This window comes from Triticum urartu, chromosome 2, assembly GCF_003073215.2.
Source record: "Triticum urartu cultivar G1812 chromosome 2, Tu2.1, whole genome shotgun sequence".
In the NCBI taxonomy this organism is placed as follows: Eukaryota; Viridiplantae; Streptophyta; class Magnoliopsida; order Poales; family Poaceae; genus Triticum; species Triticum urartu.
The window spans coordinates 56815082-56952742 of record NC_053023.1 but is presented as its reverse complement, the minus strand read 5'-3'; the positions used below and the strand labels follow the sequence as shown (position 1 = coordinate 56952742).

General features: G+C 43.9%; 6 protein-coding genes across 20 annotated transcripts; 2 read left to right on the top strand and 4 right to left on the bottom strand.

The window, feature by feature from the left end:
* The first annotated feature begins 37073 nt into the window (after positions 1-37073).
* On the top strand, positions 37074-39748 carry LOC125535710. The gene is made up of 7 exons (XM_048698774.1): positions 37074-37593; positions 38079-38156; positions 38238-38380; positions 38663-38733; positions 38826-38921; positions 39056-39148; positions 39224-39748. Exons 1-7 carry the CDS (start codon positions 37150-37152, stop codon positions 39304-39306), a joined length of 1008 nt encoding a protein of 335 aa, XP_048554731.1. The 5' UTR covers positions 37074-37149; the 3' UTR covers positions 39307-39748.
* A 347-nt stretch (positions 39749-40095) lies between these two features.
* Positions 40096-42463, bottom strand: LOC125535712 (ribosome biogenesis protein NSA2 homolog). Its single transcript, XM_048698777.1, has 9 exons — positions 42343-42463; positions 42052-42171; positions 41891-41958; positions 41510-41618; positions 41358-41426; positions 41208-41265; positions 40681-40916; positions 40485-40536; positions 40096-40395 (listed from the first exon to the last, which is right to left on the bottom strand). Exons 1-9 carry the CDS (start codon positions 42343-42345, stop codon positions 40328-40330), a joined length of 783 nt encoding a protein of 260 aa, XP_048554734.1. The 5' UTR covers positions 42346-42463; the 3' UTR covers positions 40096-40327.
* An 812-nt stretch (positions 42464-43275) lies between these two features.
* LOC125535711 (F-actin-capping protein subunit alpha) lies at positions 43276-48024 on the bottom strand. Its single transcript, XM_048698775.1, has 10 exons — positions 47801-48024; positions 47558-47673; positions 47070-47159; positions 46252-46316; positions 46014-46175; positions 45474-45552; positions 45292-45369; positions 43816-43890; positions 43699-43734; positions 43276-43582 (listed from the first exon to the last, which is right to left on the bottom strand). Exons 1-10 carry the CDS (start codon positions 47910-47912, stop codon positions 43457-43459), a joined length of 939 nt encoding a protein of 312 aa, XP_048554732.1. The 5' UTR covers positions 47913-48024; the 3' UTR covers positions 43276-43456.
* A 4122-nt stretch (positions 48025-52146) lies between these two features.
* Positions 52147-60354, bottom strand: LOC125535708 (translation initiation factor IF-2-like). Of its 15 annotated transcripts, none has more exons than XR_007294785.1 (10): positions 59906-60351; positions 59517-59819; positions 59143-59345; positions 58961-59003; positions 58454-58568; positions 58191-58378; positions 53796-54039; positions 53558-53669; positions 53271-53380; positions 52304-52470 (listed from the first exon to the last, which is right to left on the bottom strand). XR_007294785.1 is itself a non-coding variant. In XM_048698773.1 (5 exons), exons 1-5 carry the CDS (start codon positions 60063-60065, stop codon positions 54003-54005), a joined length of 618 nt encoding a protein of 205 aa, XP_048554730.1. In that variant the 5' UTR covers positions 60066-60353; the 3' UTR covers positions 53795-54002. The 15 variants fall into 15 exon arrangements, 1 of the variants encoding a protein (XP_048554730.1); XR_007294786.1 differs by having other exon boundaries at positions 59271-59345; XR_007294783.1 differs by having other exon boundaries at positions 58147-58378; positions 58961-59345; positions 59906-60352.
* Positions 60355-68853: 8499 nt separating this feature from the next.
* LOC125535706 (ubiquitin-like-specific protease 1A) lies at positions 68854-73833 on the top strand. The gene is made up of 9 exons (XM_048698771.1): positions 68854-69564; positions 70007-70086; positions 70182-70275; positions 70409-70507; positions 71360-71452; positions 71547-71666; positions 72222-72322; positions 72935-73007; positions 73252-73833. Exons 1-9 carry the CDS (start codon positions 69022-69024, stop codon positions 73312-73314), a joined length of 1266 nt encoding a protein of 421 aa, XP_048554728.1. The 5' UTR covers positions 68854-69021; the 3' UTR covers positions 73315-73833.
* Positions 73834-73967: 134 nt separating this feature from the next.
* Positions 73968-77813, bottom strand: LOC125535707 (probable E3 ubiquitin-protein ligase BAH1-like 1). Its single transcript, XM_048698772.1, has 6 exons — positions 77103-77813; positions 75450-75694; positions 74912-75163; positions 74608-74745; positions 74477-74535; positions 73968-74372 (listed from the first exon to the last, which is right to left on the bottom strand). Exons 1-6 carry the CDS (start codon positions 77305-77307, stop codon positions 74267-74269), a joined length of 1005 nt encoding a protein of 334 aa, XP_048554729.1. The 5' UTR covers positions 77308-77813; the 3' UTR covers positions 73968-74266.
* Between the last annotated feature and the right edge of the window lie 59848 nt (positions 77814-137661).

Here is a 137661-nt window from a genome sequence, read left to right as displayed (position 1 = left end):
GGGGGGGGGGGGGGGGGGGGGGGGGGGGGTCCAGTGCATTCACCTCTAGGGGTGTATGTGACATATGCCATGTTTACTGTTTTTACTTCGGGAGGAAACTGCTTCTGTCCCCCAATGTTTGGTTGATGTGTCTCTTCGCTGTTGCTATCGCCAGGCGGCTTCTTCCCCTTGTGTTCGGCATTTAACTTGCCGGCCTGTTTGAGAACCCAACAACTTCTGTTGGTATGATTAGCTGGTTTGTTGGGGTGGCCATGAATCTGGCATGGCCTATCCAATATTTTGTCTAAATTGGATGGTCTGTCCCTATTTGCCGTGAAAGGCTTTTTTCGTTGGCCGGGTCTGGGGCCGCTGAATCCAGCGTTGACCGCTGTGTCATCTGTTTCCTCATTGTTATTGCGGTGCTTGCATTTATTGCGTCGTGGCTTCCCATTGCCATCCTGGACTCCGGAAGTGCCCGGGTCACTGGCGCTATTGCTTCTACGAGCGAGCTAGCTGTCTTCTCCTGTGCAAAAGCGGGTCATCAGAGCCGTAAGTGCTGGCATGGATTTTGGTTTTTCCTAACCGAGGTGGCGGGCAAGCCACTCATCTCGGACGCTATGCTTGAAGGCCTCTAGGGCTTCTGCATCCGGACAGTCTACAATTTGCTTCTTTTTAACTAAGAACCTAGTCCAGAGCTTCCTGGCGGACTCCCCGGGCTGCTGGACAATGTGACTTAAATCATCGGCATCTGGTGGCCGGATATATGTACCTTGAAAGTTGTCGCGGAAGGCGTCTTCCAGATCGTCTCCACGAGCCATATGGATGTCGAGGACAAACCTCCTGGTCCTTTGAGTTTTAATGGGAGGTATTTGATGGCGTGGAGATCGTCTCCACGAGCCATATGGATGTCGAGAAGGAAAACTTTGATCCACACCGTAGGATCTGTTGTTCCATCGTATGATTCGATATTTACAGGTTTAAACCCTTCTGGGAATTCATGATCCATTACTTCATCAGTGAAGCAAAGGGGGTGTGCGGCACCTCTATACCGGGCCACGATGCGACGTGTCTCTGATGGGGTTCGTCTGCGATTTTCGGCCCGGGCGTGACTGGGTTCGGCACGTCCGAATAGATAGCCGTCGTCATGTGTTGAGGTGCGTCCTTGCGATCTGTAGATCGATCTGGTATGACCTGCTTTGTTGTTCAGGTCCTGCCGGAGGTCATATGTGTGACCATGAGTTGTTTCATCTCTGCCTTTATAATGAGGCGGGGCGGGCTGGTGTTCGTCTTGAGTTGCCGTTTTATCTCGACCACGTGGTGGTCGGTCAACCCCGTTGCGTGATGATGGTATGGGCTCCAGCACCTCATCATTGAACTGAGGCAGCAATTTGCGCTTCGGGTAACTTTTAGCTGGGCGCTTAAGGTCGTATTCTTCGGCTGCCAGGATATCAGTCCATCTATCGTTCAGCAGATCTTGATCACCTTGAAGCTGCTGGTGCTTCTTTTTCAGGCTTCTTGCAGTGGCTATTAGCTGGTGCTTGAAGCGCTCCTGCTCAAGAGGTTCCTCAGGCACGATGAACTCCTCATTGCCGAGGATCACCTCATCCTCGGAGAGTGGAAGATAATTATTGTCCACTGAGTCTTCATTTACGGCCTGTTCGTCGGGGCTAACTTGCCCATCTTCCTGTTCTTCTTGTTTGGAAGTTTCTTCAATGGGGTCTTCATTATCGTCGGCACCGTCCGGAGTATTATCTTCTCCTGTGCCGGTGTTGTTGTCTTTGCTGCGGCATGATTTAGAGCGGCGCTGCTGACGTTGGTGCTTAGGCTGTGTCCCAGGAGGTTTGTCCTCGACTGGGTTTTCTTTGTCATCGTCGTTCGCTACTTTGGGTGTATCCACCATGTACACATCGTACGAAGAAGTGGCCGTCCATTGTCCAGTGAATAGAGGGTTTTGGCTCTGCTCCTCGTCAGCATCGTCGTCCATACCGTCGATGTCTTCGGAGCCGTAATCAAGAATGTCGGTTAAGTCCTCGACTGTGGCTATGAAGTGGGTGGCGGGTGGGAAGCAAGATTCTCCATCATCAGCCCCTAGTTCGAAACGAACATAGTTCGGCTTTGAGTCCCCCGCCAAGGATAGGTTCTTTAATGAGTTTAGCACATCTCCCAAAGGTGAGTGCTGGAAGATGTCTATGGCGCTGAATTCGAAGATCGATAAATGATCAAGTTCAACGTCCGCGGGCTCACATGGTTCGGAACTTATGGCCGAAGACGAGTCCGGAGTTCCGGTGGCACAGTTATGAATCTGTGGCCTCCGTGGCGGGGTTGAGCTTCCCGCCCTTGGATAGCGTAGTCTGCTCCAGATCTAAGGCCAGAGCAGTTACAGGAGCTGTCTCCTGGATGCGGTCCGATGACAGATTTAGGTCATGTCCATCGGGGTGACCAGAAGTGGTTGCCGCGGTCTCGAATCCAGCGAAGGTCAAATCTCCACGGATGTCCGCAACATAGTTCAAGCTCCCAAATCTGACCTGGTGGCCAGGGGCGTAGCTATCGATCTACTCCAGATGGCCAAGCGAGTTGGCCCGCAGTGCGAAGCCGCCGAACACGAAGATCTGTCCAGGGAGGAAGGTCTTGCCTTGGACAGCATCGTCGCTGATGATTGAAGGGGCCATCAAACCTTTAAGGGATGGCATAGTGGAACTCTCAATGAAAGCACCAATGTCGGTGTCAAGATTTCGGGTAGGGGGTCCCGAACTGTGCGTCTAAGGTTTATGGTAACAGGAGACAGGGGACACGATGTTTACCCAGGTCCGGGCCCTCTCTATGGAGGTAATACCCTACTTCCTGCTTGATTGATCTTGATGAATATGAGTATTACAAGAGTTGATCTACCACGAGATCGTAATGGCTAAACAAGGAGGATCTAGGGTTACACAAGGTCGGTTACAAAGAAAGGAATCTACATATTTGGTCGCCAAGGAGAGTCCCATCCGGACACGGGTGCAGTCTTCGGTCTTCGTATCTTCACAACCCATATGTTCGTCCCATGGCTAACAGGCCGGACGCCCGAGGACCCCTTAGTCCAGGACTCCCTCAGTGTACAGCAAGGATGATTGTGGTAAACTAAAAAACAAAGACTCAAATCATACAAGACTCTCCAAGCAAAACACATATCAAGCTTAGGCTTTTGGTTGTCCTTGAATTTTACCTTGGGGTGCCATGGGCATCCCCAAGCTTAGGCTCTTGCCACTCCTTATTCCAAAATCCATCAAATCTTTACCCAAAACTTGAAAACTTCACAATACAAAACTCAAACAGAAAATCTCATGAGCTCCGTTAGTATAAAAAATAAATCACCACTTTAAGGTACTATAATGAACTCATTCTTTATTTATATAGTGTTAAACCTACTGTATTCCAACTTCTCTATGGTTCATACCCCCTCGAAACTAGCCATAGATTCATCAAAATAAGCAAACAACACACGACAAACAGAATCTGTCAAAAACAAAACAGTCTGTAGCAATCTGGAGGTTTCGAATACTTCTGTAACTCCACAAATTCTGAAAAATTAGGACGACCTAAATGATTTGTATATTGATCTACTGCAGTCGGAATTGGTATTTTATCGCTCTCTGGTAAAAAATGAAAATTATTCTCGTGAGCGCACACTTTCTGTTTTTTCAGCAAGATCAAACAACAATCACCCAAGAAGATCCTAAAGGCTTTACTTGGCACAAACACTAATTAAAACATAAAAAACACAATCATAACAGAATATATATGAATTATTGATTACTAAACAGGAACAAAAAACAAGGAACAAAAATAAAATTGAGTTGCCCCCCAACAAGCGCTATCGTTTAACGCCCCTAGCAAGGCATAAAAGCAAGAATAGATCTAAGTATTGTCATCTTTGGTATGAAATCCATAAGTGGCTCTCATAATAGACTCATAATGTAATTTAATTTTATTTCTAGGAAAGTGTTCCATGCCTTTCCTTAACAGAATTTGAATCTAATATTTCCTTCTTTCATGTCAATAATTGCACCAATCGTTCTAAGGAAAGGTCTACCAAGAATAATAGGACATGTAGGATTGCAATCTATGTCAAGAACAATGAAATCTACGGGCACATAATTCCTATTTGCAACAATAAGAACATCATTAATTCTTCCCATAGGTTTCTTAATGGTGGAATCCACAAGGTGCAAATTTAAAGAACAATCATCAAATCCACAAAAACCTAACACATCACACAAAGTTTTTGGAATCATGGAAACACTAGCACCCAAATCACATAAAGCATAGCATTCATGATCTTTGATCTTAATTTTAATGGTAGGTTCCCACTCATCATAAAGTTTTCTAGGGATAGAAACTTCTAGTTCAAGCTTTTCTTCATAAGATTGCATTAAAGCATCAACGATATGTTTAGTAAAAGCCTTATTTTGATCATAAGCATGAGGAGAATTTAACACGTATTATAACAAGGAAATGCAATCTATCAAAGAGAAATTATCATAATTAAATTCCTTGAAATCCAAAATAGTGGGTTCATTGCTATGTAAAGTTTTGACCTCTTCAATCCCACTTTTATTAATTTTAGCATCAAGATCTAAAAACTCCGAATCATTGGGACGCTTTTTAACTAAAGTTGACTCATCTCCAGTCCCATCTTTATCAAGATTCATAATGGAAAACAAGGATTAATAGGAGACACATCAATCACTTTTAGATCTTCATCATTATTATCATGAAAACTAGAGGAACACGCTTTCACAAAGCAATCTTTTTAGCATGCATCCTAGCGGGTTCTTTCTTTGCACTCATCAATGGAAATTCTCATGGCCTTGAGAGACTCATTGATATCATGCTTAGGTGGAATAGATCTAAGTTTCAAAGAATCAACATCAAGAGAAATTATATCCACGTTCCTAGCCAACTCATCAATCTTAGGCAATTTTTCTTCAAGCAAAGCATTGAAATTCTTTTGCGAATTCATAAATTCTTTAACACTAGTCTCAAAATCAGAGGGCATCTTATTAAAATTTCCATAAGAGTTGTTGTATGAATTACCATAATTATTAGAGGAATCACTAGGAAACGGGCTAGAATTAAAATTTCCTCTATATGCGTTGTTACCAAAATTGTTCCTACCAACAAGATTCACATCCATAGATTCATTATTATTCTCAATCAAAGTGGACAAAGGCATATCATTAGGATCAGAAGAAACACTCTTATTAGCAAACAATTTCATAAGTTCATCCATCTTTCCACTCAAAACATTAATCTCTTCAATAGCATGAACTTTTTACTAGTGGATCTTTCGGTGTGCCATTGAAAATAATTAACCATAATATTGTCTAGGACTTTAGTAGCTTCTCCTAAAGTGATTTCCATAAAAGTGCCTCCTGCGGCCGAATCTAAAAGATTTCTAGAAGCAAAATTCAATCCAGCATAAAGATTCTATATAATCATCCATAAATTCAAACCATGTGTAGGGCAATTACGTATCATTAATTTCATCCTCTCCCAAGCTTGTGCAACATGCTCATGATCAAGTTGCTTAAAATTCATAATATCGTTTCTAAGAGAGATTATCTTAGCGGGAGGAAAATACTTAGAGATAAAAGCAGCACTTATTCCATGAATCAATACTATTTTTAGGCAAAGAAGAAAACCAAGTTTTAGCACGATCTCTAAGTGAAAACGGAAATAGCTTCAATTTAACAATATCATTATCCACATCTTTGTTCTTTTTCAAATCGCACAAATCAACAAAGTTGTTTAGATGGTTAGTGGCATCTTCACTAGGAAGGCCAGAAAATTGATCTTTCATGACAAGATTCAACAAAGCAGCATTAATTTCACAAGATTCAGCATCGGTAATAGGACCAATTGGAGTGCTAATAAAATCATTGTTGTTGGTACTGGAAAAGTCACATAATTTAGTATTATCTTGAGCCATCGTGACAAACAATCAATCCAACACACAAGCAAACAAGAAGCAAGCAAAAAGAGGTGAACGAAAGAGGGCAAATAAAACGGCAATGGTGAAGTGGGGGAGAGGAAAACGAGAGGCGAATGGAAAATAATGTAATGCGAGGGAGAAGAGTTTGTGATGGGTACTTGGTATGTCTTGACTTGAGCGTAGATCTCCCTGGCAACAGTGCCAAAAATCCTTCTTTCTACCTCTTGAGCATGCGTTGGTTTTCCCTTGAAGAGGAAAGGGTGATACAGCAAAGTAGCGTAAGTATTTCCCTCAGTTTTTGAGAACCAAGGTATCAATCCAGTAGGAGACTAGGCAAAGTCGCCTAGTACCTGCACAAACAATCAAGAACCTTACAACCAACGCGATAAAGGGGTTGTCAATCCCTTCACGGCCACTTGCAAAAGTGAGATCTAATAAAGATAATAAGATAAATATTTTTGGTATTTTTGTTATATAGATTGTAAAATAAAGATTGCAAAATAAATAGTAAACTAGAATTATAGACCGGAAACTTATATGATGTAAAGTATACCCGGGGGCCATAGGTTTCACTAGTGGCTTGTCTCATGATAGCATATATTACGGTGGGTGAAAAAATTACTGCCGGGCAATTGATAGAAAAGCGCATAGTTATGACGATATCTAAGGCAATGATCATGAATATAGGCATCACGTCTGTGTCAAGTAGACCGAAACGATTCTGCATCTACTACTATTACTCCACACATCGACCGCTATCCAGCATGCATCTAGAGTATTACAGTATTAAGTTCATAAGAACGGAGTAACGCATTAGGCAAGATGACATGATGTAGAGGGATAAACTCAAGAAATATGATATAAACCCCATCTTTTTATCCTCGATGGAAACAATACAATACGTGCCTTGCTGCCCCTGCTGTCACTGGGAAAGGACACCACAAAATTGAACCCAGAGCTAAGCACTTCTCCCATTGCAAGAAAGATCAATCTAGTAGGCCAAACTAAATCGATAATTCGAAGAGACTTGCAAAGATATCAAATCATGCATATAAGAATTCAGAGAAGAACCAAATAATATTCGTAGATAATCAAATTCATAAACTCACAATTCATCGGATCTCGGCAAACACACCGCAAAAGAGTATTAAATCGAATAGATCTCCAAGAACATCGAGGAGAACTTTGTGTTGAGAACCAAAGAGAGAGAAGAAGCCATCTAGATAATAACCATGGACCCGAAGGTCTGTGGTAAACTACTCACACATCATCGGAGAGGCTATGGTGTTGATGTAGAACCCTCCGTGATCGAATCCCCCTCCGGCAGATCACCGAAAAAGGCCCCAGATGGGATCTCATGGGTACAGAAGGTTGCGGCGGTGGAAAAGTGGTTTCGTGGCTCTCCTGGATGTTTTTAGGGTACATGGGTATATAGGCGAAAGAAGTACGTCGATGGCGCTCCGTGGGGCCCATGAGGGTGGGGACGCGCCTACCCCCTTGGGCACGCCCCCCTACCTCGTGGAAGCTTCACGGACTTCCAGACTTGTACTCCAAGTCTCCTGGGTTGTGTTTGTTCCAAGAAAGATCCTCACGAAGGTTTCGTTCCGTTTGGATTCCGTTTGATATTCCTTTTCTGTGAAACACTGAAATAGGCAAAAAACAACAATTTGCACTGGGCCTTTGGTTAATAGGTTAGTCCCAAAAATAATTAAAAGTGCATATTAAAGCCCATTAAACATCCAAAACAGATAATATAATAGCATGGAACAATAAAAAATTATAGATATGTTGGAGACGTATCAACAAGTAACAATAGTAGCAAAGGTGCAGCAAGGTGGCTCAATCCTTTTTATAGCAAAGGGCAAGCCTAAAAGTTCTCTTATACTACATAAAGCAAAGTGGTCTCGAGTACACATGGAAATTGTCGTCTAGTCACGTTCATCATATTTAGTTGATTCACGTTCGCTGCTTTTAAAATTTAATATGTGGGTGGACTGATGCGTGGGTGTTGTTCTTACTTGAACAAGCAACCCACTTATGATTACCCCCTCTCGCAACCATCCACAACTAAGAAAGAAGAATTAAGATAAATCTAATCATAGCATGAAAATATATGTTGGGGAACGTAGTAATTTCAAAAAAATTCCTACGCACACGCAAGATCATGGTGATGCATAGCAATGAGAGGGGAGAGTGTGATCTACGTACCCTTGTAGACCGACAGCGGAAGCGTTAGCACAACGCGGTTGATGTAGTCGTACGTCTTCACGGCCCGACCGATCAAGCACCGAAACTATGGCACCTCCGAGTTCTAGCACACGTTCAGCTCGATGACGATCTGCGAACTCCGATCCAGCAAAGTGTCGGGGAAGAGTTCCGTCAGCACGACGGTGTGGTGACGATCTTGATGTACTACCGTCGCAGGGCTTCACCTAAGCACCGCTACAATATTATCGAGGATTATAGTGGAAGGGGGCACCGCACACGGCTAAGAATATGATCACGTGGATCAACTTGTGTGTCTATGGGGTGCCCCCTGCCCCTGTATATAAAGGATCAAGGGGAGGAGGCCGGCCGGCCCCTATGGCGCGCCAAGGAGGAGAACTCCTCGTAGTAGGAGTAGGACTCCTACTAGGAGGGGGAAAGAAGTGGGGAGGGAGAAGGAAAGGGGGGCGCCGCCCCCCCCCCCCCTCTCCTAGTCCAATTCGGACCAGGGGGGAGGAGGCACGCGGCCCACCTTTGGCTGCCCCTCTCTCTCTCCACTAAGGCCCATATGGCCCATTGCTTCTCCCGGGGGGGTTCCGGTAGCCCTCCGGCTCTCTGGTTTTCTCCGAAATCACCCGGAACACTTCCGGTGTCCGAATATAGCCGTCCAATATATCAATCTTTATGTCTCGACCATTTCGAGACTCCTCGTCATGTCCGTGATCACATCCGAGACTCCGAACTAACTTCGGTACATCAAAACTCATAAACTCATAATATAACTGTCATCGAAACCTTAAGTGTGCGGACCCTACGGGTTCGAGAACAATGTAGACATCACCGAGACACGTCTCCGGTCAATAACCAATAGCGGAACCTGGATGCTCATATTGGCTCCTACATATTCTACGAAGATCTTTATCGGTCAGACCGCATAACAACATACGTTGTTCCCTTTGTCATCGGTATGTTACTTGCCCGAGATTCGATCGTCGGTATCTCAATACCTAGTTCAATCTCGTTACCGGCAACTCTCTTTACTCGTTTCATAATACATCATCTCGCAACTAACTCATTAGTTGTAATGCTTGGAAGGCTTATGTGATGTGCATTACCGAGAGGGCCCAGAGATACCTCTCCGACAATCGGAGTGACAAATCCTAATCTCGAAATACGCCAACCCAACATGTACCTTTGGAGACACCTGTAGAGCTCCTTTATAATCACCCAGTTACGTTGTGACGTTTGGTAGCACACAAAGTGTTCCTCCGGCAAATGGGAGTTGCATAATCTCATAGTCATAGGAACATGTATAAGTCATGAAGAAAGCAATAGCAACATACTAAACGATCGGGTGCTAAGTTAATGGAATGGGTCATGTCAATCACATCATTCTCCTAATGATGTGATCCCGTTAATCAAATAACAACTCTTTGTCTATGGTTAGGAAACATAACCATCTTTGATTAACAAGCTAGTCAAGTAGAGGCATACTAGTGACACTCTGTTTGTCTATGTATTCACACCTGTATTATGTTTCCGGTTAATGAAATTCTAGCATGAATAATAAACATTTATCATGATATAAGGAAATATAAATAACAACTTTATTATTGCCTCTAGGGCATATTTCCTTCAAAGGCCTATCAGGGGCGCCACAAGCTCGGGGGGCGCCCAGGGGGTAGGGCGCATCCTGTTGTTTCCTTCGCCAATATTTTATATATATATTCCAAAATAGTTCTCCGTAAATTTTCATGTCATTTTATATATTGGCTCCCACATATTCTACGAAGGTCTTTATCGGTCAGACCGTATAACAACATACGTTGTTCCCTTTGTCATCGGTATGTTACTTGCCCGAGATTCGATCGTCGGTATCTCAATACCTAGTTCAATATCGTTACCGGCAAGTCTCTTTACTCGTTCCGTAATACATCATTCCGCAACTAACTCATTTAGTTGCAATGCTTGCAAGGCTTAAGTGATGTGCATTACCGAGAGGGCCCAGAGATACCTCTCCGACAATCGGAGTGACAAATCCTAATCTCGAAATACGCCAACCCAACAAGTACCTTTAGAGACACCTGTAGAGCACCTTTATAATCACCCAGTTATGTTGTGACGTTTGGTAGCACACAAAGTGTTCCTCCGGTAAACGGGAGTTGCATAATCTCATAGTCGTAGGAACATGCATAAGTTATGAAGAAAGCAATATCAACAAACTAAACGATCAAGTGCTAAGCTAATGGAATGGGTCAAGTCAATCACATCATTCTCCTAATGATGTGATCCTGTTAATCAAATGACAACTCATGTCTATGGTTAGGAAACATAACCATCTTCGATCAACGAGCTAGTCAGGTAGAGGCATACTAGTGACACTCTGTTTGTCTATGTATTCACACATGTATTATGTTTCCGGTTAATACAATTCTAGCATGAATAATAAACATTTATCATGAAATAAGGAAATAAAAAATAACTTTATTATTGCCTCTAGGGCATATTTCCTTCAGTCTCCCACTTGCACTAGAGTCAATATTCTAGTTCACATTGCCATGTGATTTAACACCAATAGTTCACATCATTATGTGACCAACACTCAAAGGGTTTACTAGAGTCAATAATCTAGTTCACATCGCTATGTGATTAACACCGAAAGAGTACTAAGGTGTGATCATGTTTTGCCTATGAGAGAAGTTTAGTCAACGGGTCTGCCATATTCAGATCCGTATGTATTTTGCAAATTTCTATGTCAACAATGCTCTGCACGGAGCTACTCTAGATAATTGCTCCCACTTTCAATATGCATCCAGATTGAGACTAAGAGTCATCCGGATCAGTGCCAAAACTTGTATTGACGTAACCCTTTTACGACGAACCTTTTGTCACCTCCATAATCGAGAAACATATCCTTATTCCACTAAGGATAATTTTGACCGCTGTCCAGTGATCTACTCCTAGATCACTATTGTACTCCCTTGCTTAACACAGTGTAGGGTATACAATAGATCTGGTACACAGCATGGCATACTTTATAGAACCTATGGTTGAGGCATAGGGAATAACTTTCATTCTCTTTCTATCTTCTGCCGTGGTCGGGCTTTGAGTCTTACTCAAATTTCACACCTTGTAACACAGCCAAGAACTCTTTTCTTTGACTGTTCCATTTTGAACTACTTCAAAATATTGTCAAGGTATGTACTCATTGAAAAAACTTATCAAGTGTCTTGATCTATCTCTATAAATCTTGATGCTTAATATGTAAGCAGCTTCGCCGAGGTCTTTCTTTGAAAAACTTCTTTCAAACACTCCTTTATGCTTTGCAGAATAATTCTACATTATTTCCGATCAATAATATGTCATTCACATATACTTGTCAAAAATGCTGTAGTGCTCCCACTCACTTTCTTGTAAATACAGGCTTCACCGCAAGTCTATATAAAACTATATGCTTTGATCAACTCATCAAAGTGTATATTCCAACTCCGAGATGCTTGTACTAGTCCATAGATGGATCGTTGGAGCTTGCACATTTTTGTTAACACCTTTAGGATTGACAAAACCTTCTGGTTGCATCATATACAACTCTTCTTTAAGAAATCCATTAAGGATTGCAGTTTTGTTATCCATTTGCCAGATTTCATAAAATGCGGCAATTGCTAACATGATTCGGACAGACTTTAAGCATCGATACGAGTGAGAAAATCTCATCGTAGTCAACACCTTGAACTTTGTCAAAACCTTTTTCGATAAGTCTAGCTTTGTAGATAGTAACACTACTATCAGCATCCGTCTTCGTCTTGAAGATCCATTTAATCTCAATGGCTTGCTGATCATCGGGCAAGTCAACCAAAGTCCATACTTCATTCTCATACATGGATCCCATCTCAGATTTCATGGCCTCAAGCCATTTTGCGGAATCTGGGCTCATCATCGCTTCCTCATAGCTCGTAGGTTCGTCATGGTCAAGTAACATGACCTCCAGAACAGGATTACCGTACCACTCTGGTGCAGATCTCACTCTAGTTCACCTACGAGGTTCGGTAGTAACTTGATCTGAAGTTACATGATCATTATCATTAGCTTCCTCACTAATTGGTGTAGTAGTCACAGGAACAGATTTCTGTGATGAACTACTTTTCAATAAGGGAGCAGGTACAATTACCTTATCAAGTTATACTTTCCTCCCACTCACTTCTTTCGAGAGAAACTCCTTCTCTAGAAAGTTTCTGAATTTAGCAACAAAAGTCTTGCCTTCGGATCTGTGATAGAAGGTGTATCCAATAGTTTCCTTTGGATATCCTATGAATACGCACTTCTCCGATTTAGGTTTGAGCTTATCAAGTTGAAACTTTTTCACATAAGCATTGCAACCTCAAACTTTAAGAAACGACAGCTTAGGTTTCTTGCTAAACCATAGTTCATACGGTGTCATTTCAACGGATTTAGATGGTGCCCTATTTAACGTGAATGCAGTTGTCTCTAATGCATAACCCCAAAATGATAGTGGTAGATCAGTAAGAGACATCATAGATCGCACCATATCTAATAAAGTACGGTTATGACGTTCGGACACACCATTACATTGTGGTGTTCCAGGTGGCGTGAGTAGTGAAACTATTTCACATTGTTTTTAACTGAAGACCAAACTCGTAACTCAAATATTCTACTTCTGCGATCATATCGTAGAAACTTTTATTTTTGTTACGATGATTCTCCACTTCACTCTGAAATTATTTGAACTTTTCAAATGTTTCAGACTTGTGTTTCATCAAGTAGATATACTCATATCTGCTCAAATCATCTGTGAAGACCAGAAAATAATGATACCTGCCACGAGTCTCAATATTCATCGGACCACATACATCAATATGTATGATTTCCAACAAATCTGTTGCTCGCTCTATTGTTCTGGAGAATGGAGTCTTAGTCATCTTGCCCATGAGGCATGGTTCGCAAGCATCAACTGATTCATAATCAAGTGATTCCAAAAGCCCATCAGCATGGATTTTCTTCATGTGCTTTACACCAATATGACCTAAACGGCAGTGCCACAAATAAGTTGCACTATCATTATGAACTTTGCATCTTTTGGTTTCAATATTATGAATATGTGTATCACTACGATCGAGATCCAACAAACTATTTTCATTGGGTGTATGACCATCGAAGGTTTTATTCAGAACAACAATTATTCCCTGATTTTAATGAATAACTGTATTGCAATAAACATGATCAAATCATATTCATGCTCAACGCAAACACCAAATAACACTTATTTAGTTTCAACACTAATCCCGAAAGTATAGGGAGTGTGCGATGATGATCATATCAATCTTGGAACTACTTCCAACACACATCGTCACCTCACCCTTTACTAGTTTCTGTTTATTCTGTAACTCCCGTTTTGAGTTACTACTCTTAGCAACTGAACCAGTATCAAATGCCGAGGGGTTGCTATAAACACTAGTAAAGTACACATCAATAACACGTATATCCAATATACCTTTGTTTACCTTGCCATCCTTCTTATCCGCCAAATACTTGGGGCAGTTCCACTTCCAATGACCAGTCCCTTTGCAGTAGAAGCACTTAGTCTCAGGCTTAGGATCAGACTTGGGCTTCTTTACTTGAGCAGCAACTTGCTTGTCATTCTTCTTGAAGTTCCCCTTCTTCCCTTTACCCTTTTTCTTGAAACTAGTGGTCTTGTTGACCATCAACACTTGATGCTCCTTCTTGATTTCTACCTCCACAGCTTTCAGCATTGCGAAGAGCTCGGGAATAGTCTTATTCATCCCTTGCATATTATAGTTCATCACAAAGTTCTACTAACTTGGTGATGGTGACTAGAGAATTCTATCAATCACTATCTTATCTGGAAGATTAACTCCCACTTGATTCAAGCGATTGTAGTACCCAGACAATCTGAGCACATGCTCACTAGTTGAGCGATTCTCCTCCATCTTTTAGCTATAGAACTTGTTGGATACTTCATATCTCTCAACTCGGGTATTTGCTTGAAATATTAACTTCAACTCCTGGAACATCTCATATGGTCCATGACGTTCAAAACGTCTTTGAAGTCCCGATTCTAAGCCATTAAGCATGCTGCACTAAACTATCAAGTAGCCATCATATTCAACTAGCCAAACGTTCATAACGTCTGCATCTGCTCCTGCAATAGGTCTGTCACCTAGCGGTGCATCAAGGACATAATTCTTCTGTGCAGCAATGAGGATAAACCTCAGATAACAGATCCAATCCGCATCATTGCTACTAATATCTTTCAAGACAATTTTCTCTAGGAACATATCAAAATAAACATTTGAAAGCAACAACGCGAGCTATTGATCTATAACATAATTTGCAAAATACTACCAGGACTAAGTTCATAATAAATTTAAGTTCAATTAATCATATTACTAAAGAACTCCCACTTAGATAGACATCCCTCTAATCCTCTAAGTGATTACGTGATCCAAATCAACTAAACCATGTCCGATCATCACGTGAGATGGAGTAGTTTCATTGGTGAACATCGCTATGTTGATCATATCTACTATATGATTCATGCTCGACCTTTCGGTCTCTGTGTTCCGAGGCCATATCTGTATATGCTTGGCTCGTCAAGTATAACCTGAGTATTCTGCGTGTGCAACTGTTTTGCACCCATTGTATTTGAACGTAGAGCCTATCACACCTGATCATCATGTGGTGTCTCAGCACGAAGAACTTTCGCAACGGTGCATACTCAGGGAGAACACTTCTTGATAATTAGTGAGAGATCATCTTAAAATGCTACCTTCAATCAAAGCAAGATAACATGCATAAAAGATAAACATCACATGCAATCAATATAAGTGATATGATATGGCCATCATCATCTTGTGCTTGTGATCTCCATCTTCAAAACACCGTCGTGATCACCATCATCACCGGCGCGACACCTTGATCACCATCGTAGCATCGTTGTCTTCTCGCCAATCTTATGCTTCCACGACTATCGCTACTGCTTAGTGATAAAGTAAAGCATTATAGCGCAATTGCATTGCATACAATAAAGCGACAACCATATGGCTCCTGCCAGTTGCCAATAACTTGGTTACAAAACATGATCATCTCATACAATAAAATTTAGCATCATGTCTTGACCATATCACATCTCAACATGCCCTGCAAAAACAAGTTAGACGTCCTCTACTTTGTTGTTGCAAGTTTTACGTGGTTGCTATGGGCTTAAGCAAGAACCAATCTTACCTACGCATCAAAACCACAACGATAGTTTGTCAAGTTGGTGCTGTTTTAACCTTCGCAAGGACCGGGCGTAGCCACACTCGGTTCAACTAAAGTTGGAGAAACTGTCACCCGCTAGCCACCTTTGTGCAAAGCACGTCGGGAGAACCGGTCTCGCGTAAGCGTACGTGTAATGTCGGTCCGGGCCGCTTCGTCCAACAATACCGTCGAACCAAAGTATGACATGCTGGTAAGCAGTATAACTTATATCGCCCACAACTCACTTGTGTTCTACTCGTGCATATAACATCAACACATAAAACCTAGCTCTGATACCACTGTTGGGGAACGTAGTAATTTCAAAAAAATTCCTACGCACATGCAAGATCATGGTGATGCATAGCAACGAGAGGGGAGAGTGTGATCTACGTACCCTTGTAGACCGACAGCGAAAGCATTAGCATAACGCGGTTGATGTAGTCGTACGTCTTCACGGCCCGACCGATCAAGAACCGAAACTACGGCACCTCCGAGTTCTAGCACACGTTTAGCTCGATGACGATCTCCAAACTCAGATCCAGCAAAGTGTCGGGGAAGAGTTCCGTCAGCACGACGGCGTGGTGACGATCTTGATGTACTACCGTCGCAGGGCTTCACCTAAGCACCGCTACAATATTATCGAGGATTATAGTGGAAGGGGGCACCGCACACGGCTAAGAATATGATCACGTGGATCAACTTGTGTGTCTATGGGGTGCCCCCTGCCCCTGTATATAAAGGATCAAGGGGAGGAGGCCGGCCGGCCCCTATGGCGCGCCAAGGAGGAGTCCTCCTCCTACTAGGAGGAGGACTCCTACTAGGAGGGGGAAAGAAGTGGGGAGGGAGAAGGAAAGGGGGGCGCCCCCCCCCCTCTCCTAGTCCAATTCGGACCAGGGGGCGGAGGCGCACAGCCCACCTTTGGCTGCCCCTCTCTCTCTACACTAAGGCCCATATGGCCCATTGCTTCTCCCGGGGGGGTTCCGGTAACCCTCCGGCTCTCCGGTTTTCTCCGAAATCACCCGGAACACTTCCGGTGTCCGAATATAGCTGTCCAATATATCAATCTTTATGTCTCGACCATTTCGAGACTCCTCGTCATGTCCGTGATCACATCCGGGACTCCGAACTAACTTCGGTACATCAAAACTCATAAACTCATAATATAACTGTCATCGAAACCTTAAGCGTGCGGACCCTATGGGTTCGAGAACAATGTAGACATGACCGAGACACGTCTCCGGTCAATAACCAATAGCGGAACCTGGATGCTCATATTGGCTCCTACATATTCTACGAAGATCTTTATCGGTCAGACCGCATAACAACATACGTTGTTCCCTTTGTCATCGGTATGTTACTTGCCCGAGATTCGATCGTCGGTATCTCAATACCTAGTTCAATCTCGTTACCGGCAACTCTCTTTACTCGTTTCGTAATACATCATCTCGCAACTAACTCATTAGTTGTAATGCTTGCAAGGCTTATGTGATGTGCATTACCGAGAGGGCCCAGAGATACCTCTCCGACAATCGGAGTGACAAATCCTAATCTCGAAATACGCCAACCCAACATGTACCTTTGGAGACACCTGTAGAGCTCCTTTATAATCACCCACTTACGTTGTGACGTTTGGTAGCACACAAAGTGTTCCTCCGGCAAACGGGAGTTGCATAATCTCATAGTCATAGGAACATGTATAAGTCATGAAGAAAGCAATAGCAACATACTAAACGATCGGGTGCTAAGCTAATGGAATGGGTCATGTCAATCACATCATTCTCCTAATGATGTGATCCCGTTAATCAAATAACAACTCTTTGTCTATGGTTAGGAAACATAACCATCTTTGATTAACGAGCTAGTCAAGTAGAGGCATACTAGTGACACTCTGTTTGTCTATGTATTCACACATGTATTATGTTTCCGGTTAATACAATTCTAGCATGAATAATAAACATTTATCATGAAATAAGGAAATAAATAATAACTTTATTATTGCCTCTAGGTCATGTTTCCTTCAATATATGGATACAAATTAGCCCCATATAGAATAACACATAAACTAGGGTTTAAGCTTCTGTCACTCTTGCTACCCATCATCTACTTATTACTGCACAATGACTTCCCTTAGGCCCAAGTATGGTGAAGTTTCATGTATTCGACATTCACATGACACCACTAAAGGAAGAAACAACATACATATCATCAAAATATCAAACGAATACCAACTTCACATGATTACTTATAATAAGACTTCTCGCATGTCCTCAAGAACAATAGTACTACTCACAAATCATATTCATGTTCAAGATTGAAGGGTTATTGAATATCATTAAGAATCTGAACACATAATCTTCCACCAAATAAACCAACTAGCATCAACTACAAGATGTAATCAACAACACTAGCAACCCACAGGAACCAAATTGAGGTTTTGGAAAGGTTGAATACAACAAATGAACTAGAGTTTGAGATGAGATGATGCTAGTGAAGATGTTGATGAAGATTGCTCCTCCCACGATGAGAGGATCGTTGGTGATGCCGATAGCTTCAATTTACCCCTCCAAGAGGGAGGTTTCCCCAGCGCAATCGCTTCACCGAAGAGCAAAAGTGCTCCTGCCAGGTTCCACTTCCAGACGGCGGCGATTTGTCCCGAAAGCCTTCTTCTGTTTTTTCTAAGGCAAATGGCATCATATAGGAGAAGATGGACCCCGGAGGCTGTTGGGGAACGCAGTAATTTAAAAAAAATCCTACGCACATGCAAGATCCATCTAGGTGATGCATAGCAACGAGAGGGGAAGAGTGTTGTCTACGTACCCTCGTAGACCGTAAGCGGAAGCGTTATGACAACGCGGTTGATGTAGTCATACGTCTTCATGATCCGGACGATCCTAGCACCAAAGGTACGGCACCTCCGTGATCTGCACACGTTTAGCTCGGTGACATCCCGCGAACTCTAGATCCAGCTGAGTGTCAAGGGAGAGTTTCGTCAGCACAACGGCGTGATGATGGTGATGATGAAGCTACCGTCGCAGGGCTCCTCCTAAGCACTGCAACGATATGACCGAGGTGGATTATGGTGGAGGGGGACACCACACACGGCTAAACAATGTCAACTTGTGTGTCTATGGGGTGCCCCCCTCCCCCGTATATAAAGGAGTGGAGGAGGGGGAGGGCTGGCCCTCTATGGCGCGCCCTGGAGGAGTCCTACTCCCATCGGGAGTAGGATTCCCCCCCCTTCCCTAGTTGGACTAGGAGAGAAGGAAGGGGGAGAGGGAGGAAGGAAAGGGGGGCCGCCCCCCCCCCTTCCTAGTCCAATTCGGACCAGAGGGGGAGGGGCGTGTGGCCTGCCCTGGCTGCCTCTCTCTCTCTCTCCACTAAAGCCCATTAGGGTCCATATACTCCCCGGGGGGTTCCAGAAACCCCTCGGTACTCTGGTATATGCCCGAACTCACTCGGAACCATTCCGATGTCCAAACATAGGCTTCCAGTATATTGATCTTTATGTCTCGGCCATTTCGAGACTCCTCATCATGCCCATGATCACATTCGGGTCTCTGAACAACCTTCGGTTCATCAAAACACATAAACTCATAATACCGATCGTCACCGAACATTAAGCGTGCGGACCCTACGGGTTCGAGAACTATGTAGACATGACCGAGACTCATCTCCGGTCAATAACCAATAGCGGAACCTGGATGCTCATATTGGTTCCTACATATTCTACGAAGATCTTCGTCGATCAAAGCGCACAACAACATATGGTGTTCCCTTTGTCATCGGTATGTTACTTGCCCGAGATTCGATCGTCGGTATCGTCATACCTAGTTCAATCTCGTTACCGTCAAGTCTCTTTACTCGTTTCGTAATGCATCATCCCGCAAATAACTCATTAGTCACATTGCTTCCAACGCTTATAGTGATGAGCATTACAGAGAGGGCCCAGAGATACCTCTCCGATACTCGGAGTGACAAATCCTAATCTCAATCTATGCCAACTCAACAAACACCATCGGAGACACCTGTAGAGCATTTTTATAATCACCCAGTTATGTTGTGACGTTTGATAGCACACTAAGTGTTCCTTCGGTATTCGGGTGTTGCATGATCTCATAGTCATAGGAACATGTATAAGTTATGGAGAAAGAAACAGCAACAAACTAAACGATCATCGTGCTAAGCTAACAGATGGGTCAAGTCAATCACATCATTCTCTAATGATGTGATCCCGTTAATCAAATGACAACTCATGTCTATGGTCAGGAAACATAACCATCATTGATTCAATGAGCTAGTCAAGTAGAGGCGTACTAGTGACACTCTGTTTGTCTATGTATTCACACATGTACTAAGCTTCTGGTTAATACACTTCTAGTATGAATAATAAACATTTATCATGATATAAGGAAATATAAATAACAACTTTATTATTGCCTCTAGGGCATATTTCCTTCAGCCTCCCACTTGCACTAGAGTCAATAATCTGGTTCACATTGTCATGTGATTTAACACCAATAGTTCACATCTTTATGTGATTAGTTCACTTCTCCATGTGACTAATACACAAAGGGTTTAATCTAGTTCACATTGCTATGTGATTAACACCCAAAGAGTGATCATGTTTTGCTTGTGAGAGAAGTTTAGTCTATGGGTCTGTAACATTCAGATTCATATGTATTTTGCAAATTGTATGTCTACAATACTCTGCACGGGGCTACTCTAGCTAATTGCTCCCACTTTCAATATGTATCTAGATCGAGACTTAGAGTCATTTAGATCGGTGTCAAAAGCTTGCATCGATGTAACTCTTTACGACGAACTCTTTTGTCACCTCCATAACCCAGAAATATTTCCTTAGTCCTCTAAGGATAATTTTGACCGCTGTCCAGTGATCTACTCCTAGATCACTATTGTACTCCCTTTCCAAAATCATGCTAAGGTATACAATAGGTCTGGTACACAGCATAGTGATACGTCTCCAACGTATCTATAATTTTTTATTGTTTCATGCTATTGTATTATCTGTTTTGGATGTTAATGGGCTTATTTATACACTTTTATATTATTTTTGGGACTAACCTACTAACCCAAGGCCCAGTGCAAATTGTTTTTTTTGCCTATTTCGGTGTTTCGCAAAAAAGGAATATCAAACGGAATCCAAACGGAATGAAACCTTCAGGAGAGTTATTTTTTGAACAAACGTGATCCAGGGGACTTGGAGTAGACGTCAAGAAATCAACGAGGAGGCCACGAGGCAGGGAGGCGCGCCTGCCCCCCTGGGCGCGCCCCCCACCCTCGTGGGCCCCTTGTAGCTCCACCGATGTACTTCTTCCTCCTATATATATCCATATACCCCGAAGACATCCAGGAGCACCACGAAATCCTATTCCAACCGCCGCAACCTTCTGTACCCATGAGATCCCATCTGGAGACCTTTTTCGGAGCTTCGCCGGAGGGGGAATCGATCACGGAGGGCCTCTACATCAACTCCATGGCCTCTCCGATGATGTGTGAGTAGTTTACCGCAGACCTTCGGGTCCATAGTTATTAGCTAGATGGCTTCTTCTCTCTCTTTGAATCTCAATACAAAGTTCTACTCGATCTTCTTGGAGATCTATTCGATGTAACTCTTTTTGTGGTGTGTTTGTCGAGATTCGATGAATTGTGAGTTTATGATCAAGTCTATATATGAACAATATTTTATTCTCCTCTGAATTCTTTTATGTATGATTGGTTATCTTTGCAAGTCTCTTCGAATTATCAGTTTGGTTTGGCCTACTAGATTGATCTTTCTTGCAATGGGAGAAGTGCTTAGCTTTGGGTTCAATCCTGTGGTGTCCTTTTCCAGTGACAGCAGGGGCAGCAAGGCACGTATTGTATTGTTTCCATTGAGGATAAAAAGATGGGGTTTATATCATAATGCTTGAGTTTATCCCTCTACATCATGTCATCTTGCCTAATGCGTTACTCTGTTCTTATGAACTTAATACTCTAGATGCATGCTGGATAGCGGTCGATATGTGGAGTAATAGTAGTAGATGCAGAATCATTTCGGTCTACTTGTCGCGGACGTGATGCCTATATACATGACCATGCCTAGATATTATCATAATTATTCGCTTTTCAATCAATTGCTCGACAGTAATTTGTTCACCCACCGTAGAATATGCTATCTTGAGAGAAGCCTCTAGTGAAACATATGGCCCCTGGGTCTATCTTTCATCATACAAGTTTCCAATCTATTTTACTTTGCAATCTTTACTTTCAATCTATATCATAAAAATACCAAAAATATTTATCTTATTATCTCTATCAGATCTCACTTTTGCAAGTGGCCGTGAAGGGATTGACAACCCCTTTATCGTGTTGGTTGCGAAGTTCTTGTTTGTTTGTGCAGGTACTAGGTGACTTGCGTGTACCTCCTACTGAATTGATACCTTGGTTCTCAAAACTGAGGGAAATACTTACGCTACTTTGCTGCATCACCCTTTCCTCTTCAAGGGAAAACTAACACATGCTCAAGAGGTAGCAAGAAGGATTTCTGGCACCGTTGTCGGGGAGGTTTACGCACAAGTCAAGACATACCAAGTACCCATCACAAACTCTTATCCTTTGCATTACATTATTTGCCATTTGCCTCTCGTTTTCCTCCCCCCCACTTCACCCTTGCCTTTTTATTCACCCTTCTTTTGTTCGTCTTTTCGTTTGTTTTGATGTCTTACTTGGCTCGTTTGCTCGTTTGGTTGGAATAGTTGTTTATTTATTGCTAAACAGCGAACCTAAGATCTATGGATCCTCATCCGCTTCCTAATATTTTTTAAAAATCCAATTATGATGAACCAATTGCTAGTGAGTTTTGGGCACTAGATTATCTTTATGAGGTTTTGCTTGAAATTTGTGAATCTGGAAATTGTGATGAAGTGTTGAAAGAAGAAACTTATGAAGTGATTCACGATAGCCCCTTGAATAGAAAGCATGATCGCAATGATGATAGTATAAATTCTATTAATGTCAATTGTGCTTATAATATGCAAAGCCCTAAGCTTGGGGATGCTAGTTTTGCTATGTCTACTACTTGTTGCAATGATCATGATTGGGGTGATTCTTCTTATGATCTTGAAAATTTATTTAAGCCACATGATGAATATGAGATTGATTATAATGTTTGCAATAATATTGAAAGTGGGTTTGTAAGAGTGTCAACTTTAGATCCCACATATTTGGAGAATGTTCAATCTTATGAAGTTTTTAATAAAAGTGGGTTTGGAGAGGTCATGACTTTAGTTAATGTTAATCTCACTATTTTGGAAGAGTGTCAACTTTGTATACATGTGGATTGTGTTAAGAATATGTTTTGTGATAGCTATATTGTTGAATTTGCTTATGATCCTGTATGTAATTATTATGAGAGAGGGAAATATGGTTGTAGAAATTTTCATGTTACTAAATTACCTCTCGTTATGTTGATATTGCTAATGTTTCTTTCCGCTTCCTTGCATATGCTAGTTTTTTGCTTGCCTTGATAATTTGTTTGACTATAAGATGCCTCTGCATAGGAAGTATGTTAGACTTAAGTGTGTTTGTCACATGTTTCATGATGCTCTCTTTGTGCTTCAATTCTTGTCTTTCATGTGAGCATCATTAAAATTAGCAATGCCTAGCTAAAAGGCTTTAAAGAAAAGCGCTTGTTGGGAGATAACCCAATATTTTTACTTGCTATTATTTAATAAATAATCTATCTAGCCTATGTTATGGTTGTGTTTTTTATGTTAAATTAGTGTTTGTGCCAAGTAGAACCTTTGGGGAGACTTGGGGAAAGTCTTTGCGATCTTGCTGTAAAAAATCGAAACTTTAGCGCTCACGAGATTAGCTGCCATTTTTTACTGGAGAGTGCTATTTAGTTGATTATTTTTGAAGATGATTAACAGATAAATTCCTCACGTCCAGCAATTTATTTCAGAATTTTTGGGGTTCCCGAAGTATACGTTTTATACAGATTACTACAGACTGTTCTGTTTTTGACAGATTCTGTTTTTCGTGTGTTGTTTGCTTATTTTGATGAATCTATGGCTAGTATCGGAGTGTATGAACCATAGAGAAGTTGGAATACATTAGGTTTAACACCAATATAAATATATAATGAGTTCATTACAGTACCTTGAAGTGGTGGTTTGTTTTCTTATACTGACGGAGCTCATGAGATTTTCTGTTTGAGTTTTGTGTTGTGAAGTTTTCAAGTTTTGGGTAAAGATTTGATGGATTATGGAATAAGTAGTGGCAAGAGCCTAATCTTGGGTATTCCCAAGGCACCCCAAGGTAAAATTCAAGGACAACCAAAAGCCTAAGCTAGGGGATGCCTCGGAAGGCATCCCCTCTTTCGTCTTCTTCTATCGGTAACTTTACTTGAGGCTATATTTTTATTCACCACATGATATGTGTTTTGCTTGGAGCGTCTTGTATGATTTGAGTCTTTGCTCTTTAGTTTACCACAATCATCCTTGCTGTACACACCTTTTGGGAGAGACACACATGATTCGGAATTTATTAGAATACTCTATGTGCTTCACTTATATCTTTTGAGCTAGATAATTTTGCTCAAGTGCTTCACTTATATCTTTTAGAGCACGGTGGTGGTTTTATTTTATAGAAATTATTGATCTCTCATGCTTCACTTATATTATTTTGAGAGTCCTTTAGAACATAATGGTAATTTTCTTTGGTTATAAAATTGGTCCTAATATGATAGGCATCCAAGATGGGTATAATAAAAACTATTATAAAAAGTGCATTGAATACTATGAGAAGTTTGATACTTGATGATTGTTTTGAGATATGAAGATGGTGATATTAGAGTCATGCTAGTTGAGTAGTTGTGAATTTGAGAAATACTTGTTCTAAAGTTTGTGATTCCCGTAGCATGCACGTATGGTGAACCGTTATGTGATGAAGTCGGAGCATGATTTATTTATTGATTGTCTTCCTTATGAGTGGCGGTCGGGGATGAGCGATGGTCTTTTCCTACCAATCTATCCCCCTAGGAGCATGTGTGTAGTAATTTGTTTCGATAACTAATAGATTTTTCAATAAGTATGTGAGTTCTTTATGACTAATGTTGAGTCCATGGATTATACGCACTCTCACCCTTCCACCATTGCTAGCCTCTCTAGTACCGCACAACTTTCGCCGGTATCATAAACCCACCATATACCTTCCTCAAAACAGCCACCATACCTACCTATTATGGCATTTCCATAGCCATTCCGAGATATATTGCCATGCAACTTTCCACCGTTCCGTTTGTTATGACATGCTTCATCATTGTCATATTGCTTTGCATGATCATGTAGTTGACATCGTATTTGTGGCAAAACCACCGTTCATAATTCTTTCATACATGTCACTCATGAGTCATTGCACATCCCGGTACACCGCCGGAGGCATTCACATAGAGTCATATTTTGTTCTAAGAATCAAGTTGTAGGTAAATAAAGTGTGATGATCATCATTATTAGAGCATTGTCCCATGTGAGGAAAGGATGATGGAGACTATGATTCCCCCACAAGTCGGGATGAGACTCCGGACGAAAAAAAGGCCATAAAAAGAGAAAAGGCCCAAATAAAAAAATGAGAGAAAAAGAGAGAAGGGACAATGTTACTATCCTTTTACCACACTTGTGCTTCAAAGTAGCACCATGATCTTTATGGTAGAGAGTCTCCTATGTTGTCACTTTCATATACTAGTGGGAATTTAACATTATAGAACTTGGCTTGTATATTTCAATGATGGGCTTCTCCAAAATGCCCTAGGTCTTCGTGAGTGTCGGTGTCAAAACCGGCGGATCTTGGGTAGGGGGTCCCGAACTGTGCGTCTAAGGTTGATGGTAACAGGAGACAGGGGACACGATGTTTACCAAGGTTCGGGCCCTCTCTATGGAGGTAATACCCTACTTCCTGCTTGATTGATCTTGATGAATATGAGTATTACAAGAGTTGATCTACCACGAGATCGTAATGGCTAAACCCTAGAAGTCTAGCCTATATGACTAAGGTATTGAGTATATCCTTTCCGGACTACACCCTCCGGTTTATATAGACACCGGGGGGATCTAGGGTTACATAGAGTCGGTTACATAAGACGGAATCTTCATAGTTGTTTGCCAAGCTTGCCTTCCATGCCAAGGAGAGTCTTATCCGGACACGGGTACAGTCTTCGGTCTTCATATCTTCACAGCCCATCAGTCCGGCCCATAGATAACAGGCTGGATGCCCGAGGACCCCTTAGTCCAGGACTCCCATAGTGAGCAAGCAAGTTGGATGCACACCCACTTAGTTTCTTTTGTTGAGCTTTTATACACTTATAGCTTTAGTGCATCCGTTGCATGGCAATCCCTACTCACTCACATTGATATCTATTGATGGCCATCTCCATAGCCCGTTAATACGCCTAGTTGATGTGAGACTATGTTCTCCTTTATTGTCTTCTCCACAACCACCATTCTATTCCACCTATAGTGTTATGTCCATGGCTCACGCTCATGTATTGTGTGAAGATTGAAAAAGTTTGAGGACATCAAAAGTATGAAACAATTGATTGGCTATCATCGGGGTTGTGCATGATTTAAATATTTTGTGTGATGAAGATAGAGCATAGCCAGACTATATGATTTTGTAGGGATAGCTTTCTTTAGCCATGTTATTTTGAGAAGACATAATTGCTTTGTTAGTATGCTTGAAGTATTATTATTTTTATGTCAATATTAAACTTTTTTCTTGAATCTTTCGGATCTGAACATTCATGCCACAATAAAGAAAATTACATTAAGAATTATGCTAGGTAGCATTCCACATCAAAAAATCTGTTTTTATCATTTACCTACTCGAGGACGAGTAGGAATTAAGCTTGGGGATGTTTGATACGTCTCCAACGTATCTATAACTTTTTATTGTTCCATGCTATTATATTATCTATTTTGGATGTTAATGGGCTTATTTATACACTTTTATATTATTTTTGGGACTAACCTACTAACCCAAGGCCCAGTGCAAATTGCTGTTTTTTTGCCTATTTTAGTGTTTCGCAGAAAATGAATATCAAACGGAATCCAAACGGAATGAAACCTTCGGGAGAGTTATTTTTGGAACAAACGTGATCCAGGGGACTTGGAGTAGACGTCAAGAAATCAATGAGGAGGCCACGAGGCAGGGAGGCGCACCAGCCCCCTGGGCACGCCCCCACCCTCGTGGGCCCCTCGTAGCTCCACCAGCGTACTTCTTCCTCCTATATATATATCCATATACTCCCAAAACATGCAGGAGCATCACGAAATCCTATTTCCACCGCCGCAACCTTCTGTACCCGTGAGATCCCATCTGGGGACCTTTTCCGGAGCTCCGCCGGAGGGGGAATCAATCATGGAGGGCCTCTACATCAATTCCATGGCCTCTCCGATGATGTGTGAGTAGTTTACCGCAGACCTTCGGGTCCATAGTTATTAGCTAGATGGCTTCTTCTCTCTCTTTGAATCTCAATACAAAGCTCTCCTCGATCTTCTTGGAGATCTTTCGATGTAACTATTTTTGCGGTGTGTTTGTCGAGATCCGATGAATTGTGAGTTTATGATCAAGTCTATCTATGAACAATATTTGATTCTCCTTTGAATTCTTTTATGTATGATTGATTATCTTTGCAAGTCTCTTCGGATTATCAATTTGGTTTGGCCTACTAGATTGATCTTTCTTGCAACGGGAGAAGTGCTTAGCTTTGGGTTCAATCTTGCGGTGTCCTTTCCCAGTGACAGCAGGGGCAGCAAGGCACGTATTGTATTGTTGCCATCGAGGATAAAAAGATGGGGTTTATATCATATTGCTTGAGTTTATCCCTCTACATCATGTCATCTTGCCTAATGCGTAACTCTGTTCTTATGAACTTAATACTCTAGATGCATGCTGGATAGAGGTCGATGTGTGGAGTAATAGTAGTAGATGCAGAATCATTTTGGTCTACTTGTCACGGACGTGATTCCTATATACATGATCATGCCTAGATATTCTCATAATTATTCGCTTTTCTATCAATTGCTCGACAGTAATTTGTTCACCCACCGTAGAATATGCTATCTTGAGAGAAGCCTCTAGTGAAACCTATGGCCTCCGGGTCTATCTTTCATCATACAAGTTTCCAATCTATTTTACTTTGCAATCTTTACTTTCAATCTATATCATAAAAATACCAAAAATACTTATCTTATTATCTCTATCAGATCTCACTTTTGCAAGTGGTCGTGAAGGGATTGACAACCCCTTTATCGTGTTGGTTGCAAAGTTCTTGTTTGTTTGTGCAGGTACTAGGTGACTTGTGTGTACCTCCTACTGGATTGATACCTTGGTTCTCAAAACTGAGGGAAATACTTACACTACTTTGCTGCATCACCCTTTCCTCTTCAAGGTAAAACCAACGCATGCTCAAGAGGTAGCACATAGCATACTTTATAGAACCTATGACTGAGGCATAGGGAATGACCTTTTCATTCTCTTTCTATTTGTCTGCCGTGGTCGGGGTTTGAGTCTTTACTCAACTTCACACCTTGCAACACAGTCAAGAACTCCTTCTTTGACTGTTCCATTTTGAACTACTTCAAAAACTTGTCAAGGTATGTACTCATTGAAAAATTTGTCAAGTGTCTTGATCTATCTCTATAGATCTTGATGCCCAATATGTAAGCAGCTTTACCGAGGTCTTTCTTTGAAAAATTCTTATTCAAGTATCCTTTTATGATTTCTAGAAATTCAGTATCATTTCCGATCAACAATATGTCATCCACATATAATATCAGAAATGCTATAGAGCTCCCACTCTCTTTCTTGTATACAGGCTTCTCCAAAAGTCTGTATAAAACTATAAGCTTTGATCAACTCATCAAAGCGTATATTCCAACTCCGAGATGCTTGCACCAGTCCATAGATGGATCACTAGAGTTTGCGCACTTTGCTAGCACCATTAGGATTGACAAAACCTTCTGGTTGCATCATATAAACTCTTCTTTAATAAATCCATTAAGGAATGTAGTTTTGATATCCATTTGCCAGATTTCATAAAATGCAGCAACTGCTAACATGATTCGGACAGACTTTTAAGCATCGATATGAGTGAGAAAATCTCATTGTAGTCAACACCTTGAACTTGTCGAAAACCTTTTGTGACAATTCGAGCTTTGTATATAGTAATACTACTATCAGCGTCCATCTTCCTCTTGAAGATCCATTTATTCTGAATGGCTCACCGATCATCGGGCAAGTCAACCATAGTCCACACTTTGTTCTCATATATGGATCCCATCTTAGATTTCATGGCCTCAAGCCATTTTGCGGAATCTGGGCTCATCATCGCTTCCTCATAGTTCGTAGGTTCGTCATGGTCAAGTAACATGACTTCCAGAACAGGATTACCGTACCACTCTGGTGCGGATCTTACTCTGGTTGACCTACGAGGTTCGGTAGTAACTTGATCAGAAGTTTCATGATCATCATCATTAGCTTCCTCACTTACTAGTGTAGGAATCACTGGAACTGATTTCAGTGATGAACTACTTTCCAATAAGGGAGAAGGTACAATTACCTCGTCAAGTTCTACTTTCCTCCCACTCACTTATTTCAAGAGAAACTCCTTCTCTAGAAAGGATCCATTCTTAGCAATGAATATCTTGCCTCCGGATCTGTGATAGAAGGTGTACCCAACAGTCTCCTTTGGGTATCCTATGAAGACACATTTCTCCGATTTGGGTTTGAGCTTATCAGGTTGAAGCTTTTTCACATAAACATCGCAGCCCCAAACTTTAAGAAACGACAACTTGGGTTTCTTGCCAAACCATAGTTCATAAGGTGTCATCTCAACGGATTTCCATGGTGCCCTATTTAATGTGAATGCAGTTGTCTCTAATGCATAACCCCAAAACGATAGTGATAAATCGGTAAGAGACATCATAGATCGCACCATATCTAATAAAGTATGGTTATGACGTTCGGACACACCATTACGCTGTGGTGTTCCAGGTGTCATAAGTTGCGAAACTATTCCGCATTATTTCAAATGAAGACCAAACTCGTAACTCAAATATTCTCCTCCACGATCAGATCGCAGAAACTTTATTTTCTTGTTACGATGATTTTCCACTTCACTCTGAAATTCTTTGAACTTTTCAAATGTTTCAGACTTATGTTTCATCAAGTAGATATATCCATATCTGCTCAAATCATCTGTGAAGGTCAGAAAAATAACAATACCCGCCGCAAGTCTCAACACTCATCGGACCACATACATTTGTATGTATTATTTCCAACAAGTCTGTTGCTCGCTCCATTGTTCCGGAGAACGGAGTTTTATTCATCTTTGCCCATGAGGCATGGTTCGCAAGCATCAAGTGATTCATAATCAAGTGATTCCAAAAGCCCATCAGCATGGAGTTTCTTCATGCGCTTTACACCAATATGACCTAACGGCAGTGCCAGAAAAAATGTTGCACTATCATTATCAACTTTGCATCTTTTGGCATCAATATTATGAATATGTGTATCATTATGATCGAGATTCAATAAACCATTTATATTGAGTGTATGACCATAGAAGGTTTTATTCATGTAAATAGAACAACAATTATTCTTTGACTTAAATGAATAACTGTATTGCAATAAACATGATCCAATCATATTTATGCTCAACGCAAACACCAAATAACATTTATTTTAGGTTCAACACTAATCCCGAAGGTAAAGGGAGTGTGCGATGGTGATCTTATCAACCTTGGAATCACTTCCAACTCACATCATCACCTCGCCCTTAACTAGTCTCTGTTTATTTTGCAACTCTCGTTTCGAGTTACTACTCTTAGCAACTGAACCAGTATCAAATACTGAGGGATTTCTATAAACACTAGTAAAGTACACATCAATAACATGTATATCAAATATACTTTTGTTCACTTTGCCATCCTTCTTATCCGCCAAGTATCTAGGGCAGTTCCACTTCCAGTGACCATTTCCTTTGCAATAGAACCACTCAGTTCCAAGATTGGGTCCAGCTTTGGGCTTCTTCATGGGAGTAGCAACTTGCTTGCCATTCTTCTTGAAGTTCCCTTTATTTCCCTTGCCCTTTTACTTGAAACTAGTGTCTTGTCAACCATCAACATTTGATGCTTTTCTTGATTTCTACCTTCGTCGATTTCAGCATCACGAAGAGCTCGGGAATCGTTTTCGTCATCCCTTGCATATTATAGTTCATCATGAAGTTCCAGTAACTTAGTGATAATGACTAGAGAACTCTATCAATCACTATTTTATCTGGAAGATTAACTCCCAATTGATTCAAGTGATTGTAGTACTCAGACAATCCGAGTACATGCTCACTGGTTGAGCTATTCTCCTCCATCTTGTAGGCAAAGTACTTGTCAGAGGTCTCATACCTCTCGACTCGGGCATGAGTCTGAAATACTAATTTCAGCTCTTAGAACATCTTATATGCTCTGTGGCGTTCAAAACGTTTTTGAAGTCCCGGTTCTAAGCCGTAAAGCACGGCACATTAAAATATCAAGTAGTTATTATACCGAACTTGCCAAATGTTCATGACGTCTGCATCTGCTCCTGCAATAGGTCCGTCACCTAGCGGTGCATCAAGGACATAATTCTTCTGTGCAGCAATGAGGATAATCCTCAGATCACGGACCCAGTTGGCATCATTTCTACTATCATCTTTCAACATAGTTTTTCTCTAGGAACATATCAAAAATAAACGGGGAGCTACATCGCGAGCTATTGATCTACAACATAGTTATGCAAATACTACCAGGACTAAGTTCATGATAAATTAAAGTTCAATTAATCATATTACTTAAGAACTCCCACTTAGATAGACATCCCTTTAATCATCTAAGTGATCACGTGATCCATATCAACTAAACCATGTCCGATCATCACGTGAGATGGAGTAGTTTTCAATGGTGAACATCACTATGTTGATCATATCTACTATATGATTCATGCTTGACCTTTCGGTCTTAGTGTTCCGAGGCCATATCTGCATATGCTAGGCTCGTCAAGTTTAACCCGAGTATTCTGCGTGTGCAAAACTGGCTTGCACCCGTTGTATGTGAACGTAGAGCTTATCACACCCGGTCATCACGTGGTGTCTCAGCACGACGAACTGTAGCAACGGTGCATACTCAGGGAGAACACTTGTACCTTGAAATTTAGTGAGGGTTCATCTTATAATGCTACCGTCGTACTAAGCAAAATAGGATGCATAAAAGATAAACATCACATGCAATCAAAATATGTGCCATGAGATGGCCATCGTCATCTTGTGCCTTTCATCTCCATATCCAAAGTACCGTCATGATCTCCATCGTCACCGGCATGACACCATGATCTCCATCATATTGATCTCTATCAATGTGTCGTCACATGGTCGGCTCGCCAACTATTGCTTTTGCAACTATTGCTATCGCATAGCGATAAAGTAAAGCAATTATATGGCGCTTGCATCTTATGCAATAAAGAGACAACCATAAGGCTTCTGCCAGTTGCCGATAACTTCAACAAAACATGATCATCTCATACAACAATTTATATCTCATCACGTCTTGACCATGTCACATCACAATATGCCCTGCAAAAACAAGTTAGACGTCCTCTACTTTGTTGTTGCAAGTTTTACATGGCTGCTACGGGCTGAGCAAGAACCGTTATTACCTACGCATCAAAAACCACAACGCGGTATAGTGATTGATTTTTGATCTTCAGAAAGAACCCTATTCATTGAATCCGATTCAACAAAAGTTGGAGAAACGGATACCCACCAGCCACCTGTGTGCGAGGCACGTCGGTAGAACCAGTCTCGCGTAAGCGTACGCGTAATGTCGGTCTGAGCCACTTCATCGAACAATACCGCTGAACCAAGAATCAACTAGTGACGGCAAGCAATATGTATATACCCACGCCCACAACTCATTTGTGTTCTACTCGTGCATATAACATCTATGCATAAACCTGGCTCGGATGCCACTGTTGGGAAACGCAGTAATTTCAAAAAAAATCCTACGCACACGCAAGATCCATCTAGGTGATGCATAGAAACGAGAGGGGAAGAGTGTTGTCTACGTACCCTCGTAGACCGTAAGCGGAAGCGTTATGACAACGCGGTTGATGTAGTCGTACGTCTTCACGATCCGACCGATCCTAGCACCAAAGGTACGGCACCTCCGCGATCTGCACACGTTCAGCTCAGTGACGTCCCGCGAACTCTAGATCCAGCTGAGTGACGAGGGAGATTTTCATTAGCACGACGGCGTGATGACGGTGATGATGAAGCTACCGGCGCAGGGCTTCGCCTAAGCACTGCAACGATATGATCGAGGTGGATTATGGTGGAGGGGGGCACCGCACACGGCTAAACAATGTCAACTTGTGTGTCTATGAGGTGCCCCCCTCCCCCGTATATAAAGGAGTGGAAGAGGAGGGAGGGACGGCCCTCTATGGCGCGCCCTGGAGGAGTCCTACTCCCACCGGGAGTAGGATTCCCCCCCCCCCTTCCCTAGTTGGACTAGGAGAGAAGGAAGGGGGAGAGAGGGAGGAAGGAAAGGGGGCGCCCCCTCCCCCTCCTAGTCCAATTCGGACCAGAGGGGAGGGAGCGCGCGGCCTTCCCTGGCTGCCTCTCTCTCTCTCTCTCTCTTCACTAAAGCCCATTAGGGCCCATATACTCCCCGGGGGGTTTCAGTAACCCCCCGGTATTCCGGTATATGCCCGAACTCACTCGGAACCATTCTGATGTCCAAACATAGGCTTCCAATATATCGATCTTTATGTCTCGACCATTTCGAGACTCCTCGTCATGCCCGTGATCACATCCAGGACTCCGAACAACCTTCGGTTCATCAAAACACATAAACTCATAATACCGATCGTCACCGAACGTTAAGCGTGCGGACCCTACGGGTTTGAGAACTATGTAGACATGACCGAGACTCATCTCCGGTCAATAACCAATAGCGGAACCTGGATGCTCATATTGGTTCCTACATATTCTACGAAGATCTTCATCGGTCAAACCGCACAACAACATACGTTGTTCCCTTTGTCATCGGTATGTTACTTGCCCGAGATTCGATCATCGGTATCGTCATACCTAGTTCAATCTCGTTACCGGCAAGTCTCTTTACTCGTTCCATAATGCATCATCCCGCAACTAACTCATTAGTCACATTGCTTGCAAAGCTTATAGTGATGAGCGTTACCGAGAGGGCCCAGAGATACCTCTCCGATACTCGGAGTGATAAATCCTAAGCTCGATCTATGCCAACTCAACAAACACCATCGGAGACACCTGTAGAGCATCTTTATAATCACCCAGTTACGTTGTGACGTTTGATAGAACACTAAGTGTTCCTCCGGTATTCGGAAGTTGCATGATCTCATAGTCATAGGAACATGTATAAGTTATGGAGAAAGCAATAGTAACAAACTAAACGATCATCGTGCTAAGCTAACGGATGGGTCAAGTCAATCACATCATTCTCTAATGATGTGATCCCGTTAATCAAATGACAACTCATGTCTATGGTCAGGAAACATAACCATCATTGATTCAACGAGCTAGTCAAGTAGAGGCGTACTAGTGACACTCTGTTTGTCTATGTATTCACACATGTACTAAGTTTCCGGTTAATGAAATTCTAGCATGAATAATAAACATTTATCATGATATAAGGAAATATAAATAACAACTTTATTATTGCCTCTAGGGCATATTTCCTTCAAAGGCCTGTCAGGGGCGCCACAAGCTCGGGGGGCGCCCAGGGGGGTAGGGCGCATCCTGTTGTTTCCTCCGCCAATATTTTATATATATATTCCAAAATAGTTCTCCGTAAATTTTCATGTCATTTGGAGTTGTGCAGAATAGCTATCTCTGATGTAGCCCTTTCTAGTCCAAAATACCAGCTGCCGACAATCTCCCTCTTCAGGTGAAACTTGCAAAAAAAAAGAGAAAAGGCATAATAATTGCATCACGAGGTGAAATAAAAATTCCAAAACATAATGAATAACAGTAGGAAAACATGATGCAAAATGGACGTATCAGCCGTCATCCAACGCTAGCCGCATACATTTCAAACTCTTTTCCAATAAACCGGATGAAATTCATGCAAACTCGGTTGGATTTCATATAAACAAGACGGATTTCATACAAACCAGATGAAAACGGTTACATTTTGGATCTATATTCAACTAAAAAGGTAAAATTATGTGCACGTACAGTCGCGCGGAGCTCCACTCCCATGACAAGGATACACTACACTAGTCTCGGCGGGCCACGACAGATCGCTATGTCTTCTCTATGTCCGGCAGCCCGCTAACCGGACTGCCATGAGTCCTAGAGGCATATTCTTTTTCTGTATCTTCCCTATGTCCGGCTACACCGCTCATCGGAGAGGTAAAGAGGGTGCTTCAGTGGAGCCCAAACGGGTGTGCCCAGGATGGTCTGAGATAAAGACCGGACAGATCGTCGGCTGTACAAGCCGGGGACGCGCCGACGTCGGCCTCCATGGGATACAAGTAGCGGCGGCCTATCATGGGATACGAAAAAAGTAAATACTCCCAAGTTGCGACAAGTGGCGTGGATACAGCGCGTCACTTGTCGCAACCTGAGAGGTGGAAGGGGTACCTCTCAATTAGTGATTACATACTATGACTCCATTGGACTAAGTTCCGGGCCGCTGATTTGTTATCCATCCCATGATCCGCCGACCTCTTCTTTTTATTTTGTGAAATCACTACATATACTAAGCTTCCAGGAAATGAGAGTAAGTGGTGCATCGTAAGGTTGGATGTTTGTTGTGAGCCCGGTTGTGATATTGTGCCTCGTTTTTTAACATAGTATAATCAAAGTCGCTCACATAAACGAGCATACACTCATTCTTGTGAGCACTCACCCTATCCCTATGAACACATTTGAGAGATTGAACCAGCATAACATTTTTAAATTTTACGAAGTTACCACAGGCGCCTTGCAATCGATGGGAACGTCTCCTCCCACTGAACAGACATCGATAGAAGTCTGAAATAAATTCAGGAATAATGCGAACATCAATGTCAAGCCTAGGACTTGAACCCTGGTAGGCTGGGGGTATCACCGTCCTCCTAACCATTCAACGACATGTTGGTTCGTGATGTTGTGCCTTGTTGGTCAAACATATATCTATCTGCTCACATGAGTCATGGCGGGCATGAGGCCCGGGGTTCCTCCAGATGAGTCCCACCATAATTTCACGCCATCCCTCGAAATATGTGCTAAAACAAATAGGCCGCTATCCTTTGATGGGGAGTCCAGTGATCAGTGGAACATCCTGCAAAGTAATCGTCATCTCTCCAGCAAATAAGTGGATAGTATGTGTCTCGGGCCGTTATCGATCAATGAGTGTCGTGATTGCACAAGGGTTCATCTTCGACATCGAATGAGACACGAGTGAGATAAATGGGAGAAGCCCCGTCTTTCAGATATACTTCGTGTATCGCTTGTCATATTGCATCTTGTCATGAACCGCATCGGACCTGAGGTGAAGCTGATCAAAACCATTCTTTCATCTGCCATGTACCGTCCACGATGCAATAGATCGCACGATGGATGGATAAGAGAAACCATCCTAGAAAATTACAATGTATGTCGTAGGCCTCCTTGTCATTTGTAAACATCCAGAGTAGTGCAAATACAAACATAATACATGTGCAAATATCCATATCCACACAACAAATGGATACATACAAGTGCAAATAAGTACCTAGGCCAACTCATCCATACAAGTGAACATGCATATACACATTTACAAACAACCCTAGTATTCTCATGTTCAAAATTGCTACAAATAATAGCTCATACATAATAGTAAAAAATCCAACTATAAGTACCAAATCCTAATCACACCATACAAATCCCTACTCATACATTTCTAAGACAGGCGCAAATATCAACAAATTTTGAAAAAAAAAGGGATGAACTAGGGTTTCTACACATGGGCTCAATGCAAAAAAAACAATAAAAAGAGAGGAAAGTTGGGGGAATACCTTAAGGATTGGGAGGGAAGAAGATCCACCAGTTTTCCCCTCGATTCATACTTCTTCACCATGAATTTGGAGGGAGGAGAAGGGCAACGAGTAGGGTGAGAAAAGACATGAATAAAGAATGAGCCCTCTGGCTCGGGTATGCAGCAAATCACGCTGGCTCTGTTTTTTTTTTGTGAAGGGACATGGCTCCCCGGCCTAGGGTGTCATGTCTATCGGCATAGGCGCATAGCGCCCCTGCCTAGGGCATCATGCGCCAACATATGGGCCCAACAATCGTCGATGTCGGCATGGTAGATCAGCACCTTGAATGGCGCACTTGTCCAGGGTGTTATGATGACTAGCATGACACCCCGGGCTCGAGCGGCGTGTAGAAAGGATCATTTTGTGAAATATTTTTAAAATGAGTTCATTTTATGCTGAACTTTGAGGGTCGTCGTTTTTCACGATCGCGCCTTCTGAAGTTCTGATGCACGGCAACAGCACTGCTCCACCGTTTGATTTAAGTGTTGGCTGCATGTCCTGTGCGTACTGTGGTCTGCGGGGTGGATTTTCTCAAGAAGCAAAAGCAGTTGGAGTAGTCCACACTACAGCTCAACCCGTTGGAGTAGGGGATGGAACGCTTCCGGTTCAGGGCACCTCCCCTCTCGCTCAAGCTAGCCTTCGCCGCCGTCTCCCTCGGCGTCTCCTTCGCCGCCGTCTCCTCCTCCCCCTCTCCCCTCCCTTCCTCGGCCGCCTCCTCCTCTCCGCGGACCGTAGCCGCCGACCTCCTCGCCGTCCTCGCCGGCCCGCGCGCCGCGGCGCGGGTGCCGGCCCGGGAGGCCTCGCGCCTGAGCTCCTGCCTCCGGTTCCTCTCCCCGGCCAACCCCGCCGCCGTGTCTAGCGCGTATCCCCGGAGGGGCTCCCGGAAGGTTCTCCTGGAAGGCTGCGATGCGGCCGAGGCGGACGCGATGGTGATGTGGCCGCCGGCGCCGGTCTTGGAGCTGGCGCTCCTCGCCGTCGACTCCGGAGGCGACCCTGGGGCCATCCACCGCTTGCTCGACCCCACCATGCTGCCGGTGAGTGCTCATTTTCCTCAATTGCTCCCCAGAGCCGTGGAATTTTGCACCGTTTAGGGTCTCGGAAGGTTTGGGGGCGATGGAATTTGAGATCCTGAGGGGCACGAGAGCAGGCATTGGTTAGAAGGGAAATGGTTCATTCGTCTGGTGATAATTCATTTTGATTTTGCATGATCATTGATCAAAATGTGGGATACTGTTATGAAGTGAGTTTCTAGTGGAGAATTCAGTTTGGTTTAGATGATCTGGATAAGGATGTTGTTTTATGTCATGTACATACTTCGGATAGGCACTACATATTGCATATTGGATTTCGAGATGTGTTTTTGTTTTACTTTATAAGGTTTGTGAGTGATTGATTGTGGGAAAAAACTAGCTTGTGTGGAGTAAACTGGTACACTAATGGAGAGTCACAAGTTTATCTACCAATGCCCGCAGTATGTTCTTTCTTTTCCTAACAAAATCTACCACGGTATCCTCGTTAGGTGCCTGATATTGAGGGAACGAAGAAGAGCAAATGCCACCTCACAAGAACACCGTATGGAAGACGCTTTGCTGATGAGGTCCGTGTTTGGCTCAACTTTTAGCCGGCGTTCCTTTTACTTGTATGTCCGGCATTGTTTACATGTTTGTGTTATGATCAGGACATCAATTCATACTTTGCATTTCTGTTTGAATTGATTGCTGCGCGAGGACCATCGGTTGGATTAAATGTTTCACTGACTCGTTATGATTTATTCCACGGGCATCTTTTCCTGGCATCTGGTACAGGAAGGCTTGGGATTCTGTAAGTTCTACCCAAATTTCTTATGGTTAAGATTATAGGATTGTGAAAAGAATATTTCTGTTAACGGATGGTCTTTAAAATACCACTAGAAACATTATGTATATATGAATGTTGCATTTACACCTTTAGATTGGTACGTATAAGTAAGAGCGTGTTTTCTTTCTGTTAACAGATGGTCTTTAAAATACCACTAGAAATATCATGTACTCCTTTAGATTGGTAAGTATAAGTAACAGTTTGTTAATTGCTAGGTATTGTCATGTTGATTATTTTCTGAAACAGGTTCCACGCCAAAGAATATCCAGCATTCGACAAGAAATTGTTCCCTTACAATTTGGGATATTGCCAGGCTGGTATGATTTAGTCAGATGCATATGAACTCTAAATCAAAAATTTCCTTGCACTGTGTGTTTGCATTTGATTAAAAAATTCACTATCTTGACAGAATCTGATGTACCCTATGATGATTCCATGAATTTACGTAATATCCTTTGGTTAGCTCCATTGCCATCCAGTGATAATAAAGCTTGGTTAGCACCAGGTATGCTGATACAGGCTACTGAGTACTCGAAGTTGTCCATGTTTCCGCCTTGTTCCTGTTTAAGAGATCGCAGAACTTCTTCCTGTTTTGCATATACGAACTGACATTTCGTGGACAATTTTGCAATCATACAGGGGTGCTAGTCGTCTTGGATGCACATCCAGATGGAATTATTTATCAAGATATGATACGTGACTATGTTCAGATCGTACGAACAATATACGAAGGTATGCTTTGTCAATGTACCTGCTGCTGTGACATGGTCAAAAACCTAACTGTTAGTTCTCTGAATGGTCCTGCAGATGATTTCGGAGAGCTTGCGGTCGATGTCAACTATCTGAATGTAGCCAACACAGCTCCAGCGGATAGAATTTTCATTTGCTGACGTCCATCCATAGGATCATTGCCTTCACCGTGTGATTTCATCTCTGGGAAGGGAACACCAAATGTACCATTTTTTACAAGATGCACTCACTCGAGATCCAGGAAAGCATCAGTGATTTGGTGGCAAGTATCCTGTATAGTTCAGGTGTTCATCTCCAAGACGGCTTCAGATGCTTATTTGATTGAATGTACAGATGTAGCACTCGAGGAAGCAGTTAATCTATCGCACGCATGACATGTTTGTTTGATGGAGTTCATCAGAAATTCATTTGGTTGTGGCATTCGGGGGAACCAGTGTTTATATATTGTGAAAAGAATCAAGGTTGTACCTAGTTGTGCCTGTATCAACAAGTAACGTAGGTTGTATCTCGAGTGAACAAGGCACTTGAATTGCGTTCGTACTCGTTTCAGAACAACAAAAGCTATGGGTCCTCTTACGACTATGCTGCTGCATCACCAATTTGCAGTGATAAATTATTAGTAGCATGTTGCATTATTCAAGTATAGTCAGAAACAAGATGATCCAAAAGATATGCGGAGGATCTTTTATTCAAGGATTTGATTGTTTTTATAGTTGAAATTGTAAAGCAGGTTACGTCAAGGATTTGATTGTTTTTATAGTTCAAATTGTAAAGCAGGTTACGTCAAGGGGGAAGCACTGTCACCCCCTGGTACTACATTGTAGAGTGGGTGATCCCAAGATGAGAATCGCAACACACTCGGCTGCAGCATGATATTTTTGCATTACTGGAGGATGAATCGTAGAAATAAGCCAACCCACAACGTAATATGAGCAAGGAAAACAGAGACAGGTGGGACTTCCATTCAAGTATTTGCCGGATCTATAGCTCAAATTTTACAGCAGGTTACAGTAAGGGAAGAAGACTATTCCACCTTGACATTAAACTAGAAAGTGGGTCTATTCCAAAGACAAGCACGAACTGCAACGCCGACAAAATTGCCCTCGTTAGACCGGATACAAACAGCAGACTCGCCGTCTTGACCAGAATTGTATCAGAGCTTCACACGAGCAAGACAGCATTGATACATCCATCGTTCTCCGGGTTATTCGTAACCTGTGCGTATTTGCCTGCACAGACAAGAAACATTGGTTTATGGAACATGGCTTAAGGCGCAGGGAAGGGCAAAAGGAGCTGAGCTTTTCCACGGATGACTTACCCCAAACAACTTTTCCAGCAGGGGTTACGAGACCAAGTTCACTTACATTCACCTGAGTGAAGATTTATTATTGTAAGTACCAACAGGAAAATAAATCAAAGAACAATGACAAGCATCATTACTGTAGGCATTGATAGGGGGGAAAGTATATTAGCTACAATACTATTGCAGTGGAGATAAGGTTTGCTTTGCATACCTCAATAATTGTTCCCCTCGTCATAACACCAAGAGAAGTGTACATTGGACCATTTGGGTTTTTCTTCACCGAAATTATGTCGAGGTTGAACGTACATTTCAGTTCAGGGTGAGTCACATGAGCCTTGGTGAAACGCAGACCAGTAGGCCGGATGAACCTCTCGTACTTTGGTGGCTTCCTTGTAAATCCAGGGCCAACAAAGGTGGCTTTAGTTACCATTCTCTTCCACTGCTTGGCTGCACAAGGAAAATTTACCAGCTAAATTATTCAGTTCAGTGGAGAAGAAATAGTTATATGTAGTCAGTGCATTGTTCACCGAATGTTAAAAGCAACTTCAGACCAAAAACAGAAGTGAGCAGAATTCAGTTGCAGCACATTCACTTTTAGGAAAGCATTCCGAAGCAAAAAAATGGGCTAGCAACCGCCAAGGAATTACAAACTTATGCAATTCCTGTATATGAAATGCACGACATATGCAGATTACAAACTGTAATCTAGGTTGCCTAATAGATCTCATCATGACTTACTTTTCCGCTTGCCAGTGCGTAGAACTTTGAACATCTCTTCTTCAGCAACAGGTCTGACCTGCAAGAAGATGAAGCGTGGCAATATTTAGCCAAGTGGGAACCCACTGATTTTGAAGCAGGCAAACAACAGCAGTTTGAACTGAGAAATACCTTTGGCAAAGGAACATCCCATTTGCCAGCCTTTTCCTTCCTCTTTTGCTTAATTGTGTTGCTGAGAACCTACAATTGACGATAAATCAGCAACTGGTGCGATAAGAAAGGTCTGTATCACGGCAGGCGGTAGGAACAGGGTATGTATGCACCTTGGCGCGCTGTGTCGGATCACGATCCAGCAGATACGAAGGAATGGCGCCCTCCTCAACATCATCATCAACCTTCTGCCGGGAAGAAGACTCGTCATGCATTTTCAGGCTGCATGAACAACAATTGTGAGTAAGGCCCACACAATCGCAATCACATACGCTGATTCTACATCACGAGGAAAACATCCTTGATGCTGGAGTGTCTCCTATTCGTGTCACTGATCTTCTACCTAAATGGGACGGCGGTTGTTGCCCCCTTCGTCTCTAAAAAAATCTACTACGACTGCGACAGCGAACAATCATCATATCTCCTAGTTCTAGGCAAGTACCAACTGGAGCAGCAGCAAGCAGTCATTCAGAAACATTACACAGAGCACTTACGTCTTCTTCATCTGCGCCTTCTCGGCATACCGCTTCTTGGCGAACCTCTTGCCCTTGGCACCGAGCAACTGCGACAGACAAAACCACACACGCATCAGCAACAGAAACGCGCAGAAACATACTACATGGGATACGAAAGAGGGGTCGCATCGGGCAAGCACCTTGCGGGCATCCTTGGAGTTCTTCTTGACCGCGCGCGCCTCCTTCTTGCGCTTGCGCTCCTCGTAGTCCATGCGCCGGCCATGGCGCTTCTGGTGAAGCTCTATGTAATCTCCCTGAGGCTGCAGGGAAATCGAGCGCGGAGAAAATCAGCGCAAAATTCGAGGGGAGAACATCGTAGAGCAGTCAGAAAGCAAGCGGAGCAGGGGGGGCGAGCTCGGGACGGGACGAATCGGCAGCGGGGCGGACGGCGGAGGGAGGACGGCGGTGGGAGGAAGACGGAGGGGACTTACCATGGCGGCGAACCCTAGGGCTGGTCGGGGTTTGCGGTGGGGAGGCGGCGGAAAGGACGGAGAAGAGGCGTCGTTTTGGGGGTTTATAGGTATTTATGGGCCTTGGGCTGCACGATCTGTGCCTGGGCAATTTTGACCGTTAGGAGGCTCGCGCATAATATGGGCCAAAAAGGCCTGCTCTGGAAATTAAATATTTTTTGACACTTGCTCATGTAATTATTAACTGATTACCTCTCAACAAAAAATTGATTGATCGCGTTTGCCTACGCTCTTCGCTTGAGTTGAAAAGTTGAGACCGTTGACTAAAATGTAATTTAACATGGGCAGTTAACAGGGTTTCCTCAAAAAAGGTAATGATAGTTAGCAGGGTTGTTGTATCCCTAGCCCCGTCAGGGATCAAATACTAGGTATGTTTCCGTTGACAACAAGGTGTGTTTGTGGTTACTTGATCAATCTTCTTCGTAATCCAACCTTCGGTAGATGATGTATGAGTACATTCATGTGGTTCGCATGTCTATGTTGTATACTTAGTATTTCTATAAGAGAATATGGTATGTCTTTGGACATGTTAATGTAAGAGTGTTCACTCCAGTTTTTTCTCTCTTATTTTTTGCAAAAAAAAATATTGGACAACTCATAGGCAAATAAAATCTTGACTGAAATTTAGGCTAGACAGATTTTTGGTAGGGCAAACTTGGGCACTAGTACCAAACATACCATGAGGGTATACATGATAACCTTCGTCCTAGAGACGATTGTAAGAATTTCAAAGAATGTTTCAAGAGTTCTGCACCATCTCTTGTCAGTTGTACATTATGTACATAGCAGATGATAAAATCTGTTTCGGGTCATCTCAAAAGGCACAAGGGACACATGTGTTTGATTTGGAGGCCAAATACAAACATCTCACATCAAATGAGGCAAGTCAGAATCTGAATGAACGAACATATATTCTGGCGATGCGATTTCTCCACAAAAGAAAGGTCAAGCTCTTGATTTACACCGCTATGTGAAACCACAGTAACCGAAAGAAGAAAACTGCTGATTATACAGGATAAGAATTGTACAGCCTACAGAACAGCAAATTGCATGGAGATAAAAATTCCACACGAAGCTACCTAGTGACATGGCTTCCTTTCCCTATCCCTAGCTCTTTGGCGAGGTCCCGCGTGAGGGTGATGGCATGCGTGTTATGCCATGGGAAAAGGGTGCGGGTAACCGGAAGTTTCCTCCGAAGATCCTGTGCACGAGACAAAACATGGAGTGAAACAGGGGACATGAAAAGATAAGTGCAGTAATCCGAGCGTTGCGACTATCCTGTTTAATGCCAGATTGTTTACTGATGCCTCGGCGTACCTTAAACGTTGCGTCGGAGAGATTCAAGTATGATTCCTGTGTGCAGAAATGTGTAAATAGCATTATTCACTGTGTTAGTATCTTGGGAGATTAAGTAGAGAACAGAAAGGTTCCAACCTCGAGAGATGAAAAATACTCGGACTCGTGATGCCGAATGATGTTAGCAACTGTGTGTGCAGTGTCTTCAGGTGACTGAAACATAAGTAATATAACATCAGAGGCATGTTTAAAATTTTAAACCTGGCGTTGATATAATAAAATGGACAAAGAAAGCAAATAGGGATATTGAAGGTGGCACCATGACTAAATATCCAAAAAGCATACTCAAGGCAGCACAACAAATTTAGATCGGATGGCACATCAATGGGTGAATGACACAAAGATACTACTACCTCCGTTCCAAAATAATTGAAGTTCTGGATTTGCCCAAAGTCAAAATTGTTTAATTTTTTGACCCAGTCTATACAAAAATATATTAACACTTAGAACACCAAATTAGTCTCTTAAGATTCTTTAAGACATATATTTTCGTATTATGTGTATTTGCTGTTGTAGATCTCTGCACATTTTTCAATAGAGGTAGTCAAACTTAAGCAAGTTTGACTTAGGAAAAAACTAGAACTTCAATTATTTTGGGACAGAGGGAGTACACATAAAGAAAAGGACAGACCCAGTGCATAGAAGCTCCCACACAAGGCGGGGTCTGGGGAGGGATAATTGGAACCTAGTCTTACCCCTGCAAAGTGCAATGCAGAGAGGCTGGTTCGAACCCAGGACCTCTTGGCACAAGAGGGAGGACTTCACAGCCAGGCCTGCCCTCTTGAAATGTGAATAGTGCAGCACACAAACTCCACAGCCAGATACAAAAGAAAATAACTAGGAAGGAAAAGAGTAACTATGCCCCACCCACGCTTTCTCTCTTACATGCTAGTCATGAGGTGAACTTGCAACTGTCATTTCTATCTACACAATCCAGCAAAGTAAAATCTGGGAGAGGAAATATGCCATAGGTTCATCATTTCCCAGAAAAAAGTTTGCATAAAGCTTAGGTTTGTGTTGGAGCAGTTTGCACCAATATAGTGACTTGGTAAAGTGAAGATAATATTTCTAAGTTTCTTGGATACAAATAAATGAACACATACCGACTTGCATGTGCAGGAGTTTTCGAGAAAACAATATTATCGAAGAATGGAATAAAGTTTACCTAAAATTTATAATGGCTGCACTGTGGGTCCAACTATACAAGCAAAAAATACTAAAGCAGTGATACAACAACCAAAATAGAGCTTCAGAGCCTGAGAAGAGACTTAATGGTAGGCCATGTTTAAGGTGATAAAACACCAAGTTCTGCAAAACAAATCCAAAATTCGAACATTGAGGGTGCCTGGAGGGCCAAGGTCGTAGTTTCGAGCCAAAATATGCTGCAGAGCTTTAGGCCTCTTCTTATGCATCAGAGGTTTTTAAAACGAAAGGGGAGGTCAAGGACCATGTTAGTCTTACAGATTTCCTCCCACACAAGCAACATATGTCCACTATGAGGTCAAAAAAAAATCACTACAATATGTAGGGCTCAAAATTATTCCATTCACTAACCTGCATTATTGTGGAGTCCTTGCGATCAACATCAGTATCCAGCTGCACATTTCCCTCTTCAAAATAATGAGCATCTACCTGGTGACCATACAAGTAATCTTTAAAATACAGAAGTTACTAATTTTACTTGCAGTGACATTATTTAACCATGATTTTAGCTTCAGCTAAGTAAAACAGCTAACCTGTATCTTTCCTTTAATTTCTACAAGTTGAAACGCATAACTGAATTCCAAAGTCCAAATGGAACGCCAGCTGCCATTGCTGGATGACACAATATTAAGTTGCCTCCATCAGACAGACACTAAATGATACGAAGATCAAACCTATAAGGAACATACTTCAAGTGTTCTAGCAACGTATTCTGTGAAACAAATGTTCAGATATAGCACAAGCACTAAATCTTTAAGTAAGAAAGTACAATTAAACATATAATAATGTATTATAAGCAGGTGATAAACAGCATAGCCACACACCAAATGATTAGTTACTAGTGGGAGGCAAGAAACAATAGAGTGGTAAATATACAATCAAAAGTTGCATACTGAAAGAGAAATATAAGGATACAAAGATAAAAACTAAAGCCTCTAGAGACACTATAAAGAGGAGGAACTGAAAACAGGCATTATAATCCAAACTAAAGTCACTGATCTATAGGTGCATAAACAAGGTAATTTCCTTATAATAACAGCAAGGTAACAAAAAAGTCAGAAAAGAGAACATACCAAAAGTTCCGTGGGCTTCGTCTAGCAGCAGAAATAACTACTGCCAAACCAAAATCAGCTCCTGGTTCCTCTAGATCCTTTCCATTGGTACAATAAACGGCAGAAACACCTTTTGGATAAGCTTCACCAACATATTTGGACACTTCATAATCTATAGCACTCCTGTCTCAAGTAAATAAGTATGGATTATTCACTGACTATGTAATATGGGCAATGAAAAGTAGCAGAGATAACATACCTAAATTCTTCAATATATCCTGACGGAAGCTCCTCATCTGTAGCAGGCCTCAATTTTGTACAAGTCTAAACATAAACACGAAACAAAATGAATTAACTTAAGGTAAGAATTCTCATATTTAATGACAATAAGAAAGGAGAATGAAATCCCATATCCAAATTTGTGGAGGCGGGTAATGTTAGCCTGCAAAGCATAGTTCTGCTGGTAGTGGTGTTTGATGTAAGGGTTAATAGATAAAGGCCACTGCAATTTTGAAATATATTGGAGAAGTCATTTTTCATGTTTCTGCTTTTTTGAGCTATTTCAAGTATCATAAGAAACCCATTCAATTCAAGTCCAGCAAATCCATTTGGTTTGAAACATATGATTATTTCAGTATCATTGCCCAGATCAATTCCTCAGTAAAAATATAAACCAGCAACAGAGAGAGTGGATTATTTACATGCAGAGCTTGGCTCAGAGCTAAAGTATGTTGAGTTATACACTATATTACATCCATGTGACATGTTCAACATGAAATAAGTGGTTTCGCAACAGCGTAAATTGCAAACTGAGTGAACACTGCTAAACCATAAATGAACCTGGGCCATTCGTCAAAACTCAAAAGTATAAGAATGGTAAGACCATTAAGGTCAAGATGCAAGCCATGCTTACTGCAGATACGCAATTGCTAAATACACTACTCTCTAAGATGAGTGATTATTTGTACAGTGGTTTGCTGTACATTTTCTGGCGTGTTAAAATATTGTAAGAATAGGCATAATAAAGCTAAATTGTCGTGACTCGTGAGCGGTATCAAGCACATTATTCAATGATACCTGCTTAACATGGTCCACAGTAGCAATTTGTGCGGTCCTAGGGTCCAGATAGTTGTTCCTGTCAATCTCCCCATAAGTTGTGATGATTATCTGCAGGTATGTATCACACAATTAAAATTGAACATTCGGCTGACAGGGACACTTCAAGCATTATACTCCCTTCATGGAAGGGAAATTGACACAAAAAGAACAGTGGCCCATCCAGCGGAAATGCTCCTACTATAATTATCATGTGGTCAGAGAGAGAAACTACCCCAAATGTTCCTATCCTCAACTCGGCCTACAGTACAGTACAGTTGTTCAGTTCCACAAGCCTAGCAAATTAAAAATAAATCCGAAAGATAGCCTAAGAGCCAGATTCGTGGAGTCTTAACCGCTGGTTTAAGAACTATGGCACACACAAGTTATCACTTCCAAAGTAATTCGGCACTGTACGACAGCTCTGAAGGGAGAGAGAGAGAGAGAGAGAGAGAGAGAGAGATGCTCACATCGCCGCTGCGGTCTGGGAGCTCGAGGGAAACGAGGTGCGTCTTGTTGTACTCCGGGTAGGCCTCGGCGGCCGCGGCCTCGTACGCGGCGTCGTCCCCGAGCAGCGCCCGCACATCTGCGCGCATTCGAACAAGCGAGGAGTCAAACAAAAGGCACGGGCGAGACATACGGCCCGCCGGAATTACGGGCGCGTGACTGGGGATCGAATGGAGGTAGGCGGAGGGGGGCGGGCGGGGGGTTACCCTTGGCGACGTAGTGGATCTCGCCGGTGGGGGCGTTGGCGAGGAACCAGACGGCGATCTCCCGCTTCTGGTCGCCGCTGAGCGGCTCGCCGGCGCCGCCGTCGTCCGACATTTGGCGGGCGCGGGCGGGGAGCAGCGGTGGGTGGGGGACGGGAGGCGATGTGGAGTGGGCGGAGCGGGAGGCGTGGGGGGGAGGGGGAGAGGGATTGATGGGTGGCCGCACGGGCGGCACGTGGGGGGCAGGCGAGGCGAGCGGCGGGTGGCGCCTGCCGGGCCGTGACGGTTGACGATGGTCGCGGTACTGTACCCGATCGGACGGACGGGGCCGGTGGGTTTTCCGTGTGGAGTAGATGGCCGCTGGAGGGTTTTTTTTCTAGGGCAAAGGAAGAAATTAATTTGTGAAGTACTAGTACAGAGGAGTGAACAAAACAGCAAAGTTACAAAAAAATGGAAATTATGGAGCTTTTGTAGATTATTTTTTTTAGCATCAGTACAGACATAAGCGTTCATATACACGCGCATACACTCACCCCTATGAACGCACACACGCACACCCTACCCTTATGAGCACCTCCGAAAGACTGAGCCGGCATATCATCTTAAGATTTTACGAAGTCAGCGTAGGCGCCTCGTAGTCGACGGGAACGTCTCCTCCCACTGAAAACGTATCGCCGGAATTCCTGAAATAAATCCAGGATAAATGCGAGCATCAGGATTTGAACCCTGATGAGTTGGGGATACTACTGTCCACCTAGTATCATGTACTTTTTTCTCTACGTTCATGAGACTGGATCTGTGTTTGACAAATGAGTAGCAAAGGAGTTATGAAATTGTAGGTTGTTGACGTATCAATATTTTCAATTACTCCGGTACTCAATCAAGCTTACTAAAGGGATGCTTGTACTACTGAACCGAAGAAGAGAACTCATGAGGATCGCGTGAAGATGATTGTTCAATAGAACTTATATCTGAGGGCCCATTTTTCAACCGATGTTGATGATTCTGTAATAGATAGCTCCTCTTGCTAAATTTCCTTTTGCTATTTTTTTTATCTTGGCTACTTTGGTTTAGTCTGAGCCGTGTGAACAGTCATCATGTGTTTCCTTTGCCTCTCTCTTTTACTCCCTCCATTTTTAAATATTTATCTTTCTATAGATTTCAACAAGTGACTACGTACGGAGCAAAATGAGTGAATCTACACTTTAAAATATGTCTATATACATTTGTATGTGGTAGTCCATTTGAAATCCTAAAAAGACAAATATTTAGGAACGGAGTGAGTATAAAATAGGACAGAGAAACCCCTTTAATCAAATATAATAATTTATTCCCCAATGCTTTTTTTCACATAACAAGAGAATAATTCTCCTTTGATTTTCACAAAAAAAAACATACCGCTAGCTACTAGACAGTATCGAGGATGAATTGTGAAATTACATATCTAGCCTCTATCCTAGCTCCTTTTACTTGGAATTGTATTCACTCGCTCCTATTAGGACCAGACAAGTTGCCACATGCATGATATTCATTTCCGTTGTGTGATGGTGGTCCAAATTTGATCTTAAGGATCATCACAACCTTCGCATCATCGCCGACCACTATGTGCGCTAAAACATCAGCACTTTTCTACCTTTATAGTTATTTTAAAAAATGTACAGGTGATGAGTAAAGAAAGAAGATGAAGAAGATGAGGTAGGTGCCCGAGATGACGAGAATATCCCCTCATTTCATAAATAGAAAATGAGACAGTTTTTAAATGGAAATTATGGAGCTTATGTAGATCTTGTGCAGTGTCTTTTTTCTGTACGGTCATGAGATTGGCTATGTGTTTGACAAATGAGAAGTAGTGAGAAGCTCTTCCGGGTGGAGTGGTAGACGACACAAAGGTTGCTGCCGCCGGCCCGGGTTCGAGTCTTCTCATCTCCTATGAGAATAAGACAGGGGGAGTCTCCCCCCTCTGTTCTGATTCTATTTTTACAAACGAGAAGTAGAGGAGTTATGAAATTGAAGGTTGTTGACATATCAATATTTTTAATTACAACTTATGTTAACATATCTAGTTTATTCTCCATTACTCAATCAAGCTTACCAAAAGGGTGCTTGTACTACTGGATCGAAGAAGAGGAGAACTTATAAAGACTAGTAGAACGCCCATGCGTTGCAACGGGCTGTCTTAACGACTTATTTTTTTACTACTGGATCGAAGAAGAGGAGAATTTATAAAGACTAATAGAACGCCCATGCGTTGCAACGGGCTGTCTTAACGACTTATTTTTTTACCAGCACTCTCCTTTTCTTCCCTTCATTCTCCCCCAAATAAAAATCTTTCTTGGAATGATACGTGAATGGAAAAATTTACAATCATACTAAAATATCAAGAGATAAAAACATGTTTATCAAAGAATATTTCTGCAACATATTCGACATGAAAGTTATGGTGTCTGACAAATTGGAAACAAACTTATGGTGACTTACCACCAAATCTCATTGATATTTTAGAACATAGTTATCCTATCAAAAGTGACTTACTGATTCTGAAATTCAGAGTTGCCCCTGAGATGGGCACCTTCATCGACAATTTTGTAACAAACCTACCCTTGTAATTTCTATTTTCACCCTTTAGCCACAATGGCTATGTAATCCCACTCATCTGTAAATATCCGCCAATTTTGGGTTTAATATATAAACAGTACGGGCCTCTCCCGCTGTTCCCATTGCTAAAAAAATAGTTATCCTATCGACGTGTACATGCAAGATCTCTCTCCCCCTTCCTCTCTACCTCGATCTCTCTCTCTCTCCCCCCTCCCTCTCTCTCCCTCTCTCTCTCTCCCTCCCTCTCTCTCTCCCTCCCTCCCTCACTCTTTCTCAACCTTTATAGTAAGCACCTCCGCCTTATAACCAAGGGCGATGTGCCTGTCACCATCCCATTGCTCCTTTCACTTCTTCCTCATCACGCATCACATAGTCCTCACGAGACAACAACGAAGCATTCACTCGTCAAGCCAATATGGAGTGCATTATCAAGCGTAGATTTCCTATTGATAGAAATAAGAGGAAGATGGTACACATGCCATTTATAGGATCCAAATGATACAATAATTATCATAAGTTAGTTGTTTCCGTTAATATTCTTTCATGAAACATACTCTCTCCATCCGTAATTATTGTAGGAGAAATGCATGTATCTAGACATATTTTAGTTCTAGATACATCCATTTTTGTCCATTTCTGTGACAAGTATTTCCAGATGAAAGGTACAAAATACTATGCATCTTTGGAACTCAACAGCTAATTAGCCAACGACACCTATGGATCTCAGGCTTGATTCATCTGAAGACTGCATCCAAACTCACATTCTTGTTAAAAAAATAGAATTGAGCTCCCATAGATTAGAAGTGGCTCTAGATGTTTGGATCACCATTGAGTTTTTCTTTCTATGTCGGCTGGAAAGGGCGACAGCCATATGAGATTGAAGAGTTCTTGAGATCAATAAGCTGCCTGATTAAATCCACCTTAGCAGCTAACAGACGCACCCAAGAAACTTGAAATATTTTTTTTTGCCACAAGGCAAGATAATGGACCCATGAAAAGATGGCATGTGTGCTAATTTCAGAGCCTCTGCACTGCAATTAGATATATGCATCATCTAACAAAAAGATAAGAAATCATTGTCCTATCAAGCAATGTCAAAATTAATTCTAAAATAAATATAACTAAGGAAGGGATAAAATAAACATGGAATTTTCTAATTATACCGCATTGTGTATGACAATGCGAAATAAGCTATTTGATCTATCACTGATTGATCGGATCAAAAGTGCCTCTCTCACTACCATATCAAATATTCCTTCCATCCCGAATTACTTGTCGCAGAAATGGACAAGAATGGATGTATATGAAACTCAAAATACATTTAGATACATCCATTTATTCAACACGTCATTTGGGACGGAGGGATTGCGAACCAGCTTACTAAGACATCTGATCCATAACTGATTGATTGCCATGATTCAAAACTGTAAATACTGGACACAATATTTCATCACAAAAACAAAGGAAGTCATAGCTCCTACATCAGAATGTGCACTACACGCCTACAAAAAAAATCCATCCTAGGCTCTAAGACTTTTTCACTGAACCTATTGCTCCCATATCCTACGGAACTCCAAGGCCTAAAGGGACTATAATACTCGGTACTAAGTACAAACCAAATGGTAGCAGGAAAATCTACAGAATTGTAACCAGCTGATTCGTTACGCACGTCCGATATAAATGAAAGTGATGTACTGTGACCTTTTCTATGGATACTTTAACATAAAGGGGGAAAATGCAAGTTCATAGATATATATCACGTCATGATCAATTTTATTTGGAAGGAAGAATTATTGTTTAAATATCTGAAGTTAATCAGATAAAAAACAAACATTTATCTCCTCGGCAGCATGGCAAAGGAAGTCAACATCTCCCTTTGTCACAAATGTAAAAAATATATATCAAATCCGGTGGAGGGGCAAGGGAAGGACTGAAATAAAAATTAGTATTTACTTGGTAATACATGTTTGGAAACAAATGCTGGTAACAATCTCTTGGACACACAGGAAAAAGGGAAGACTAAAGTAAAAGAGTATTGAAGTGTGCCTTTGGTTGCATCATCTCTTATCCACTCTGAGCTGCATAATTATGAAGTTGAAAGTGAGATGAACAATTGTGGAACCTTGGTGAGCAATTTGTAGAAAATTTCAAGTGATAATGGCGACAGTTGCAAGTATCACACTGCAGCTTGTACAACACCAAAACACAGATGCAAGCTATTCGGAATGAAATCGGGGAAAACAGAAAAAGATCATGACATCTTGTAACCTGAAGTAAATTCATCTCCCTAGTAAAAGATACTAATAACTTTCAAATTTAAAATCAATTCTCACGTGCAACTATAGTTGGTTGAGTATATCTCATCAAGATAGCACGCGAGGCACACACAGCCTTGGCCTCGACGTCGATCACACGGTGCCTCATGGCCATGCGGCATAGGCAGAGAAAGCAGTTGTGTCGGTCAGCATTGGGGGGCATGGCAGAATCAAATGACCAGTGACTATCTGAAGTGAAAATACAGTCTTCTCTCATAGACTGACTACATGGAAGGCATGGAAATCTACTCATCGTAAACAGTCACAAATAACTTGAAAAATGTAATTCTAAATAGTCTAATAAAATCAGACGGACAACAACGTTTCCTACCCTATGATTGATGCTGTTTACTGGACACAAAACAAAAGCGAAAGTGGAAAAAATATATGGATGCAAGCAATAATCAAATGTATAGTAAAATTATTATTTTGGCAGTATAATGTTGCATGCTTATGGTTCCAAAAAATGTAATGACAGATTATATTTACAAGCCTTTGAGAACAAGCCTCTAGATTATTTTTACATGAAAATATAGTGTGTGCACAATAAAAGACCAAATTACCTGTAGTAGATGAAACAGATCGTGCCAGATATTGTCTTCTTTCTCCAGGCAGAGTGGTTTCGGGGGGCTGGTTTTAAGCTTTCCAATACTCCTTTTATCTCCTCTTTGTCCTATACACACATGAATCAAGAAATGAAAATCAATTGAAATTGGAGGAAGCAATGATATTGGTATGTTAAATAACGACAGTAAAGTTTCACGTGCCTTAGATTGAAAAACAACATAAAGCCTTGAATAGCCCATACGTTCGCATATTGTGAAAAGAGGCACCCTCATGCTTGCATTACCTCATAGCATTGTTTTTATACTCATTCAAACAGATGGTTGCAATAACCGGCCAATAAGATCCAAATTTTTCCTGAAACATAATAGAAACACTGTCGGCTTTCTGATCTTTACCTGGAAAACAAATCTGAAATGTCATTTTAAGTAGGGTCACCTACATCATTTTTTCTAATGAATATATGGGCGGCTCGTCTGCTTAAAATGTATAGAAATTCTAGAGAAAAAACCAAGCATCTGTACCTGAAGGTGTGTACGAATCTTAGAAAGCTTTCAAGTTTGTGTACTTGGAGATGGTCGTTGGTATGGTAGACTGCCAGGCCATCCAAGTTCATCAGCTTCAGAACCCCCTTTTGTGTCACATCTGCAAGTGTTGGATGCCATGATAAAAGCAATGACATTCTGGTCGTTGGTCGCCCACTGAATGCTTTCACTGTAGCAATGCATCCTTTAATCTTCCGCACGCTGGCTGCTTCCATATTTGGAGCTGGTAAAATGATTAAAAAGGGACTGTTATTCGCAATAGAAGTAAGTCCATATAAATAACTAAAGAATAGAGTACTATTTCTTTTATTTAAGATATATAATGTCAAGGTTGTTAGTACTCCCTCCGTTCACTTTTGTAAGTCGTTTCAGACAACTCAAAATAGGCTGTTTTGCACATTGTCTAAAATGTCTTCAAGGTCTTATAAAAGTGAACAGAGGGAGTAGTTGAAATCATGCATTGCACAAGATACCTGTTCAAGTATTAGTTCGAATCGACAATTAAGCAGGTCTGAAGACAAGTTTACCTCTCACATCTACCAACATAGGCTGCCAAACAAGGAACCAACAGTGGCGAATCTACAGGGCAGGCTTTAGCAGGCTCGAGCCTGCCCTCCAGCGCTGCCAATTCTTTTTTTTCTACTACACTTAAGGCCCAGCCCAGCCAAACGCCCCCACACCACTTGTTCGCTGGCTCGCTCGCACGAGGCCGTTGCTGCTTTCCATCGTCCCAGAGAGCACGCACGAGGCTGCTACCATTTAGAGACATTACAACCGAGCACTCTTCCAGCCCTCTAAGACCATCAGTGTTTTTGGTCGTCGGATCTACAGTCGTATCAGTTTTTGGCTGTTGGATCAACCTATGAGCGCAATAGTTTCCGCGAATGGGAATGGGCCGCCGCTCCCATAACAAAATTGGCGTTCTCTGTTTAAGTGGGCCAACCTCGGCCTTTTAGAGAAGGCGAAGCAGGCGACGCTGCACGATTCCTCCTTCTCTCGTGACTCGTGAGTACCTCTCGACGGCGTCTACCCTAGATCCGGTCGCCGCCGCGATGAGTACCCGAGTCGTCACGACATCTCCGTTCCTCTGCTTTCTCTTCAACTGGCACCTTGTACCAGGCAAGCCCTATCTACCCGAGATTGTCCTTCGCCTCATGCCCTTCCCTTCCTTGTTGCCTCCAGAACCTAGCGATGCTGGCGGCGACATACCTGGGGCTCTGCCACGACGTCAAAGGCGATTGGAACGTTGACAACGACGGAGGAACCTGGCACCACGCCCTCCTCATCTATCAGACTGGCATTCCTCCTTTGCAGTGACGCGGATGGGCGTTGTGGCCGAGTTCCTCCATCCCTATTGTGGCCGGCACTCCCCCATTCACCTTTAGTGTTGTACGTGTAAGTGATGGTGCTACCATGGAGTGGGGGTCCCTAGGAAGCAGCGACGTAGTGCAACACCTCTGCCGCCTGCACCTTCACCTTGGCCCGATTCGCTACTGTACCCTATCCCTGTGTGTTAAAAAAACCGCAAGTTCAGGTAACTTTCTCTCAACGATCTTGGCCTCCCTCTCCCATGCTCTCTTCTCTCACTTGTTTTGCAATCACTGATGTTACTGTTGATTTTTTGCGTATCGTTTATTTACTTGTGCCAATGGATATTACAGTAAGCAGGGAGAGGGCATCTAGGAAGAATCAATTGAAAAGAAACGACGCACAACAATTATAGTCAGTAGAATGGCAGCACCAAATTTCTACTGAAATAAAGTGAAAATGAATGATCGATGTACTATACAAGTAATATTCAGGGAAGTGTCTCAAAACAGTATAGTTCAATCTGAAACTGTATATTTGATGGGCCATTCAAATTTGGACTTGGTATTACAAGTGCATAACTCGCTTTTCATCTGCTTATTCAAATTTACCAAATTTAAAATTCCATATGAATTCTAAACTGCATATACTGTACAATGTTGTTCAAGAATGGATGCTTTACATCTGACAAGATCCTTTCATGCGAGATAGGTGGTAAAGTACTAAATAGCATGGTGTTTCTTTTTTTACATCTGAGATCTGATGCTAGACGACATTTTTTTTGGGTCCAATAATTTTTAATGTGCACCAACTGATGTTATATCTTATGCCCCTTCATATATGCATGTATCCTTAATGTTGATTCTTTTTCCTTGAGATGACACTGCAAATTTTTTGTGGCCACTACAATGATGTATTTTTCTGATCCTATTTACAGGCAATGCAACAAAAACAGGGATCAAGAACTGCATATTGTTATGCTAATAGCCTAACACACTCCTTGATGGTTATGCTTAATTTTATCAGATAAAATGCATGCTTTGCAAATTTATATCATTATTTATTGTAATTCTGCTACCCCTCTTATATCATTATTTATTGTAATCGTGTAAATTTCCATATATACTTTGTTCTTGTTGTGGTAAAACTTTCTCTGTGTGCCAATAAGATTTTCTTTTCATGTTCCATCTTTGCAATTTTATCTGTTCATTTTTTTGCTGCTGAAATACCAATGAGATGCTGAGAAAAAGGCTCAACTTTCATGAAATATGCCTTGACAAGGTACATGCTTAGTTTTGAAAGCAAATAAAATTTGAATGTTTGGTCTGATATTCTCAAACACATGCGTTGGTTTCATCATTACCACTTGGAGACAAATTTTACTTGTCCCAGTTAAAGCTATCTAGCCTTCCATTAGTGAACATTCTAGAATTTGCCTTATATGATAGAAATTTTCAGTGCTCCAGTGTCTCAGCAGGTTGTAGCACACTGATTGTTGCGTTCAGCTATATAAGATACATATATACCAGCTTTAGGAACTCCCTCTTAGTATTGTTGTGTATATTTTTATCGTTCAATTGGACAATCAAAATTACTGTTTTGTTCGGCTTTTGAAGAAGTTTTAGCATATTGTCTCCTCGAAAATAGCTAAAAATATCGATTCTATTTATCGGTTCAAAACAAAAGTGTTATGTATTCAGTTGTGCCATTCTTGGATAGTATATTAGTTTTAGGGAAATCTAAGTATGAAACTCCGTACTTGTCAAATATTATTTATTATTGGATAATGCAAGTTCCTTTCAAAGACCATCCATCCATTTAGGCATCTTATCCAAGCTGATCTATATGTTCATATACTTCATGCGTTTGTCCGCCAAAATAACTGTCTGATTATGCATTTATCAGATTCACCTGTGAACACTCATGAGGCACAGGTTTCGCCAGTATGTATATTCTATTTGATAAAATTGTTTCACCTGATGTATGTTTAAGTAATGAGTCATCCTACATCCTTGAAGAGATTATACTTCTTTTAATCATGGCGTACATTGGTTGTTGCTCTTATATAGCACGTAGATTTTAGATCAAACTTCTAAGAGATGTAGTTGTCTTCTTTCTTAAAATTGAGACATCAATATATTTAGAAACTTCTGCCCACTTGGTAATTTGAAGTGCTCCGTGAAGTTGAGAACATCTTAGTGTCAAGTTTTTCCAATATTATTGCTTCAGAATTATTCACAATACTGCTTATGTTCCACTCATTATTTTATTGTCAAAATAGATGTGTGTGGCAACCTGCGGCATCATGATATACTGCACCGATGTTGTATTTACCCATAAAGTATTTTAGTTTCCATATATTATGCCTTATCTCTCGCTTTCTGTCCCTCCCATGGTTTAGAAACTTCTTATAAAAAAGATCAAAACCTACCAACCGTCTTACTATCTAACATATTTGTACAGAAAATATTAATCAACATATTTTTTTTCATCACTAGCAAACATGCTCGCGAAAAAAATAAATAGACACAAAAGTACAAAACAATCGGATGAATATGAGGTGCTAAAACACAGGACAAAAGACATGATTCATGGGTATGATAATTATATCACATGATTGAAATACTACCATTGAATTTAATGTGATATGTATATCGCATGATCAAAAAATTATTGTTGTATATGAATTCATCATCACTAATATTATACTGCCAAAATGGACGGGCGCGGCAACGCGTGCCTACGATGATCTAGTTACTATATTATTATAGTTCGAACCATGGCAATTTTGCTAAAGTCTAACATTTGATAAGTTTCAAATAATTCCAAAAAATTACAGTAAATACTATGTGTGCCCAGTAGTATCTGGGAAATTCTGAGGTAATTTGGGTTGCAAGATTTTGAGATATTGGCTATTTTGCTAAACATAACCAATTTTCGGTTCAAAATTTTATATTTTGAAAAAAATCTGAAACAATTCTAGTGCATAGTACATGTTTTCAGTAGTATTGCAAATTTTGACCTTCTTTGAAAAAAAGAATTGAGAGTCAGTGTTTTTTTTCACACCGTTACTTTGAGCCCGCCCTCAATTTTCTTCCAAGATTCGCCACTGGAACCAATAGATATGAAACATCAAGATGCCGGATTTATTCATCTCCAGACTGATTTTTTCTAGCTCATGTGCTGCTTCTTTATTGTACCAGATCAGTTGTTGATTAGATAATATAATCTTCATCAGCCTTCTTTTGTAACACCTAGAAACAACATGCATGTCTGGATGAATGTCCTAAAACGAAAACAAATGCTCCAAGCAAGTATTGGGTGCAGACCTGATTTTATATGTATATATACGAAACAACGGCAAGCGGATGAATATTGCAAGAAAGCTCAGAATTCATTTATGTTATTTTCTTTCACTGGTTGGACATATATTAGTCTACCAATCTGCAGGAGAAAACACACATGAGTATATATACTAACAATGTATATCAAGCTCAAGGGAGGAAACCAAATATTAGACGCTGTCATTGCTCCCTTTTCAACTGTTTACAAGCTGAGGTCATATTTGGTAAATATATATTCCTACTTGTGTGTAACATCCAGGTCCATTTTTGACCAATTATTGCAACATAAACATTATTGAGTACACAAAGGGCCCTCTGACTACTTGAAACTACACAAGGGAGCCTAGTGACTATTTCAGTTGACAACCAATGACAGATCCAAATCATTGCTACGGATGTGCCTCATGCTCATGCCAACAAATTTGACTGACAGAACATTATTTTCAAACCTGCCCATTGTTGAAAACCGAGAGAGAAAGATAAAACACGTACCTCGTATCATCTACAATGAAGGTGCAACTCAAAAAGGAACAATCTGTAGGCATGCAAAATGTCAGTCAACTGATAATTAATCCAAATCATGCAACAATTAGTATTGCGATTTTGTTAAATATGGTTGGCTGATTTTGTTAAACAGGAAAAATGAAGTGATTATCAGATATCCATCCTCTCACATATCAGTGCACAATACCATCACCCATGGTCCCCTTTCTCCCTGTGCTTCTCCCTCCTCATGCACGATATGGAGAACAAACACCGCATCAATCTCGGGAAAAAAAGACGGTGTAAATGGGTAACTAACACGGCACATCACAGAGCATGACGGAGGAGAATCCCTCAAAATCTCCCACATCCCCCAGCAAGATAAGCTTCAAACCTGTAAAATAAATTTGTCCTCTATTGATAAGAAGCCATTGCATGACAGAGATATGGTGTGAAACAAATCCCTTGACTCTGAAACACAGATAAAGAGACTGCTATTCCCCACGTGGCAGACGGAGGAGCATGATATGGTGCCATAATTAAGAGCGGGGCAGTGAGCACAGACCTGGACGGAGACGCTCTTCTCGCCGTAGACGGACTACCCGGCGACCATGTTCTTGGTGCAGAGCGGGTCCTCCTTGGCCTTGGTGATGAAGACGCCGTCGTGCTTGTGCGGCACCACGATCACCTTGCTCCCGCCCTTCATGCCGGGCCCTCCCTTCCCCCGCCGCCACGACCACGGCCCCTGGGCGTCCTGCCTCCCCGGCCACCCCTGCCGTTGCGGCCACCGCCATCGCTTCTCCCGCCGAAGCCCCTGCCCCGCGGTCGCCGCCGTCGCTCCTGCCGCCGAAACCCCTCCCGCCGCATCCTGCGTGAAGCGTAACAGCGCCCGCGGGTGAGATCGGGGATGTGAGGAAGAAGAATAAGGCAGCGCGTAAGGAGACGGGTGATTACCTCCTCGTGCCGGTGGCCTCATGGTGTCGGAATTTGTCGCTGTCGCCGCCGGAGATGTGAGGAAGGAGGCGGGGATCCGGGAGGCCTTGGTTGCCGCCACCTCGAAGCGACGCTTCCTTGACGAGGACACGGCTGTCAGCCGTGACGTACGGTGCTGCATCACCGATCTGGGAACGCCGCCGTCGTGGGCTTCGATTTGGAAGCGCAAGCGCCGAGGCGGAGAGGCGATCCCGGCGCGTCGCCGATCTGGTGGCGCGTCGCGCTGTTGGTCGACTCCGGCGGAGATCGGGAGCCCTCTCTTTCACGGCGGAGAGGCGGCGGCTGAGGCAAGATCCGGCACGTTGCGGCAGCGAAGGGATGGAGCGGCGGCGGCGAAGGGATGGAGGGCGGCCGCGAACGAGGGCAGTGAGTCGGGCGTAGTAGGGCATGCGGTCGAGGGCATGTGACGTCGCTCGTACGTGCGGGTTTTTTTTCGCTGGTTATTTTTCATAGGTTTTTCATAGATTAGAGATTAGAGATAGAGATTAGAGATTATTTATTTTCTGAAAATCTATTATTTGTTTCCTAAAGCAAATTGCATTAATGAGAGATCTATTGATTTGGTTAAGGTAGGAAAGAATCTATTATTTGTTTGCTAAAGTAAATTGCATTAATGGGAGAGATTCGTTGATTTGGCTAAGGTAGGAAAGAATTTATTATTTGTTTCCTAAAGAAAATTGCATTAATGAGAGAGATTTGTTGATTTGGCTAAGGTAGGCGGTTTTTGCGGTTCGTGGCGGCTTAGTGTGAGGTGGGACGAGGTACAAAAAAACCATAGAAGGTGGGACGAAAAAAAAACCTGGAAGGTGGGAGTTGTCCCTGGTTAACCTACGAAATTTCGTAGATTTTTTTAGGACGAAAAAAATCAGCGGAGGTGGGACGAAAATTGACCGGCGGAGACTACCAACTGCTCCATTAGAAGTAGAGATTGTGTGAAGATGAAGAATAAGGTAGGCCTAAGAATTGTTCAATAGAGCTTCTATCTGAGAGGTCGTTCCAATTGATGCTAGTGATTTTGTAATAGATAGCTCCCGATTGATGAACTTCCTTTTGCTAGTGTTGTTGGTTGTCCTTCTAAAACTTTTTTTGGCTTGGCTACTTTGTTTTAGCCTCAACCCCGTGAATGGTCATCCTATATTTGGTTTGTCTCTCTTTTCTATAAAATACTAGAACGGAAAAACCCCTTTTCATTAAATATAATACAGTTTTGTTAAAGCACATGTATTCTCCAATATTTTTTCACATAACAAGAGAAATACTCCTTTGATTTTTCACAAAAGCATACCGCTGGCTACTAGGCAATATTGATGGTGAATTGTGAAATCACATATTTAGTCTCTTCTCCGGCTTTTTTTACTTGAAAATGTATTCAATTGCTTCTATTAACACCAGACAAGTTGCCACATGCATGATATCCATTTCCTTTGTGTGAAGGTGGTCCAAACTTGTTCTTAAGGATTATCATAGAGGTAATATCACTAGCAGTCATAAAACTTGCGTCGGATGTGCATTTTAGTGCTAGAACTTGCAAAATACATCGTTGTGGTCGCATAACTTGCGTTTACGTACACATACAGTCACAAATCCCGTCTGCCTTCATACGACGTGCTGGCGTGGCATACCTAGCTGGCTGGCAGCCTCTGATTCCGTCCGGCGCGGCGCGCGCGCGTCTTCTTTGCAGAAAACCCCTTAGCCCGTTCAGTCAATTGATTATTTTGATCAAATTTCTGCTGTTTTATAAATCATTTTTGATAAAAATCTCAGCAACTATTTTGACCAAATTAGACAGGATATCTGTTGTTTTATAAATCCGTTTTGGCAAAAAATCGCAGCAACTCTTTTGACCAAGTTGGACAACATTTCTGCTGTTTTATTAAGCTTTTGGCCAAGATTTGTAATATAGCAGACTTGCAACAAAGATCTAGCACGGACAAATTGACCTTAAGTGAACAGGAACAGACCATAATTGAAATGACATATTTGGCACTAACATAAGTAGTTTCTTAGTCGTACGAACCAAACCAAAGGTGACATAACTGTTATCACATCGTCTTCTAAATAAGTACTGAACTAGAGACCACAAGTTCATTCATGAACTCCATCACCAAACCAACAAGTTCATTCATGAACTCCATCAGACTTTCACCTAAAGATGCATGTAATGTAAACTACAAAGACAAAAAGTCATGCAGATCATCAAGCCAACCTTCATCATAGAGATAAGGATCCTGGCTAGCTCCTGGTGCATTTTGGCTAAAAATGACCTTCTCCTCACCCTGCATGACAAGTGGCGGTTCATGTATTGTGGATCCATCGGGTCCAAATAGCAAGTTGAAGAAACCTGGAGCAGCGGCTCTTGCTCCTCTTGGATTGCCACCTCCTCTTGCATTGGCCCCTCCTCTTGCATTGCCACCTCCTCTTGCATTGGCCCCTCCTCTTGCATTGGCCCCTCCTCTTGCATTGCCACCTCCTCTTGCATTGACCCCTCCTCTTGCATTGCCACCTCCTCTTGCATTGGCCCCTCCTCTTGCATTGCCACCTCCTCTTGCATTGACCCCTCCTCTTGCATTGCCACCTCCTCTTGCATTGGCCCCTCCTCTTGCATTGCCACCTCCTCTTGCATTGACCCCTCCTCTTGCATTGCCACCTCCTCTTGCATTGGCCCCTCCTCTTGCATTGCCACCTCCTCTTGCATTGACCCCTCCTCTTGCATTGCCACCTCCTCTTGCATTGGCCCCTCCTCTTGCATTGCCACCTCCTCTTGCATTGACCCCTCCTCTTGCATTGCCACCTCCTCTTGCATTGGCCCCACTTGTTGGAGCATTGCTTCCAGTTGTTGCAACATTGCTTCCCATTGCAATATTGCCTTCCCTTGCCTGCTTTTTCCTTGGCCTTGCAACTTTCTCATTAGCAGTCTTTCTCACCCTGCCTCTTGACATGGCTGTTGTAACTCTAACCATAGGAATTGAGTCTCTGGCATTGGCAATGAAGCTAGACTCAGGTAGGGGGGCATATTCCCTAGGTGCTGGATATGTAAACTTCTCCTGCTCACACAAGTACAATATAAAAAGATGGGTATGTAAGCACTTAAATGGTAATTACATCTGCATAATTTTGTCACTGAATATATTGCCATTTCTTGCATCTTGTAAACCATTGAGTCAGGGGTTTGTGTTGGATCGAGCTGAGGGTAGACTCTGTGTGGCATGATGTTCTGCAACAGGTGAAGCCAATGTATCAATGTTTAAGTATAGTTTGAAGATTAGAGGGGAAAATATATAAGCAAAGGATGGTACAACAATTATGCTTGGGTCATCATATTCTTCTTCAATTGTTGTTTCCTCAGTTGTTGTTTGATTAACATGATTGTGGTGGCCCTTCTTGTGTACAGGGGTGGGTGAACAGCAATGCCATGCATTTTTTCCCATTGTCGTGGGTCCCTCATTGGCATCATATTAAATCCATAACACTTCTTATATTCCTCAACAGTGTAGCATGAATGGACCATGCTCTCTGGCTCAATTCTCTCATGCCTAAAACATGCAATTGCATGATGGCAAGGTATGCCAGATAGTACCCACCTTTTGCATTCACAAGAAAACATGTTCATGTCAACAATGTATGTGTTGTTCAAAGAGAAAACCTTAAAAACACCTTGCCCATACTCTTGCACCCTGCAGTTCTTTGCCCACTCCACATACTTGTCCAATTTCTTCTGTATCTTGGGACATAATCTGCCTGTCCATTTCTCTGCCTCTCTCTGCTTACCAACAATCCTGTTTGTTAGCTTCCACATTATCTGGTCCAACATTGACTTAATTGGCATTTCCCTCGCATCCAAAATGTAACTGCAAAATAGTACCAAATATGTAAGCACACAGTTGGCATTTGATTTTTTGTTGACAAGAAAATAACAAGAGAGGAAAAACAAGAGAGTAACCTATTGAACACTTCTGACATATTGTTTAGTAATATGTCACACTTGCAAAACGGGTCAAAGAATGCTTTGATCCATGTTCTTGGCTCCAATTTCTCAACCCAGGTGCAGGCACCCAAGCTGTGTTCTTTCATTAGATCCATGTTCCTGGTGTATGCAGCTTCATTAGTGGACCTTGCTATAGACCATAGATCATTCTTGAGCTGCTCTCCCTTGTGTACTTTATGGAAATTTTGATAAATGTGCCTAACACAGTTTCTATGTTCTGAATGAGGGAAAACCTTTTTCACTGCATTTATTAATCCCTGCAAAACAGAACACATTAATCTCTGCAAAACAGCACACACTTATGTTGTTGCGATGAAGAAATTGAATGATCTAGTACTAACCTTCTGCTTGTCACTCATAATGGTGTATGGTGAGGTGTTCATTATGTTCAGGTCATCCTTTAAGGATGCTAAGAACCACTCCCAGCTATGGATTGACTCCACTTCACATAACCCAAATGCTACTGGAAAGATACAATTATTGGGATCGATTCCAACGGCTGTTAGTAATGTTCCCTTGTATCTCGTTTTAATGTGACAACCATCCAGGAAAATGATTGGTCTACATCCCTTAAGGAATCTCCTCTTGCATGCATCATATGACCAGTACAATGTGGAAAAGTGGTCTTGTACCTTCTTTGTCTTCTCATCAAATACTTCCTTAGTGCACAAGAAGAACTGGCTTCTTGGATTGCTCCTTCTAAGCTCCTGACCATAGTCCCACAAAGTATTATATTGGTCATCATCTACTCCCCTTATTTGATTCACTGCTGCTCTCCTAGCTCTTCCCAACTTACTCCTGTGTGGAACCAAATTATATTCTGTCTCCACCTTATCTGAAAATTTCTTCAGAGGCATTTTTTCATTGTCTCTGAATTCTTCTCTGAACTTGTTAGTAAGAAAAGGAGCAGTCAGAACTCTCAGGTCCCATTCTTTTGTGCAAGTGTGATTGTCAACATACTTCTTGATCTGTATGCTACTTGACCTATTATCTTTACCTGCCTTTAAGTACCAAGTGCAACCAGGCTTGCATACAGCCTCTAGTGATACTGAAGTATTTCGGAGCTTGTTCACTTTCACCCTATTCCTTACACTGTATGCAGTGAGAGCATGCCTCAATTCTTTCATATCTGCAAACACCAACCCAATCTTAAACACAGGTGCATTCAGATCAGTTGTTGGGCTGAAAGTACTGAATTTGTGCTTTAGCTTCTCTTTCTCTTCTTTCGACATATTTAAGTGGCTGTCCTCCAAAGCATCTTCTGGAAGTTCTTCTTCAAAGTCTGGCAATATGTTCTTCTCTCTGTGATCATCAACATCTTTGTCTACATTTGCGTCAAACAAATCATCATCACCTTCTGCAACTTCATAGTCACTCTCATAGAACTCCTCATCTGTTTCTGACCCTGCATCCTCATCATTTCCCTCTTCTTCACTATTGTTAACATCCTCAATATTCTCCTCCTCCATAGCATTCCTTGAGCTACATCCTTCTCCAAATGACATAGATCTCCTTGTTGTCCTTGACATTTTCTCTCTAGGACTCTGCTCTTTCTCTGGATAACTGACATTTTCTTTTCCATGCCTCTTTGGAGTAATAACCTTAGGTGGATCCTTCACTCCATTTGTCAGAACATCATCTTTGTTTAATGACTGCAGGGTATCACCATGGTCTACTATCAGCAGCAGGTTCTTGTGCTCTAATGTTGCACAAATCATAAGAACAATGTCGGCATCACAGGTCAAGAGCTTCAGGCCATCACTAACTGTCTTTCTTGGTTCACACCAGTAAACATCAATCTTTGAAGCTTGTCTATCATAGCCCAGCTGCAGAAGAAAGTCATCAATCCAGAGTAAGGACCAAGTGTCAGTCTGACAATTGTCAAACCAATCAACCTCATAGTCCATGTATGTTCTGTTTATGTCACTGCCACAAAAGAAACCACTATGGTGGATCTCAACACTGAACAGACCATCAAAATCTCCTGCAATGTAAAAGAGTTCATAACAAATCAGTACATCATGTTAAAATGTCAGATTCAGTTAACAAGTACATCAGTCCTCCCAACAAGTTCAGAGAAAAAATTCAGTTAACAAGTACATCAGTCCTCCCAACAAGTTCAGAGAAAAAATTCAGCAAATGCCAACTTCAGTTAACTGCAGCAATGTCAAACAGCGGCAGCAAGTTCGTTTCTCGGTCAGTGCACAAATAATGTTGGCTTTTGGCTTTTGATCGCTAGACCAAAACTCCCAGGAGCTAATACACGTATGATGTGCAAAGCTAGCTAGCAGGCAAGCAGCTTAATTGATTCCTGTACGTAGAGCTGGCGAGCTTGCAACTAGCGAAGCTAGCGATCGGCTGTCTCGGCGAAACCTCTCGGCAGAACAAAACTGATCGATGGATTGATAGCCAAAGGCTCTTGACGTGCCTTGCTCTTTTATTGCTTTTCTTCTGATCGGTACAAGTTACAGGGATTATACGTGCGTATATATATAGCAGCTTGGACTAGCACTCAAACCTACTCGGTTTGGACTTCTAATCCTACAACTACTACAAGTGCCCATCTGTGTCCGACTAGGACTCTAACACCACACGTCGTGGTTACTCCTACAAATAAGCTCATGCACTAGCCGTTTTATTCCTAACTGAATTTAACTGACGACTAAACTAGGCGCAGGATTACACATTGTCAGACTTCAGATAACACTGCACACATTCAGACTTTTGAAAGATTCAACTAGCAGCAGTACACATTGTCAAATATCTAATAAATAATTTCCCCCAATTAAACACTAGAACAATTTACATGGAGGCCTCTCGGTTCCTCTGATCATCAATTTCTATGGATAAAGCGACCTCCTCAATAACCCCTAATTAAACCCTAGCACGATTCCGCAAGCAGGGCCCCAACAACCATCCGTACGTAATGCCTAAGTCCAGAACGGGCTACGCACGGCGCCAACGTACATCAATCAGACTTGATCGCCCTACCCCATGAACCCTAACTCGTCGGAGACGGCGAACATAACAACGAACAGATGCAGAGTCAGAAACGACAGAGGACAGTAGGACTAACCATACGGCGGCGCTGGATCGTCGCACCCGACCCGACGCGGGTCATCCATGTCCTACGACGACAGCCGCCGTGCCGCCACCGTGTTGGAAAAATCGACGGAGACAGAGGAGCGACACAGAGGAGGGAGACGAAGCGGTGAGGAGGAGTGGGAATGAACGGGTAGCATTTTTGGGGACCCTTTGGGCAAAAATAGCAGGCCTGCCTGTTCCCCCCGTTGGAGGGGTTTTTCAGCTAATTACGAAACGGGCTAAGGGGTTTTCTGCAAAGAAGACGCGTGCGCGCCGCGCCGGACGGAATCAGAGGCTGCCAGCGGGCCAGGTATGCCACGCCAGCACGTCGTATGAAGGCAGACGGGATTTGTGACCGTATGTGCACGTAAACGCAAGTTATGTGACTACAACTATGTATTTTGCAAGTTTTAGCACTAAAATGCACATCCAACGCAAGTTTTGTGACTGCTAGTGATATTACCTCATTATCATAACTTTCGCATCATCGCCCATCGATAGGCTTGATTCACTATGCAACATGAAAGCGGTTGCACATTTGTCAAAACTATGTGTGCTAAAACATCTGCACTTTTCTACCACTAAGTTATAAAAAAACATGTACAGATGATGAGTAAAGAAAAAAGATGAAGTAGGTGCCCTAGATGATGAGAATATCCCCTCATTTCGTAAATAGAAAATGAGACAGTTTTTTCTAGACGGAGTGCACCCGAACTTACACTTCATTTGTGTTTCTTGAGGATTTTGCGCCAAGTTAATACCGTGCAAACCCTATCTGCTCAAACATGAGCTATGGTGCTTTTTTAGTAGAGCTTGCTTGGGATCGATGTTTCCACATTATATTAAGCTGACACACAACCCTAAGCTTCGATGTCAGTCCAGGCCACTAGAAGAACCCTAGATTATAGTTTGTAGGTCATGATTTTGCTAGCACATAATTGTGTGGTTCTTCCTTAAATATCACGAGACTGTGCAAATTCATTTGATCTGTATCAAGATCTATGTGTTTCTATTCCCCATTAGGTAGCAGTTTGAGACTGTTGATGACGTTAAAGTTGCGAGAGCAAAGTCGTTGGCCACGCGGAAGCCGCACGATGTCAAAATGACAAAAAGCAGAGCTCGTTATACTGATTGTGGTCCCAATAAGGTGTATAGCATAGTCGAGGAAGAGAACTTTTCTCTTGGTGGTTAGGTTAGGGTTTATGGTGTTCGCTGGAACGGCTTATGGGTTTGATTCGTCACTAAACATCCAAACTTTGCGAACCTAGTCAGTTCGAGAAAAAAAAACTAAGAGTGAGTTTAGACTCTGCGGACAGTCGGGTTTGATCGACGAACATGCAATAGCACCGCAGAAATGTAGTCACTTATTCTCTATAGGTGGAGTGACTTGGACATAAGAGCAAGTATAATAGTGGGCTATAAGCATGCTTACATGGTGTTTTTGTCTATGTGAAGGAGAGAGGCAAAGAAAAAGTGATGGAGTGAGCTCTCATGGAAGAGGTGTGTGCTTCTAGCAAAGGCATTTAATGAGAGGAAAGAGATGGAAAGAAAGTGAAGAAAAAAAAATGTGAGCTTATAGCCAACCTTATAGCCCACTCTATTATACTCTTGATGACATGGCATGTTCATATAGCCAGCAACTGACTATACTATTAACCATGGTCTAATGAGTGAATATCGTTTTAAATCCTTTTGAACTTGACTTGAATTTGAGAATTCCAAGCAACGGTTGGCCGGCCTAAAACCCATCACACCGATAATTTACTCGTTTCCTTTCCTTAAGCTAAGGTAATAATTTGGTCGTCAAATTACCACGGGACATCGGATTGTCGTCGGCAAGAGGATCTCGCCGCCGCATCGTGTCCCCAATTTCAAACCCACGCGTCCGGTGGCGCCGCCCGCCGCCTAAAACCCCGCCCCCTCCACGTCGCCTCCGTCGGCCTTCGCCGCCCTAGCCAGGATTCCTCGGCCTCCACGCGCGCGGAGCCACCCCAACCAACGGCATCCCATGCCCCGTGCGCCGGCGACCAGCGCCGCATCCCACCGCCGCCGCGGCAAGCGGCGCGTCGTCGGCGCCCGCGGCGCCGAACCCCTTCCTCGCGACCGCAGCCACCTCCTCGCCTCCCGCTCCTTCACCCTCCGCTTCGCCCTCGCCGCCCCGCCCCACCACTGCCGCAAGCGCCGCCTCGGCGGCGCCCGCCCCCCCGCCCCCAGTCCCCGCCGCCGCCGCAGCAGCGTCGTTCCCCCCAGCCGGTTCCTCGCCCTCCGCCCGTTCGCCCTCCGCTACCTCCTCGCGGCCGGCGCATCGACCCCTTGCCGCCGTCGGAAGGCCTCCGTGATAGACATGGGCCACCTCCTCTCGCGGCTGCTGAGGGAGAGCACCGACGAAGGCGGCTCAAGGGTACGCAAGAGGCGCGGCAAGGGATTGCGGGAGGTGATAGATCTCAGTGCGAGTAGGGTTCAAGCGGACAAGGCCAGTGCCTCCAGGAGGGATATTGGAGATGTGAGCAACATCACACTGGAGAAGGTGCCTGACGATAGTCTCGAAGAGGTAGCCATCTCAATCTCATGTGTCATGGTTTAAGAAGAATTTTACATAGTTTGCTGATACCCATAGTAAAATGGTTAGTGCACATGCGTTCACCTGGATGTCATTTGGATATGCATAGTATGTCTCGCGGAACTTGCGCTCTTTAGTTCTCTGTTTATGAACTTGTTTAGCTAGAGCGAATTCACCCATAAAACTAGTAGAAATTTCGTTTGGAGGAAAACAATTCACTATGACCTTTAGCAGCTATGATTTGGAAATGGATATTTCTGGGTTACTCACAAAGAGTGGATGTTTCACTCCTGAAGGGTTAACTCTGCTTTCGAAGTCTAGCTCTGTTAATTAAATGGATTAATTAGTGCACTGTCGATTAGCCTGTTAGTTGTGACTCTTTTTAACAGTTCTTCAAAATATAACTCCCATATCTTGTACTTGTCTATCTCAGGATCTGTCTGAATTATTTGCACCTCTCACAAATGAAGAAGAAAGTGAAGTAAACAACTTATTGAATGGTAGTGCTCACAGGTACACTTGACAACAATGTCCAGTAAATTTTATTCAATACTTCTACTTTATCTTATTAGCACCATTAAACATTAACCATCCTCTTCTGTTTGCAGTAAAAAAATAATAGTGCTGCATAAGTCTTCAAACATTGAGATTACCAAAGAGAAACTATGGTGTTTGAGGCCTCGGGGTTGGTTAAACGATGAGGTAAATATTCATATGGAAGAACCTCCTTCATCAAAGAAAAAACCCTGAAGAATATGTTTAAATGATGTTCCATTCTTTCTTAGCCTGATGTTGCAAGGCTTTATCTTGTAATTCTATTTTTCCCTCCTTTCAGGTCATCAATTTGTACCTTGAATTATTAAAGGAGAGAGCAGAAAGAGAACCCCAAAGATTTTTAAAATGCCACTTCTTTAACACATTCTTTTATAAGAAGGTTAGCTGATCCACATTCTTTGCTTTCTAGTACTTGTCTGATGAAATATTCTTCCAGTCTGTATTCTGCTACTTACATCAGTTATGACTTATATCTGGTAGCACTGCCCAGGTTATGTTTCTGCCTTGGTTGCTGGGATTTGATAATACTTTTGTCATAGTGGGGACTACCAGCAAATTTGGTGCAGGAAACTGGCATTTCAAGCATATGAGATCACTCATCATCCATTAATTTAAGAATATGCATCTCCTACATGTAAGGGTGGGGGGATCTCCTTAACGGATCGTGAGCTCGTCTTAAAAAATGAGTTGATTATTCTCATCACTTCGTTAAAAACCGAGATGTGTTGTTAAATGGCTTGTTAACTCGGTTTGAAATTGCTTCAATTATTCACGTTACTTTGTTCAAAACTGGAGTCAATTTTGAATTAAACTCAACTATGCTCTGGCTCGTCTTGTTAGCTCAATTTTAAAATTGCTTTGAAACTTCAAATAATATTATATTAAATCAAAATGAGCCAGTTCCGAACAAAGTTTGATAGTTAGTCTACCCAGGCCTGGCTTGTTTTCCACCCCTACCTACATGACTTGATCTGTTTACCCATGCCTCATGGTTACGAAAATTCATGACTGTTTTGTTGAAGTACAATACATATGGATGCCTGTTATTCTTATATCACTGTTGTATGTTGCTCATCCAGCACGAGTCTGCATTATTTTTCTGATTGTCAGATCCCCTTGCTATTTGACTATGTGTTAATATCCTTGCTTGTTAGATTTTTCTGTCGTAAATTTTGACATGTAGCTAGTATTAAACAGTGGACACCTCATGACATTCTGTGTTCTTGTTCAGCTTGCTTGTGGAAAAACTGATTATGACTATCAATCTGTTAGAAGATGGACAACCCCCAACAAGTTGGGTTATAGGCTTGCGGATTGTGAGAAAGTAAGTTACTACTGGATCCACTTTTCTTGTTACTAGCCTTTTTTTTTACATGTTCATTTCTCATGTTACGCTTACCGTTAGAATTTGGTTTCAGATATTTATTCCAGTACACAGAGATGTACATTGGTGCTTGGCAATTATTGACATGAAGGAAGAAACTTTTCATTATCTTGATTCTCTTGGTGGCAAGGACAGTGGCGTACTGAGGATACTGGTAGACTTAACTGATGTCTTTGAAATAAAATACTATGTGCTTAATTGATGTCTACGAATAAAGTACCATCGATAATCTCCAATTACTTCTATCATGAGTTTTGAAAAAATGGTTCCTTAACAATCCAATGATTATGTATAAGCTTTGAGGTGATTGTCTGAAATCATTCTGTGGTACGCATGTTTTGGTTTCTCTGTGTGGATGACACAGCTAGTTCGCAGTAGTAGTAAAAAGCGGACTATTATTTTACGACTGATCTATCCGTGTCATTCACATCATGACTGATCTATGTGTGTGATTAATTCTCTATGATATATATAAGGAAAATGTTTACATGTTTTTCATGATATTATTTTATCTTATAGACCTATGTACTTAAGAGTTCTCTTTTATCTTTCATTATTTAAGATGTTTGCATGTTTAACTTACCAAGCAGCAAATTAACATTATTATTTGGAAATTTAAAATATATATCCATTGGTTTCAGTTGTAGTTTGTTTTGCTAATCATGTTTATATTTGTTAAACTGGATTTATGTTTTCCTGTTTCTGACAGGCTAGATATATTATGGATGAATTGAAGGACAAGAATAACATAGAGATAGACACAAGTTCTTGGCGGGAAGTATCTGTTCATATTCCTTTGCAACATAATGGGTACACTTTCTTTCCACTGCTTGTAGGCCTAAATTCAGCTGTGACTTAAGGAATAACAGTTTAGTTTGGTTGCCCCAAACAACCCATATGAAATGTCAATTATCACCACTCAGTGCTTTACTGCATTTTGATGATATACGAGATAGAGTTGGGGTAGCACCAATTGAGGAGAAGCTTGTCCAACATCGTCTGAGATGGTTTGGGCATATTCAGCGCAGGCCTTCAGAAGCTCCAGTGCATAGCGGACGGCTAAAGCATGCGGAGAATGTCAAGAGAGGGCGGGGTAGACCGAATTTGACATGGGAGGAGTCCGTTAAGAGAGACCTGAAGGATTGGAGTATCACCAAAGAGCTAGCTATGGACAGGGGTGCGTGGAAGCTTGCTATCCATGTGCCAGAGCCATGAGTTGGTTGCGAGATCTTATGGGTTTCACCTCTAGCCTACCCCAACTTGTTTGGGACTAAAGGCTTTGTTGTTGTTGTTGTTGTTGTTGTTGTAGTGCTTTACTGCATTTTCAGCAGCAATTATTGTTTACCTGAAAAATCTGTTTTGTATTCTTTATAGCAATAAGTACACATGGATTTGTTTGATGTGGAACTTCTTTTGTAACAGATGGGATTGTGGTATGTTTATGCTCAAGTTCATCGATTTCTACAGCAGAGGTCTCATACTATCTTTTAGTCAGGTGTGTATAATAGACATCTTCTGACTGTCAACTTCATAAATATGCTTGATTAGGGTTCTGTTGAGGTCCTTGAGTTTTTGTGAGCTCGAGGATTATCAGGATAGGCTGCCAAAAGGGCTTATACAAAATCAAGTTCAAATTGAAGACATGAGGCTTCATCTCTCTTGCACACACATATACCGTGGGATATGTGTTTACCTGGTATTATGTAGTTTAATTTGGTTAAATCAATTACTCTTTGCAGGAACATATGGAATATTTTAGGAGGCGGACAGCAAAGGAGATCCTGAGATTAAGAGCTGATTAAGAATGACTTGTTTATGACCAACATTCAGACATTTTCCGAAGGTATTCTTCTTGCATTCCACTTGCCAAGATGCGAGGAAGTATTTCTCGGCTGTCAACAACTGGAGTTGTGGTGATTATAAGCTCTAGGAGTAATCACCATGCCACCACAGTTTTGTAAGATCTTTAATTCTTATATTCATCTAGGACCTGATTTTGGTAGAATGGAGGTTGGAAAAGAGATATATAGGGAAGACAGTAAGACAAGTTTAGAGGTAGAGTTCTCTGCTCAGCGCTGCTCACCGCGATAGCATGTAGCAATAATTGCAATTTGGAACTAAAGAGAGGTTGACCCTGTACCTCTTATTCTGTTAATAACTTAACATTGCATGTACTACTGTGGGAACTTAATCAGGCAGTGAGGTTCTGTGATCACGATGTTTATCTTGGTCGTTATTGCAAGGTTGCAACATCCACAAATGGTGTTCTATAGAGAAAAAGAATATCACGCATCTCAATGTCAGTCAAAAGTTTCAACGAAGTGACAAATGTTGTCATTGTAAGGAATTTGATCCTAATGTTTGGAGTAACTTAATCCTAATTTCTGAATTCCTTTTTTTGTGATGCTAGTTTTTGAATTCCTCTGAGCACAGACCAAAATACCTTACATAAACCTTCAACGAGTATGGATTCACATTTAACCAAGTCAGAACCCAAACCCAAACAGGTCCGAACCGTTGCTGAAAAATCCCAAACCTAAACAAGCCAGATTAATTATAAATATACTTGGAATTTTTACATTCAGATAATCACTACAAGTTTGCCCCTTTTTACATCTTGGCACACAAGTGACCTCCCAATTACAGACCAATTCATTCAGCAGGATAGATCCAACTATATTACAGTCATGCCAAATGAAGATCTAACCAACAACAATGGGAAATCCCATTTTTGTACGAAATCTACATGTTCCATCAGACGCCCAAGAATGCTCTGCACTGGGACTCCCAATGCTCCTTAGCCAGACGAACACGTTCAACTCGCTCCATCTGCATTCTCTTCTCCCAGTACTCCGGACAACTGTGGATAGTTCAACAATTCAACACTGATAAACTAAATCGCGAGAGACAGAAACATGTTCTGACATCTCTGCTCACTGAAAACTTGTTAGGGTGTGCACTTACCTATAGCTAAGTAGCATGTTCAGCTCGTCCAAGTGCACAGCATCAGGAAAGACCCCAGCCTGAATTGGGGAAATTAGGTCAGTCGGCTGGGCATTCACAAATATCTGTTCGACGGAACTGAATATTTATACCTGTCGGCACAAAGGGCACTTTGATCTGTGATCTGCGGACTTCAACCCATCGACAATCGTCACCGATGCAGCAGAGCAGCAGCACAAGTAGCAAAATATGTGGCCACAGGAAAGCGAGACCGGATCAAACATTGGGTCCTGCAAAAACAAGTTGTAAATTGAAACATTACAAAGGGTCGAGGAAAAGTTGTCACCACTGTAGGTTGAAATAATATAACCAGTGTATGCTGGTGTTGCGATTGAGAGAAAATTCGCAATGCTAAATAGATCTTGTCTTAGATGCATGTCAGAAGTGCGAGCTCACCAAGCAAATTGAACATGTCAAGCTGATGTCAACGCGCATAGAGTCAAAGAGGTTGCATGAGAGCGTTGGCTGGTCGTCATCAAATGTGAGCGAGCAGTCACCAAAGAGCTCCATCGCAGCCTCGTTGTTCTTGCTTCTTCTCAGGTTCATGTAGAAAGCCATTAGCTCAGACAGCCATGGGGACTGAAGTATCTCAATGTGCAGGCTCTGGGCTTGCGCTTTGAACTCCTGCCCTTGCTTCGAATAATGTACCTGCAATGCAATGAGAGCTAAGAAACTCGATAGTTTTACTCTCATTTCAGGTTAAAGAACAGATTAGAAATATGAGTCAGCAAGTCTGATTCCTCCAATGTGCACTTACCATATACTAAGGGCTTACTGATTTCACTTGTCGAAGCCTAAAACGCTTGAAACCAGTATGGTTTCCCCATCTAATGTAGGAGCATCCAGCTATTTGTTTTCTCCATTTTTTGTTAATATTATGTTGAGATCGTAAATGTGTTTTCGCTTTTAAATAGAGGCAGGACAAAGGCCATACCTTGTCATACTTCTTCAGGATCTTCCTCATCGCCACGGCGTTTATAATCGCATACGTGACCAAGTCTTTGCCTTGCTGTATTAACTGCCCATGGTTCTTGTGACACCTGTTGCTGAACCACATGACGTATTTCTTGAACCCCGACGCCAAGTGCAGTTCGAGGAGCTTCTTGGCCTTCTCGTTGAAGCAGCCTACGACGGCTGACATCTCGTCGAGAAGGGACGGGAAGAAGCTGCCATCACACACTGCATATTGTTTTTAACAGTTTGTCAACTAACCAACCATGTAAGGTACTAGTACATGAATCGCCACTTGATCTTGAAAATATTCACAATGCCAGTTGGAACCATGCATGAAATATTCTTTCTTTTTCAGCAATTTTCTGTCTTTTATGAGATAAAAAGTTGGAAAATCAGAATAGGCAACTTGATGATTATTAAAAGTTGCGAAGTCGGGGTCAGAGGAACAGATGCGCCAATCACAGTATGCTCCTTGCTGAACCTATGAGCAGAGCACAGTTGACTCTATACTGGTTGGCTGTCTTAGGTTATACCAGAATTTTGTAAGCGAATTTACTAATAGTTTTCATCGCATTCGGCACTTTGACTCTTAGAAACGTTGACATTTTTAATTTGTTAGCCGTGCCCACGGCATAGTCTAGTGCGTGAAGCCACATCTCTAAGAGTATTCTGTTTGAACTTTTAACTGATAGTCGTTGGATGTGGGCCTCTTGGCCTCGTAGTGGTAGCGTAGTGGCGCCTACAAGATGTGCTGGTCTGCAGGCGGAATTTAAGCACTCTGATTTATGTCTTGTTTTCCTTTTTTTGAGGAAAAGTTTATCTCTTTGTTTTCTGAACTGATATGCCAACAGCTGTGTCGACCACACGAGGACGGCGGAGCCTAAAATTTCTTCATGGTAACAACACCTTTTCTTTTTGCTACAGAAAAATGGCAACACGAAGTTTGAACGAGATGGTGAGGATATGTATTTTGAAAACAAAATCTAGGGGATCCTGGGTTGCGGAGCAAATCATGAATCCTCACATTTGTTGCTTTGATTGCCTCCATTGATGCATCTCTGCCCATAATAGTCCGGGAGAAGCTTGGTGAGAGGGGAAAAAAAATTCTCTAGCAGGCCAGTAATTGAGATGAAAGGTGGACGTGGTAAAATGTGCATGTGGTTTCTCTTTCCCAGCAAGCACCGCCTTGTAGAAAGAATACCAAAGCGAGGGTGTAGGTGCAACCGTGCAGGTTCCATGCAGAATTCGTCAAGCTGATCGCAGCGTGAAGCAACTGAAATGCCAAAAATATTGGCAGTTTGGCACGGACGGCGACCAGTGCCGGTCATCTTCTAGGTTTGTCATCTTGCCGTAGGGGGAATCCCCACCACGGGCCTATTCAGAAAGAAGAAGAAGAAGAAGAAGAAGAAGAAAAGCACCGGGAAAAGATTCCAGCGGGTCAACATCAATGTGCTCACCGGGAAAGAATCCACCACGGAGGCACGGACCTCATTCAGAAAGAAAACCGGGAAATGTTCCCGGATAGCACGCGGGGCTCCGGAGCGCGGGCCAAAATTCGTCAAAGGAAATCAATCAAGAACAAGAAACAGAGAGATAGGATGAAGGAGACAAGAGCGGTCGTGGTTTTGTTTACCGGAGCAATGGCCGGTGCACCGGGCTGCGGCGGCGTCGGAGGAGGAGGACGGGGAGGAGGCGCCGGTTTTGTGGTGCGGGGTGCGGTGGGAGCGGCATTTCTTGAGCATCTTCTTGAGGCGCTTGAGCCCCACGGCGGGGAGCTCCTGCTCCGCCGTCCTCCTGATCCCCCGCATGTACGTCTCGTACCTCTTGGTGAACTTCATGTCCGCCCGGCTGCCCGGCTGGTTCCGCCGCTCGAGCCAAACAAAGGCACCAAAATAACAAGGAAGGATTCCAAATTCCGGCAGGCCGCGGAAGAAATGGTGGGCTGGCGGCTCAGAGACGGGGATTATTGCTGTTGGCGTTGGATGGTGGATGAAGCACGAGAAAGAGGCAGGCGGTGGCGGAGGAGGAAGGGAGTCACGCGCCGGCGCGGCTCACGGACGGGCGGGCGGGCGGAGGCGAAGATGGTGTGGGCGTGGAGCGGTTCACGTGAAGAGGGAGGGAGGTGGGAGGAAAGCTGGAGGACGGACGCGGTTGGGAGCAGAGAGGAAACAGAGGCTTCTTCCGGCGGCAGCGGGCGGTATATATGGCCTGGCCGGTCGAGGCGACGGGCGGGGTGAGGGGAGGGGAAAGGGAGCGAGGGATGGGATTCGCGACGAGACGACGACGCGGCCATTTCGCCCGGCCGCGGTCGCGGTCACGGTGCCCCGCTCGTTTGCTTCGTGTCGTTTCCCCTGTTTTGCGATGCGTGTGCCGGTTGCTAACGAGAATCAGGATATGGCGGGGCCTGTACGATCTCCCATTCTCCCAGTGCGTGACGGAGGGCCGCCGCCGGCGGCGGCGCTGCCTGGCTGCCCCCGCCGGAATGGAGTTTACCCCGTGCCCGGTTGCAATCCTGTCCTGTGCTGTGCAGCACACAGCGCAGGGCTCAAACATAAACCTGGACCGGGTAGCCCACGGAACCACTGCATGTCTGCATCCATCGAGAAGATGATACGCCCTGATGTTACGTGCTGATTGATCCAACGCCTAACCGGGTTAATTGCATGAAGCTACCACACTTCGGCACCATGTTACGAGTCAGTACCACTAGTCGTGTTGGTCATAATTCAGTATCACTTTGGGGCCTAAGTGTTGCAAAAAGGTCTAAATCATGTATAACAACGTATTGACGTTTTATCTGACCGTTGGGGCCCGCCTGTCAGGGCCTGACAATGGCATGTTTTTTTTACGGAAAACCCCTTTACCTTTTATTTAATCACGCATAAATCCCTTGGTTGCCAAAAAAAGGACCGGCCTGGAATTTTTGTCTGACAAAAAATAAGGCGCGTGCAACAACGCCCCGCGGAGGTTCGAACCCGGGCCAGGTTATTAAAGGTGCATGCTCGTTGCCACTGCGACATCGAGTCACCTGCCTACGAAACTAAGCACTTATATTTTTATATGTTCTACCGCTAATTTTTTTAATATTTTTCTTTCAAAACTATTTTATTTATTTCAGATCATGGGTATTTTCAGCACCGAAGAGGACTCGTTTGAAAGTTTCCGTCACACTAAACAAATTAACAAAAATAACGTGAAAGCAGAATTCGAACCCTGGACATTCCGCTCGAGCACACCGCATCCACTCAAGCCACCACGCAAGGACAACCGTTACGCTTTTAGAAGGCGGGTTTCTCTTTATATTAGTACCGACACGCTGGGCAGGCTGTTGGGCGTAGCAAGGTTTCGCGCGGTGAGTTACTGATTTGTTTTAATCATGATATTAAATACATTAAATTTGTTTACTTTTATTTAAAAAATCAATGTATTTCTCGAAATGAAAGAATGATTTTACACAATAAGTTTTCTGTACACATTGAACATTTTTTGAAATACACATTGTAAAAAAATGTAAGAAACTGTCACCTTAAATTACAAAAAGTTCACCGCACATTATGTAAAATCATCATATCTTAAGAAAAAAATTCAACTTATATTAATTAAAAATAATTTGCACCTAAAATATGTTGAACATATATATGACAAAAAATTTCATTTTGTATATAAATTATGTTCAACATATATTATCAAAAGATCATTATATTAAAAAAATCCCCATCTGTAAAGAAAAGTTCATATTGCATTAAAAAATGTTCATTATACACAGGAAAAGTGCGCAGCATGCACTAAAAAAATCATGCATATTTAAAAACATGTTCATCATATACTAACGCCTATTTAAAAAAATATTATGTAAGTATGTTCAAAATTCAGGAGAAAAACCAACCTAATGAATAAAAACCCAAAAATAAGCCACAACCAGAAACAAAAATAAAGCCTAAGAGCAGCATGCACGCTAAAAAAATAAATTGCAGGCCTCAATGGGCCCAGCAGCCGGCCTATTCTAGAGGTTATAGTACAAAAATGGCCTCGCCTGGAACAAACCGTTGGTCCGTAGTGGCGTATTGGCTAGCTGGCGATTCCTGCGAACAGAGGGTCATATGTTCGAACCCCGTGATAGTTATATTTTTGTTAAATTAAATTCCGCGCGCATCGCCTCCTCCCTGGTTCGAATCACAGCGGGGCGCGCGTGCGTGTTATTTTCAATAGAAAAAATAAATCCAGTAGGGTATTTTTTTGGCAACTAAGGGATATACGCGTGTTATTTTTTTGACAGTTATATTTTTGTTAAATTAAATTCCGCGCGCATCGCCTCCTCCCGGTTCAAATCACAATGGGGCGCGCGTGCGTGTTATTTTCAACAGGAAAAATAAATCCAGTAGGGTATTTTTTTGGCAACTAAGGGATATACACGTGATTAAATAAAAACTGAGGGGGCTTTTCGTAAAAGAACATGCCACATCAGCACCTGACAGTTATATTTTTGTTACATTAAATTCCGCGCGCATCTCCTCCTCCCTTGTTCGAATCACAGCGGGACACGCGTGCGTGTTATTTTCAACAGAAAAAATAAATCCAGTAGGGTATTTTTTTGGCAACTAAGGGATATACGTGTGTTATTTTTTTGACAGTTATATTTTTGTTAAATTAAATTCCGCGCGCATCGCCTCCTCCCGATTCGAATCACAGTGGGGCGCGCGTGCGTGTTATTTTCAACAGAAAAAATAAATCCAGTAGGGTATTTCTTTGGCAACTAAGGGATATACGCGTGATTAAATAAAAACTGAAGGGGCTTTTCGCAAAAGAACACACCACATCAGCACCTGACAGTTGGGGCCGCATGGTCAGATACAGGGTTATACGGCTGTCTGACCTTTTTGTTACAATTAGGCCCTAAAGTGGTACTGAACTGCGACCAACATAACTAGTGATGCTGACTCGTAACATGGTGCCGAAGTGTGATAGCTCCTTGCAATTAACTCCGCCTAACCGGATAACTGCCTCCACTCCATGCAAGTGTTGTGTTTGTCTAGTACTACTTCCTTCCTTGCCTTTTGTAGTAGTACTACCGCACTTCTGTTTCAGTTCCATCATATGCATGAACCCCGCGACAGTTATATTTTTGTTAAATTAAATTCCGCGCGCATCGCCTCCTCCCCGGTTCGAATCACAGCGAGGTGCACGTGCGTGTTATTTTCAACAGAAAAAATAAATCCAGTAGGGTATTTTTTTGGCAACTAAGGGATATACGCATGATTAAATAAAAACTGAGGGGGCTTTTCGCAAAAGAACACGCCACATCAGCACCTGACAGTTGGGGCCGCATGGTCAGATACAGGGTTATACGGCTGTCTGACCTTTTTGTTACAATTTAGACCCTAAAGTGGTACTGAACTGCGACCAACATAACTAGTGATACTGACTCGTAACATGGTGCCGAAGTGTGATAGCTCCTTGCAATTAACTCCGCCTAACCGGATAACTGCCTCCACTCCATGCAAGTGTTGTGTTTGTCTAGTACTACTTCCTTCCTTGCCTTTTGCAGTAGTACTACGCAACCACCTTCTTCTGTTTCAGTTCCATCATATGTACGAACCCCGCGACAGTTATATTTTTGTTAAATTAAATTCCGCGGGCATCGCCTCCTCCCCGGTTCGAATCACAGCGGGGCGCGCATGCGTGTTATTTTCAACAGAAAAAATAAATCCAGTAGGGTTTTTTTGGCACTAAGGGATGTACGCGTGATTAAATAAAAACTGAGGGGGCTTTCCGCAAAAGAACACGCCACATCAGCACCTGACAATTGGGGCCGCATGGTCAGATACAGGGTTATACGGCTGTCTGACCTTTTTGTTACAATTAGGCCCTAAAGTGGTACTGAACTGCGACCAACATAACTAGTGATGCTGACTCGTAACATGGTGCCGAAATGTGATAGCTCCTTGCAATAACTCCGTCTAACCGGATAACTGCCTCCACTCCATGCAAGTGTTGTGTTTGTCTAGTACTACTTCTTTCCTTGCCTTTGTAGTAGTACTACCGCACCACCTTCTTCTATTTCCAGTTCCATCATATGCACGACACGATCGGCGCATGCGTGCAAACACAAGCGACAAAGGCTTATCATTCCCTTTTGTATCTCTATCTTCTCTATCTCCGCTACTTGGAAAGAACACATAAGGTTTTCATTTCATTTTTCTTCCCACCATCTCTTCGTCCAACCTTCCTTGTATGATGATAAATTAATCTAACTCATTTTACCTTCTGAATAAATTCTATTTTAATTTACTTACCAAACTGCAGATCAAAATATAAAGTAATTCATACGTAGAATTTGCTGATCATTTATTTACACAATCTTATTATAGATAGGTAAATCAAAAGCCGACGTGCTACAAGATTTATATCCCATTGCAACGCACGGTTGTTAAATTAAATTCCGCGCGCATCGCCTCCTCCCTGGTTCGAATCACAGCGGGGCGCGCGTGCGTGTTATTTTCAATAGAAAAAATAAATCCAGTAGGGTATTTTTTTGGCAACTAAGGGATATACGCGTGTTATTTTTTTGACAGTTATATTTTTGTTAAATTAAATTCCGCGCGCATCGCCTCCTCCCGGTTCAAATCACAAGTGGGGCGCGCGTGCGTGTTATTTTCAACAGGAAAAATAAATCCAGTAGGGTATTTTTTTGGCAACTAAGGGACATACACGTGATTAAATAAAAACTGAGGGGGCTTTTCGTAAAAGAACATGCCACATCAGCACCTGACAGTTATATTTTTGTTACATTAAATTCCGCGCGCATCTCCTCTCCCTTGTTCGAATCACAGCGGACACGCGTGCGTGTTATTTTCAACAGAAAAAAATAAATCCAGTAGGGTATTTTTTTGGCAACTAAGGGATATTACGTTGTGTTATTTTTTTGACAGTTATATTTTTTGTTAAATTAAATTCGCGCGCATCGCCTCCTCCCGATTCGAATCACAGTGGGGGCCGCGTGCGTGTTTATTTTCAACAGAAATAAATCCAGTAGGGTTTTCTTTGGCAACTAAGGGATATAACGCGTGATTAAATAAAAACTGAAGGGGCTTTTCGCAAAAGAACACACACATCAGCACCTGACAGTTTTGGGGCCGCATGGTCAGATACAGGGTTATACGCTGTCTGACCTTTTTTGTTACAATTAGCCCTAAAGTGGTACTGAACTGCGACAACATAACTAGTGATGCTGACTCGTACATGGTGCCGAAATGTGATAGCTCCTTGCAATTAACTCCGTCTAACCGGATAACTGCCTCCACTCCATGCAAGTGTTGTGTTTGTCTAGTACTACTTCCTTCCTTGCCTTTTGTAGTAGTACTACCGCACTTCTGTTTCAGTTCCATCATATGCATGAACCCCGCGACAGTTATATTTTTGTTAAATTAAATTCCGCGCGCATCGCCTCCTCCCCGGTTCGAATCACAGCGAGGTGCACGTGCGTGTTATTTTCAACAGAAAAAATAAATCCAGTAGGGTATTTTTTTGGCAACTAAGGGATATACGCATGATTAAATAAAAACTGAGGGGGCTTTTCGCAAAAGAACACGCCACATCAGCACCTGACAGTTGGGGCCGCATGGTCAGATACAGGGTTATACGGCTGTCTGACCTTTTTGTTACAATTAGCCCTAAAGTGGTACTGAACTGCGACCAACATAACTAGTGATACTGACTCGTAACATGGTGCCGAAGTGTGAATAGCTCCTTGCAATTAACTCCGCCTAACCGGATAACTGCCTCCACTCCATGCAAGTGTTGTGTTTGTCTAGTACTACTTCCTTCCTTGCCTTTTGCAGTAGTACTACCGCACCACCTTCTTCTGTTTCAGTTCATCATATGTACGAACCCCGCGACAGTTATATTTTGTTAAATTAAATTCCGCGGGCATCGCCTCCTCCCCGGTTCGAATCACAGCGGGGCGCGCATGCGTGTTATTTTCAACAGAAAAAATAAATCAGTAGGGTATTTTTTTGGCAACTAAGGGATGTACGCGTGATTAAATAAAAACTGAGGGGGCTTTTTCGCAAAAGAACACGCCACATCAGCACCTGACAATTGGGGCCGCATGGTCAGATACAGGGTTATACGGCTGTCTGACCTTTTTGTTACAATTAGGCCCTAAAGTGGTACTGAACTGCGACCAACATAACTAGTGATGCTGACTCGTAACATGGTGCCGAAATGTGATAGCTCCTTGCAATTAACTCCGTCTAACCGGATAACTGCCTCCACTCCATGCAAGTGTTGTGTTTGTCTAGTACTACTTCCTTCCTTGCCTTTTGTAGTAGTACTACCGCACCACCTTCTTCTATTTCCAGTTTCATCATATGCACGACACGATCGGCGCATGCGTGCAAACACAAGCGGCAAAGGCTTATCATTCCCTTTTGTATCTCTATCTTCTCTATCTCCGCTACTTGGAAAGAACACATAAGGTTTTCATTTCATTTTTCTTCCCACCATCTCTTCGTCCAACCTTCCTTGTATGATGATAAATTAATCTAACTCATTTTACCTTCTGAATAAATTCTATTTTAATTTACTTACCAAACTGCAGATCAAAATATAAAGTAATTCATACGTAGAATTTGCTGATCATTTATTTACACAATCTTATTATAGATAGGTAAATCAAAACCCGACGTGCTACAAGATTTATATCCCATTGCAACGCACGGACATTGTTATAATTTTGTTTAAAGAACTTTATCGCGAGGGCAGGGGCGCCTGCACATCATTAAGAAGCAGAGAGATGAACAACCGGTCTATAAGAAAAACCAAACCAAAAAACGTAACATTCCTTCGCTAATTATGGAAAACCGAGTGAAAACCAAATGGTCGTAGTTGTGCAACAGGACTTTGATCGTAGTCACGCAAACAGAATGTAGCCCGTGTCCAGAAACTTTCACATGCATATTTTGAAAACTTAAAACTGCCACATATGCATGCAACTAGTTGCAGATGATTATAATTTTTTCTTTAAAGATACTGTTGCAAGTCTACAGTTAGCACGATAAGGAGTTGGGTTCTTCTCGTGTAAATGCAAGGGTATGGTACGTCTAGGGTGCCGTGGAGATGCGTGTATCTTGCCCCCTTTTGCGGCAAAATTCAAGTGAATTTGCGTGTTCGTTGTGTGGTTAAGGGCTCAAGGCAACGAACTACCGCTGTCATAGGCGCCTCAGCATGCTAATCCAGCTGCCTAGTCCACGGACTGATGCTAATGAGGTACACGTATATTGATAAAGAAACTGAATCAACGTCGCGAGTTAACGAGCACGGTTGATTAAACAATGCATGGTTTGAGGCGTATCGACCACGAAAGACCGAGTTGATTCAATAAAGTTTGCCCCTCTAACAAAGTCGATCGAAACCTTTTGTCATCGTCGACTCTGGCCCTGGCCGATGCCCGAAGGCCAAAGACCGGCATCCACGATAAAAGGAGGAGGTGTGGATCGAGTCAAGAGTCAAGACCTACTACTGGCTACAAACGATGCGATCGTTAGATAGGAAGAAAGGTTGTACTACCATTTTTATATAAAAAAAATGCAGGAAAAGGGTGCAACTGATACACATCCACATATAAACATGTCGTTCAGTGGAACCCCGGCTCCACATATACACGTTTCGCGCGATCTCCCATTTCTCGGGGCTTTTTTTTCTTTGCGAATGAAACAATTATATTAATCAACCGTGTATATTTGGATAGCACGGGGGAGGTTCGGGAGGAAGTGGATGCATCAAATCTTGTAATATCGGTCGGGCTGCATGAGCAGCCCCGCCGAGCCTAATGAGAATTATAAGCTGAAACTGCCGGGGACTCGGGAACGGCCCGGCAGTTCGAGGCCTCTTGGACATCAAGAGGGCGGAGGATCCCGATGTTCTCTTCTTATGTGAGACTAAACCGCATGAGAAAGAGATGGAGCAATATAGGTGGAAGCTAGGGCTTGTTAATATGTGCGTTAGAAACCCGGATGGAAGAAGTAGGGGATTGGCGATCCTATGGAGGAGGGGAGTGGACCTGGCCCTAAGGTCAATTGGGAGAAGACACATAGATGCTGATATTACGGACGAGAACGGGGTGGTGTGGAGGATGACAGGAGTGTACGGTGAATTGCAGGCGAGTAGGAAGAAAGAAACTTGGAGAACCTTGCACCTCCTGAACCAGCAACATCAAGATGGTCAGCCGTGGCTGTGCATGGGAGATTTTAATGAAATATTAACGAATGAGGAGAAGAGAGGGGGAGTCAATCGCTCTCAGGGCTGTCTGGACCTATTTCAAGATGCTCTTGAGGTTTGCAAGCTTAGTGATGTGGGGTATGAGGGGATATGATCACATGGTGGAACAACTGTACTGATGCGGATGGCTACATTTGTGGACGCCTAGACCGTGCAGTAGCTAATTTCCAATGGTGCTCCACATACCCAGAGTTTTGTGTTTGCAATGAGTTACCGAGGCACTCGGATCACCTGCCGGTTGTGGTGGATACGGAGGATATTGGGGGTAGAAGGGAGCGAAGGAGGGGAGGGTTTCGCTTTGAAGCTAGATGGCTCAAGGAGGAGGGATGTGACCTGGTAGTGGAGGAAGCGTGGAGAAGGGCTCGGGAAGGCCAGGTGACTGATGTGGCGGTGGGCCTTCAGGAAGTGGCAAGAGACCTATCAAGGTGGAGCAGAGATGTTCTTGGAGATACGGAAAAGAAGTTGAAAGAGGCTAAGAAGGAGCTGGAGGAGTGGCATAAACGAGATATCTCACCAGAGAAGGTAGCGGAGGAAGTGAGGATGCGGTGTGTGGTTGATCACCTGGAGGAGGTTATTGAGATTAAGTGGAGACAACGGGCACATGTGTGGTGGTTGAAGGAGGGGGATAGAAACACTAAATTCTTCTTTAGATATGCCTTGGCGAGGAGGAAGGAAAATAGGATCCGAAGGTTGAAGAGGGAGGATGGGGTGATGGTGGAGGAAGGGAGGGAGCTTACTAACTATGTTATGTCTTATTTTCAGGATCTTTTCACCTCTAACGGCAATACACATTTTGATGAGCTTCTCCGTGTTGTCCCAGTGAAAGTCACGGCGGCTATGAATGAGTGTCTCACGGCTGACTTTACTAAAATGGAAATAAAGGCCGCTCTTGACCACATTGGAGATCTCAAGGCTCTGGGGCCGGATGGTATGCTAGCGCTGGTGTTCAAGAAGTATTGGCATCTAATGGGACGGAATGTTGTGGAGGAGGTAATGAATGTGCTCAAGGGAGGTGAGATCCCAGTGGGCTGGAATGATACCAATGTTGTGCTGATTCCTAAAGTCAAGAATCCCTCAAGGATCAAGGATCTCAGGCCCATTAGTCTCTGCAATGTGCTCTACAAAATCATCTCCAAGGTTTTGGCTAACCGGCTTAAGATGGTGCTACCACAAATTATCTCAGACAATTAGAGCGCGTTTGTGCCGGGGCGGTTGATCACGGATAACATCCTGATGGCCTATGAGGTTTCACACTTCTTGATGAATAAAAGGGCTGGCAAGGATGAATATGCTGCTGTCAAAGTGGACATGAGTAAAGCGTACGATCAGGTCGAGTGGGATTTTTTTGGAAGCGCTGATGATCAAGCTAGGGTTCACACGCAGCTGGGTGAACCTTGTAATGAAGTGTGTGCGATCTGTGCGGTACCGGATCAAAATCAATGGAGAGCTCTCCCAGCAGTTCGACCCGTTGAGAGGACTCAAGCAGGGCGACCCCATCTCGCCGTATCTTTTTGTTATTTGTGCTGAAGGGCTGTCAGCGATGCTCCAGGATGCGCAACATAGGCAGACAATGCATGGTATTCAGATATGTCTAGGGGCTCCCTCAATCTCTCATCTATTTTTTGCCGATGACTCGGTTCTGTTGATGAGAGCGAGGGAGGATGAAGCCAGAGAGTTGAGGCGAATCCTTGCGATGTATGAACAGTGCTCGGGACAGTGCATTAATCAGGAAAAATCCGCCATCATGTTTAGTAAGAACAGCACGGCGCAGTCCAAGCAGAGAGTGAAGGACACACTCGACATCACCAGTGAAGCTTACAATGATAAGTACCTTGGGCTCCCTGTGTATATTGGGCGATCGAAGTGGCGGGCCTTTGCCTACTTGCGGGACGTCATATGGAATCATATGCAGGGCTGGAATGAGCGAACGTTGTCGCGTCAAGGAAAGGAAATCTTAGTCAAGGGAGTAGCATAGGAAGTTCCTGTTGGAAATATGCCCTAGAGGCAATAATAAAAGCATTATTATTATATTTCCTTGTTCATGATAATTGTCTTTATTCATGCTATAATTGTGTTATCCAGAAATCGTAATACATGTGTGAATAACAGACACCAACATGTCCCTAGTAAGCCTCTAGTTGACTAGCTCGTTGATCAACAGATAGTCATGGTTTCCTGACTATGGACATTGGATGTCATTGATAATGAGATCACATCATTAGGAGAATGATGTGATGGACAAGACCCAATCCTAAACATAGCATAAAGATCGGTTAGTTCGCTTGCTAGAGTTTTTCCAATGTCAAGTATCCTTTCCTTAGACAATGAGATCGTGTAACTTCCGGATACCGTAGGAGTGCTTTGGGTGTACCAAACATCACAACGTAACTGGGTGACTATAAAGGTAGACTACGGGTATCTCCAAAAGTATCTGTTGGGTTGACACGGATCGAGACTGGGATTTGTCACTCCGTATGACGGAGAGGTATCACTGGGCCCACTCGGTAATGCATCATCATAATGAGCTCAAAGTGACCAAGTGTCTGGTCACGGGATCATGCATTACGGTACGAGTAAAGTGACTTGTCGGTAACGAGATTGAACGAGGTGTTGGGATACCGACGATCGAATCTCGGGCAAGTAACATATCGATTGACAAAGGGAATTGCATACGGGATTGATTGAATCCTCGACATCGTGGTTCATCCGATGAGGTCATCGTGGAGCATGTGGGAGCCAACATGGGTATCCAGATCCCGCTGTTGGTTATTGACCGGAGAGTCGTCTCGGTCATGTCTGCTTGTCTCCCGAACCCGTAGGGTCTACACACTTAAGGTTCGGTGACGCTAGGGTTGTGAAGATATGTATATGCAGTAACCCGAATGTTGTTCGGAGTCCCGGATAAGATCCCGGACGTCACGAGGAGTTCCGGAATGGTCCGGAGGTAAAGAATTATATATAGGAAGTGCTGTTTCGGCCATCGGGACAAGTTTCGGGGTTATCGGTATTGTACCGGGACCACCGGAAGGGTCCCGAGGGCCCACCGGGTGGGGCCACCTGTCCCGGGGGGCCACATGGGCTGTAGGGGGTGCGCCTTGGCCTAGATGGGCCAAGGGCACCAGCCCCAAAAGCCCATGTGCCTAGGGTTCCACTTAAGGGAAGAGTCCCAATGGTGGAAGGCACCTCTAGGTGCCTTGGGGGGGAGGGAAACCTCCCCTTGGCTGCTGCACCTAGGAGATTGGATCTCCTAGGCTGGCGCACCACCCCCCTTGGCCCTCCTATATATAGTGGGGGAGAGGAGGGACTTGATACACCAGCCCCTGGCGCCTCCCTCTCTCCCCGTTACGTCTCTCTCTCGTAGTATAGGCGAAGCCCTGCTACTGTGACGCCCTGCATCCACCACCACGCCGTCGTGCTGCTGGATCTTCATCAACCTCTCCTTCCCCCCCTTGCTGGATCAAGAAGGAGGAGACGTCTCCCGTCCCGTACGTGTGTTGAACGCGGAGGTGCCGTCCGTTCGGCGCTTGGTCATCGGTGATTTGGATCACGTCGTGTTCGACTGCATCATCACCGTTCTTAGAATGCTTACGCACGCGATCTACAAAGGTATGTAGATGCAATCCAATCACTCGTTGCTAGATGAACTCCTAGATGGATCTTGGTGAAACCGTAGGAAAATTTTTGTTTTCTGCAACGTTCCCCAACAGTGGCATCATGAGCTAGGTCTATGCGTAGTTCTTCTTGTGCGAGTAGAACACAATTTGTTGTGGGCGTAGATGTTGTCAACTTTCTTGCCGCTACTAGTCTTATCTTGCTTCAACGGTATTGTGGGATGAAGCGGCCCGGACCAACCTTACACGTATGCTTACGTGAGACCGGTTCCACCGACTAACATGCACTAGTTGCATAAGGTGGCTGGCGGGTGTCTGTCTCTCCTACTTTAGTTGGAGCGGATTCGATGAAAAGGGTCCTTATGAAGGGTAAATAGAAGTTTACAAATCACGTTGTGGCTTTCACGTAGGTAAGAAAACGTTCTTGCTAGAACCCTAATTCAGCCACGTAAAAACTTGCAACAACAATTAGAGGATGTCTAACTTGTTTTTGCAGCAAGTGCTTTGTGATATGATATGGCCAAAGTTGTGATGAATGATGAATGATCTATATATGATGTATGAGTTGTTCATGCTATTGTAATAGGAATCACGACTTGCATGTCGATGAGTATGACAACCGGCAGGAGCCATAGGAGTTGTCTTTATTTTTTGTATGACCTGCGTGTCATTAAGAAACGCCATGTAAATTACTTTACTTTATTGCTAAACGCGTTAGCCATAGTAGTAGAAGTAATAGTTGGCGAGCAACTTCATGGAGACACGATGATGGAGATCATGATGATGGAGATCATGGTGTCAAGCCGGTGACAAGATGATCATGGAGCCCCAAGATGGAGATCAAAGGAGCTATGTGATATTGGCCATATCATGTCACGTTTATTATTTGATTGCATGTGATGTTTATCATGTTTTGCATCTTGTTTACTTAGAACGACGGTAGTAAATAAGATGATCCCTCATAATAATTTCAAGAAGTGTTCCCCCTAACTGTGCACCGTTGCGACAGTTCGTTGCTTCAATGCACCACGTGATGATCGGGTGTTTGATTCAAACGTTCACATACAACGGGTGTAAGACAGATTTACACAAGCAAACACTTAGGTTGACTTGACGAGCCTAGCATGTGTATAGACATGGCCTCGGAACACAGAAGACCGAAAGGTCGAGCATGAGTCGTATAGAAGATACGATCAACATGAAGATGTTCACCGACGTTGACTAGTCCGTCTCACGTGATGATCGGACACGGCCTAGCTAACTCGGATCATGTTATACTTAGATGACTAGAAGAGGGATGTCTATCTAAGTGGGAGTTCATTATAATTTGATCAGATGAACTTAATTATCATGAACTTAGTCTAAAATCTTTGCAATATGTCTTGTAGATCAAATGGCCAACGTAGTCCTCAACTTCAACGCGTTCCTAGAGAAAACCAAGCTGAAAGACGATGGCAGCAACTATACGGACTGGGTCCGGAACCTGAGGATCATCCTCATAGCTGCCAAGAAAGATTATGTCCTACAAGCACCGCTAGGTTATCCACCCGTCCCACAGAACCAAGACGTTATGAACGCTTGGCAGACACGTGCTGATGACTACTCCCTCGTTCAGTGCGGCATGCTTTATAGTTTAGAGCCGGGGCTCCAAAAGCGTTTTGAGAGACATGGAGCATATGAGATGTTCGAAGAGCTAAAAATGGTTTTTCAAGCTCATGCCCGGGTCGAGAGATATGAAGTCTCCGACAAATTCTTTAGCTGTAAGATGGAGGAAAATAGTTCTGTCACTGAGCACATACTCACTATGTCTGGGTTACATAACCGCTTGACTCAGCTTGGAGTTAATCTCCCGGATGATGCGGTCATTGACAGAATCCTCCAGTCGCTTCCACCAAGCTACAAGAGCTTTGTGATGAACTTCAATATGCAAGGGATGGAAAAGACCATTCCTGAGGTATTTGCAATGCTGAAATCAGCAGAGGTAGAAGTCAAGAAGGAACATCAAGTGTTGATGGTCAATAAAACCACTAAGTTCAAGAAGGGCAAGGGTAAAAAGAACTTCAAGAAGGACGACAAAGGAGTTGCCGCGCCCGGCAAGCAAGCTGCTGGGAAGAAGCCAAAGAATGGACCCAAGCCCGAGACTGAGTGCTTTTATTGCAAGGGAAGTGGTCACTGGAAGCGGAACTGCCCCAAATACTTAGCGAACAAGAAGGCCGGCAAAACAAAAGGTATATATGATATAGATGTAATTGATGTGTACCTTACTAGTACCCGTAGTAGCTCCTGGGTATTTGATACCGGTGCAGTTGCTCACATTTGTAACTGAAAGCAGGGGCTGCGGAATAAGCGGAGACTGGTAAAGGACGAGGTGACGATGCGCGTCGGGAATGGTTCCAAGGTCAATGTGATCGCCGTCGGCACGCTACCTCTATATTTACCTTCGGGATTAGTTTTGAACCTTAATAATTGTTATTTAGTGCCAGCTTTGAGCATGAACATTGTATCGGGATCTCGTTTAATTCGAGATGGCTACTCATTTAAATCCGAGAATAATGGTTATTCTATTTATATGAGAGATATGTTTTATGGTCATGCTCCTATGGTGAATGGTTTATTCTTAATGAATCTCGAGCGTAATGCTACACATATTCATAGTGTGAGTACCAAAAGATGTAAGGTTGATAATGATAGTCCCACATATTTGTGGCACTGCCGCCTTGGTCACATAGGTGTTAAACGCATGAAGAAGCTCCATGCAGATGGACTTTTAGAGTCTCTTGATTATGAATCATTTGACACGTGCGAACCATGCCTCATGGGTAAAATGACCAAGACTCAGTTCTCAGGAACAATGGAGCGAGCGACCAACTTATTGGAAATCATACATACTGATGTGTGCGGTCCAATGAGTGTTGAGGCTCGCGGTGGCTATCGTTATGTTCTCACCCTCACTGATGATTTGAGTAGATATGGGTATATCTACTTAATGAAACACAAGTCTGAAACCTTTGAAAAGTTCAAGGAATTTCAGAGTGAGGTTGAGAATCAACGTGACAGGAAAATCAAGTTTCTACGATCAGATCGTGGAGGAGAATACTTGAGTCACGAATTTGGCACACACTTAAGAAAATGTGGAATAGTTTCACAACTCACGCCGCCTGGAACACCTCAGTGTAATGGTGTGTCCGAACGTCGTAATCGCACTCTATTAGATATGGTGCGATCTATGATGTCTCTTACCGATTTACCGCTATCTTTTTGGGGCTATGCTTTAGAGACTGCCGCATTCACTTTAAATAGGGCTCCGTCGAAATCCGTTGAGACGACACCGTTTGAATTATGGTTTGGGAAGAAACCTAAGCTGTCGTTTCTGAAAGTTTGGGGATGCGATGCTTATGTCAAGAAACTTCAACCTGAAAAGCTCGAACCCAAGTCGGAAAAATGCGTCTTCATAGGATACCCTAAAGAAACTGTTGGGTATACCTTCTACCTCAGATCCGAAGGCAAGATCTTTGTTGCCAAGAATGGATTCTTTCTAGAGAAAGAGTTTCTCTCGAAAGAAGTAAGTGGGAGGAAAGTAGAACTTGATGAAGTGTTACCTCTTGAACCGGAAAATGGCACAACTCAAGAAAATGTTCCTGAGGTGCCTGCACCAACTAGAGAGGAAGTTATTGATGATGATCAAGATACTTCTGATCAAGCTCCTACTGAAATTCGAAGGTCCACAAGGACACGTTCCGCACCAGAGTGGTACGGCAACCCTGTCTTAGAAATCATGTTGTTAGACAACAGTGAACCTTCGAACTATGAAGAAGCGATGGCGGGCCCGGATTCCGACAAATGGCTAGAAGCCATGAAATCCGAGATAGGATCCATGTATGAAAACAAAGTATGGACTTTGACTGACTTGCCCGTTGAACGGCGAGCCATAGAAAATAAATGGATCTTTAAGAAGAAGACAGACGCGGATGGTAATGTGACCATCTATAAAGCTAGGCTTGTCGCTAAGGGTTATCGACAAGTTCAAGGGGTTGACTACGATGAGACTTTCTCACCGGTAGCGAAGCTGAAGTCCGTCCGAATCATGTTAGCAATTGCCGCATTTTATGATTATGAAATTTGGCAAATGGACGTCAAAACGGCATTCCTTAATGGTTTCCTTAAGGAAGAATTGTATATGATGCAGCCGGAAGGTTTTGTCGATCCTAAGAATGCTGACAAGGTGTGCAAGCTCCAACGCTCGATTTATGGGCTGGTGCAAGCATCTCGGAGTTGGAACATTCGCTTTGATGAGATGATCAAAGCGTTTGGGTTTACGCAGACTTATGGAGAAGCCTGCGTTTACAAGAAAGTGAGTGGGAGCTCTGTAGCATTTCTCATACTATATGTAGATGACATACTTTTGATGGGAAATGATATAGAACTCTTGGACAGCATCAAGGCTTACTTGAATAAGAGTTTTTCAATGAAGGACCTTGGAGAAGCTGCTTATATATTAGGCATCAAGATCTATAGAGATAGATCAAGACGTCTCATAGGTCTTTCACAAAGCACATACCTTGATAAGATATTGAAGAAGTTCAATATGGATCAGTCTAAGAAGGGGTTCTTGCCTGTGTTGCAAGGTATGAAATTGAGCTCAGCTCAATGTCCGACCACGGCAGAAGATATAGAAGAGATGAGCGTCATCCCCTATGCCTCAACCATAGGTTCTATTATGTATGCCATGCTGTGTACCAGACCTGATGTAAACCTTGCCGTAAGTTTGGTAGGAAGGTACCAAAGTAATCCTGGCAAGGAACACTGGACAGCGGTCAAGAATATCCTGAAGTACCTGAAAATAACTAAGGAAATGTTTCTCGTTTATGGAGGTGACGAAGAGCTCGTCGTAAAGGGTTACGTCGACGCTAGCTTCGACACAGATCTGGATGACTCAAAGTCGCAAACCGGATACGTGTATATTTTGAATGGTGGGGCAGTAAGCTGGTGCAGTTGCAAGCAGAGCATCGTGGCGGGATCTACATGTGAAGCGGAGTACATGGCAGCCTCGGAGGCAGCGCATGAAGCAATTTGGGTGAAGGAGTTCATCACCGACCTAGGAGTCATACCCAATGCGTCGGGGCCGATCAAGCTCTTCTGTGACAACACTGGAGCTATTGCTCTTGCCAAGGAGCCCAGGTTTCACAAGAAGACAAGGCACATCAAGCGTCGCTTCAACTCCATTCGTGAAAATGTTCAAGATGGAGACATAGAGATTTGTAAAGTACATACGGACCTGAATGTAGCGGATCCGTTGACTAAACCTCTCCCTAGAGCAAAACATGATCAGCACCAGAATTCCATGGGTGTTCGATTCATCACAATGTAACTAGATTATTGACTCTAGTGCAAGTGGGAGACTGTTGGAAATATGCCCTAGAGGCAATAATAAAAGCATTATTATTATATTTCCTTGTTCATGATAATTGTCTTTATTCATGCTATAATTGTGTTATCCGGAAATCGTAATACATGTGTGAATAACAGACACCAACATGTCCCTAGTAAGCCTCTAGTTGACTAGCTCGTTGATCAACAGATAGTCATGGTTTCCTGACTATGGACATTGGATGTCATTGATAACGAGATCACATCATTAGGAGAATGATGTGATGGACAAGACCCAATCCTAAACATAGCATAAAGATTGGTTAGTTCGCTTGCTAGAGTTTTTCCAATGTCAAGTATCCTTTCCTTAGACCATGAGATCGTGTAACTCCCGGATACCGTAGGAGTGCTTTGGGTGTACCAAACGTCACAACGTAACTGGGTGACTATAAAGGTAGACTACGGGTATCTCCGAAAGTATCTGTTGGGTTGACACGGATCGAGACTGGGATTTGTCACTCCGTATGACGGAGAGGTATCACTGGGCCCACTCGGTAATGCATCATCATAATGAGCTCAAAGTGACCAAGTGTCTGGTCACGGGATCATGCATTACGGTATGAGTAAAGTGACTTGCCGGTAACGAGATTGAACGAGGTGTTGGGATACCGACGATCGAATCTCGGGCAAGTAACATATCGATTGACAAAGGGAATTGCATACGGGATTGATTGAATCCTCGACATCGTGGTTCATCCGATGAGATCATCGTGGAGCATGTGGGATCCAACATGGGTATCCAGATCCTGCTGTTGGTTATTGACCGGAGAGTCGTCTCGGTCATGTCTGCTTGTCTCCCGAACCCGTAGGGTCTACACACTTAAGGTTCGGTGACGCTAGGGTTGTGAAGATATGTATATGCAGTAAACCGAATGTTGTTTGGAGTCCCGGATAAGATCCCGGACGTCACGAGGAGTTCCGGAATGGTCCGGAGGTAAAGAATTATATATAGGAAGTGCTGTTTCGGCCATCGGGACAAGTTTCGGGGTTATCGGTATTGTACCGGGACCACCGGAGGGGTCCCGGGGCCCACCGGGTGGGGCCACCTGTCCCGGGGGGCCACATGGGCTGTAGGGGGTGCGCCTTGGCCTAGATGGGCCAAGGGCACCAGCCCCAAAAGCCCATGCGCCTAGGGTTCCACTTAAGGGAAGAGTCCCAATGGTGGAAGGCACCTCTAGGTGCCTTGGGGGGGAGGGAAACCTCCCCTTGGCTGTCGCACCTAGGAGATTGGATCTCCTAGGCTGGCGCACCACCCCCCTTGGCCCTCCTATATATAGTGGGGGAGAGGAGGGACTTGATACACCAGCCCCTGGCGCCTCCCTCTCTCCCCGTTACGTCTCTCTCTCGTAGTATAGGCGAAGCCCTGCTACTGTGACGCCCTGCATCCACCACCACGCCGTCGTGCTGCTGGATCTTCATCAACCTCTCCTTCCCCCCCTTGCTGGATCAAGAAGGAGGAGACGTCTCCCGTCCCGTACGTGTGTTGAACGCGGAGGTGCCGTCCGTTCGGCGCTTGGTCATCGGTGATTTGGATCACGTCGTGTTCGACTGCATCATCACCGTTCTTAGAACGCTTCCGCACGCGATCTACAAAGGTATGTAGATGCAATCCAATCACTCGTTGCTAGATGAACTCCTAGATGGATCTTGGTGAAACCGTAGGAAATTTTTTGTTTTCTGCAACGTTCCCCAACAGTTCCCACCTTTGCCATGTCTGTGTTTTATCTAACCAAAACCTTTTGTGATGAGCCGAGTGCCATGATAGGACGGTATTGGTGGAGCCAACAGGAGAATGAAAACAAAGTGCATTGGGTGGGCCGGTAGAAGCTCACAAAATCAAAAGGCAGAGGAGGACTTGGGTTCAGGGATATCCATGACTTCAATATTGCCATGTTGGCAAGGCAGGTGTGGCGGCTCATACAGCAACCGGACAGCCTTTGTGCACAGATCATGAAGGCCAAGTATTTCCCGGACTGTGATGTTTTGGAGGCAGGTCCGAGCCCCAATTTGTCTTATGCTTGGAGAAGTATTACACACGACATTGATCTCATCAGAAAGGGCGTGATTTGGCGGGTTGGTGATGGTCAAAACATACATATTTGGGATGATCCATGGATCCCAAGGGCTTGGTCCAGGAAAGTGGTGACACCTAGAGGAAGCCGCTTGTTAACAAGGGTGTCCGAGCTCATCGATCCGACCACCGAGAAGTGGGACGAGGAGCTTATCAGAGACATGTTTTGGGAGGAGGATGCCGCCTTAATCCTTCAGATACCTCTTCGGGATGGAACCAAGGACTTCTGAGCCTGGCACTTTGATAGCAAAGGTGTGTTCTCCGTTAAGCAAGCCTACAAACTACAGCTAGTGTTCTCTGAGCACTCCGCCGAGGGGTAGACGGGGGAGCCACAAGCCGTTGGCGATCTTGATGGTGGCGGGGATGTGAGATGGAAGAGGATCTGGAAGCTTCCGTGCCCGGGGAAAATCCGACATTTTGTATGGAGGATGGCTCATAACACGATCGCCACAAAGGATATACTTGTAAGAAGAGGAATGAATATTGAGGACCACAGGTGTTTCATGTGCAATGCGCGGCATGAGTCAGGGAAACATCTCTTCGTAGATTGCATTGAGGTGAAACAGGTGTGGTTGAAGCTTGACATCTGAAAGAGCAATCATGCCCTTACATCATGTTTTGATGTTGATGACAATATACATGTAGGGGACTAACAATGGTTGTCAAGTAAATCTCAGGTATTAGTCCCCGGTTCATCGATGTGTGTGGATCAAGAGCTTACAAGTGATTTTACTCAAGGATGAAGCATACAAGTTGATTACATATTTGTTTTCTTGAGTATAGTATCCCACACTATTAAGAGGGGATCAATATGGTTAGTTAAAGTCCTGCTCTTGCCACAAACCTCCTGACCATACTGCACATGCCAAAAACCTTCATGTTCTGTCTCTTGGCTGCTGGATGTCCGGGCTGCACGCCGGATGTCCGGCCTCCTTGCCGGATATCCGGGCCTAGCCATCCAGAGAGCAGTTGTATACTGGGTTGCACGCCGGATGTCCGGGCCTTCGTGTTACGCCGGATGTCCGGGCCCCATTCCAGATATCCGGGCATAGCTATCCAGAGAACGTCTTTATGCTGGGCTGCGCGTCGGATGTCCGGGCCTTCCTGATATGCCGGATGTCCGGGCTTGGGCCCCGGATGTCCGGCCCCTCTGTTCTTTTATTCTGCGTTTGTTCTGTTCCTCGTAGCTTACCAAGCCGGATGTCTGGCCTGCTCACTCACTTACACTGCAACGGCCATATTTGAGCTCACACTATATATAGCCCTTCTTCCCCTTGGGAGAGGGCTGACCACTCACTTTGAACAAACCCTACAACACATTTCACTCTCTCTCTCTCTCTCTCACTCCTCCACACCAAATCTTAGATCCCCAAGGGATTTGAGAGCTTTTGAGAGAAGTTGTCCGATCAGGTGATAGATCCACTCCTTCTCCTTCTTTGCACCAAAGGAATTCATGATTTGAGAAAGTCTTGAGCTTTTCCCCATCGTTCTTGTTACTCTTGGAGGTTGGAGACTCCTAGGAGGTAGGAGTCTTTCGGAGAGGAATCGACCTTTGTGATTACCCCCTGGAAAAGTTTGTGAGGGTTTGGAGACCACCCCAAGGTCTACCACTAGTGGTTGAGAAACACCTTCGTGGTGTTGTCTCAAAGGGAGAATAGGGTGAGCCTTCGTGGCGTTGGTGTGCCTTCGTGGTAACATCCACCTCTCTAACGGTGACGTAGCTTCCCTCCAAGGAAGTGAACATCGGCATATATCCTCGTCTCCCGGAGTTGCGGTTATTCCTAACCCTAACTCTCTACTTGTGGTTACTTGTCTCTTAGTACTTATATCATATTGTGCTTTCTTACTTACATACTTGTGTTACTTTCTTAGCACTTAGTACTACACTTGAAATTGTTAGGCTCACCTTCATATTCCGCATTATTGCCTAAAATTGCTAAGTAATAATTAAAATTTGTAATTGTACCTATTCACCCCCTCTAGGTCCATCTCGATCCTTTCAATTGGTATCAGAGCCTCATGCTCTATTCTTGTGGCTTAACCGCCCTAGAGCGAGGTGAACCCTGATGGGACTCCCCTTGTTACATATCCGAAGGATAAAGGTGAGGCTTCTTCAGAAGTCAAGTCCTTTACTTCTGAGGATCTGGAACGGGCTCTTGCTAAGCAAAAAGAGGAGCATGATGCTTATCTTGAGGCCTTGGTCCAAATGAGACTAGCCACATTGTCCACGGTGCATGCACCACCTTCTGGTGGTGTGGCTTCAAGGCCAACTGTGCCTACTCCGTCACTTGGTCAACAACCTCCTAACAATGATCACTCCAGTGTTCCTTGGCTTTATGGAAGACCCCAAGTTGAGAAACCAAAATATAACCCTCAAGGCAAACCTCCTTTACTTGATGCCACTGCCGATTTTGCCTTGTGGAGAGTTGCTATGCAGGATCATCTTCGATATGGAAATAATGAGATGCTAGAGATCTTGGAGTATGGTTACCATGTGGTTGATCCAAAGAATCCTACACCAAGAGAAATTTATGACAAGAATCTCAATGACACTACAACCATGTGTATAAGGAGAGGTATGGTTGAAAAGCAAAGGAGACCTTTCATACACATCACAAGTGCAAAGGAACTATGGGAAAGTATTATAAGATCCAAGACCGGTACCTCCACCCTCCGGAGTGCTCAATATGAAATTGCCAAGGGGCAATTGCAAAACTTTTGTATGGAGAAAGGTGAAACTCCCAATCAACTCCTTGAGCGTCTCATGACTCTCACTGCTGACATTGAGTCGTGTGAGTGTGACAAGACACAAGATGGATTCAACATGACTAAGCGATTTCTTGTGGACAAGTTGCTTCATTGCCTTGCCCCATATCACCACCAAATGGTGTGGGACATAAGACAACACCGTGACTTCAAGGAAATGACTACAGATGACATCATGTCCACCTTCCAACTATTTGAAGAGTCAAAGGGAAATGCCACAAAACATCTTGCCATGCATGGTACTCCAACATCAAAGATCAATCTTGCATTGAAGGCCAAACATGTATGTGAAGATGAGCAAAGTGAAGAAGAAGAAGAAGAAGATGAAGATGGTGATGAGGTTGAATCCTATGAGGGCCCTTCATATGAAGACATGGCTCTCTTTGTCAAGAAGTTTAGCATGGGAAAATTCAAAGGAAGATTTCAAAAGAAGAAAGTAAGAAAATGCTACAACTGTGAAGAAACCAACCACTTCTCCAACGAGTGTCCTTATGAGAAGAGGGAGGATAAACCAAGGTTTCCCAAGACCTTTCCCAAGAAGAAGTTGCCAAATCCTTTGAACTCCAAGCTCAAGAAGAGAGATGGGAAAGCAATGGTTGCTCAAGAAGAATCCGATCCGGATGATGTTAGTGGTGTTTCTGGAGTTCCTCAAGATTCTCAAAACATGTTGAGGCTAGTCAACAAGAGTGGTGATGTTGTCACCTACAACTATATGAAGGACTAGAAGGGCAACACTCACAAGTTCCTAATGGAAAATGCCATGGTAGAAGAAGGAAAGGACCAAAGCTCTCTCGACAAGGTCAAGGTAACTCCACGATCATATCCTCCTCTTTTCACTCCTCCTACTCCTAGTGATGAGTATCTTGATGCGGAGGATAGTCATGAGGATGATGATGATATAGATTGTCAGGACCCCGATTCCAAGTCACATCGATCTAGACGGTAACACCTCTGTTGGGAATATGCCCTAGAGGCAATAATAAATTAGTTATTATTATATTTCCTTGTTCATGATAATCGTTTATTATCCATGCTAGAATTGTATTGATAGGAAACTCAGATACATGTGTGGATACATAGACAACACCATGTCCCTAGTAAGCCTCTAGTTGACTAGCTCGTTGATCAATAGATGGTTACGGTTTCCTGACCATGGACATTGGATGTCATTGATAACGGGATCACATCATTAGGAGAATGATGTGATGGACAAAGACCCAATCCTAAGCCTAGCACAAGATCATGTAGTTCGTATGCTAAAGCTTTTCTAATGTCAAGTATCATTTCCTTAGACCATGATATTGTGCAACTCCCGGATACCGTAGGAGTGCTTTGGGTGTGCCAAACGTCACAACGTAACTGGGTGGCTATAAAGGTACACTACAGGTATCTCCGAAAGTGTCTGTTGGGTTGGCACGAATCGAGACTGGGATTTGTCACTTCGTGTAAACGGAGAGGTATCTCTGGGCCCATTCGATAGGACATCATCATAATGTGCACAATGTGATCAAGGAGTTGATCACGGGATGATGTGTTACGGAACGAGTAAAGAGACTTGCCGGTAACGAGATTGAACAAGGTATCGGGATACCGACGATCGAATCTCGGGCAAGTATCGTACCGCTAGACAAAGGGAATTGTATACGGGATTGATTAAGTCCTTGACATCGTGGTTCATCCGATGAGATCATCGTGGAACATGTGGGAGCCAACATGGGTATCCAGATCCCGCTGTTGGTTATTGACCGGAGAGTCATCTCGGTCATGTCTGCATGTCTCCCGAACGCGTAGGGTCTACACACTTAAGGTTCGGTGACGCTAGGGTTATAGAGATATTAGTATGCGGTAACCCGAAAGTTGTTCGGAGTCCCGGATGAGATCCCGGACATCACGAGGAGTTCTGGAATGGTCCGGAGGTAAAGATTTATATATGGGAAGTCTTTTTTTGGTCGCCGGAAAAGTTTCGCGCATTATCGGTATTGTACCGGGAGTGCCGAAAGGGGTCCGGGGGTCCACCAAGGGGGTCCACCTGCCCCGGGGGGGCACATGGGCTGTAGGGGTGTGCGCCTTGGCCTATATGGGCCAAGGGCACCAGCCCCAAGAGGCCCATGCGCCAAGAGATGAGGGAAAGGAAGAGTCCTAAAGGGGGAAGGCACCTCCTAGGTGCCTTGGGGAGGATGGACTCCTCCCTTGGCCGCACCCTTCCTTGGAGGAAGGGCCAAGGCTGCGCCCCCCCTCTCCCTTGGCCCTATATATAGTGGGGGAAGGGAGGGCAGCAACACCTAAGCCCTGGCGCCTCCCTCTCCCTCCCATGACACATCTCCCTCCTCCCACAGCGCTTGGAGAAGCCCTGTTGGAATCCCGCTACTTCCACCACCACGCCGTCGTGCTGCTGGATCTCCATCAACCTCTCCTCCCCCCTTTCTGGATCAAGAAGGAGGAGACGTCGCTGCTCCGTACATGTGTTGAACACGGAGGTGCCGTCCGTTCGGCGCTAGGATCATCGGTGATTTGGATCACGACGAGTACGACTCCATCAACCCCGTTCTCTTGAACGCTTCCGCGCGCAATCTACAAGGGTATGTAGATCCACTCCTCCCTCGTTGCTAGATGACTCCATAGATAGATCTTGGTGACACGTAGGAAAATTTTGAATTTATGCTACGTTCCCCAACAGTGGCATCATGAGCTAGGTCTATGCATAGTTTCTATGCACGAGTAGAACACAAAGTAGTTGTGGGCGTTTATTTTGTTCAATATGCTTACCGTTACTAGTCCAATCTTGATTCGGTAGCATTGTGGGATGAAGCAGCCCGGACCGACCTTACACGTACTCTTACGTGAGACTGGTTCCACCGACTGACATGCACTAGTTGCATAAGGTGGCTAGCGGGTGTCTGTCTCTCCCACTTTAGTCGGATCGGATTCGATGAAAAGGGTCCTTATGAAGGGTAAATAGAAATTGGCATATCACATTGTGGTTTTTGCGTAGGTAAGAAACGTTCTTGCTAGAAACCCATAGCAGCCACGTAAAACATGCAAACAACAATTAGAGGACGTCTAACTTGTTTTTGCAGGGTATGCTATGTGATGTGATATGGCCAAAAGGATGTGATGAATGATATATGTGATGTATGAGATTGATCGTGTTCTTGTAATAGGAATCACGACTTGCATGTCGATGAGTATGACAACCGGCAGGAGCCATAGGAGTTGTCTTAATTTATTTATGACCTGCGTGTCAACATAAACGTCATGTAATTACTTTACTTTATTGCTAACCGTTAGCTGTAGTAGTAGAAGTAATAGTTGACGAGACAACTTCATGAAGACACGATGATAGAGATCATGATGATGGAGATCATGGTGTCATGCCGGTGACGATGATGATCATGGAGCCCCGAAGATGGAGATCAAGAGGAGCAAAGTGACGATGGCCATATCATGTCACTATTTGATTGCATGTGATGTTTATCATGTTTATGCATCTTGTTTACTTAGAACGACGGTAGTAAATAAGATGATCCCTCATAATAATTTCAAGAAAGTGTTCCCCCTAACTGTGCACCGTTGCGACAGTTCGTTGTTTCGAAGCACCACGTGATGATCGGGTGTTAGATTCTAACGTTCACATACAACGGGTGTAAGACAGATTTACACACGCGAAACACTTAGGTTGACTTGACGAGCCTAGCATGTACAGACATGGCCTCAGAACACAAGAGACCGAGAGGTCGAGCATGAGTCGTATGGTAGATACGATCAACATGAAGATGTTCACCGATGATGACTAGTCCGTCTCACGTGATGATCGCACACGGCCTAGTTGACTCGGATCATGTAATCACTTAGATGACTAGAGGGATGTCTATCTGAGTGGGAGTTCACAAGATGAACTTAATTATCCTGAACATAGTCAAAAGGTCTTCGCAAATTATGTCATAGCTCGCGCTTCAGTTCTACTATTTAGATATGTTCCTAGAGAAAATTTAGTTGAAAGTTGATAGTAGTAATTATACGGACTAGGTCCGTAAACTGAGGTTTGTCCTCATTGCTTCATAGAAGGCTTATGTCCTTAATGCACCGCTCAGTGTGCTGAACCTCGAACGTTGTCTATGGATGTTGCGAACATCTGACATACACATTTTGATAACTACGTGATAGTTCAGTTAAACGGCTTAGAGTTGAGGCACCGAAGACGTTTTGAAACGTCGCGAAACATATGAGATGTTTCGAGGGCTGAAATTGGGATTTCAGGCTCGTGCCCACGTCAAGAGGTATAAGACCTCCGACGATTTTCTTAGCCTGCAAACTAAGGGAGAAAAGCTCAATTGTTGAACTTGTGCTCAGATTGTCTGAGTACAACAATCGCTTGAATCAAGTGGGAGTTGATCTTCCAGATGAAATAGTGATGGTTCTCCGAAGTCATTACCACCAAGCTGCTTGAGCTTCGTGATGAACTATAATATATCAGGGACATATATGATGATCCTTGAGATATTCACGATGTTTGACACCACAAAAGTAGAGATCAAGAAGGATCATCAATTGTTGATGGTTGGTGAAACCACTAGTTTCAAGAAGGGCAAGGGCAAAAAGGGATGCTTCATGAAACGGCAAATCAGCTGCTGCTCTAGTGAAGAAACCCAAGGTTGAACCCAAACCCGAGACTAAGTGCTTCTATAATAAAGGGAACAGCCACTGGAGCAGAATTACCCTAGATACTTGGTAGATAAGAAGGCTGGCAAGGTCGATAGAAGTATATTAATGTGTACTTTACTAGTACTCCTAGTAGCACCAGGGTATTAGATACCGGTTCGGTTGCTAAGTGTTAGTAACTCGAAATAAAAGCTACGGAATAAACGGAGACTAGCTAAAGGTGAGATGACGATATGTGTTGGAAGTATTTCCAAGGTTGATCAAATATCGTACGCTCCCTCTACCATCGAGATTGGTGTATGCGTTGAGCATAGACATGATTGGATTATGTCTATCGCAATACGGTTATTCATTTAAAGAGAATAATGGTTACTCTGTTTATTTGAATAATACCTTCAATGGTCTTACACCTGAAATGAATGGTTTATTGAATCTCAATCGTAGTGATACACATGTTCATGCCAAAAGATAGTAATGATAGTACCACCTACTTGTGGCACTGCCACGTAAGTCATATCGGTATAAAACGCATGAAGAAGCTCCATGTTGATGGATCTTTGGGCTCACTTGTTTTGAAAGGTTTGAGACATGCGAACCATGTCTATTGGTGTATATGCATGAAGAAACTCCATGCAAATGGACCGTTTGGACTCACTTGATTTTGAATCACTTGAGACATGCAAATCATACCACATGGGCAAGATGACTGAAAGCCTCGTTTTCAGTAAAATGGAACTAGAAAGCAACTTGTTGGAAGTAATACATTTTGATGTGTGCAATCCAATGAGTGCTGAGGCATGTAGTGGATATCGTTATGTTCTTACTTCACAGATGATTTGAGTAGATGTTGAGTATATTTACTTGATGAATCACGAGTCTGAATTATTGAAAGGTTCAAGTAATTTCAGGGTGAAGTTGAAAGATCGTCGTGACAAGAGGATAAAATATCTATGATATGATCATAGAGATGAATATCTGAATTACGAGTTTGGCACAGAATTAAGACATTGTGGAAATTGTTTCACAACTAATACAGCCTAGAACACCATAGTATGATGGTGTGTCCGAACATCATAACTGCACCCTATTGGATATGATGCATACCATGATGTCTCTTATCGAATTACCACGATAGTTTATGGTTTAGGCATTAAAGACAACCACATTCACTTTAAATAGGGCACCACGTAATTCCGATGAGATGACACCATATGAACTATGGTTTAGAGAAACCTAAGCTGTCATTTCTTAGAAGTTTGGGGCTGCGATGCTTATGTGAAAAAGTTTCAGGCTGATAAGCTCGAACCCAAAGCGGATAAATGCATCTTCATAGGACACCCAAAACAGTTGGGTATACCTCCTGTCTCAGATCCGAAAGCAATAAGGGATTGTTTCTAGAATCGGGTCCTTTCTCGAGGAAAAGTTTCTCTCGAAAGAATTGAGTGGGAGGATGGTGGAGACTTGATGAGGTTATTGAACCGTCTCTTCAACTAGTGTGTGGCAGGGCACAGGAGTTGTTCCTGTGGCACCTACACCAATTGAAGTGGAAGCTTATGATAGTGATCATGAAACTTCAGATCAAGTCACTACCAAACCTCATGGGATGACAAGGATGCGTACTACTTTAGAGTGGTACGTAATCTTGTCTTGGAAGTCATGTTGCTAGACAACAATGAACCTACGAGCTATGGAGAAGCGATGGTGGGCCTGGATTCCAAAATGGCTCGAGGCCATATAATCCGAGAGAGGATCCATATATGAAAACAAAGTGTAGACTTTGGGAGAACTACTTGATGGTCGTAAGGCTGTTAGGTACATATGGATTTTAAAAGGAAGACGTACAATGATGATAGGTATCACCATTAAGAAAGCTTGACTTGTCGTTAAGATGTTTTCTGACAAGTTCAAGGAGTTGACTACGATGAGACTTTCTCACTTGTAGCGATGCTAAGAGTCTGTTGGAATTATATTAGCAATTACTGCATTATTTGTGAAATCTTGTAGATAGGATGCCAAAAACCATTGTTTCCTTGACGATTTTTGAGGAAAGGTTGTATGTGATACAACCGGAAGGTTTTGTTAATCCTGAAAGATGCTAATAAGTATGCAAAGCTCCAGCAATCCTTCTAAGGACTGGAGTAAGCATCTCGGAGTTGGAATGTATGCTTTGATAAGATGATCAAAGTTTTGGGTGTATACAAAGTTTATGAGAAACTTGTATTTCCAAAGAAGTGAGTGGGAGCACTATAGAATTTCTGATAAATATATGTTGACATATTGTTGATCAGAAATGACGTAGAATTTCTGGAAAGCATATAGGGTTATTTGGAAAGTATTTTTCAATGGAAAGCCTGGATTAAGCTACTTGAACATTGAGCATCAAGATCTATAAGGATGGATCAAAATTCTTAATGGTACTTTCAAATGAGCACATACCTTGACATGATCTTGAAGGTGTTCAAGATGGACCAGTCAAAGAAGGAGTTCTTGCCTGAGTTGTAAGGTATGAAGTTAAGACTTAAAGCTCGACCACGGCAGAAGAAAGAGGAAGGACGAAGGTCGTCCCCTATGCTTTTGTCATAGGCTCTATACGGTATGCCATACTGAGTACCGCACCTGATGTGTGCCTTGCCACATATCTGGCAAGAGGGTACAAAGGTAATCTAGGAGTAGATCACCAGATAGAGGTCTAAATTATCCTTAGAGGAATAAGGATATGTTTCTCGGTTATGGAGGTGATAAAGAGTTCGACGTAAAGAGTTACGTCGATGCAAGCTTAACACCTATCCGGATAGCTCTGAGTAGAGATACCGGATACGTATAATGGAGCAACAATTTAGAATAGCTCCAAGTAGAACAGTTATTTGAAATGGCTCCAAATATAGCGTAGTAGTTGCATCTACAAGATGACATAGAGATTTGCGAAGTACATACGGATCTGAAAGATTCAGACCCGTGGACTATAACATCTCTCACAAGCATAACATGTTCAAACCCAGAACTCATCGAGTGTTAATCACATGGTAATGTGAACTAGATTATTGACTCTAGTAAACTCTTTGGGTGTTAGTCACATGGGGATGTGACCTTGAGTGTTAATCACATACGATGTGAACTGGATTATTGACTCTAGTGCAAGTGGGAGACTGTTGGGAATATGCCCTAGAGGCAATAATAAATTAGTTATTATTATATTTCCTTGTTCATGATAACCGTTTATTATCCATGCTAGAATTGTATTGATAGGAAACTCAGATACATGTGTGGATACATAGACAACACCATGTCCCTAGTAAGCCTCTAGTTGACTAGCTCGTTGATCAATAGATGGTTACAGTTTCCTGACCATGGACATTGGATGTCATTGATAACGGGATCACATTATTAGGAGAATGATGTGATGGACAAAGACCCAATCCTAAGCCTAGCACAAGATCATGTAGTTCGTATGCTAAAGCTTTTCTAATGTCAAGTATCATTTCCTTAGACCATGAGATTGTGCAACTCCCGGATACCGTAGGAGTGCTTTGGGTGTGCCAAACGTCACAACGTAACTGGGTGGCTATAAAGGTACACTACAGGTATCTCCGAAAGTGTCTGTTGGGTTGGCACGAATCGAGACTGGGATTTGTCACTTCGTGTAAACGGAGAGGTATCTCTGGGCCCATTCGATAGGACATCATCATAATGTGCACAATGTGATCAAGGAGTTGATCACGGGATGATGTGTTACGGAACGAGTAAAGAGACTTGCCGGTAACGAGATTGAACAAGGTATCGGGATACCGACGATCGAATCTCGGGCAAGTATCGTACCGCTAGACAAAGGGAATTGTATACGGGATTGATTAAGTCCTTGACATCGTGGTTCATTCGATGAGATCATCGTGGAACATGTGGGAGCCAACATGGGTATCCAGATCCCGCTGTTGGTTATTGACCGGAGAGTCATCTCGGTCATGTCTGCATGTCTCCCGAACGCGTAGGGTCTACACACTTAAGGTTCGGTGACGCTAGGGTTATAGAGATATTAGTATGCGGTAACCCGAAAGTTGTTCGGAGTCCCGGATGAGATCCCGGACGTCACGAGGAGTTCCGGAATGGTCCAAAGGTAAAGATTTATATATGGGAAGTCTTTTTTTGGTCGCCGGAAAAGTTTCGCGCATTATCGGTATTGTACCGGGAGTGCCGAAAGGGGTCCGGGGGTCCACCAAGGGGGTCCACCTGCCCCGGGGGGCCACATGGGCTGTAGGGGTGTGAGCCTTGGCCTATATGGGCCAAGGGCACCAGCCCCAAGAGGCCCATGCGCCAAGAGATGAGGGAAAGGAAGAGTCCTAAAGGGGGAAGGCACCTCCTAGGTGCCTTGGGGAGGATGGACTCCTCCCTTGGCCGCACCCTTCCTTGGAGGAAGGGCCAAGGCTGCGCCCCCCTCTCCCTTGGCCCTATATATAGTGGGGGAAGGGAGGGCAGCAACACCTAAGCCTTGGCGCCTCCCTCTCCCTCCCATGACACATCTCCCTCCTCCCACAGCGCTTGGCGAAGCCCTGTTGGAATCCCGCTACTTCCACCACCACGCCGTCGTGCTGCTGGATCTCCATCAACCTCTCCTCCCCCCTTTCTGGATCAAGAAGGAGGAGACGTCGCTGCTTCGTACGTGTGTTGAACGCGGAGGTGCCGTCCGTTCGGCGCTAGGATCATCGGTGATTTGGATCACGACGAGTACGACTCCATCAACCCCGTTCTCTTGAACGCTTCCTATATGCACACAATATGCTCGATATGTGCAAATACAAAATGGCATCACAACATAACTCTACGAATCAAGTATTTATTCATTAGGCTCCGGAGAACCAGATATTACAAACATGAGTCTCATGACCCAACATACAGAGCATACAAGCAACAAGCACATGCGGAAGCTTAACTTGTCTGAGTACAGACAACTACAAATGAAGAAGGCTAAGAAGCCTGACTATCTACAAGACCCTCCCAAGGGTACAAGATCGTAGCTGAGGTAACGAGCTAAATGTCGAAGTCCATGCGGAACTACTAGTGAGACTGAAGTCTCTCTGCAAAACATAAAATAGGCACACGTGAGTACAAATGTACCCAGCAAGACTTACATCAGAACTGACTACATATGCATCGGTATCAACAAAGCGGGGTAGTGCAGTTTAACTGCAGCAAGCCAGCTTTGACTCAGTGGCTAACCTGAACTACGACTGCAAGCAACTCTTTTGAGGTGGCACACACGAGTCCACATATTCACCATACCAATACACCACCATGGATCCGCTCCCGTCTCACTGGGAGAACGCCATCCATAGCACTCACACTTATCTTGTGCATTTTAGAGTATCCACTTCCACTTGTCTATGAACTATGCAAGGGGTCCAAGTTTCGATATCCGAGGAATCCGGCTATTCGAATAAGATAATGATAACCCTGCAGGGGTGTACTTCTTCACACACGCTCTCGCCACTTACCACCATGTACACATCATGTATCTCGGCAACCTTCAAGCGGAAGCCTGGCGAGGGAGTCGGCCACGACCTGACTAACCAACAAGTCTCTAGTCCAGGTTTATCGCCTATTCGGGTTCCATCCGCAAGGAGATCCGTCTGGGGTGTCGCTCACGGCCCCAAACGATGTGAGCAGGGTTCCCAAGCCCACCATCCGGGTGCACTCGGTACACCGTGCCACTGTGTCCTAGTCTGTCCCAAGCCACCCTGCCGGGTGCCACTCGGTAGAAAAATAGCACTACCTACAAACACCAGAAACTATTTGCAACTCCTGGACAGAGATCAAGGCGGTTAATAAGTCGAGAGAGCTTGGAGCGCCCGGAGCCCAATGTGTGGTAGTAACTGTTCATGGATCACAAACACAGAACTCAGTTCCTAAGGACGGCTGCAATGAGACAACCCACCATGTACTCCTCATGGCCTCTCACCGCTACCTTTACCAAATCATGTTCACACACTTAGCTCTCAATGGTAGGACATGTTCACCACGTTCCAATTCATTCCCGATGAATCAGACCTGACTCAACTCTAAGCAGTAGCAGGCATGACAACAAGCATGAATGAGTAGGCACATCAGGGCTCAAACAACTCCTACTCATGCTAGTGGGTTTCATCTATTTACTATGGCAATGACAGGTCATGCAGAGGAAAGGGGTTCAACTACCGCAGCATGTAACAGTTGAATCGTTGTTGTCCTATGCAGTAAAGAGAGCAGGAGCGAGAGAGTGGGATTGTATCGGAATGAACAAGGGGGTTTTGCTTGCCTGCACTTCTGAAGATATATAGTCTTCATCGGTGTCATCGATCACAGCATCGGAACTCGTCTACCGAGGGGGAACAACACCGGCAACAAAGAAGAACACAATCAATGCAATGCACAATATGATGCATGATCATGACATGGCAATATGCTATGATTTGAGCTAATGCATCTAGCTATTATTTAAATGAAGTTGGTTTGAATACATGATTCAAATTCCAACTCCATATATGATTATTTAAATGCCCTTTATTTGTTTTGTCCAAAACAGAGGACAAACATTGTTCAAGCATGCATGAAAATGGTACAGATGGATTCCTTGATTTTTTCTGAGAATTTTTCATATATAAATTGATTCATTCTGAGCTACGGTTGAATTTCTATGATTTTTAGAAGTTTGGGGGTATTTTCTGAAATTTATAAATCATTTCTGATTTATTTTAATTCCAGAAAACATTTACTGCGTAAGCATGACGTTCGGTGTGACATCAGCAAGTCAACAGAGGTGGTCCAGGTCAAACATGACAAGTGGGACCCGCACGTCAGTGTAACAGGGCAGGGACAGAGGCTGACCAGTGGGTCCGGGTCAACGTACACGTCAGCATAGTCAAAGCTGACGCGTGGGCCCGCTGCAATTAGATTAACCTTAATCTATTATTGTTAGCCGATTAGTTAGGCAGTGGGGCCCGGCTATCATTGACTCAGGTGGTAGTTAGTGGGGTAATTAGCCCCTAACAGCCGGGTTAGGTCGGCGGTTAGTCGCCGGCGACGTCCAGAGATGGCGGCATTGCTTGGGTTTTGCCCTCCGGCGACCAAATGGGCGGCGGAGGGGCTCTACGTGCAGCTGCGACTCGTCCGCGTCCAACGGTGCGGTTAGCTCGAGCTGGGGTGAACCAGAACGACGGCGGGGAGCACATCCGCGGCGGCGCCCGCACGGGGTTGGCCGGGGCGGCGTTGTGGTGTGCGGGAAGAAGAGTTGGTGGAAGTTATCGGCTCCTTGGAGCGTGATGAGCATGATGACACCCTCGTACGTGAGCTACAGCTGCTGTGGCCGCGGCGGCGCCATGGCCGGCGGCGAGGAGCGCTCGGGCTCAACGGAGCCCGTGGTTAGAGGAGGAAATCGGCAGAGGGAAGAGAGGGGTTCGGTGCGGAGGCTCACAGCGAGGCTAACGAGCGCGAGGGGGAGGTCGGGGACGCCCGGTAGCTCCCGAATCGACGGCGAGGTAGCCGGCGGTCGGAGGTTGAGGATGAGCTCGGGGACGATGCTACAGGGCTCCCGCGGTCGAATGGGTTGGTGCAGACGACGCATAAGGTGATGGCGGTTCCTCTGGAAGCATCAGCGAGGTGCGGGGTGGACGATGGCCCCGGTGGTGCTCGTCGGCGCTCTCGGGTGCCCGTGGTCGAACGCGGGAGAGGGAGCAGAGGAGGGGGAGGGGGTCCAGAGCGAGATATGGGGAGTGAGAGGGGGTCATGGGGTGTCGTGGCGCTGTCTGGGCGCGACGAGGAGGAGCCATGCAGGCAGCTGCCGGCGTGGCGCGCTGTGGCGCCGTGCTCGGCCTTGCCTCTGCCAGTAGGCAGAGATTGAAGACAAGGATGCCCCTGGTGGGCTGGGCTGGTTTGTTGGGCTGCCAGGTAAGACGACCCAGGTGAGTCCTTCTCTCTCTCTCTCTCTCTCTCTCTCTCTCTTTCTAATCCTGTTTCTGTTTTCTATTTATTTTGATTTGTTTTGAATTAGTAAAAATACTAACTCATTTTGTAAAATCCTGACAAAAATTGTGGGCACTATTTCAATTATTTCCAACAGCCCCCAATTGTTTTCAGAAGTATTGAAGCATTTAAAATATTTATAGGCATTAAATGCTCCAATTCCAATACAATATGATTTAACTCAAAAATCCATAAATGTTCAAGAAATATGCTCATCATTTTTGGCAGAGGTTTTCACCTTTATCATAAATCATGAACATTTTCAAAGGGCATTTTTGGTTTATTGAAAATGATTTTATGTTGAACCTATTTGATTTGATCTGGTGCTAGGGTTTGATCAATCCCCATTTCAAATTCAAAAGAATTTAAACATGATGCAATACGTGACTATCTAGCTCAGAGCATACCAGAACTAGGGATGTGACAACTCGCCCCCACTAAACAAGAATCTCGTCCCGAGATTCAAGAAGTGGAGTAAGAAGACAGAGGGGTCACAAAACTATCACAGTCTTCTCGATCCAACTACCCTTCTCGAAGATACCGATATATTGCATCACATTGCTCTTGACGTCTTTGTCTGCGAGATCTTCATCCAACACGATGACGACGGAATGAAACTCTACAGGAAACGATCTTCTCAAAGATCGAGCAACTCAAGATCAACTCATGGAGTGAGACATTGAAACATCTCTTGGGCTGAGACACAAAACACACATCGAGAGAGATGGGAGGTAATAGATGACAAGGGTTCAAATTGGTAGGCAACAATTCCACGCTGGAGTAGGATGGTGCATGGTTTCAAAGTAGCGAGGAGGTAATTGCCATGATTCCATAACGGGACACCTTAGGGAAAGGTGACTCGTAGAGCATTTCCCTTAAGTGGCAAAAAGAATTACTTTTGATACAAAGATCATTGAAACTCTTTATACCAGCCTGAGGTAATCACAATCGATTGTTGGAAGGGGTTCGAAAGAATGGCATACTCCGACTAGGATGGATGATGTGGACTACCTTGTTGAAGACAACGCAATGGATGATTTTAGCTTATCATCGGAAATGGATGGGACCCATGATAAGTCCACTTTTGAAGATGATCTTGAACAACAACTACTAAGATGCAAGCTGGGAACAAAATGCAAATGTTGGGAATGTCCCAACCATCATATATGCCTGAGATTCAGATCCGATTGGTGATAGGGTACTTCAGACTCAGCATGTCTGAAAAGAAAGTTTGCAACACAAGTCGACGAGATGGCGTTGCGAGATTCTTGAGGAATGAACTAAGATAGCAAGCTCCAAAACATGAGCTGATTTTGCTACATATATGTGAACATGATGTCCAAGACAAGCATGATCACGTAGAAGTCCTACAACAAAACACTACCGAGTTCAGGTGGGGAACCATCATCGAGGATATCGAAGTCCTTGTATAATTCTTGCTCTTAAGAAGGAACTTCTTCTCCTTGAACAAATCAATCAGTGGCTTGGGGTGCTAGGGAATACATATGGGGTGGAGGTAATTAATCTACCAAACCATTGTATACTTTGCACATGCATGACTGACTTGGGACGATTCCAGAGGAAGCAAAACTAACTCTCTCAAATTCACAGTGGCAACTTGCATCGAATACACATGCATGAGAGGAAGTCACTTCTTTCATCCAAACATATACTTCATGAACAGGGCATGAAGAAAATGCTTACACAAGTTTTCAACACTAGGTTGATGTTCAACATGAATCATGGGGGAGACAAAATGCTGTTGATGGGCTCAATAGCAACTCATCGGAATTTCCATATCACTGGACTTCCACCATCATGTGAACACGGTGATAGCATTGGTCAGACCAAAAGATGTAATGGTGTATGCTCGAGGGATGAACCACGAGTAAGACAACATTACGAACATCGTTGGTTCTGATTTGACTTGACGATAGCCCATACTCAAGTCAAAGTTTTGACAAGACAAATAGATCCAACAACTGATCATGAGGACCAATCGATGAAGATATCATCTTTCTTCAACACACACACAACACACAAGGATATCCCTTTGGAGATGAACTAAGCAGGACAAGCTTTCATCTTCCAACTCTCCAAGTTGTTCTCTAGCTCAACCAACTAGCTCAGGGATATCCTACATAGGTTCTTGGAGAAGGGTGGTTTATAAGAAAACCAACTTGATCGCGAGCTCAACATAACGGTCAGGGGGAAACCTGGTGATACTTCCGAGAAGATAATCGGAAAATCATGAACCACCGATATGTTACTAAGCTCGAGAACAATCTTGCTTTTCAGACAAGACGATATGATCAAAAGAGCAAGGGATTCAATCCTAACTCAAAGATCGAAGAGTGCACCAGAAATAAGAACAAGGTAGCACGATCAATCCTAGAATAGTGTTTCGATAACCAACACGCTAAGAATGATATTAGTGTCCATTAACTACCAAGCAACACGGTTGCTAGGAGTATTGATTTCACACATCATGGTTCACTTGCCGGCATTCCGGTTGCGGTAACACAGGACTGAGGAATGAAAAATGATGGCAAGAAGTATCACTGCGTCAAGAATTCATGAGAGATGGTACAATTCTCATGACAATCCTGACATAAAGGGGGTAATACTCTAGGGTAGAACAGAGCAAAAGCTGGATTGGCATTTGATCTGCAGAACACAACTACTTTGACCAAATCTTGGATATGGATGAGGTACTGGAGTTTGTTTCTCCTAGTCATTCTGAAATAGAATGGCTTAACGGACCACAAGAATAATAAGCATCGATAACACGGATGCACAATTACTCCTGACTATCACTTGATAGACGATGGTCGGAATACAAATGAAGAGGGACAACTCAAGAGGACATATATCTTTCTGAGTTGTGGATGCATAGATTAATATGTCGAACCAAGTTCAACAGGTTTCTTCCAGATAACCCATGCAGGAAGGTAGAACTGGCGGAATCACAATTATGAATGCAGAACTCCTCAAGAGTACTCTGATTGTGAGCTTTTGGTTCAAAGAACTTCTGCCTTAATGGTTCATGGTACTTGGAAGAAGGAAATACCACGGACCTCGAGGACTATCGCAAATGTTACTAATATCCTAAAGGAACTAACAAACACTATCAACATAAAGTAAGTAGGGTGAATCTCGGGTTCAAGAACCCAGGAGTAGAATACCTACTAACTAATACCATCACGGGATGCTTTCGAGAAGAATGGCCAGAATCATCACACTGGAACACAAAACATGGCTAGATTACTAGGTGATCCTCTAAGACACCTATGGTCATAGTAATAGCTCCAACATATATGTCAAGGCAATGGAGTACCTCAACAGAACGATTAGTGTGGTTGAACTGGCCCAAAGGGACATCGGGAACGGAAAGAAGGGATTTGCAAATGCATCAGACTATTTAGAAACCTGGGATGACTCGGACAACATAACGGCTGTAATTGCTCAAAAGATTGAGACAACCTGCAAAATGGTGGCATAGCCACTCAACATCACAAACTCAACTGAGGCCAGCTATGAATATATGGAAGTAGTAGGAACCGAACTGAGGCTTCAACTCAACAATCCTAGGAAACTACGGTTTAGTAACACGTCATCCTGAGAGATAGAAGAGAAAGCCTAGTTCTTAATCCCCGTAGAAAAGAAGAGGGTGACTCAGATCAGAAGGGCATAAGGTATAAGAAGTAAAAAGAGCCTTACGTTCCCTTCCACAATCAATTCCCTTACATAACTAAAGCATTTCTAGACACGACTTCGACCAGTATGGCTTGGTAATCCTACAGGCAGTCAGGCTCTGATACCAAAGCTGTCAGGACCCCGATTCCAAGTCACATCGATCTAGCCGGTAACACCTCATATCACTTTGCGGCCTCACGCACGGTATACCCACGGGTGTCGCCTTACCATGGCCCGAGACCGTTTGCGCCTTTTGGCTCACGTATATGATAGTGTTGCTAGCATCCATATGACAGAGAACCCGGGCCGACATGGCTAGTCGTGAACCCAAAGCGGCACCAACCTATGGGGACAGGCATACCTGAATCACATCGAGCATGTCGGTCAGCAGTGTGTGAATCTGGGCTGTAGCACTGGGCTAACAGGACTCCGGGAACCCGGGCTGTAGCAGGCTAGGCAGGACTCCGGATGTCATTGCGTGACATTTCCCCAAAGGGACAGACACAAGAACGAAGTGAAACACATGCCGGCCAGTCAAGTGTCCTGAGCAGTAGTGCTGGGCTAGCAGGACTCCGGTGAACCGGACTGTAGCGGACTACTATGGCTCATGGAAGCACTAGACTACATTTCCCCATAAGAGAGGCTGCCAAGGATAAACAACTAGATTGTCGGATCCCACACATACCAAGCATTTCAATCATGCACACAATATGCTCGATATGTGTAAATACAACATGGCATCACAACATAACTCTACGACTCAAGTATTTATTCATTAGGCTCCGGAGAACCAGATATTACAAACATGGGTCTCATGACCCAACATACAGAGCATACAAGCAACAAGCACATGCGGAAGCTTAACTTGTCTGAGTACAGACAACTACAAATGAAGAAGGCTAAGAAGCCTGACTATCTACAAGACCCTCCCAAGGGTACAAGATCGTAGCTGAGGTAACGAGCTAAATGTCGAAGTCCATGCGGAACTACTAGTGAGACTGAAGTCTCTCTGCAAAACATAAAATAGGCAAACGTGAGTACAAATGTACCCAGCAAGACTTACATCAGAACTGACTACATATGCATCGGTATCAACAAAGCGGGGTAGTGCAGTTTAACTGCAGCAAGCCAGCTTTGACTCAGTGGCTAACCTGAACTACGACTGCAAGCAACTCTTTTGAGGTGGCACACACGAGTCCACATATTCACCATACCAATACACCACCATGGATCCGCTCCCGTCTCACTGGGAGAACGCCATCCATAGCACTCACACTTATCTTGTGCATTTTAGAGTATCCACTTCCACTTGTCTATGAACTATGCAAGGGGTCCAAGTTTCGATATCCGAGGAATCCGGCTATTCGAATATATAATGATAACCCTGCAGGGGTGTACTTCTTCACACACGCTCTCGCCACTTACCACCATGTACACATCATGTATCTCGGCAACCTTCAAGCGGAAGCCTGGCGAGGGAGTCGGCCACGACCTGACTAACCAACAAGTCTCTAGTCCAGGTTTATCGCCTATTCGGGTTCCATCCGCAAGGAGATCCGTCTGGGGTGTCGCTCACGGCCCCAAACGATGTGAGCAGGGTTCCCAAGCCCACCATCCGGGTGCCACTTGGTACACCGTGCCACTGTGCCTAGTCTGTCCCAAGCCCACCTGTACCGGGTGCCACTTGGTAGACTACTAACACTACCTACAAACACCAGAAACTAGTTGCAACTCCTGGACAGATATCAGGTTGATTAATAAGTCGAGAGAGCTTGGAGCGCCCGGAGCCCAATGTGTGGTAGTAACTGTTCATGGATCACAAACACAGAACTCAGTTCCTGAGGACGGCTGCAATGAGACAACCCACCATGTACTCCTACATGGCCTCTCACTGCTACCTTTACCAAATCGTGTTCACACACTTATCTCACACACAGTAGGACATGTTCAACACCATTCCAATTCATCCCCGATGAATCAGACCTGACTCAACTCTAAGCAGTAGCAGGCATGACAAACTACATGAACGAGTAGGCACATCAGGGCTCAAACAACTCCTACTCATGCTAGTGGGTTTCATCTATTTACTGTGGCAATGACAGGTCATGCAGAGGAAAGGGGTTCAGCTACCGCAACATGTAACAGTTGAAACGTTGTTGTCCTAATGCAGTAAAAGAGAGCAGGAGCGAGAGAGTGGGATTGTATCGGAATGAACAAGGGGGTTTTGCTTGCCTGGCACTTCTGAAGATAGTATAGTTCTTCATCAGCGTCATCGATCACATCATCGGAACATCGTCTACTGAGAGGGGACAATTACCGGCAAACAAGGAAGAACACAATCAATGCGATGCAACAATATGATGCATGATCATGACATGGCAATATGCTGTTGATTGAGCTAATGCAACTAGCAACAAGTTAAATGGAGTTGGTTTGAACACTAGGTTCAAATTCAAACTCCACATATGGTTATTTAAATGCCATACATTTGATTTGTCCTAAACAGTGGCTATAAGTTGTTCTAACATGCATGGAAATGGTACAGATGGATAGATTGGATTTTTCTGATCATTTTTCATATATAAATCTTTTCATTTGGAGTTACGGTTGAATTTCTATGAATTTTAGAAGTTTGGGGTATTTTCTGAAATTTATAAATCATTTTTGATTTATTTTAATTCCAGAAAACATTTACTGCGTAAGCATGACGTCGGTGTGACATCAGCAAGTCAACAGAGGTGGTCCAGGTCAAACATGACAAGTGGGACCCGCACGTCAGTGTAATAGGGCAGGGACAGAGGCTGACCGGTGGGTCCGGGTCAACGTACACGTCAGCATAGTCAAAGCTGACGTGTGGGCCCGCTGCAATTAGATTAACCTTAATCTATTATTGTTAGTCGATTAGTTAGGCAGTGGGGCCCGGCTGTCATTGACTCAGGTGGTAGTTAGTGGGGTAATTAGCCCTAACTGCCGGGTTAGGTCGGCGGTTAGTCACCGGCGACGTCCAGAGATGGCGGCATTGCTTGGGTTTTGCCCTCCGGCGACCAAATGGGCGGCGGAGGGGCTCTACGTGCAGCTGCGACTCGTCCGCGTCCAACGGTGCGGTTAGCTCGAGCTGGGGTGAACCAGAACGACGGCGGGGAGCACATCCGCGGCGGCGCCCGCACGGGGTTGGCCGGGGCGGCGTTGTGGTGTGCGGGAAGAAGAGTTGGTGGAAGTTATCGGCTCCTTGGAGCGTGATGAGCATGATGACACCCTCGTACGTGAGCTACAGCTGCTGTGGCCGCGGCGGCGCCATGGCCGGCGGCGAGGAGCGCTCGGGCTCAACGGAGCCCGTGGTTAGAGGAGGAAATCGGCAGAGGGAAGAGAGGGGTTCGGTGCGGAGGCTCACAATGAGGCTAACAAGCGCGAGGGGGAGGTCGGGGACGCCCGGTAGCTCCCGAATCGACGGCGAGGTAGCCGGCGGTCGGAGGTTGAGGATGAGCTCGGGGACGACGCTACAGGGCTCCTGCGGTTGAATGGGTTGGTGCAGACGACGCATAAGGTGATGGCGGTTCCTCTGGAAGCATCAGCGAGGTGCGGGGTGGACGATGGCCCCGGTGGTGCTCGTCGGCGCTCTCGGGTGCCCGTGGTCGAACGCGGGAGAGGGAGCAGAGGAGGGGGAGGGGGTCCAGAGCGAGAGAGGGGCGGTGAGAGGGGGTCAGGGGGTGTTGTGGCGCTGTCTGGGCGCGACGAGGAGGAGCCAGGTAGGCAGCTGCCGGCGTGGTGTGCCGTGGCGCCGTGCTCGGCCTTGCCTCTATAAGTAGGCAGAGGTTGAAGACAAGGATGCCCCTGGTGGGCTGGGATGGTTTGTTGGGCTGCGGGGTAAGACGACCCAGGTGAGTCCTTCTCTCTCTCTCTCTCTCTCTTTCTAATTCTGTTTCTGTTTTCTATTTATTTTGTTTGTTTTGAATTAGTAAAAATACTAACTCATTTTGTAAAATCCTGACAAAAATTGTGGGCACTATTTGAATTATTTCCAACAGCCCCCAATTGTTTTCAGAAGTATTGAAGCATTTAAAATATTTATAGGCATTAAATGCTCCAATTCAAATACAATATGATTTAACTCAAAAATCCATAAATGTCCAAGAAATATGCTCATCATTTTTGGCAGAGGTTTTCACCTTTATCATAAATCATGAACATTTTCAAAGGGCATTTTGGGTTTATTGAAAATGATTTTATGTTGAACCTATTTGAATTGATCTGGTGCTAGGGTTTGATCAATCCCCATTTCAAATTCAAAAGAATTTAAACGTGATGCAACACGTGACTAGCTAGCTCAGAGCATACCAGAACTAGGGATGTGACATAGATGATCCTATGCTTGCTAAACTAAATAAGTTCATGTGCTCCCTCAAAGGAAAGAAGCTCACTATGTTTCGTGTGCTTATGGAGATGGTGAGTAAGCACACCATCACCATTAAGGAACTCGAAACCCTCGTTGTCGGTGTCAAAACCGGCGGATCTCGGGTAGGGGGTCCCGAACTATGCGTCTAAGGTGGATGGTAACAGGAGGCAGGGGACACGATGTTTTACCCAGGTTCGGGCCCTCTTGATGGAGGTAAAACCCTACGTCCTGCTTGATTAATATTGATGATATGGGTAGTACAAGAGTAGATCTACCACGAGATCAAGGAGGCTAAACCCTAGAAGCTAGCCTATGGTATGATTGTTGTATATGGAGTTGTATCGACTAGCCTGGCCCCGGTTTATATAATGCACCAGAGGCCTAGGTTAACAAGAGTCCTAGCCGAATACGCCGGTGGGGAGAAGTCCTTGTCTTGATCGCCAAGTCTTGTGGAATCTTCCTTGTATGCGGCAGTTGTCCGAACTGGCCCATGAGTATACGGCCACGGGGGTCCTCGGCCCAATCTATCAGATCGGGAGATGACGTGTTGAGTACCCCCTAGTCCAGGACACCGTCAGTAGCCCCCTGAACCGGTCTTCAAGTTAGGGACACTCCTCGATTCTTCTGAGCTGTTCTTCATCTTCGGTCGTCGGTCTTGAAAACTGGTTCAACGAATCTTCTTTATCTTCGATCTTGAGGATCACCGAAATGCATTCGACGAGTTTACACGTCGGGTATCCGAGGAGCCCCTTTAAGTTTACGGCCTTTATCAATGCCTTGCTATTTTTATGCCACACCTCGGGTTTGAGGTTGTTCCCGGGCGGCAGCATCCTCTTGCGTCCGAGCTCCAACGCCGGACTGCATTCGAGGTATCTTTAGCAGCCGAGCACCAACGCCGGACCGCTTCCCAGCTCTAACGTTGGAATGTATCCGAGCTCCAACACCGGACTATGTATCCGAGCTCCAACGCCGGACTGTATCCGAGCTCCAACGCCGGAATATGTATCCGAGCCCCAACGTCGGAATGTATATCCGAGCTCCAACGCCGGACTGTATCCGAGCTCCAACGCCGGACTATATCCGAGGTGTCGTAAATCACCTTGGTTCAAAGAAGTTTGAAGGAGTTTAGCCGAGCTTAATGCCGAAAATGCCCTCTATGGAGCCAGCCACTAGCGCCCGAGCTTTATGCCGGACTGCTTCCGAGGTGGTGCACCACCCCGAATGTGGGCCGATTTTTGTCAATATTTTTGATTGGTGCAATTTATTCTCTGCCGAGATATATAGCCAGTAGCCCTCAAGGTGGGTATCGGTCTAAAACCCGAGATGCACATGAAGGATGACATAAGACCGCTGATTCGAGTAGCCGCTGAGACTCAGGTCGATTTGCAAAATCGGCCCGAGGATCAAGTCCTAGCTCAGCAGAATACTTCGGGACACTAAAAGCGGTGTGCTCAGTCCTCGAGACTCAGGTTGGGTGCGGCCGACCAACCTGAGGATCAAAATCTCCTCGAAAACTATATTGCACATAAAATTTTCTGCATTGGACAAGCAATGCAGTAGCCCCCGAGACACTGCTCGGGTGGCAACACCAGATCAGGGGATCAATGTGCCCCTTTAATATTTGTAAATAATAAGCCCGAAGCCCAGTAGCCCCCGAGCCTTAATGCGGGCACGGGTGGCCGAATTAAGGATCGATATCCATAGTAAAATCACAAATTATGTGTAATGACTCTATCTATTCAAGTACTTTACATCATTAATGCTCGAATCCGCATTGTACAAAACTTTGTTGACCGACCATCGGCTTCCACCTCCTTGGCCATTAGCTGAGGAGTGTTTGTCCTACTTTATAAAGCCTTTATGAGGGCAAGGATTTACGACAAACAAGACAATCTGGTCATACGGTTTTATAAACAAAGGTATGCAGAGAGATATGTTATATTTACTGTTTAACATAAGAAATGTCCTCCAAAGAAAATGGTCCCGCTATCGGTTTCTGAAGGAAATATGCCCTAGAGGCAATAATAAAGTTATTATTTATTTCCTTATAATCATGATAAATGTTTATTATTCATGCTAGAATTGTATTAACCGGAAACATAATACATGTGTGAATACATAGACAAACAAAGTGTCACTAGTATGCCTCTACTAGACTAGCTCGTTAATCAAAGATGGTTATGTTTCCTGACCATGAACAATAAGTTGTTATTTGATTAACGAGGTCACATCATTAGTTGAATGATCTGATTGACATGACCCATTCCATTAGCTTAGCACCCGATCGTTTAGTATGTTGCTATTGCTTTCTTCATGACTTATACATGTTCCTATGACTATGAGATTTTGCAACTCCCGTTTGCCGGAGGAACACTTTGGGTGCTACCAAACGTCACAACGTAACTGGGTGATTATAAAGGAGCATTACAGGTGTCTCCAAAGGTAGATGTTGGGTTGGCGTATTTCGAGATTAGGATTTGTCACTCCGATTGTCGGAGAGGTATCTCTGGGCCCTCTCGGTAATACACATCACATAAGCCTTGCAAGCATTACAACTAATATTTTAGTTGTGAGATGATGTATTACGGAATGAGTAAAGAGACTTGCTGGTAACGAGATTGAACTAGGTATTGGATACCGACGATCGATTCTCGGGCAAGTAACATACCGATGACAAAGGGAACAACGTATGTTGTTATGCGGTCTGACCGATAAAGATCTTCGTAGAATATGTAGGAGCCAATATGGGCATCTAGGTCCCGCTATTGGTTATTGACCGGAGACATATCTCGGTCATGTCTACATTGTTCTCGAACCCGTAGGGTCCGCACGCTTAATGTTACGATGACAGTTATATTATGAGTTTATGCATTTTGATGTACCGAAGGTTGTTCGGAGTCCCGGATGTGATCACGGACATGACGAGGAGTCTCGAAATGGTCGAGACGTAAAGATTGATATATTGGAAGCCTATGTTTGGACATCGGAAGTGTTCCGGGTGAAATCGGGATTTTACCGGAGTACCGGGAGGGTTACCGGAACCCCCCGGGAGCCATATGGGCCTTCATGGGCCTTAGTGGAAAGGAGAAAGGGGCAGCCCAAGGTGGCTGCACCACTTCCCCCTCCCCTAGTCCTATTAGGACTAGGAGAAGGTGGCCGGCCCCCCTCTCTCCCTTCCCCTCCGAGGAATCCTAGTTGGACTAGGATTGGGGGGAGGAATCCTACTCCCAGAGGGAGTAGGACTCTCCTGCGCCTCCCCTCCTTGGCCGGCCAGCCCTCCCCCTTGGCTCCTTTATATACGGAGGCAGGGGGCACCTCTAGACACACAAGTTGATCCACGTGATCTATTCCTTAGCCGTGTGCGGTGCCCCCTGCCACCATATACCTCGATAATACTGTAGCGGAGTTTAGGCGAAGCCCTGCTGCTGTAGTTCATCAAGATCGTCACCACGCCGTCGTGCTGACGGAACTCTTCCCCGACACTTTGCTGGATCGGAGTCCGGGGATCGTCATCGAGCTGAACGTGTGCTCGAACTCGGAGGTGCCGTAGTTTCGGTGCTTGATCGGTTGGATCGTGAAGACGTACGACTACTTCCTCTACGTCGTGTCATCGCTTCCGCAGTCGGTCTGCGTTGGGTACGTAGACAACACTCTCCCCCTCGTTGCTATGCATCACATGATCTTGAGTGTGCGTAGGAAATTTTTTGAAATTACTACGAAACCCGACAGTTTCTTCCTTTGGGTTGTCATGCTAAGCATGATCATTAAACCTCAGCTCTAATGTAAGAGCAAAATATTGAGGATTTAGTTTGGGAGGCCAGTTAATAGCCCCCGGTAGTGTTCGGCGACAGTCGGGGTCAAGCCGTAAACACTTCGGCCAATGTTATGAACGGCCCATCATTTAACATAGTCATCGGATCGCTGACTAGTTTACGCTTATCCTGAAAGTCAGTTTTCGGCTTTCTCCACTGAGGTGCTTAACCATGTGAGCTGGAAGCACAATCGCAGTGGTTCTCCCTTTGCACGCCTAGCCGAACAAAACGGAACGTAGGAAGCAAGTGCAGGAGCCGGGCAACCCAACTATTGACCGAAGACACAATTCGAAACCGATGCATATATAGCAATATTTGAGAATGTTTTTGCCGAATCCCTAAAGGTGTCCGGCGTTGCACAGCGAGACTAATGCTGGAAAAGCACAAATAGTTTTAAAAGTGCCAAAAAGCTTGGAAAACCAAGAAATGTCAGTAAAAACATGACGTCCGAACAATATCAAGTGTTTGGTGCCAATCCGAAAGTTGGTCTTAGAAAAAAGAAGTGCTTCTATCGTGTTTTAACATGATACATCCTATCTCAAGACTTCGAGCGGGTCATCCTACGGCTTCAACCTCCTATCCCGAGGGCGGAGTACTTCTCATCAGGCCAGTTTAGCAAACTAAACTCTAGCGGCTTTGAGAGAGAAATTAGGCTCCCCGGCTAGTGACCGGACACTCGTGTCGAAAAAAGGAGTGATAAATAATAATAAAAATTTGCAACGACTAAGAAGAAGAACACTTATTATAAAACGGCTCAAATAAACTTAAGAGCCCCCAAGTGACTTGGGTAGAAGAATGATTGCATGTACCGAAGTACTTATATCATATCTATGTTCAACCAAACTTTAAACGCGTCTTAACCGACCGTCAACTTCTCCCTCTTCGGTCAAGGACCGAAAAGTGTTATGTACTCCATCGGTCGAGAATATCGATGGTGTTTCCAATAACCAGGCAATCAGGCCATAAGGCTGTAATAGACAAAGCGCGTTCAGGGAACTTATGCTATATTACCGTGAAGTGTAAGAAGCATCTTCGAAGAAAATAGTACCCCCACCGATACCTTTCTTCGGTGCTCATTGTTATTATGAGACTTGTGCAATAGATTTTTTGTACTCATGAGTTCCGTTGTGTGCCGACCATCATTGAAAACTATAAGAGCGCTAGCTTTCGGCTTCACCCAGTCTGAGGTCCGGCTCGGTTGACCCGATCGTGACAATCGCAGAGGTGCTCCCTTTACTCCCTAGCCGAACAATCGGGAACGTAGGGGTAAACACAGGAGCGAGGCAACCCAGCTTGCAAATCGCTTAAGTCAATATGGTGCATATTATGGCGTAATACACGGACAAGGAACGAAGCCGTACAAGTATAATCATATGCAAGAGGAAAAAGCTTCATGAAGGAAGCCCCCAAGTAAACGGGGTATTTGAATTTGTGCATCACAAACAAAGTTTGGACAAGGAAAAAATTTTACAAGCAACTTTTTTCCAAAAAAGTATAATGCTTGGTCGAGCCGAACACAAGTTAAAAATTTAAAACTTTGAGCATGAAGGCAACTTAGCTGGTTAATGTGTTCGGTATTGATGACGCGGTCCGAGCTTGATGCGGGACAAGGTGCCATCCCCCAAGCCGGTCCCGAGGTGGCAGAGCAAAGAGCTCGGCACTCCGAAGTGGTGACATAGCACGGTCAATGCAGGCCGGCAGAGTGATGCCGAAGTCCCCGGCATGGGGTAATGAAGGGTTGACGAAGCCCCCCGTCCAGCCGAGATGACGCCAAAGGATATAGTCCGGCTGGATCATTTTCCTGTGCCACATAAAATAGTGCAAACCGGAGATAATAATAATAATGATAATTAAAAAATGTTGCATAATAAATAATTTATGCAAAGTGAGGAATAGAAGAAATATGGCCTGGCGCCGAAGTCAATGTCGATGCAGGGCGTCGGCGTGATGTAGTAAAGGCGTGGCAAAGCCTGAATTCACAGGTCGGTCCGAGCTCCGGATGCGGCGTTCGCCGGACTATGTACGGAAACTGATCGAACCACCACGCGACCGTCGTTAATGCGGTCACCATTTGATAGACCTGTGTACATATCATGGACAAACCAGAGTAATAATTCCTTGGGAAAAAATGAACCCAAACAAGCAAAAAATATTGAGGTTAATAGCACCTGGTTTATTTGTTGTAGCCATCCGAAGGAAGGTGATTCCCAAAATTGGGACTCGCTCCGCACACCCATTGCCTGATGGGCGATAAAACGATGGCATGGCAATGCTGGTAAAGGTTGACTCGCCGAGGCAAAGCCCTCGGCCCAGCTAACGTGACGGAGCTGGTCGGCTAGTGACGCCGAAGTGTCCGGAGTAGGTTGATGAAGAGATGGCGAAGCCCCCGGTCCAGCCGAGATGTCGAAGCCTCGATGTCAGCTGATGAGTCGAAGTAGGTCGGCGTGATGGACACCAGCTTGAAGAAGCAATAGTGCGGCCCTGTCAATGCAGGTCGTGACGTGGTCGATGCCAGCTTGATGAAGCGACCGTGCGGCGATGCCGGTATGCCCGCTCCGTGTAATCCGCGGGGCGGCGATGTTGGTGATGATTTATCCTTCGCGATGTCGGACTCTTGTTCGGCTTGCCGAGATGATGATCCGAAGAGGTTGAGCTCGGCTCAACAAAGTGACGCCGTGTCTAGCGCAGGTCGGCAGCCGTGGAGTAATATTGCCGGACTGGTTTGACACCAGCATGATGTTGAAGATCATGTTCAAAAGATCTTAAATTTAGTGGGATGTTTTCGGCAACAAAACACAATACCCCATACAAAACTTCCTTCAAAAGGGATGTCCGAAATCCTGTTCATAAAAAAGATGAACTCGGGTCGGACTCGTTTTCGCGCAGAAAACAGATCCGAAAAGTGATGCACTAATCGGAAGGTTCCCGGAGTTTGGACGGTCGGATTGAGCTAAAATTTTGAGAGGTGGTAGATACAGGAATTCCGCAGCCGATCAACGGTTGGATCTTCCAAAGGACGTCCGAGCTAGAAGCTGGACACCACGCCCTAAACTCATCCAAATTCCCGTCCAGATTTGACAGGGCTCCGGTATACCGTGGATTGCCAAAGATTCCTCTATCGGAACTCGACGAAATTTTCCAGGGTTGTTGTAGACACAATTCCACACAATTCTACCAAAGCGATCGTCAAAGCGATACTCTAGGAGGTGGTGGCGGCAGATACGAGTTTGTTGTCCAGAAAAACAGCACGGTCGCTTGAGGGCAATGTTGACGTTGAGCCCCCGAGCTCCTTAGATGATTCCTCCGTGATCTTGATAGAGATCTGAGTTGATGTTTGATGAAGGCCCTCGTCCGAACATGGTGATCCGAACACGGGGCGTAATTCTTGGTCGAACCAAGGTGACCAGTCGAGCTGGTGGCGAAGATGCCGAAGTCGCAGTTGATCTGCAGGCGAGCCATCGATCCTTTTGTCGATCACACAGCGGTACTCTCAATGAAAGCACCAATGTCGGTGTCAAAACCGGCGGATCTCGGGTAGGGGGTCCCGAATTGTGCGTCTAAGGTGGATGGTAATAGGAGGCAGGGGACACGATGTTTTACCCAGGTTCGGGCCCTCTTGATGGAGGTAAAACCCTACGTCCTGCTTCTTGATTAATATTGATGATATGGGTAGTACAAGAGTAGATCTACCACGAGATCAAGGAGGCTAAACCCTAGAAGCTAGCCTATGGTATGATTGTTGTATATGGAGTTGTATCGACTAGCCTGGGTGTTTATATAATGCACCAGAGGCCTAGGTTAACAAGAGTCCTAGCCGAATACGCCGGTGGGGAGAAGTCCTTGTCTCTTGATCGCCAAGTCTTGTGGAATCTTCCTTGTATGCGGCAGTTGTCCGAACTGGCCCATGAGTATACGGCCACGGGGGTCCTCGGCCCAATCTATCAGATCGGGAGATGACGTGTTGAGTACCCCCTAGTCCAGGACACCGTCACTCGTCACTGAGGAAAAGGAAAAATATGAAATCCTTGAGCGGAAAGTCCAGTATGAGGAAACACGAAATGATGAACTATGCTTGAAAATTGGTGCAAACATTGATGTTCATACTAAAGATCTTGCCTCCTTGAAAAAGGCTAATGACTCTTGCGAAGAGTTGATGAATGATAGAAGTAAGTTTGTGAAGTCGAATGCTTCTCTCTCTAAGGATTGTGAGCTCCTATCCGTGTCCCTTAAGACTAAGGAAGAAGAGCTCACCCTTCTTACAAAGAGTTTTGAGACACTCAAGCTTACTTATCTTGAAACTCTAGCCAAGGCTTACTCTTCTCCTATTATCAATGTTGATGCTTGTACTACTAACTCTAGTAGTGATCTAGCGTCTATTCTTGAGGAAAATTGCTTTCTCAAGGCTCAAATCGAGAAAGGGCTCATGACGTGTGCTCAACGGCAAAAGAACCTTGATGAGGTATTGAGCCAACACAATGGAGTGTTCTCCAAAGAGGGACTCGGGTTTGACCCTAGCACAAGCAAGAAGATATCCTCTCAAAAGTGCACCACCCCTCTAAAAGAAACTTTTGTACGACAAGGGCACAAGGAGGAAGTTAAGGTTGTTAGTGGGAAGGCCACGAGGGGCATGCCCACTCTCAACAAGTCAAAAGAGTTCATGCCTCCATCCTATGTACTTCGTAAGGCTAAGGATGGAGAGGTTTATGCAAAGTTTGTTGGTCCTCGAAATGCATTCCGGTTTTATGCTATTTGGGTCCCTAAGACCCTTGTGACTAACTTGAGAGGTCCCATTGCAAAATGGGTGCCTCTAACCAAGTCATAATTGTGTGTAGGTTGCTTTCTCCGGTGGAGTAAAATGGGTGATTGACAGTGGATGTACCAATCATATGACCGGAGATAGCAAGTTGCTCTACTGTTTCATGGAAGCTATTCAACCATTCATGAGCATTATGTTCGATGGAGGATCAAAAGGACATGTACTCGGGTTGGGCAAGGTGGCTATCACAAATGACATGTCGCTTGCAAATGTCATGCTTGTTCAATCCCTTAAATACCATTTGCTTTCTGTTCGCCAATTGGCTTATGTTGGTTATGATACACTTTTTGGACTAACGGATGTGAAAGTCTTTAAGAGAGATACTCTCGAAGTGGCCTTTGTTGGAGAGTTGGATGGCAACCTTTACATGGTTGATTTCTCGAAAGAGAGCACATTCCATGCAACTTTTCTAATGGCCAAGGCCGACAAGGGGTGGCTATGGCATCGCTGGCTAGCCCATGTCGGCATGAGAAATCTTCAGGATCTCTTAAAGGTTAATCACATCCTTGGACTAACTAATGTCTCTTTTGAGAAAGATCGTGTGTGTAGTGCATGCATAGCTGGGAAGCAACATCAATCAAAGCACCCACCCAAGAATATTGTGTCTACCTCAAGGCCTTTGGAGCTCCTTCATGTGGATCTTTTTGGGCCTCCTTCATGGGATAGTCTTGGTGGGAAAAAGTATGGAATTGTTATTGTTGATGATTACTCAAGGTATATGTAAGTGCATCTAGTGCCACCCCTAGTTGGTTTTGGAGTATTGACGACAAACCTGGTTGAGGGACTAATGTGTTTGTGAGAACTGCAGGATAACACAGGTAGTAGTTCCTCATTGATTCGGTTTACCTACCAGAGATGACCCCTAAAAATGTATGAAGACATTGAAGACAAAGGTGGTATGTGAAGATGTTCACATTGAAGACTATGACAAGAGAAGACATCGCGTGAAGACTATGGAGCGCAAAGACTTAGTTGTTTCGTCGTTTCCTTTTCTTCTTTGTTGAGTCATAGGAACCACCGCACTGTTAAGTGGGGTCCCAGTGAACAAAGTCAGAGTGACTGAAGTGATGCTTAACCACAATCCTCTGTCTTCGAGCGACGACAATGAGAGTGAGGGAGTCCAGGATAAGGGGGTCTCCAGACAGCCGGACTATATCCTTTGGCCAGATTGTTGGACTATGAAGAAACAAGATTGAAGACATTGTCCCGTGTCCGGATGGGACTCTACTTGGCATGGAAGGCAAGCTAGGCAATACGGATATGTATATCTCCTCCTTTGTAACTGACCTTGTGTAACCCTAGCCCCCTCCGGTGTCTATATAAACCGGAGGGTTTTAGTCCGTAGGACAACACACAATCATACCATAGGCTAGCTTTTAGGGTTTAGCCTCTCCGATCTCGTGGTAGATCAACTCTTGTACTACTCATATTATCAAGAATAATCAAGCAGGACGTAGGCTTTTACCTCCATCAAGAGGGCCCGAACCTGGGTAAAATATCGTGTCCCCTGCCTCCTGTTACCATCCGCCTTAGACGCATAGTTCAGGACCCCCTACCCGAGATCTGCCAGTTTTGACACCGACATTGGTGCTTTCATTGAGAGTTCCTCTGTGTCATCGCCGTTAGGCTTGATGGCTCCTACGATCATCGATAGCGATGCAGTCCGGGGTGAGACTTTTCTCCCCGGCCAGATCTTTGTGTTCGGTGGCTTCGCACTGCGGGCCAACTCGCTTGGCCATCTGGAGCAGATCGAGAGTTACGCCCCTGACCACCAGGTCAGGTTTGGTAGCTTAAAATACACGGTCGATATCCGCGGAGACTTGATCCTCGCCGGATTCGAGCCCCTGCCTTGTGCGCCACACGGTCACGATTAGTATGATTTAGCTCTACCATCAGACAGTGTTCAGGAGATCGCACCGGCAACCACTCCGACCCTCAATTCGGAACCAATTGCGCCATCCATGGACGGGTGGATAGACCCCACCACGAAGGCCGCACTCTCATCGGCGATCGAGCCGAGTACCGACCTCACCCTTCACGAGAGCCGTGACGCCGAACTGCCGGATTCCTCCCCGGCCACGGACTCCGAACCGCCTGCGCCCATGCCTATCGAATCCGATTGGGCGCCGATCATGAAGTTTACCTCCGCGGATATTTTTCAGCACTCGCCCTTCGGAGACATACTGAACTCATTAAGGTCTCTCTCCTTGTCAGGAGAATCCTGGCCAAACTATGTCCGGCAGGATTGGGATGCGGATGACGAAGAAATTCGCCGCCCACCCACCACCCACTTAGTAGCCACTGTCGACGACTTAACCGACATGCTCGACTTCGACTCCGAAGACATCGACGGTATGGACGACGATGCAGGAGACGAAGAGGAACCACTGCCCACAGGGCACTGGACAACCATCTCATCATATGATATATACATGGTGGACACACCCAAAGAAGGCAATGGCGACGAGACAGCGGAGGATGACCCCTCCAAGAAGCAACCCAAGCGCCGACGTCAGCGGCGCCTCTCTAAGTCTTGCCAAAGCAAAAGCGGTGACACCGGCATAGGAGATAATACCACTCCGGACAGTGCCGAAGATGACAACAATCCCCTCCAGCAAGATTTAGGGCAGGAGGATGGAGAAGCCAGCCCTCCCGAGAGAGCGGCAGATGGAGAGGCGGAGGATGATAATTACATGCCTCCCTCCAAAGATGAGGCAAGCCTCGACGATGACGAATTCGTCGTGCCTGAGGATCCCGTCGAACAAGAGCGCTTCAAGTGCCGGCTTATAGCCACGTCAAATAGCCTTAAGAAAAAGCAACAACAGCTTCAAGCTGATCAAGTTTGCTAGCTGACAGATGGACCGAAGTCCTTGCGGCCAAGGAATATAAACTCGAACGCCCCTCCAGGAGTTACCCAAAGCGTAGGTTGCTACCCCGACTGGAGGAGGAAGCACTCAAACCTACATCTCCAGCATATGATGCGGCTGACCGGCCACCTCGTGGCCGTGACAGAGAGGCATTTCAGCCAAAAACTCAGCTTGCACCCCTACGCCACTCAAATAAAAATGACAAGGCACGGGGAAACATGCTAGACCTGCGAGACGTATTGGAGGACAAAGCAAAACATGCAAGATCGATCTACGGATCACGAGGGCGCGCCACTATGCGAGACGATAACCGTCACGCCGGATACATTAAAAGTAAATCCTGCCGGGCCGAACATAGCGGGCAAGACTCATTTGAGCTGCGTCACGATATAGCCCAGTACAGAGGCGCCGCACACCCTCTATGCTTCATAGACGAAGTAATGGATCACCAAATCCCAGAGGGTTTCAAACCCGTAAATATCGAATCATACGACGGCACAACAGATCCTGCGGTATGGATCGAGGATTTCCTCCTACACATCCACATGGCCTACAGTGATGATCTACACGCCATCAAATACCTCCCACTCAAGCTCAAAGGACCAGCTCGGCATTGGCTCAACAACTTGCCAGCAGAGTCCATTGGCTGTTGGGAAGATCTGGAAGTCGCATTCCTCGACAACTTCCAGGGCACTTATGTGTGACCGCCAGATGCCGATGACTTGAGCCACATAATTCAGCAGCCAGAGGAATCGGCCAGGCAATTCTAGACACGGTTCCTAACAAAGAAAAATCAAATCGTCGACTATCCGGATGCAGCGGCCCTAGCAGCTTTTAAGCACAACATCCGCGATGAGTGGCTCGCCCGGCACCATGGCCAGGAAAAGCCGAAATCTATGGCAGCCCTCATGACACTCATGACCCGCTTTTGTGCGGGAGAAGACAGCTGGCTGGCTCGCAGCAATAACATATCAAAGAACCATGGTACTTCGGATACCAAGGATGGCAATGGCAGGTCACGCCGCAACAAACACAAGCGCTGCATTAACAGCGACAATACCGAGGATACGGCAGTCAATGCCGGATTCAAAGGCTCTAAACCCAGTCAGCGGAAAAAGCCATTGAAAAGAAGCACTCCGGGCCCGTCCAGTTTGGACCGTATACTCGATCGCTCGTGTCAAATACACGGCACCCCCGACAGCCAGCCAACCACATGATGCAGCAACCAAGGAGGCAGAAAGCTACGTCGCACCACGGAACTCCCAGGTGGATAACGATAACGAGTGAAATACTTGCTTTAATACCATTCCTCAGCTTGCCCTTGGAGGGGACATGTCAAATAGTCCTACTTTGTGCTTATTGCACTACTTGTATCATTCTGCTTTATCGCACCTTTTTGAATAAACAATGCATAGCACTAGACTAGTATTGCATTTTCTATTCTTCTTTTTATATATACATATATGTTCATTCATGACATCCAGCACCCGTACACTCTGGTATGGCCAGTACTCTAGGGGCTTAAGCATTCCCCATAATACGGCATGAGAAGTCCGAACACTTTCGACAGTGCGGCATCCTGAACTTATAGCATTATATGCATCAGCTCTGAAACATGTCTTGGGCCAATAGTTGGGTTTGCCCAGCTCCCATGTTTTGGTACCTTAAGTTCCGCTATATCGGCTAAGGTAGCACTGGGAGAACTACTGCGATTGTGCCCCGGTTCAACTGGGCTAAGCACCTCAGTAGAGAAAGCTAAAACTGACTGTCATGATAAGGCGAGAGACTGGTCGCTATTCGAGAGGTTTCGAGTCCCTAAAGACTTATGCTGCTTAGAGCGAGGAGTCGGCTTTGTCTGGCTTACAGCGTGTATAGCGCCCCGAATTCGGCCTTCCGAATACTAGGGGCTTCGCCAAAATTTAAAATTATAGAATTCTATGACTAAGTGAGAGTGATAAAGCATTATAGTCCGATTGCCTTGTTCGCTGTGCTGAGCACCTCCCTCGAAGGACCCAAAAATGGGAACAAGAGTGCTCAGGTTTATCCCGAACACGCCAGCACTCATGGCATGGGGGCAGAAGCCGACGACTAGCCATCTCTCAGATTTGATAAACAGCCGAACAGAAGGTAATAGTTTAAATTCAAACAAGCGTTGCATAGCGCATATGAACAAGTTTTCATAATACAGGATCACACGAGCAAGTTCATTCAAATATTACATCTTTCGCACACTCGTCCGCTACAAGACGGGCACCCTTCAGGACACCCTCATAATACATCTCGGGGTGGCGATGCTCCTTGCCCTGCGGCGGCCCCTCCTTCACCAGCTTCTCAGCGTCCATCTTGGCCCAGTGCACCTTCGCACGGGCAAAGGCCCGGCATGCACCCTCGATGCAGACAGACCGCTTTATGGCCTCCAGCCGTGGGAAGGCATCCATAAGCCGCCTCACCAGGCCAAAGTAGCTGTTGGGAAGGGCGTCGCCAGGCCACATCCAGACTATAAGGCCCCTCATGGCCTGTTCGGCTGCCTTGTGCAGCTCGACCAGTTGCTTCAGCTGGTCGCTCATAGGCATCGGGTGTTCGGTCCCAGTATACTGAGACCAGAACAACTTCTTCGTCGAGCTTCCCTCCTCGGCCTGGTAAAACTTTGCAGCATCCGACACGCTGCGGGACAAATCTGCGAATGCTCCTGGAGAGCTCTGGACTCGGGTAAGTAACAAGCAATTTACTTTTACATGCTTGCTTTGCATATTTAATGCCTTACCCACCGCTATTTTCCTCATCGCCTCAATCTCCTGGAGGGCCTTTTGGGCTTCAGCCTTGGCATTCTTTGCGCTCTCAAGGGCCGCGGCAAGCTCAGACTCTCGTGTCTTCGAGTCAAGCTCCAACGCCTCATGCTTCGTCACGAGAGCTTGGAGCTCTTGCTGCACCTCGCACACCCGTGCCTCTTGCTTTTCCCACTTGGTGCGCTCCTGGGCCGCTTTGTTTTCGGCCTCGGACAGCGCTCGCTTCAGGGTCGCCACTTCGGTCGTGGCCCCTGGCAAAGTCATGATGATCCTGTCATTTTGCAATCGCATCTTTTTTGTATATATATATATATAAACACTATTCTGATCACGGGATCAGAATAATATTCTGATCACAACATGAACTTCCCGAGTAACGCGCCTGACCTTCCCCGAGTACTAGGTTGAACTTTAGCTAAAAGGTGTCCAAATGGGGCTTGCGATATACCGTTGGATAGCTATGGACATCAGTATCATGACCCAAGTTAATTTTTTGGCAAAATGTAAGCGGTTTAAGAGCAGTTTTGAAAACCGTTTTTTCTTCATATAAAAAATGTGAATCGTATTTTCGATCGCATATTTAAAATGTTTATCGGAATGAGGCAAATAATATGGCGTTGGGAAGCTGCTGCAAAACCGCTCCTTCCACATGTTGAAAGTTTTCTCTAATTCCCTACGGTTAAAGAGTAATTCGGAAAATCATAAAATTTCGCAAACCGAACACCCGAGTTCGTATTTTCGATGCCATTTCTAAACGGCTAATCCAATTGAGGCAAGTAATATGGCGTTGGAAAGCTTATAAAAATGCACTACTTTTTTATGTTAAAAGTTTTTTCTAATTTTGAATGGTTTAAAAGTAATTTAGAAAACGGTACAAGTTTCACCGAGTTCGTATTTTCGAGCTAATTTTTTAACCGTACGTCCAAATACAGCAAATGATATGGCGTTGGAAAGCTTGAAGAAATGCGAATTTTTTTTGTATATATTGTTTCTCCTAATTCATTACGGTTTTATGTCAGTTTTGAAAATGATTAAAAACATATTTTTGCCGTAATTTCTACAAACTTTATCGGAATGGGGCAAATAATATACCGCTGAAAAGCTACGGAAAATGCGAAACTTTTTCATGTTGATGATTCCTAGCCGTTTTCAAGTAATTTAGAAAACGGCGGGATCATGCGTTCTGCCTATATCGCAAAACAGATTCTTCGAAAATGCACCGCGTGAAGAACCTAAACTTCTCGTCGCGTGTACCTGAACTTCACTCTGTTTTTCACGTGATTTTTTTGCTTGTAGATCTTCATCCACTGCTCGTAGCTCTCCATCCCACTCACGGAAATTGAGCGGGTGATATACCGATGGAAAGCTGCTGTAAACACGCAACTTTTCCGTGTTGATCATTTTTTCATACTCGCGACGATTTTGAAAGTTTTTCATCTGAAATTCATTCAGTGTAGTAGGTGAACTTCCTGCTGTTTTCACATTGAACTTCTGTGACGTATTTTCGTTTGCAGTAGTTGAACTTCTGTGTTGTTTTCACCTCTATCACAAGAATTTTTGAACTTTCTCTGGCCGAGCACTTGAACTTCTAGCAAGAAAACTTTAGGCTTTGCATTTTCATTCTTTTTAATAAAAAATGCACACCGTGTACTACGTGAACTTCTGGCAGTTATCGATCTGAACTTCTGAGATCATGCGTTCTGCCTTCATCGAAATAACAGAGTCTCCGAAAAAGCACTTCGTGAAGAGATTGAATTTCTGGATCAGTTCTTTTTGAACTTCACTCTATTTTTCACGTGTTATTTTTTACCCGTAACTCCCCAACCACTTACCAGAATTGAGCAAATGATATATCAATGAAAAGCTGTTGAAAACACGCAACTTTCCTGTGTTTATCATTTTTTCATACTTGTGATGGTTCAAAATATTTTTTTCATTACACAAAAACGTGTTTTAATTGGTATACATGAAACTTTTAAACTGTACATCAGAATGTAACATATAATATATCGTTGGAAAGCTTATGAATAGGAGCATCCTTTTCATATAGACAGACGTTACCATTTTTTGTCGTTTGAGAGTAGTTTTAAAATGGAAAAAACAACGTCATTTTTTGCCTGTTTTTTAGATGTAATTGAAGGTTGGACGTCTCGCACTAGAGATCTTGAACTTCACCAGGAGGAGCACGTGAACTTCTTGCAACAAACTTTCTAAGCCTTTTATTTTTATTCTTATATTCCTATCTAAAACGCATTTCCTGTACTAGTTGAACGTGTTATTTTCTATTTTCTTATTTTCTTATTTTCTATGCTTTTTCTAATTGAACTTCTTTGTTATTTTGAATTGAACTTATTGGTTTTTTTCTTTAGTAACCGGAAAAATTTGAGTTTTCAAGTATAATATCAAACTGTTCCATTTTTAAAATTTGAAATTCTTCGTTTTATTTCTTTTAGTAATGGAAAAAATGATAGGTTTGTAATAAAACTCGAACCACTCATCTATTTTAATTTGAACTTCTGGTTTTATTTATAAATGAGAAAGATCCATCAAAATCCATTGGAATTGTTTGAACTTTTTGTTTGTCATTTTCTTTGAACTCTCCATTTTATTAATTTTGAACTTTCAGAGTTAACAAGTCCATTTATACATGATCTTCTCGACAATATGTCCCTGACCGGCTCAAGTTTTATGCATTCTTATATATAGAAAAAAGGAAAGGAAAATAGAAAAAATGTTGCATTCTTATGGACACCAGTAACACTTTTTGGGAGCGCATTATTCCACTATAATTTATTGCATAATTTTGCCGCAAAAAATGGCATTTTGTTGTTGTTGTCAACATCAAGTAGCATAACTTGATTTTTTTTCTGATGGAATTATACTAATAGAACTGCTGCAGGTTTTCTTGTTGAACTGCTAGTCAATGATGGCACAACACTTGAAACTCCTTGCATCACACTATGAACTTCTCCTCGGCCATCTTTATTCATTCTCGTTCTTTTTCTTACAGAAACACACAAA

Coding starts and splice junctions, on each gene's coding strand:
- LOC125535710 (XM_048698774.1), top strand. CDS start 37,150: ATGGAACGCTTCCGGTTCAGGGCACCTCCCCTCTCGCTCAAGCTAGCC. Junction 38,381..38,662: donor ACAGGAAGGCTTGGGATTCT/GTAAGTTCTACC, acceptor TTTCTGAAACAG/GTTCCACGCCAAAGAATATC. Junction 39,149..39,223: donor CGTACGAACAATATACGAAG/GTATGCTTTGTC, acceptor ATGGTCCTGCAG/ATGATTTCGGAGAGCTTGCG.
- LOC125535712 (XM_048698777.1), bottom strand. Junction 41,619..41,890: donor AAGGCGCAGATGAAGAAGAC/GTAAGTGCTCTG, acceptor TTGTTCATGCAG/CCTGAAAATGCATGACGAGT. Junction 40,537..40,680: donor CGAGGGGAACAATTATTGAG/GTATGCAAAGCA, acceptor ATCTTCACTCAG/GTGAATGTAAGTGAACTTGG.
- LOC125535711 (XM_048698775.1), bottom strand. CDS start 47,912: ATGTCGGACGACGGCGGCGCCGGCGAGCCGCTCAGCGGCGACCAGAAG. Junction 46,176..46,251: donor GGATATATTGAAGAATTTAG/GTATGTTATCTC, acceptor TACTTGAGACAG/GAGTGCTATAGATTATGAAG. Junction 45,370..45,473: donor AAATTAAAGGAAAGATACAG/GTTAGCTGTTTT, acceptor TATGGTCACCAG/GTAGATGCTCATTATTTTGA.
- LOC125535708 (XM_048698773.1), bottom strand. CDS start 60,065: ATGCAGCACCGTACGTCACGGCTGACAGCCGTGTCCTCGTCAAGGAAG. Junction 59,820..59,905: donor GAGGCCACCGGCACGAGGAG/GTAATCACCCGT, acceptor CGCTTCACGCAG/GATGCGGCGGGAGGGGTTTC. Junction 59,346..59,516: donor AGAAGAGCGTCTCCGTCCAG/GTCTGTGCTCAC, acceptor TTTATTTTACAG/GTTTGAAGCTTATCTTGCTG.
- LOC125535706 (XM_048698771.1), top strand. CDS start 69,022: ATGCCCCGTGCGCCGGCGACCAGCGCCGCATCCCACCGCCGCCGCGGC. Junction 69,565..70,006: donor CTGACGATAGTCTCGAAGAG/GTAGCCATCTCA, acceptor TGTCTATCTCAG/GATCTGTCTGAATTATTTGC. Junction 73,008..73,251: donor TCATACTATCTTTTAGTCAG/GTGTGTATAATA, acceptor TACTCTTTGCAG/GAACATATGGAATATTTTAG.
- LOC125535707 (XM_048698772.1), bottom strand. CDS start 77,307: ATGAAGTTCACCAAGAGGTACGAGACGTACATGCGGGGGATCAGGAGG. Junction 75,695..77,102: donor GTGCACCGGCCATTGCTCCG/GTAAACAAAACC, acceptor AACAATATGCAG/TGTGTGATGGCAGCTTCTTC. Junction 74,746..74,911: donor TGACATGTTCAATTTGCTTG/GTGAGCTCGCAC, acceptor TTGTTTTTGCAG/GACCCAATGTTTGATCCGGT.